This window comes from Natrix helvetica, assembly GCF_964273705.1.
Source record: "Natrix helvetica genome assembly, chromosome: 6".
Taxonomy (NCBI): Eukaryota; Metazoa; Chordata; class Lepidosauria; order Squamata; family Natricidae; genus Natrix; species Natrix helvetica.
The window spans coordinates 60832619-60976797 of NC_138553.1; the positions used below are offsets into that span (position 1 = coordinate 60832619).

Consider the following 144179-nt stretch of genomic DNA (forward strand, 5'->3'; position numbering starts at 1 on the left):
TCTCTCATGCCCATCCACGAAGATTCAGAAGGACACAAATTTGATCTAACCAGGGCCACAGTTGTAACCCAGGCGAAATCAAGGAGAGAAAGAGAATTCCTTAAAGCCTAGTTTTCCACCAATAAGTCAATATCAATAAACAGACATATTGACATTGATCCAGTCTATCAATCGCTGAGAATGAAGGAACTGTATCAACCATGATCCCAAAGATAGCATTTAGAATGAACAAACAGGCACCCCACTATGCAACAACAAAATTCACAACCCATCAGCTCACAAGAAATCAGACCACATCTCAGTAAGAACAACCAGCCATTCAGAGACTGAAACCAGATCATGACTCAACAGTATCCAAACAAACAACACTAATTTATATCACACAGATTTTACTTAAAACCAAAGACCATGCCTCAGTAACAACAGCCAGCCAATCAAATAGTCCAAAGTCAGACCATGACTCAGAAGTAGCTGAACAAACAACATCCACACTAATTGGCATCACATAAAAAGCTATTTAAAGACCAGTGCTGTGACGGACTAGCACAATTCAAAGCACACTAATAATGTCTCCTTGAATGGTGATGAAATGTTTGAAACCAAATTGCAAAGCTTGGCGCTCAAACCAAGACCCCAGTCTGTGTTTATTTCAATTCCATCATTTATTTTAATGACACTTGTAGCTGCAGGGAGTTGGAATCCCTTTGGGAAAAACTTTAACACAACAGTGCATATTTAGCATTGTGAAAGGCAAGAGGGGGTCTGAAATAAGTATGACTTTGAAGGTGACCTTCACATTATCTCATCCCTGCAGTTCTGGTGGTCCTGTTTTAAGAGCTTCTGCTATATAACATATTTTATTGAATGCATCTTAGAGGACAGTTCACTTTTTCCTACCTTGAACTTAACTACTAGGAGTTTCACACTAGTTAAAAGCTTGCAGAAGGGGAAAGTTTTCCTAAAATATTTTGCCATCTGCAGTATTTTGTATCTCTCATGGTTCAATCCGGTGCATATATTTGTTCAGCGGTAAACACAACCATGATCAAACAGTATTGGTCTTATCTTCTTTTAACTATGTTAAGATTCTTAGTATAATTTTTGGGACCAATGCAACCACTACTCTTGATACATTGAGATAAAGCAACTGACTTAAACATCCATAGCTATTTATCTTAATTTTTTTAAAATTGAGGAAATGACCTGAAATGTGATTTATGATAGCTTGCAATACTTGAGTAGACAACACAAATTTATTATAGTCTGTATTAAAGCCCATAAAACAACTTTAAATAACTTGAGGCCATATTCATTCCCTCCCTGCCCCAAAAAGTCACAATGAAATCTAAACATACTTAATCATGGTATTTTATGCGTCAGGAAGTAAAGCAGATGTAGAAACAGATGTAAAAATGTAGCAGAGATGGCCCCTGTTGGCTGACTAGAACTTCAAAAGAAAATGTTCTTTAATCATAAATTAAAAAAGGAGGTGAAAATGCACATTTCTGTGTCTAGTTAAAAAAAGGAGAAAAAAAGAAAGGAAAAACCAGAACTGCAAAAGTTAGATAAAAGTTTTTAATAACTAATTTTGTTTTTTACTGTTTGTCTCTAAAACTATATAAATTAACTAAAATATTAAAATTTAGATCCAAATTTCAAAGTGTTTTAAGACTTTTTGTTGCTGTTTCATGATTATAATCCATCTCGAAATTCCTCAAACAAATTTTTACTTTCATTTTCCAGGCTGCTCAGGTGTATTATTCTTCAGGAATATTAGAATTAAAATCCACCCCTTCGTGGTTATTACAAGATGTTTCACACCCATAAATTGGTCCACAATCACAATAATAACAGCAACAGCAGTCACATTGACAATAACAAAAGACACACCTGATCTATCACCTGATTTTTACAATTTACAAATCTACATTTTCAGTTTCTAATGGTGTGACTTCTGTCTGTTATTGGTTTTACTTGTAACAAACCACTTTTGCTCCTCTCATGAGTCACCACCAACATTTTTTGCTCTTCGTCTGGGGTCACCTGGAATTCTAATATAGTAGAGATGTTTGAAATAGGTAGAGTTTCAGTCCATCACCCATTGAAGTCCTTTTAAACGTGGCTTTCAGTCCTTGTCCTGGAATGACAGTCCAACCTCTTTTAGGTCCAGTCCCCACCTTTGCTCATGTGTGCTGAGTCCAACCCGTTTCAGCTATCCAGACATCAGATTCAGTAGTCAATAGAGGTTCCTTGTTCCATTTATGAATCAATACCCACAGTCCCAGCTGGATCTTATGGCCTGGAAATTCCAAAGGAGCTGTTTACGCCTCCAAGCCTTCCTGTCGAAGCGAAGACAGAGATTCAGTGGTGGGATTCAAATAATTTAACAACCCTCTGCCCTAATGACTAGCTGGGTAGGTGTGGCTGGGTGGTCATGTGACTGGGTGGGCATGGCCAACTCGACATCACTCACATCGAGGGACGCCTCGCTTCCCTGGCCTCTCCTTGTCATACCCGGCCATGCCGTGCCCCTCCCCTCCCAGCCACTTCTTGTCATATCTGGCCACCCAACACGCCCGAGTGAGTAGCTTTCAAACAAAAAGAATGCTCACCTTGTGCAAATAGATAACAAACATCTTGCCTTCAGGTTTGATGCACCTTGCAAAGTATTACTGCTCATTCTAGTCTCCTTTCCTAATAACAGGTCCATCTGAGATTGTAATTTGCTACAAATTACATCATTCTATGGGAGATTATTCTGAAATGATATCTGTGATGTTTGCAGCTTTACAAGTTTGTTTCCTCCAACTCTGTTTTCACATGCAATTCTTACAAGTTATTTTGACATTCCTTCCTCCTTTTTAAACAAAGTAGTGGTTAAGATGCTGACCTAGAAACCAAGAGACTCTGAGTTCTTGTCCCATTTTAGGCTTGAAAAAATGGCTGAGTGACCAGTCACTCTCTCCTAGCCCAAACCTCTTCTTAGATTGTGGTTGTGGAGAAACTAAGAGGAGGAAGGAATATTATATAAATTCTCCACCTTGAGTTCCTTATAAAGTAATAAAGACAGGATAAACATCTAACAAAATAAATAAATCATTTGTGAGAATTATGTCCTTCTAAATCAGTGGTTCTCAACCTACCCAATGCTGCGACCCTTTAATACAGTTCCTCATGTTGTGGTGACCCTCAACCATAAAATTATTTTTGTTGCTACTTCATAACTGTAGTTTTGTTACTGTTATGAATCGTAATGTAAATATCTGATATGCAGGATGTATTTTCACTACTACAAATTGAACATAATTAAAGCATAGTGATTAATCACAAAAACAATATGTAATTATATATTGTGAAATATTTATTTCTAATTACAAATAAATGGAATTTTGTCTTGAAGTATGATGTAGCATGGGTAACAGTCTTAATATAACAAGAGTAAACTACATTGCTACATTTTGCGACAATATGCACAATGTGAAATAGCAGAGCATTGTTTGGTGCATTCAACCTGTTGCACAGTTGCACAAAATGTGGTGAAACTTACTTAATGATGCTCTTGCTTAGCAACCAAAATTTTGGGCTCAATTGTGGTCATAAGTTCTCTTTCTTTTTCTTTCTTACTTTCTTTTTCTCTTTCATCTCTCTCTCTCACTTTCTCTCTTTCTTTCTCTCTCTCTCTCTCTCTCTCTCTGTGGCTCTTTGTCTCTCTCCCTCCCTTCCTCTCTGTCTCTATCTGTCATTCTCTCTGTGTGTATCATTCTGTCTCTCTCTCCTTCTTCCCCCATCTCTGTCACTCTGTGTGTGTGTGTGTGTGTGTGTCTCTCTCTCTCTCTCTCTGACTCTCTCCATGTGTTCGTCTCTCTCTGTCACTCTGTGTGTGCAGTGTGTGTCTGTCTCTCACTCACTCACTCACTTAATCACTCACTGTGTGTGTCTGTGTGTGTGTCTCTGTCTGTCTGTCTCTCCCTCCCCTCTCTGTCTCTCTCTCTCTGTCTCTCTCTCTGTCTCTCTCTCTGTGTCTGTCCGTCTCTCTCCGATTCCCTCCCACCCTCTCTGTCTCTCTCTCACTCACACACACACACACAGACACACATACTGTGGTCATCTTATTGAGTGTTCCAATCACATTTGAAACACTCAACAACTGGCCTGCATTTATGGTTTTTTGCAGCATTCTGCAAAATGGACCAAAATATATGGTTAAAAGTGCCCGGCAGCGGCGTTTTTCGCTGGGGGGCTCCGCAGACCATCCCAAGACCGATGCCACCAAATCTCCCCTCTTCGGGGACAGGTCCTTTTAAGAAGGGCAAGGCCCCGCTGGTCCCCCTCGCGTTCTTCATCTTCCAGCCGCGGCCCCACACCGTGGAAAACATAGGTGCGTGCACACCCCGCACAATTACAACCCGGAGCAGGACCAAAGCCCCTCTCCCATCTGGCCCTTCCTCCCTCGGAGGGCTTCGGAGGGAAGCTTCTGCAGAAGCCCGGGCAAGTGTGAACAAGTTCCCACCGTTAACGAAGAGGCTGTAAGTGTGCGGGGTGTGTGTGCACGTGCATGTTTTCCACGGCATGGAGCCTTGCCAAGGCTCTGCACGGCTGGCGATGACTCAGGAGCCCATCAGGAAAGATGAGGAATGTGAGAGGGACTCTGCCCCCCACAGATGGCTTCGGAGTCATCACCGGCTGCCCAGAGCCTCAGCGTGGCTCCATGCTGTGGAAAACATAGGCGCGCGCACTCCCCCATACAATTACAGCCTCAGAGACTTTGTAACAGTGGGAACTTGTTCTCACTCACCCAGGCTTCTGCAGAAGCTTCCCCCCAAAGCCCTCGGAGGAAGGGCCAGTTGGGAGAGGGGCTTTGGTCCTGCTCCGGGTTGTAATTGTGCAGGATGTGCACGCGCCTATGTTTTCCACGGCGTGGGGCTGTGGCTGGAAGGCGAGGAATGCGAAGGGGACCAGCAGGGCCTCGTCCTTCTCAAGAGGACCTGTGCCAAAGAGGGCAGATGTGGTGGCATTGGTCTTGGGATGTTCTGCAGAGCCCCCCCCCCAGGGAAAAATGCCACGGGGGATGGCTTTTTAACTAGGCAGCTGTCAGAGAGAAGAGGGCAGCGTGCGCCCGTGTCTTAGGCGACCCTAAGGGTTGTTTGACCCCCAAAGGGGTCGCGACCCACAGGTTGAGAACCACTGTTCTAAAGGATGCTGATTGCGTTGTCACATGCCTTACACTACTGCATTTATATCATTTTTATGCACTTTATTTTTCTCTACTTTTTGGTTTATTCTTCAATAATGGCACAGCCTGTGAAATTCTTACCCGACTCACTTACCAGGCTTATTTGGCAAAACATCAGGTAAGCACATCCATGTCACTGACAGGCAATGGCAGCAGAAATTACTAAGCAGCTACATTAAAACAGAAAGCTGGAGGCACCAGGGTGCAAAAAGCAAAGGATCTCAGGGAGAAGAGAACTGAGATATCTACATTTCATCAAACTGGCACACCCTAGTCAACTACAGAAAGGTAGGAAAGTCATACAAGCCTCTTTTATGTGCTCTTTCCTTTGGGAATTTTGAGATTGTTTCAAACTGAAGTGGAAAAATTGCCCCAGCTCTACAATACTGGTGATCTTTTTAATGATCTTTCACTTTTTATCTAGAGAAGTGCTGACAGGATTTAAAAAGCAAATTCAACCATGTCCTTTTTTCTGTTTAATCAATTTTGCCAAACATCTCCCAAATTCACAATAAAATAGTGCTTGCAACTCACAATAAAATAGCCCAGTTCCAATATTTGAGGGGCTCTTACAAAAATGAGGGGGTCAATCTATTTTCCAAAGCACCAAAAGGCACAAGAAACAATGGATGGAAACTAATGAGTTTCAGTTTCAGTTTTATTAGATTTATAGACCGCCCCCTCTCCCCAAGGGACTCGGAGAAGCAACCTAAGGCTAAGGAGAAATTTCCTAAAGGTGAGACCAATCTACCAATGGAATAGCTTGCCTTCAGAAGTTGTGGGTGATCCATCATTAGAGGCTTTCAAAAAGAGATGGGACAACTATTTGGCTGAAATGATCCCCTGCTCAAGCAGGGAGTTGGACTAGAAGACCTCTGAGGTCCCTTCCAACTCTATTATTCTATGTTCTCTATGTTCTAAATTGGGTGCTTCACAGCAGAAGCAATACAGCTGGCTGAACCACACATGCATTAAATTCAGGGCCTGTATGATCAATCTGCATCATTATCCCATCCTTCATCTTTTTTCCTCAGGAAGAAACAAAAAATAACCAACACTGCAGGAGCTATAAAAGGTCTTGGGGAGTATTAGCTGATCACAGAAGTGTTACTTTACAAAGAAAATGTTTGTAACCTTGTCCTTCTTCCTAAAGGGAAGAAGTTAATTCCATCCCTAGATGGGTCATTGATAGATTTCCTGTGTGTTTCCCTGCCCTAATCCTGTCAGTTTCTACTGTTTATTCAAGACATTCCTGTGGTTTTGTTATCGCAACTAAATATTCGCTGTTAAGTGGTTCTTGACAGTCTGCCCGAAGCTATTAACTGAAGGGAGAGAGAAGAAAAAACCTCTCTTGCACTGAATCTCACCACTGGTTCTAATCCTAAATAGATCTAAAGACAATACTTTGGTCCAGGGCATCCAGGGGTGAAATCAACTTACCTTCACTATCTGTTTACAAAAGGGGTGTTGCAATTCAAAAAACTTAACACATGTATCTCAATAACCACGAAAATCTATCAAAAGAAGAGATAAAATTTCCATCATGAATTCTTATCACCATTTCCTTTGCACCCTTAACAGGCAAATAAACTTTTTTAAAAAAGTTCAATCCTGCTCTAAACATAATAGCGAGATTCTCGCTCATCCAAACCCCTTCCGAATATTCTCTGCCTTTGTACAAAATAATTTCCTATATCTGATTTTCCTCTATGTTCATCTTCTCTTGTGTATAATAGTTTCACTGTGCTTCTTAATTATTCTCCAGGTTGAAGGAGTCATTTGTCCTCATCGGGACAATGGCTGATTGGAAGGAACAGATCATGTAGTGAGCTCTTTACACATTAAGATTTTTTTCCTAAACATTCTGGCTTCATAGAACATGCCAGACCATAACAGGTTTTACTTGGTTTTGATTTAATGTGGTCCAGTACATGAATCCAGCCCGTGTTTTGTAAACAAAGGCTTAGTATTAGGTATGAGCCACTCTGTGACTGATTAAATCATGCTTAAAACAAACTCATATGAGTCATTCTATCGGCTTTGCAAAAGCTGCTGAACAATAAATGCCTTAGGAGCTGAAAAAACTCAAGGCTGAGCTTCAGCCTCAGCTTTGCACTTTGTTCTACTCCATTCTAAAATCCTTTTCCATACTACTCCCTGGCCCCCATGTTTAAGGTCCAGTTTTTCAGAGACTTTTGCCATTTGTTTTTTCTTGCCTCGGTTCTGTAGTACCACTCCCACTAGATAACCCCTTTCAAGCCATATTCTGCCCCAAAATCTTTTTGTCCTCCACCTTTCTAACACTCAGCAGCTTTCAATTTCAACCGGAGAAACCTTGAGCAAATGTATCAGCTGAACACCCAAACCTGGGCCACAGCCAAATGGCAGGTAAGAGTGACTATTCTGCGTCTTTCTGCTGCCATCTTGTGATTGTCCAGGTTTTTGCAGCCCTATTTTTTCCAGATAGCTTGGTTTTACTTTTGAACATAAAATCAATCATATGAAAGAAGTCAATTAACAAAAGCATAGGATATAAAATGAGAATGCAGATATCTCCTTCAACAGAACTCAACTCCTGATGACTCCATATGTACAGTATAATCCATTCATTTCTTCCATTGACTTCTTTTGATATTTTTCATTTTCTACAGCCTGCAGAAGTCTACTACTCTACTAAGGATGTATCACCATGTTTGCTTAGCTTTTGTAGATCTGGCAAGCAATGCCATCTAGCTAAGTCCAAAACTCAGGAGAGAGGGCAGAAAGATTCATTAATTACCCAAACGCAGGGAAGTAGTTTTTGAAAAGAAAGGATAATCTCGTTAAGAGCAGCCAGCCGTTCAATCCAATCCAGTAATAAACTATTCTTTGCCTTTCCTTCGTCCCAGATGAGAAAGAAAACACAGGCAAATGCACCAGCAACAATTGGCTGAGCTGGGCGGCTGCGTCAGCAAATACCTTTGCCATGACCTTCTCTGACACCCCGTTCATTGACTGACTGAGAAACCCTGCAAAAGTCCCTCTTTAAGCCTAGACGTCCCATTGGGTCGGTTGAAACCGCTGCCAAGGTTCTGACTCACTCAACGCCCCGCAATTAAAGGCGAATTTCCCCCGAGCAAAAGCCAAGCCGCCTGCAGAGCAAAGGTATTCGGAAGGCCCGCCATTGGCTATCAGACTTGCAAGCTGCTGGGCTTTGATTGGCTGCAGGGCTTCCTTTGTTCCTTTCCCAGCTGCCGCAGAAGACGGAAGTTTGACTCTACTCCGCAGCAGCTGGAGAGATGCAAAAAGAGTCCAGGAGCGAGCGGTGTGGAGCAATCTCGCGAAACACATTTCCTTTCTAACCACATCCTTCTGTCAGTAAGGGTGGAGGAGGAAGGAAAAAGGCGTCTCTGTTGCCGTTGGTCCCGGAATCTCGTGTTGTCTGTGCTGAGGATCCCGACATGGATTTGGAGAGCAAAATCAAGAAGGTAGGGGAACAGTGTGTCAGGGAACTGGGTAGTTGGTCAGAAGTTACCTGTCTGCGCTGGGCAATGTGGAAGTCCCTCGGAATCTTATCTTGCCCTTTGACGCGGTCTCAAATTTCGCAACGCACCATTTCAGTCCTTCTTCACCGAAGTCAGAGTGTTTTGGAAAGGGAAATGGATTGTTTTCTTCATTGTAGCGAATAATTATTTGGTTGGCTGTCTGTCTGTCTGTCTGTCCGTTGATTGGGTTAAGGGTGAGAGACCATATGCACATTTGTGATACATAAATGTATGTATAATACAATACTATCCTGATTAAATCTACTCAGAAGTGAATCTGGTTTACTTCTGTAAATAAAAGTTACGTGGAATTATCTAGTCCTTCCAGTTGAATATAAAATATTAAATGGTTGTGGGAGGGGACCCTTAATAATGTACAGTGATTTCAGTTAGTAATGTTGAAATTAAGCACAGGTAGTCTTCCGCTTATAACCACAATTGAGGCCAAAATTTATGTTGCAAAGTGAGACATTTTTAAACTGAGTTTTGCCCCATTTCACGACCTTTCTTGCCAGGGTTGTTAAGTGAATCACTGCAGCTGTCAATTTAGTAACACAGTTAAGTGAATGTGGCTTCCCCATTAACTTTGCTCCTGGGAAGGTCACAAAAGGGGATCACATGACCCCAGGACATTGCACCTGTCATAAATATGAGTTAAGCCAAGCATTCATACGCCAAGCATCTGAATTTTGATCACATGACCATGGAGACAGTAACAGTCATAAGTATGAAAAATGGTCATAAGTCATATTTTAGTGCCAAAATTTGAACAGTCACTAAATGAACTGTTATAAGTTGAGGACTGCCTGTATTTGGCATAAAATTGCATACTTATATATTATCCAAAATGTTACCTGAACAAAGTTGCTCAGGCAAACCCCCAACATAAAAAGAAACCTATCTTCACTTCTTCTGCCCATCTACCCAGGAAGATTTTGGAAGTTCTTTGGGTGCAAAGACATCAAGACATATGTTTCTTTAATAAATAGGTTAAGTTATATCAACCTTTTCTGTAACTTTTGCATTTGATTCTGGCTTTGGTGACTTTAGATGAGCTGTTCTTGCATAGCTATTGTAGTTCCAAGACATTAGATTAAAAACACTGACATTGTTAAAACTTGTCATTCCTTTTCCAATTGATGACTTTAATTTTGGCTGTATCAGATTGTTACTTGGAGGTGAATCTTCCCAAAGCCAAGATCTTGGAGAATATTACAATTGAGTGAAATTTCTTCCTCTGATGGCAGTTAAAAGCTTTCCTCTATTTAGGTAGGCGGGGTGAGAGGAACAGATCATATGTCCTGCAGCATTCTTTACTGACTATTGTTTACTGCTATTGTTTTTGTATTGGTTGAAATTGTCAATGGCCCTCGATACAAAATCTTTTGAAAGCCTCAGTACTTGGGCCCTTCAACAGAAAAGAATATGAAACCAGGATATGAAAAGCTGATATATATATAAATCTCAGGCATATGAACAGCATAAACATCAGATCTATTACATGATTAGACATCTGGAAAAGCATCTGAACAGTCGACTTTGCTACATCGGTTTGCTGTATAAGCTTTTGTTTTAAAGAAATTTTATTATGTACTTGTGAAATATGCTTTTTTTAAAAAATTAAAGATAATTTTCTTTATAGAGCACACTACATGTTAAAAATTTGGTGAGAAAGCTGTTTATTATTATGACTCGTCAGACTTCCATTTTTTTCAACTGTTTCTAGTTATAATAACTAAAGAAAAGATGAGGAATACCTTATCCTTATCACTCTTGAAAATGGTGCAGAAGTCAAATTGAATGTAGAAAATTAAGTTCTAGGACGATTGGATCTTTATCTCCCCCCCCCCCTGCTTGTTTTTCCTAAAAGAGAATTTTAAAAAATAATGTATTGAAAATCTATATAGGACCAAAAGCTTGTGTCAGAGGTTAAGAACAGCTCTAATGCTGTTGAGCTAAACATGTTAGTAATCTTACCAGCCCTGCCATAGTGGACGATGTTGGGAGTTGTAGTTCCAAACCCTTTGGTCGTTTATAGATACCTTGCATTAATTATGTAGCCTGTTCCCATATAGAAAATTTTTAGCCCAAGAGCTGGATACTATGCTGTAATATTCTCCCCCACCATAAAATGGTGCTCAGCAGCTGACTGAGATTCAGATATGACGCTAAGACATTATTTTTAAAATCAGAGTTTGTTGAATAACTTTTTTAAATGTAAGACCAAGCAGCAAGGTAGGCTTGCATTTAATTCAACAGACATCAAACTAGCTACATTATGATGTAATGTTACCTGTGAACCTCAACACTTTCTCCAATGCTTAGCCAACGTATTTAAAGACATCCATGGTCTAATCCTCTATGAATTTAAAACTACCCAAGGTGTTTACCATTGTTTCATCTTGAGGCAGTAGATTTAATTGCTTTAAAATATGCTTTCTGGAGGAGTATTTTAATCTATTTTGGCTGGATTTCTATATTCCTTTGAATGTTTTTATTTTTGGTCAGGTCATTCTATTTTGCCTTTCCTCTGTCCAAGTATCCAGAAATTAGATCCCCCTTTTTTCTGTATAGGGGAGTGTTTCCCAGTCTTGCCTATGTTAAATCTCACCAATCCTTTATGAGAGTGAGTCCCATCCAGTTAGAAACCACATAGTTTGTATGCATAATGCTTTCAAGAACATATTTTGTTATTAAATGTATCAATTATGGTAAGTTTTAGTAATACAATGATACTGTGGAAAATATTTTTCTCAAATAGCTGTAAAATAATGAGGATTATTTGCTCTTTTAAAAGCAGTCTTTTGCTCTTTTAAAAGCAGTCTTCTTCCAAGTAGTAGTCAAATATATTTCAAATAATGGGTGAGAACATGCAAAGTATAACATTCTATTTTAGATGGCTATAATGTACTGGTAGGTTTGTAACTACACTGACCCCTGCTATGTCAGAAAAATAAACATAATCAACCTAGTTAATACTTTGGTGGAAAACCTCCAGAAGATTCCAAAGTTGTAGACTAGACTGCAAAGTCAAAAATACATACCGCACTAAGAAAATGATGAACTGCTTCTGTTTTGTTTTTGAAATGCCTACATTAATAGGTCTGTAAAGACATCAAGGTCGGGCTTAAAGAGACTTGCCTTTATTTATCATCTACCCAGAAAAGGGATGAAAGTAAGCTGAAGGACTGCAAAGGGGAGTGCAGGAAAAAGGGGCTGGTAGAAATCTATTTTTCATAGAGTTATTTCCCCATGGCAGCCATTTTACAAGAAGGGCCACAATGTGATCTCAAATCCTGAATGTCCTTGGCATCTTCAACAGACTTCTTAACCTTTCAGCAGTAAATGTCATAACAGTTCAAGTGCAGAATCTACGCCTTGCCTAATTACCTATGGGGAAAAATCCATAGTCTCTCACATTGTCTTATTTCATCTAATACAGGGGTGTCCAAACTTAGCAACTTTAAGACTTGTGGACTTCAACTCCCAGAATTCTGGGAGTTGAAGTCCACAAGTCTTAAAGTTGCCGAGTTTGGACACCCCTGATCTAATGCAGGGGTAATGCAGTGAAGTCATCTTAGATGTATGGAGAATTTGACAAAGATAAGATCATAAGCATGACATCAATTTACTGATGTAATCTCAGGGAGATTGTTCATTTTCAACAATAAACTTGAATCATCCCTTCAGGGGAAAACGGGTGGGTCCCGAGCAATAGATGGTTTGGAAGGATAGAGCCTAAATATCAATGAGTTTTAAAGGTCAGTAATTAATAAACCCTGTAATAAACCCATTTCTATGGATGTTTTAAAATGCCAGGAATGTCTTTAAAATTAGTCAGATCTATTCCACAAATAAAAAGTTATTTCCATTATACAGTATATCATTTAAAAGCTGTGTCTGTGTTTGCATATGTTTGTACAAATATGTGAATTTGTGTGTTATGTGTGTGTACATAGGTATTTTATATATACCCAGCATATATTAGATCACATTCACCATAAATCAGCCAAAATCAATCTAGTTCATCCTTTATTAAATGCTTCCTGGATCAGCTTTTGTTCCAGGCTGGAGTCTATGTTGCCATCTGTAACATTGGTGACCTCCATAATATACGTCATCGGGTCACAGACACGGGTCAATTTGCATGGGAAGCTTTCATAATTTAACTCAGGAAAGAAGAAACTGGCACAGTGATGCATGTCCCCTTCTTTTTGGGAAATAAATATTTCTATCCAGATGATAAATCTTTGACTTGAAGTACATTCTTGGATGTATGAAAAATTAAATAAACAGAGTCAAAAATACAAGCTGGCTTAATCTTATAGTACAAGTGCTATTTAACATATAAGAATAAAGTTCTGACACCCATTTACTGCAAAGTGCTAGTTGTTCATTGTTTTCACAGAGCTATTCTTAATTCTTCTTGCTTTGTGGCTGCTACCATGGAAACAAGGAAACATGAAAATCACTATTTTAATTACTCTGAAGTTGGGTTCAGTGCCATCCTTGGATTGAAGTTGAATTGTCTGAAGTGAAGCCAAATGGAAACCTCTTCTTCTTAACAGACTTACAATTGCTTTAGTACTTTTTGCAGGCAATTTTATAGAAGTGTCATTATCACAAGAAAACCCTAAATTTATTTCTATTCTTGGATTTCTATCAGAGCAGAACTAAGCAAGAACTATGTGGTGATGCTTACAGGAAAGAAATCTGTCTAATAAAGTAACTTAACAGCATAAAATAATAACATGAAAGGGTAAGTTCTAAAAGAAACCAAATGTTCATCCCGAAAACCAAGGTAATAAATTGTTTTCATCCATTTAAAACCTCATTGGACCAAAGAAGGGTTCTGTAGTGTTTATATTCAGACAGTGTTTAATAGCAATATCTTTTTCAGTGTTTTTATATATGTTCACTATGTTCTTTCACTTCTGGACCTTGGCCACATTTAGCTGTGTGAGCTCCAAGTCTTTGAATTCTAAATAATGGCTCAGTAATAATACTGGTGAAAAAAATGCCAGGATGGGATAAAGTTTGCATATAGAAATGCACTTTCCAGAGAGCACTGCACATCTTCCGCTGGACAACCAAATTATTTCCTTTGCCTTGCTTTAGAAATTAGCCTACATTTGTCCAGACTATCATCCTCTTGGTTCCCTCTCAAGTTTTCAAAAATATGAAGAAGGCAATAACGTTTCTTGCATATATTTCAATAAGGAAAAGGGAATATATTCCATATGTGCATTATTTTTACAAACAATGGGCGCACAGACACAAACACACAATATATATCCATGTGTGTATATGTTGTGTGTATGTATGTGTGTGGGCCTGTGTATATATCTATATACACACGTGTGTGTGTGTATACACATACCAGTGGCAAGCAGTGAGGTTTATGGCTGGTGAGGCACTGACACAGTGGTGGGTTTCAAAAATTTTTAGACTTGTGGACTTCAACTCCCAGAATTCCACAGCCAGGCATGCTCAGTTCCGATTTAAAGCAACAGCATTTGTTTTTCTCCTTTGCAAAAGAAGTTTACTTCTTTCTTTTTCTTTTTCTTCTCCCTTCCCCTCCTTCCTCCCTCTCCCTCCCTCTCCCCTCTCTCAAACACACATACACACACAAACAGAAGTTGGATTGGACTATCTCTCCTACTCCCTTCCCTCTCTCTCACTCACTCTCTCTCAAACAAACACACAGACACACACACACAAAGTTGGATTGGAGGGAAGAGCACCAGCGAGGAGACCACAGGAGGAGGCAGGAAGCCAGTCAAAGAGCCATACTGGAGCACACACACTTTCCCCCAGCCCCGGAAGGATCCAGCCCAGCTTCACTGATTACAGGTTTGAAAAGGCAGTATGGCTCTGCCTGCAATCAAACTACACCCCAGGGAGAGCACAAGCGAGCCAAGTCCTTCCCTCCAGCTTTTGCCCAAAGCCCTGCACCAGGAGGATGAAGTTTGAATTCCTTCCCCTCCCTCCGACCCACACGTACCTTTTCCAGCTGTCTCAGCTGTTTCAGAGAGGATTTCAACTCTGCTCTTGCCTCGGGTCCTCTGAAGAAGTCCCGCCCAAATGAGCGCCCTTTACTATGAGGCAGGAGAACTGCATGCCTCACCTATGTCAGGAATTTTTAGGCTTTTAACCCTTGCTTAACTCTGCTCAAGTGATCATAAAACGTCTAAAGTCAGACTAGATGAGGCATACAGTTCTCCTGCCTCATAGTAGAGGCTTTTTTAAATAGTTAAGCAGAGTCATCCACGGTGAGGCAGCAACTAGCTCAGCCTGACCTCAGCTCTCGCCTTTTTCCTTTTACATTTTTTTTCTTTTCATGATGACAGTGTGTATGTGTGTATATGTATATGTATATGTATATAATATATCTAGTTTGCAAATTGCATTTTAAACCGCAAATTCTTGATTTTTAAAAATTATAACCTTGTTTCAAAAAATACAAAATTTGAATGAAGACTTAACTCACTCTGGACTCCACATAGGCAAGGTATAGCTTGGTGCATGGAGAATTCTCTAGGCATATTATCTGAGGAAGTGAATAGGGTCCTCTGCAGGGTGACCTTGGCTATCTGTAGGCTATTTGTAAGCTGGTTCCTCAGCCCTGGTTCCTTTGGGTGGCAGGATTTCCTGCAACCAAGAGATTATTAACAACACTTGCTTATGAGAGAGGAAAATGCCTATGGTTTTGAAAGAGGCCATGATGCAATGGTGCATCCCCTCCTTAAGAGGCCTCCTAGGTCCATCCATGTTAGACAACATCATTCAATCTAACCTCCTTCTTTTGTTTGGACAGTGACTCAGGATCCATACTGAGCTTCATAGATTGAATACATTGTTTGGACCCATCAATCAGGGTTCAGGCCTGGGCATGAGACCAAGATTACATTGTTCACTCTAGTAAATGACCTTTTTTATGACTGCCTGCAGGGCAGACACTTTTTAGCAGATTGCATCAGTCAATGATAGTAGAAGAAAGATGTGCTTTCCTACGGACTAATGCAGAGGTCCATCCTCTCCCCTCTGCTTTCTACGTGAAGCTGTTGGGAAACATCATCTGGCAGTTTGTGGTTTTAGTATCACGTTTGCCAATGATGCCCAGCTTTATATCACCACCTCAGACGATACCGAGGATGCTGCTGAAGTTCAATCAACATTAAGCAGACCAATTTGGAACTGAACCCAAGCAAGACAGAATTGCTCTTTCTGCATTGGGGTTCTCTTTCAGGCCCAGTGATTACTTTGGACAGGGAGGAACAGATCCATGACTTGGGAGGCTCTTTGGATTCACACTAAAGCAGTAGACAGGAACTATGGGTGGGACTCATTGCAGTTTCAGTTGCAGATTTTTCTGGGATAAGAGGTCTTTGTGACAGTGATTCCTACCCTCATCAACACATATCTTTTTCCTCAAAGAGGCTGAAAATCTGGGTGCGTCTTATACACTGAATGCAGCATTTTTTTTGCCTCCTGGAACCCCCCCCCCTTCACTAAAATGGCCGTGCATAGCTTGTAGGAAGCTTTCAGAGAGTTCCTGGGGGCTCGGGAGGGCAGAAATGAGCAAAAAACCCGGGCTGCTTTTTGCTCTATTTTGCCCCCCAAGCTCCCAGAAGCAGTCTATAAGCTTCCTAATGGCTATCTGTACCCTTTTTCTGACAAAAAATGGCCCCATTTTTTACTCGTTTTTGCTCCCCCCCCTCCCCAGGAGCACTCTACAAGCCTCCTAAAGGCTATTCATGCCCTTTTTTTGAAAAAAAAATGAATCTATTTTCGCAAAAAAATGGGCCAGTTTTGGGAAGTTTGCAGAGTGCAAAAACTTTTTCATTTGCCTCTTCAAAACATTGGTGCGTCTTATACTCCGGTGTGTCTGATACTCTGAAAAATATGATATATTAGTCTGCCTTTAGAAACCATTGAGAAGCTTCTTATTTATTTTGGCATAAGTGGTCAGGGAAATCTACAAATGCTAAACACAACGCAGTCTAAGAGCCTAGATTACTAGTTCATTCTGTTCAGCATTTGCTTGCCAATCCTTAGTGCATCACGAGGGCCAAACTAGCTTTACACCAATTAGCTAACCCCGTTTGGGTTGCTAGCTCTTTCAGGTTCCTCTGCCAATCTTGCCTCACCTTCACTCCTGTTACAATGCCTTGTGTCTGGCGAAGTCCAGCAGTGGGTTTCCTCTCTCCATACATGTGAACCCAGCTATGTTTTCCCATCGTAGTGGTAGCCATTTATCTACTCACTATATTGCAGGCTTTCAAACTGCTGGGACGGCAGGAGTAGGGATCAAGTGAGGGGAGCTCACAGAGTCCGGCTTGAACTGCCGGAGTACAGATCATTTCTGGCCGACAGTTCCAGCATCATTAAGCCACTGCCCCATGTTCCCCCAAGAAGCTTCAGGGGATACAGAATACAGTCACCTGGATGGATGCTCACTGGCAGTTGTACTGTGACTATGTGACCCCCTATACTTTGAGCCATGCACTGATTCCCTGTTAGCTTCTCAGTGCGATCAGAAGTGCTACTGGCAACTTGTAAAACCTTTTATGGCTTCAAACCAAGCTACCTATAGAACAACCTCTCTCCATAGAAATTGGCCTGACCATTGGCAACTGATTGTTCTCCGGTTTCAGGAGGCCAAACAGACCTGCCCACTCCAGGGTGCACAGGTAAAAATTAAGCTAGGGTGGGGATGGAGGGTGGAACTGCCCTATGACTTACCTTCGGACAGTTGCAGCCAGGCCTCGCATACCTTGGTCCATTTCTTCTGCCTCCAGCAAGATTTTTCTGAAGGCCTTTCTAGCTGATAAGCTCTGTTATTGGCTGCAGAGGCCTTCAGGAAAGCCTTGCTGGCCTTGCTGGATGCAGAAGTTCCTGAAGGCCTCTGATAGCAAAAACGAGGCTGAAGGCAATGCGTGCAAGTGTGGTGAGTCAGTGGATGACACCCCCCCCCCCAAAAAATAAGACCTAGTGCCTTTTTTAGTAGCAAAAAAAATACAACATAGGGTCTTATTTTCGGGGAAACATGGTGATATTTTCTTATTCTGCAGGGCAGAAGGAAATACAGGTAATTCTGGGTTACAAGCATCCCCTTAGCAAATGTTCGTGATAAGCACCCCCCTAGCATTTATGAATAAGTTCCAAAATTATGAAACAACTACAACAGTTGTTCACTCTTACGAATGTCCATGGAGGCTCTGCAACATTTGCCCTGCCTATCCCCCACCCCACCCACCAGCTGGGTCTTCACAGGTACTTTGCTTGTGGAGACTCACCTTGCGAAGAACTCCTCTCTGTCACGGTTTCTTTTCCTACTTATTTGCTTCCGGCTTTTGGTGCATTAAGAGAGAACAGAGGCCTAATGTACCATGACATCATGTGAAGTCAGTAGCGCGAGATCTTGGGCTACTGATCTCTTACTTTAGACCTCTATTCTCTATGAATTGAGGCTTGGAGGTTTGCAAACAGAGGGAAAGCTTCAGTCCTTCAAGCCCTCTCACCGTTTGCCATTTCCTTGCTGAAACCTGCAGGGAGATTGTGCCCCTGTATGCTTCGGCAGCCCTTTGCAAAAAGCTTTTGTCAGCAACAGCGAAGCTTGGGAGGGGAGGTCGCATCCCTCCAAAACTCTGTTCCTTCTGGCTTTTTAAAAAGGGCTGCCGAAGCCTAAAGCAGGGGTGTCCAAACTTGGGAACTTTAAGACTTTAAGCATGGCTGGCTGGGGAATTCTGGGAGTTGAAGTCCACAAGTCTTAAAGTTCCCAAGTTTGGACACCCCTGGCCTAAAGGGATGCAATCCTCAAGCGCTTTGCTTATGAGAAAGAAGGCCCAGAGAGCCGCACACAGACTTCCGAGCCTCCTTTCTTGCCGTAGATCCGCTTGACGAGGCCTCTGGTGATGAAAAAGGAGACCTGGAAGACCATGTGTAGTCACCGAGCCTCCTTTCTCCTCACCGGAGGCCTCATCAAGCCCTTTGCTGATGAGAAAGGAAGAAGCAGGCAAAGAAACAGGCTGGAGAAGAGACAGGTCTTCATAAGGTAAGTGCAGCAGGATGGGTGGGGGGGGGAATCAATTGTGGGGACCACAGAGGAGGGAGAATGAGGTATCCGTGAGTCAGGGGAGGCCTTGGATGGTTTGAAGTAGGTGGCCTGTTCCATCACTATCCCCCCCTATGTTTCCCACCCCAAGATACCTCATGTGCACTTAACGAGCTGCATGTGTGGGCGAAAAAGGGGCGTGATCTCGTTAAAGCAGGGGTGTCCAAACTTGGGAACTTTAAGACTTGTGGACTTCAACTCCCAGAATTCCCCAGCCAGCATGGCTGGCTGGGGAATTCTGGGAGTTGAAGTCCACAAGTCTTAAAGTTCCCAAGTTTGGACACCCCTGCGTTAAAAGGACAAGATTCACTCCCACGAATCATTGGGTTAAGAATGGAATGGGCAGGCTCCATTCCATTCGTAACTCAAGGACTACTTGTAATGGGCCTCAGCCTATATATTCCTAACTCTCTGAAGTTATGAGAGTCCTACAGTAACAGATGGTTTGCTCTAATATGTTCAAATGGAATGTGTGGCGCTTTGGTGTCATTAATATTTCTGTAGTCTTTCATGGCAGGACACGTGATTGTTTCAGGGTCTCTGGCTGTGATCTGGGTTTTGCAACAAATTGACAACCCTGCCCTCCCTTGTGGAAAGGCTGGAAAGATTGGAGCTGTAAGGATAGGAAAGTAAAGGAGTGGCTGGATTCAATTTCTTGTTAGTGTGTAGACTGTAAAGCAGATGTGTAGTCTGGGCTAGTGCAAGTTGCAGCCATCCCACTGAGGACAGGAGGCTGGTTATGATACTTTTCCTCTTAAACAGCACTTCCTATCAAAACCAGCCCAGTCTAGAGTAACTGGGACCTCCAAGTTCTATCTTCGCAGAAGTCAAGCGTTGCTTCCTGGCGAGACCATGGTTTCAGGATGTTACTCTAATTTCCTTGAGGCTCCCAGGAAGCAACATAGAGGGCAATCTGTTGGGAGGACTGATTTTGGGGCTAAGGTAAAACTAGCCATGTTGAGCTAGGAATGCCTAGCTTAACATGGCAGCATATCTCCCATGCAAAAGTCAAGGTGAGAGTCATTTAAATGAGGCCAGATGCAAACTGAAGACAATGCAGTTTAATGTAGAAGTCAGCCAGTGCTGAACCCCCCCAAGAGCATTCCAAACTGATTAAAGCAAGCCCTTTGTTTCTTCAAACATTAGGCTGCCTGTAACTATTTACAACACTTGGCTCTGAAGTAATATTTTAGTCATGAAGACACTGTGAAGCAAATGATTTCAGTGTGCTTATAATGCCTTTCATATGCCGACGGGTTTAAAATCGGAATAGACATGTTTAAAATTCCAGATGTTTTTAGAATTTTTAGCAACTGACATACAGAAATCTCTTCTGGCAACATTTCAACTGACCTATGTATCTTAGTTTCTTCCATGATTCCATTTATGGAGAAATTGATTCCATCCTCTGTTAGGCCCTTGCATGGGCCAATTTGTTATAATTTTTGGATATGTTGGAAAGTTAGTTTTAGTGTTCAGAAATAATCCCATGCAGTCCAATGTATAATTTATAGCAATTATAACACATCTTCTGAGGTAAATAATCACAATGATGACAAATGTAGCCATGCTTGAGATCTGCTTTTCCTGAAGCTTTTTAAAAGGCATTCAAACTTCAATGCAGTTAAATTGGAATAAATCCACCTTCTGACTGCAGTAGCATATACTGTTTGTTTCCAGAAAAAAGTCAATTTTTCTTTCCCCTCCACCCCCCACCCCCCACAAAAAAATCTGCTTGCTCAAACATTGTTATAGGACATGAATTGTATTTAGGTTTTAAATTATATTAGTGTGTAAAAAGATTTTACTCAAACACTTACATGCATTTTATGCTGAGGATGGATTAATCGTTGCCGCTGCAAAAGGAAATTGGTTTAATTAAGGAAAATAGACTGTAATCACTGTTGCTTTTCGGTATTGGTTAAAATCTATTGACTAAAAACAGTAGCATATAAATATAGCAATTATTACAATAAATCAATTTAAAACAACATAGCCTCTAAATAGTTCATTTTATATTATTATGCTATACATTTTTATAACAGTTTGTGCTATAAGCTGTTTAATATACAGTTCAGTTCACATTATTATGCAATAAATATACTGCTAAATAAATAACTCTGGTTGTTTGAAACACAGTGTGCTGGTTCAAGAGTTGTGTGGTTCAGCACCTCATAGACCAGATGTTCCAAATAAATAAAGGATTTTCTTTATTTCACTTGTGATGATTTGTGTTCCTGAAAAGATGATAGAGGGATAGTGATCAAAATTGTAGCTTTTTTGAGTCCTGACTGATTTTGTTCATTATTTATCGACACAATTTAGAATTAGCTATGATAATTACTTTGTAATGCCTTTTGATCTGCAAACCATTCAGACGGCCCTTTTACAATTCACAGCTAAAAGGACTATGGTGGCTTGATGTAAATAGTAGAATATGTGAGAAAGATCTTGGCAGACTGAGGAAAGAGATACTGCCTCGGAACTGTCAAATAAGAGATAGCATAGCCCACGGCTGGATGGTGAGTGAGGCAAGTGGCTCAGAAGAGACCCTCCCTAGTTTTTCAAGCAATAAAGGAGCAGGAGAATTGTACTTTCAGTGTATCTGTCAATGTATCATTACAACAAAATAGAGTTTGCTTATCTGGTTGTCTGCTTTATCCCAGGAGGCTAATATCAATCTTGCAACATCTGAAACATTCTCTTCCTGCTCTGTCTCTGAATAAACAGCCCAATTGACTGTTCATAAGTATTGGTACTGGTTTCTGACAACTACTAATAACTGACCATTTCTACGAAGTAGCCTGTGGGATGGGTCACTGATGGGTTATTCTCATGTCCAATCTGCCCAGCCACGCCCCTCTACTTCCTCTGCATGGCTCCAGTTTAATCTCAGTCTCGGCCCGTAAGGGACTGTTTTTGCTTAGCTCTGTAAGATTGGTTGCGTGTTGACTTTTTCCATCTCAAACTCCCCCCACCTCCTATCCTATCCTCTGTGTGGTGAGTTCTTTTGGCATAAGCTGTGTTTTACCTGGCCATTGGGGACCACTGTTGCCACTGGTCGGTACTTGGGGATTTCCCAAGATGCACTCCAAGAGGCACTGTTCAGCGCAGACCATTTTTTAGTACTATATTTAACAATATCCTGTTTAGTAACGATTCACAATGGTGATGAAAAATGACAAATTCTCAGGCTTTGCAAGTCAGTAAATCGAGGGAAAGATGAAGTAAAATCATAAGCATAGTTGCAATTTCACTGAGTGACCAAGGTGCCGGTTCAAATTGTGATTACTAAATGTGGACTAGCTGTATACTTCCTAAATTCCAAGCAGAATTTGGTTTAATTGTATTTAGAAAAATCTACAGATATCAAACATAAAAGGCCAAGCTGAATTAATACTAAGTACTATTTATATAAAATAAAATTATATACACGTGTGTTTGTGTGTGTGTGTGTCTGTGTAGATTTTCACGGGTGTAGGTATGCTGGTCTTGTTGTATTCAGGTCTTTTCCCGTGTAAGATTGAGATTATCTTGGCAAGGTTTCGGCAAGGTCCCACTCGCCATCTTCAGGCTGGTGTTTTCGGCTTCATGCTTGTGTGAGTAAGGCGTGGTTGGAGCTGTCGTCTCTCTATGAATCTTGATGTGTGTGTGTGTGTGTGTGTGTGTAGTGCTGGCTTTGTTGCTGTAAGTGGGTTGATTGGCTGTATAGTTGCATCCTGATTGGTAGATGGAGTTGATGTTTCTAGATTGGTCGGCTGTTTTGTATCATCCTGTGTGGCTGAGGTGCTGGCTGTGTGTCCATTGTTCTTTTGTGTTGTAATGACCTGGGTGGTGGGTGGGGTTCGTTTGTTGACTAGGGCTGGTTTCCAGATGTCTGGTAGGTGGGAGGTATCATCACGCCTATCATGTTGCGGGAGTGTTTCTCTATTTCGATGGCTTCCATAATTATTCCCTTGTTGAAGTGTTCTGTTTTGGAGATTAATTTGGTTCCTTCAAAATCAATTTCATGTCCTGTTGCTTTAAGGTGCTGGAAAAGGGAGGAAGTTTTTTTCTTTCTTTCTTTTCTGACTGCGTTCTTGTGTTCTGCGATGCGTGCATTTATTCTCCTATTAATTTGTCCAATGAATGTGGCAGGGCAGATTTTGCATGGTATTTCGTAGACTCCTTGGTTTTCTAGCTATATATATCACTTTAAGTCAAAATAGCTAAAAGGTGTCATACTTTGATCATGTCATGAGAGCTGACTTAAAAAGTAAATCATGCTGGGAGTGATCAGAAAAAGGAGAAGTGGCTGCCCCACCGCCTGTTGGCTGGACATTATAAAGCAGGGGTGTCAAACTAGATTTCATTGAGGGCCAAATCAGGATTGTGTTTGACCTCAGGGGATGAGGCATGGCCAGGGTGGGGCCATCATGATATCACTTGTATTGGGGGGCGAAAATGGGTTCCTGAGCTCCATTTTCAGCTGTGACAGCCTCCTGCAACCCTCTGCCAGCAAAAACAGAGCTCAGGAGGGCCGCATGTTTTCACTGGCAGAAGCACCGTAGGCCAATTCTTCACTGTTTCCATGGTGGCTTTGCGGGCCAGATCTAAGCACCCTGTGGGCCGAATCCAGCCTCCGGGCCTTGAGTTGACACCCCTGCTATAAAGGATGACACCGAGATGATGATGACAGATCTAAATGAGGCAATGTGAGGCAGAGGGACAAGCATGGTGAGTGTTGATCCATAGAGTGGCCGAAGGTGGGACACAACTGAATGGCTGACAAAAATGACTATTTATGTAAGAAGATATTGCTCAAAACTCTCTTACCACTATTTCAAGGATACATTGTTGTGCTCAAATTCCTGTTTTTAATCTAATTTGTACTACAGATTATGCTCTGCTTTGACTCTTTCAAGTATTGAGTATCAGATTAGTTGTACATTAAAAAAATTGAACATGATATGCTTAAATGTGCACGCAGACCATTAACGGATATTCATTCTTCTGAAATCTAGCCTTTAATGGAAAAGTGTCAGTTGCATATGTACATACCAGTATCCACTATCAGAAAAATGTGTTGTATATTTTTTTTCTCCATTTTAACTTCTTTACCATGATTATAATCTTTTATGGATACCCAAATAAAGCACCGCAGCATGATTTATTTCACTGCAATGCCAAAGTGGCATGTTTTTTATTTTATTTTGGAAGTATGCCACGTTTTGCCCCACCAGTAAAAGCCTTACAAGAATACCGCTATTATGCTAATATTGTGCTAAAACTGTTTTTCCTCTTCTCTCACTTTAGATGGGCTTAGGACATGAAGAAGGATTTGGAGCCCAATGTTTAAAATGTAAAGATAAATGTGAAGGATTTGAACTACACTTCTGGAGGTAAGATTATATATAGAAACATGGGGAGAGGGAGAAGGGAGGAAGAGGGGAGAAGAGAGAGGGGGAATGTGCGCAACACACACACACACGCGCACACACACACACACACACACAGAAGATTTGCTTTAAAACCTACAGTTTCATATTTTTCCACTAGGTGGGAGTATAATACTTGTTACAGTTTTTAAAACATCCTATAAATGAGGAAAAAACCAGAATTCCTAACATACCAGTTGAGGAATTTAAACTACTGCTATGTGTCCAATGATGTAAAAGGCCTTAACTCTGCATAATTGTGATCATTAAATTTCTTTTAGGATAAGGTGTCCAATTTAGTATTCCAGGACCATATATGGCCTGGAACTGTACTTCAGTGCTTTCAGATTTTGAAATCTTGGTTGCTGCTCACATCGTAGAAAGTAGGATGTGAATAAAACCTTTATATTCTTGAGCATTTTCAGAAATCTGGGGAGATTTGTGTTGTGCAAAAGAGACTCCAAATTGCAGTTAATAATAAAAACATAAAAATATAACCGTCGGATCAGATTGGTTAAAGTGATCAAGGAAAACATTGTGGAGTGACCACAAGCAGAAAGCAGAGGCAGATCCATATTCCACTGTTGTGTGCCTATTGTTATTGAAAGGGATGCTGTTCTCAAATTAATGATAACAATTTAATCTCAGAATCAGTGGTTTTGAATAGTTCTGTTATGTCTTTGCCTTGGAAGGTAATGACCTAAATTAAAATTATTAGCAACACAGTCAGTTCATTTTAAATTTTTCTGAAATGTAACCATTACTTTCCTATTGATTTGGATGTAAATTGGGAAACAGTGTATATACTCTTTTGTATTTAAATATAATTTAGAAGGAAAACCTATAGTTTAAAAATTGTAAATTGAGACAAAAATCAATTAAGTATGTTATAAAAACTAAAGATAGAGAAAATACAATAAAATTGGTAGTTTTAAATTATAGAAGAACAAACATCAAATGCTTCATTGTTGCCTATATATAACTTTATTTATTTCTTTAACAAGTTTATATAACTGTTCAATTCACAAATTTAAAATCCAGTTTAACCCCCTGGCCCCCTCCTCTTTGCTATTTATTAACAACAGAACAAATAACAAACTACATCCCGTAAGGGCAAGTTCTGACATTTGGATGCTACTTAAAACTCCTTCTCAAGACTCATTAGATGCCCATAGAAGAAATATCTGTAATTCAGGGGTGAACTATGGAGTCCTGAGTGCTCTCTGAGCTTGGTTGTTTTCTTGCAGACATTTCATTATCCAGATAGATAAAATCTTCAGTGCTAGAATTAAAGTAAATTGGGATTCTGCTGGGCTGAATAAGTTCTACAAGACCAGTTCTATTTCCATGTATCTACATTGCCTAAATTATGCTTCTCTTTTCAACCTAGAAAAATATGTCGAAATTGCAAGTGTGGCCAAGAGGAACATGATATTCCCACCAGTAATGAAGATGACCGCAAAGTGGGGAAGCTCTTTGAGGATACAAAGTATACTACTCTAATTGCAAAGCTGAAATCAGATGGTATTCCCATGTATAAGCGTAATGTAATGATACTGACTAATCCTGTGACAGCCAAGAAGAATGTGTCCATCAATACAGTAACTTACGAATGGGCACCTCCTGTTCAGAATCAAACCCTGGTGAGATATCAGCTTAGGATCATAAAGACTCATATGTTAGTGAGGAATAATTATCCTTTCTGCTTATGGTGGAGTTGGGAGGAGACAAGCAAGTCAGGAATAGTCTCTTTTGGCGGGCAGCAAGTATATATAAGGAATGTAATATGCAAATGCCATAATTGTCTCAGCTATAATTCATGATTGAATATGCAAATAAGAGGAATTTAGTTTCCTGGTTTTCCTGTGCACGTTTCTCTTCAAGCAGCCGAGTGCAATTGCAAGCATGGACATAAGAAAAATATTGCTGTTTGAATGAGACTAAGAAGGAAGGGGACGTGAGTTTGTGTTCATAGTTAGGAATAAGTATTACATTGGAGGCATCCCAGGCACTTAAGATGATTTATGAATCCCCCAAATGAACCATTTAAAAATGACATCCTGAAATGGGACACCACACTGGGAAAAAAACCCCATGAATCTATGTCATCACTTAAAGGCTGTGGAATAGCACTCAAGCATGCACATTTTCTGTTACTGTATATGGTCAGACTAAATTCAGTATTGTCAACCAAAAGAAAAAGCTCCCTTTGGTTTATTATACTATTCCTCTAGATGAGGTAGTTGGATAGCCTTGTTGGGATTTTTCTTTTTTTACTTTTAGTGCTTCAGTCCTAAGTTTATACAATGTCATTCTGGGTGATCTAAAACAGAAGCACTTGTAAACCTTAAAGGGCTAGGTCTTAGAGATTATTTGAGAAACTTTGTGAAGATATTTGTCAGATTTGTTATATTTTACCATTAGGAAAACTAATCCTTTTTTCTGTTGGGAGAAAATAATCCTTCTGTTGTCAGAGCAATAGCAAATCATAGTTGGGATAAAAGCTAACTAATACAGCTAAAAGTATTCAGTGTTAGCGCTGAGTAGCAGTGGAGGAAAGCCACACTTCTATAACTTTAAATCTAAATTCTGACTCATTGTTCCAAGTGACTCAGCAGCTCCATCATGCACACCTTGCTCTCTGTTTCCCCTGAAGATGAGCAATTTCTATAGAGCACTCCTAATCTCCTTTCCTTTTTTTTTGTTTAGAAAGCTGGAATCGCATGGACCATTAATTCTAGCCCTCTCTCCTCACTCTTTAGGCGAGGCACTACATGCAGATGCTTCCAAAGGAGAAACAGCCCGTGGCTGGCTCGGAAGGGGCTCAGTACCGCAAGAAACAGTTGGCCAAGCAGCTGCCTGCTCACGATCAGGACCCTTCCAAATGCCACGAGCTGACACCTAATGAGGTGAAGCAGATGGAGCAGTTTGTGAAGAAATACAAGACCGAAGCGCTGGGCGTGGGTGATGTCAAGCTTCCCAGTGAAGTGGAAGGGAAAGCCGGGGAGAAGGATATCCTGAGTAATGGCGAGAAGGGAACCTCCACTACCGTAGGAGCCATGGAAGGCAAGCAGGCTGGTCAGAAGGGAACTCAATATGTAAGTGGGTGATGCATATGTTTGTGAGTGTGCATGTCCAAACAGCGGATCAAAGAAAATAAGTTATTTGGAGGTTTATTCTCTCATAATGTGCTTCCTGTATTTGCAGCTTAATGTATTAAAACTTTGTCTCTTTTAAAAAAAGAAATGAGAGGTTTTGCTTGCATAAAATCTTATCCCTTTAAATGCTATTGTTTTAAGGGGGTTTTCTGCAAAGTAGAATTGGTAGAACAAAAATAAAAGCCTATGGTGACCAGAATTGATAATTACTGATGGGAGAGGGATCCATAGAATCTGACAATTTTTACTTCTGGTTAGACTTTAATGGAAAAATGTCTTGTTGGAAGAAATGTCCTGGGTTCGGCTCCCAAGTGGGGAAAAAGACACTGGAGACATGGAGGCTACTTGGAAAGATGGTTTATTGGTGGACAGGACCACATGGCTTGAGTCCTGAGAAAAAGAGAAGGGAGGCTAAGATGCTAAGTCCCTGGTTTTATGCCCTCTCTGGCCTTTGATCTTGAGCTTGTATTCTGATTGGTTGTCAGACTCCCATGGGGCCATGCAGGGGCAACTCTCTAGACTGCGTTTTGAATCCAGGTTTGGTTGAGTTCTCAGATGCCATGTAGTGAGTTGGGTAAAGGGCCAATATTATCATGCCTTAATTCTACCCCCACTGGAGCTGAAGGGGAGAACTCTTTATTATGTAAAGGGACTGGTTTGGCCATCTTAATGGCCCATTGACAAAGTGGGTGGGGGCAGGAAGCTGCAGGGAGCTATTCTCCCTTTAAACATGTTTCTTCCTTTTCACATCCAGGGAAATGTAATATTCTGCCATTTCAATATTTCCTAGGATATTTCATTTTTCTGGGAGAGGGCTGGGTAATAACTTCCTACAGTCTTTAGAGATCATCTAGGCCAACCACATGCTCAGTGCAAGAATCTTTCTTTTAACAAGTAACTGAGATGTAGCAGTGCAGGATTTGCTTAAATATCTTCAGGGGCAGTCACCATATATTAGACAGCCACAATTAAAAATATATTTCCAAAGCTGAGCCAAAATATCCACTTTATAATTAGAATATCTTCTGGGCAGCAACAGAAAGCAATTCAACCATGCAGAGCTCTTTCAATAATATTAATATAACATGCCCAACTGGAGATCTGCATAGAGATCAATATTTTGTCTTTTGCTGGTGAGCGAACTATATTTAGATGAGAGCCATTAGTTCCCCATGTGCTGTATTATTCCTTTTTAAATGTTTTTCAAGAGGAAAACTAAGAACCCTGCAGGAAAACAAATCTCCCTAGAGGGGGAGAGAGGAAACTGACCATTGAATGGGAACCAACAAAAGAAAGCCAATCTTGTTTCCTCTTTTCCCACTTAATTTAAAAAGAAGGTGCTTTGGTTCCACTTTAAAATTGAATTTACAACTTCCTCATTGTTTCTTTCAATGAGTCAGGAAAAGAGATACACTAGAAAGCCAGTGTGCTATACAGACACAGATGCACGTCCCCACCCCCCTCCGTTTATCGATGTTCATTGGGAGACTTTCTGGCTGAGGTGGGGGAGAAATATGATGAAACTTTGGTAACCTGAGATTTGGACACTTTTCTCTTTCTCCAGAGTAGCCATAAAAAGCAGAGTTCAAATATCTGCTTCCTAACTTAAATATCATTTTCTGAAATCCAAACTGAGTGTTCTACTTAGCTAAACTCACTTTATTAAAGTCATGAATGATTCTCACACTCAGGGACAGAAATAACTATTTAACTGTAGCCTTTTAAATAATTTGGGGTTATAAAACTATGATGCATCACCAGTTTACTTATTGACGTCTTTGGATACCTTCCAAACTTCCTATTCCATCTTTTAAATGACACTGGTATGTTGCCTCCAAGCATCTTTTTTTTCCAAGAATGCTTTAGGATCCCATGTAAATGTCATAAGGCTTCTTAAAAAATTAAACGGTTGTAGCCTAGTGTAATGTTTCTCAGCCTTGAAAACTTTAAGATATGTGGACTTCAACTCCCAGAATTCTCTAGTCAGCAAAAGTTGAGAAACACTGGTCTTAGGGCCTTTGTTTGAAAGTGTGCTCAACTTTAGGCAACAAATGTTTCCTGGAAGGAACATTCTCAACTGTTTCAGGGACTTGTGCCCATCACATACTTCCATAATTTCCCAAAGGTAGGACATTCATGAAAAATACCAGTTTATAGTCCATAGTATGTTTTTGTCATATATAATGAAAAAGTGGTTGTGTTCTAACTTTTCTTTACAACCATACCATGAAATATATTTCAGTAATATTCTTGTCTGTTATTGGTAACTGTTTTCTAATGTCTGAGATCAAACTGTTACAAAACTTGTAAATCTCAGGCTGATTTACAAATTTATTTAAAAGATCTGTTCAAATAAAATACGAGCTAGAGCATAGATTAAAAAGAATATTGGAGTTTCATTAGATTACTTGTGTTGCTTCTAGGGCAGGGGTGTCCAAACTTGGCAGCTGCTGGCTGGGGAATTCTGGGAGTTGAAGTCCACAAGTCTTAAAGTTGCCAAGTTTGGACACCCCTGTTCTAGGGTATTCGGAAAGATTGCCCCTACTGCTAGTTCTTTGTGCTCCCACAATAACTGTGAGATATGTCCATCCCATGCTAAATGATGAATTATTCAGTAACTGAAGGTTCATCACATAACCAGCCATTCGCCTTTAAGGCTGATTTGAAACTAGCAATTTTTCCAAATATCTTACATAAACATAAACCAAAGTACCCAGTAGTTCAAGAAGGAAAAACAGGAGTCATCTACAACATAGACTTTAACAGTTACAACGTAGGATAGACAAGCAGAAGAGTGCATCCATGAATTATAAGTAGCAGTCAGAAAACACGATGGAAACTCTTTGATTTCACTACACATGAACAATCTCAAGCATAGTTTCAACTGGAAAACTGTGAGATTCTAGACCAAACTAAATCTAAGAACACTAGGGAAATCTGGAAACTTGGTCCTCAGACAAATCAGCCATCAACAGACACATAGAGATAAATCACATTTATACATCATTGAAAAGAGATTAAAAGAGGCTAAAAAGGGAATGAAAAAGACCAGCAATTAACACCCAGATGGGCAGAAATTTACACTAGGATTAATACATGACAAAAAAGCAGTAAGCAATACCCTAATTAAAGAACTGCCAAGGAGAAAAGAACTCCCTACTAACTTGCATAGAGCAAGCTATTGTATATAACCAAACCCCATTCTTTTCTAGCACAGATGTTTGCCAGCTAATGAAACATTTGCAAAAAAAACAACCCAGCTCAGAGAGCACCAAGGACTCCATAATTTATTTAGCTGTTACTGTATCTATTATTTCCCAATTTGAACATCTTTTCCCTTTCATGTTTTGCTTGTTGTACTTTTGTGCTTTTAATCTACTTACTGGCCAAAACTGTTCTGAATGGGTTGCCTACAAAATAAATAAATAAATCATACATAAGTGTATATACACACACACACACACACATGTTCCGTTCTCCATTATGATTTTTGTGGTTTCCTTGCAGTTCTGTTTCAGGTGCAATCAAAATATGAAAGAAGGTGACCCAGCTGTGTATGCTGAACGGGCTGGATATGACAAACTCTGGCATCCTGCTTGCTTTGTCTGCTGCACCTGCAATGAACTCCTTGTAGATATGATCTATTTCTGGAAAAATGGAAAACTCTATTGTGGCCGACACTACTGTGACAGTGAAAAACCTCGCTGTGCTGGATGTGATGAGGTGAGCAAGAGTCTTCCTGGTTGTTCTTTAGTGCCTAAAAGAACTAATGAGGCAAGAATCCCTTTGGCCCAGTTTTCTATCTGCCAAGATTGGCCACCGATGCCAAGCCCTTGTAAAGATATTAACCTTGTCAAGTCTTTTTTTATACAAACAGAAAAAAAGTTAAAGATCTCCATGCAACTTTGAATTCCAGTGGCAAATTATTTCCTTTAACTCCTGAAATAATTTAACTGGTTGGCCTCCTGAAGACGCTGGAGAGTGAAAAATGGCCCTGCGGGAAACCCAGAGGTGACTTCCGGTTTTTCCGTAGTTCCGTTTTTTGCGCTCCGGAAGTTTCAGAGGGTGAAAAACGGCCAAAAAAGAAGGCTGAAGAGAGCTGACAGGGCAATGCCTGGAGTGCCCTAACAAATGGCTCCACGTGCCACCTGTGGCAGGGGTGCCACAGGTTCACTATCACTGGCCTAGGAGATGCTTTAGGGAACATTCTTGATAGACTAGTCCTCATGGATCGGGCCAAGGTTCATGTTATTGCAGCGTTTTTCCTTTCACAGTGGCCAGAAAATATTACCCCAGTTGTTCCATTGTGAGTGGTGTTTATAAGCAGATAAAACCCTTCATATAGCTATCCTCCATGAATTTATCCCCTCCCTTTTGAAAGACATCCAAAGTAATGGCCATTATCATGTCCTCTGGTAATGAATTCCACAGGTGATTTATACACTTCATGAAAATGGGCTTTCTTTTATCTAAACTTTCTATTCAGCTTAACTGAAAACCCTAGTCATGCAATTTGAAGAGAAGTACCTTCTCTGTACTTTATATTAGTTTATGCATCTCAATCAGATTCTGCTCAGTCAGTCCCCCAAAACTCCCAAATAGCCAATCCATTTCTCACAAGAAGGTGTTAAAACCCCAATAGAGTTGATAGTCCTCTTTTGCATTTTTGCCATTTCTATTATGTTCTCTTTTTAAAATGTGGGGACCAGAAATTGCATGGTATTTCAGATGCAAATATGTAATAACTTACTTTATTGACATTACAATAGTCTAATTTCTAGTTTTTGCCTGTTTTTCTAAAGGATCCTAGTATGGAATTATATTTTTCCCTAGATTGCTGTATTCTGAGTTGACATTTTTCTTGAAATACTCCAAGAATATTTTTCCTATTGGTTCTGAGTGTGAAGTTATGGATTTTCCCCTAATGTGCATTCCTTTGTGCTTACTTAAACTGAACAATGGATAATTTGTCAAGATGTTTATTATAATATAATGGTTTAAACCAATTTTAAATAAAGTTAACTATACATTCTTATCATCTTACCCAAAATAAAAGTAAACAGTTTTCCAAGACTGTTTACTTAGACATATTAGGCTTCATAGATAAATTCCACAACTATGATGCATTCATTATGAACAGTGGCCTTTAAAAAGTCCCTGGATCTCTTTTCTGAGCTTATCTCAATATAATACTATTTTTAATTGAGAACTATTTGAAGTTGTAGACCAGCGTTTTTCAACCTTGGCAACTTGAAGATGTCCGGACTTCAACTCCCAGAATTCTGGGAGTTGAAGTCTGGACATCTTCAAGTTGCCAAGGTTGAAAAACACTGTTGTAGACAATCAGAAAACTCTTAAATAGATTTTGTCCTGGTTATAACACTTAATCCAGTTGTTTGTCACTTCAGACTGATGTGTGTCTCTCTCTTCTGTTACATACTGTTTTGCCATGTAGATGGTATGGCTCATCAATTAATTATCCTAGCGTACCAGTTCAGTGAGAATTAAATTCTGTAAAATCAATTCAATGCATCGTTTGCACATGACAATTCAATTGCCACATAACTATTCAAACTATTATCCAAGGCACCTGAGGGTAGAACAAGAAGCAATGGGTGGAAACTAATCAAGAAGAGAAGCAACTTAGAACTGAAGAGACATTTCCTGCCAGTTAGAACAATTAATCAGTGGAACAGCTTGCCTCCAGAAGTTGTGAATGCCCCAACACTGGAAGTCTTTAGGAAGATGTTGGATAGCCATTTGTCTGGAATGGTATAGGGTTTCCTGCCTAAGCAGGGGGTTGGACTAGAAGACCTCCAAGGTCCCTTCCAACTCTGCTATTGTATTGTATTGTATAACAATTCCCATAAATGGGGGGGGGAGGAGGAGGAGAGAAAGGAATGGAAAGGGGAGGGAGGAGAAGGAGAGAAGAATGGGAAGTTGAGAAGGAAAGGATGACAGAGGGAAGAAAAGAGGGAGGGAGAGAGGGAGAGGAGAGAGGGAGAAGAAAGTGATGGATAAGGTACAAATATGGTGAATGGAGAGCAGAAGAGCCAATAATTGGTTTTGGGAGTTGATGGTAAGATGAATTGATGTAAACATTTAATAATACAATATGATGTTGGCTATGTAATAATATACATGTGATTATATGTTATGAAAATGGAAAAAAAACCCTTTATAGCAAAAAAAAAAACCAATTCCCATAAATCTTTAGCATTAACCACAGTTATAGTTTTGTACAGCTCTATAAAAATAATGTGTTGTTAAATGAAATTGAAATGAGGGGAATTTTTTTTTAAACCTAGGAAATTTCATTTAAAAATCCTATCTATTAAATAGAACCAACTAATATCACACAAAGGCTTGCAGGAAGCATGTCTTAGTTCATGTGCTGTGGTAGAAGAAAGCAATTGTGCAGCTAGATTAATGTGAACCTGGGTAACTTTGTCTTTCCTTTAGCTTATTTTCAACAATGAGTATACACAAGCTGAAGGTCAAAACTGGCATCTGAAGCATTTCTGCTGCTTTGATTGTGACTGTGTCTTGGCTGGAGAAATCTATGTCATGGTTAATGAAAAGCCCATCTGCAAACCCTGTTATGTGAAGAATCATGCTGTGGTAAGAAAGTCTAGCTTTGCCTAGAATAAATACTGCAACTACTGTGTAAGTGGACATTCACAAACCTTGTTTCATGAGTAGTTCCTGGAAAGACCGTTCTCCGGGAGAGGAAAAAAAGAGACAATACAGTCTTACACACTGTAAATCTTTATGGTATACTGTAAGTAAGATAATGCAGTATGTAACAACTACTAGCTGATTCCCAATCTTCCTTTTTAGATTTTTGAGAAAGTGATGGTGCTTGTAAAAGTTATCAGGGCCCTTTTCATTTGGGATTCAGAATTCTGAGCATGAAGCAAAAATTGCACTAATGGTTTGTCTATATCAGGTGTTTGATATAGGAGGGTACTCCTTCTGGTCCTTTTAGATCTCTTGATAGCCTTGAGTACTGGCACTCATGTTATCCTCCAAGATTGGCGCAACTGTTGGGAGTCAGTATCAAAGCCACTCTTTTAAAATATTTCAATTCCTTCCTATTCAATTCTGTACGAAGATGTTGGATAAGTTCATATTTCAATTCAGTTTACAGGGTCTTCTCTAATGACAACCAATTATACATTTATCATTGTAGGTTAGGTAGAAATTCAGTGGAAAGGCTGGCATACTGCCCGGAGACTGTAAGGATGTGGATGAGAAAAAAACAAGACTTACTCCTGCAGCATACAAGATTGGACTATTATAAAACGTAGTACGTGTTCTAACATCAGCAATATGATTATTAATTTATATCTGTCCTTCTATGATGTTCTGAGCACAACTTTGAAATCAGGAGGGCTATGGCTCAGTAGTAAGGCATGTGTTTTGCACTTGGATACAGTGGTGTATTAACCATTAAGCAAACTAAGCACGTGCTTAGGCACCAGACCCAAAGGGGGCACCCTAAAGTTGAGAAAGAAAGAAAAAACAATGAAGATTTGTACAGTGTGTACAAAGGAGGGGGGCACCAAGATTGTCGGTGCTTAGGGCACCAGTGAGCCTTAATCCGCCACTGCTTGGATAGTCCCAATTTCAATTTCTAGATAGAGTTGGAAAAACTTCTGTCTGAAATCCATGAGAGCTGCTAATTGGCAAATACTGATGATTTTGGACCATTGATCTGACACAGCATGAGTTGTTGCATTGTAGTTAAGGGACTGGTCGAGGATCAGGAAGACTGGATCCTAAGATGGCTTTCAGCTATGAAAACACTTTGGAGCGTTTATTTTCTTAATCCAGGAAGGAAGATCCCCATGTAAGACCCCATAAGCTCCTGGAGGAAATATGGCATATAAATCAAGAGAACTTCTTGTGTTCTGTATGGGAGTACCTGTAAATAAATACTACAAAAATACAAAACAGGGTAGGCAAGTTGAACTCCAAAGGTCTTATGTGACCACTAAAACTCTCTCTGAACACAGTTCCTGAAAATTAGCAACACAGTTTTTCCAGATAGGAAATGAGAAAAAAATTGTAGCATAATCCTTCAAATGGGAAGGTGGGAAGCCAAATCTCCAGCCCCAAGCCAAGAAAACCCCATGCTCTTAACACACTGTTGCTCACTTTCTATCATTATTGCATGCACACGGAAAAGTTTCTTTGAAGAACTAAGCAAAGCAGCTATTTCCATAAGCAAAAAAGCTTGCTCTATGTACAATGTAATCTTGAATAGAATTTATCTCAGTGAGACAAATCAAGCTATTGCTACATTTAGAATTGCTTTAAAGCAAATTCAGAGCAAGAATAAGTGAGCATGTGAAAGAAACATGAAGATCAGAGAATAACACTGTCTAGCACATAAATGTTCATGTTTGAAGGATAGTTGATCATAAAAATATAAGATATGATAGATATATGTTGATGAATTGCTTTGTTTGAACTTTGAATTTGCAGGATGACTTCAGATCTTTGCTTTTTAGTCTGGTATCTAAGCTTGTGGAGTATACAATTATTGTGATATTTATTTTATACTTGTGTTTCCATGAAAATAAGACAGGGTCTTATTTTCTTTTGACCTTCGAAATAAGTGCTTGGCCTTATTTTTGGGGAGGTCTTACTATTTTTGCAGGAGGCCCCTTAACCTCGGCCTGCGGATCAGCTGATCCAGAGAGGATCAGAAGTTCTGTCTCTTTCTGGCACACTTTTATCAACCCTAGCATCGCTGCGCCTGCCACTCTTTTTGCAGATGCCACTAAGAGAAGGGGCACAGTAGCTAAGGTTTGCGGGATTGGCCTTTGTGAGGCCGTTCCATGTGGATGACAGGTGCATGTGGGGTGTTTGGGGTATGTTCCCCCCTTCCCCTCCCCTAGGAAATTGCAGGGACCAGCTGCACATGCAGTTAAATATTTTAAGGTAGGGCTTATTTTAGCCTTGCACTCAAAAGCTCAATTGGGCTTATTATCCAGGGAGGTCTTATTTTCAGAGAAATGGTATTACAATTTTATGGATTGTATTTCGACTTTAGTGAACTGCTTTGAGTCAGCTATGCTGCAACATCCTAAAAGCCCCAGCAATGAATGAATCCCAAGAAAAGCACAAACTAAACACTGTATATGCAGGGCTGGAAAAGGGCGTATGCATGTGTATGGAGAAACAGTCCATCCTCTGCTGCCTGCATAGAATTCCTAGCTCTGTCTATTGTTGGCTTACAGAATTCCTGTACTATAAAATAAGTTGGAGGCAAAGAGATAAAAATTAATACAGACTACAGGAGTGAAAATTTGAAAAGGGAAGTAACCATTCTAACCTCAAAATTATTTCATTGCTCAAAGACTTTTGTAAACAGCCAGTCATGAATAAGTTTCCTACATATATATCTTCAGGGAAGGAGCCAATTTCATCTCCATGGGCAACCTGTTCCTGCAGAAAATTTATGGCATACCTTCTTTGTCTTCATACATTATAGACAAGTTCTGCTCTGTAGTGTCAAAGATAATTGGGGGCTAAGCTATAAAGGGCTTTAAAGATTGTATCCAGCATCTTGAATTGGCTGTCAGTGCAACTCCTACACAGTAGTAACAGACTAATGTGGCAGAGTTAGATTTGAGTTATTGATAAATGGGCAGCTGCATTCTACATACAGAGAGTCTTCAAGCATCTGTAGAGCCCATTGCAGTATTTGAATCAAGTTTTAACAAGGGTATGAGTGCCACCACTAGCATCTATTCCAGGAAAGGCTGAAACTGGTATATCCACTGAAATTGAGCAAAGGACTTCTTAGCCATGGGTTGTTCCACAGGTAATATCCATTAATCCAGGCTAATGCAAATTGTCCTTTCAGATGAAACATCCTGGAAGCAGCCAGCTTCTGAATTAATAGGTACTCTATCTGCTTGCTTGATTCTTAGCTGATATTACCCCTCTTCTTCTTGTGCCATATCTATCATCGGATGTTGGGGATCATGTTGGCAATCCTATTTTTATCAACAGCCACACAAAAAAGTGTTGTTGAGTTTTGTCCAAACCAGTCCCTTAGATTTTGAAGCCATGATGTTCTTCTTCTGCCTGGACCTCGTTTGCCTTCAATCTTTCCTCGGAGGACTAAGTATGCCGTATTTTTCTGGGTGTCACATCACATGTCCAAAATATTCTAACTTTCGCCTTTTTATGGTTTTGATTATTTTCCTTGGCTTTCCCATGGTAAGAGGGGGGTATCATTGCAAGGGGAAAGAACTGATATGCTAAAAATGCATATGCATTTAAGCGCACTACAAGTAATCATTGGCATTTTTGTGTCATAGATCTAGAAAAGTTCACTAATTTCAACTAGTCAGTTATGTTGTGTTGAATATTCTTGTCTTCATTACTTTCCAAACTTTGAAAGAAATGAATGTTGATTTTCTTTACTACCCAGGTCTGCCAAGGCTGCCACAATGCTATTGATCCTGAAGTTCAGCGTGTGACTTACAACAACTTCAACTGGCATGCTACCACAGAGTGCTTTCTGTGCTCCTGTTGCAGCAAGTGTCTGATTGGCCAGAAGTTCATGCCGGTGGAAGGAATGGTTTTCTGCTCAGTAGAATGCAAGAAAAAGATGATGTCCTAATGGGAAGGAAACCAAACTGGGAACCAAGTTTTGCCTTATTTCAAAGTCCTCTTCATGTCTACTGTACTGGGGGATTTTTTAAACAAAATCAAAAGTATTAATGGCAGAATCCAAAGATTTTTATATTACTAACTTGATTGCTTATGATTTGAATTCTTAGGCACACCTCAGTGCTCCTGGTTTTTTCTTACAGGATGTTTTTCAAGATAGGGACTTCAATGTATTAATACACTTCAAAAATGTCCTATAGATGGATATGGTACCTCAGGCCATTAAATTGGACTGCATTTTCCATTATGAATAGTTATTGGATATGAGAATGAGTCTTGATGAGACTTGTGATGAGATATTGTGGAATCCCACAATATCTGTTAGACCATTGGATTTGTATCTTGTCCTATAGTCCTCAGATTTTTCTTCTATATTTGACATTATACAGACCCTTCAGTAACAAAATATTGATTGGATATGTTGTAGATCTTATGCCTTATACTGACATTTTCCAACCTAATGCATTCAAATGTGCTTTGTTAAAATTCCCACACTTGCCAGTTAATAAATACACCAGTAGTGTCCCTATAGTGTGAGTCTCATATTGAATTGTACTGTTTTAGACTCCATGAATATATGCATTCATGAGCAGAGCACTTAGTACTCCATTTATTGCAACTCCCTGCATGTGCCATTATAGCATAGCATAGGAATTAACACTTTTGATATTTTTATATCAGGGAGTTTTTAAAGGGTGACATGACATTCCAACCACTGAACCCTTTGCCTTTAGAGCATTATAGCAGAATAAGGTATGTGATAGTGGCAAATATCTTTAGCTCGTGTGTAGGATGACAGTGGACATTCGTTCCCCAAGCTTGTGGGTTGGTTTCCAAATATTTTGATACCAGGCTAGGTAACTTCTTTAGGGGATAGTTTTTGCATGGTGGTTGACTGTGTGGTGCATTGTGATATGGGAGCTGTGTGTTGGAATACAAACTTTTTCAGATAGCCATTGTGGAGAAAGACTGAAGATGTTACTTCGCCTGGTAACAAAATGTTCGGAAGCCACCCATGAGTTCAGATAACAAAGCTCCATACTCGCAGTAAAATGATAGTAGATACTTGCATCAGCAGGCAGCAGCCTTCAAGCATAATTCAGATGATTCTTTTGAAAGCCTTTTAGCTCTCATTACCACAACAGATTGTAGAGCTTACTAATTCTAGCTGATGCTGAAAAATATTAAGCAGCACCAAATATAATTAGTATTTATGTTAGAGACGATGATGAAGTTCCAGAACTGTAGGTAGGACATGGACATAGAAAAAAAAAATATCCTGGAAAAAGGAAAAGGCCAGCTGTGATTTTACCAAACAAAGTGTCTTAATTTAGTTTTCAATAGACTTTGGGGTCAAAACACTTGACATTTGCCATTATTTTTCAATATTTGCTTAAGTACACATTTTGCTCTTTAAGCTTGGAATGTGAACCTGTAGGAGCCGGATGTAAATATGCACTTCTCTTTTCATCCTGGTTTTTCAGGAGGTTGGATTTATTGTTGAATGTGGCCAGTTTGCCTTGGGCAACGTAAAATCTTTGATATTAGGGACCCAGTTGCCTTTTGTTCCCCAGATTAATGATTTAATTTTTTGTAATCAGCATATCAGCAAATCCAGGATTTTGAAATCTTCATTAGCACTAGCTCTTTTTTATTTGTGTGTGCGTTTTTTTACTGCAACATTCTTAAAATATCAAGAGATCTAATTAATTTCCTGAGCAATGAGGACATGGGCTGCACAATTCCAATGGACTTTTGAAAGTACAAAAATTCAAACTGCTCTCTCATGCTTTGCAATAGCTCTGGGTTTGTTACTTCCCCTTATATTGTGTTGCTGAATCAAGTTAGGTCAAAAAAGCCATTTGAAGGACCTTCATTTATGTAGAGTATAAATTGCCTCTGAAGCTGACATAGAGGCTGTCTTTGCTGGACATCCGGTAATTCCCAGATCCTTTTTCTCTTCATGTATTGTAAGGAGTATTTTTTCAATGTGATGTTTGTTGTATGCAAGCTGATTCTGTTTTAGAATTCTTAAAACAAATCCACTTGAGTGAAGACGGTTTCCAATTGCTAACATTTGGTCAATCAAGAGTCCCAGAGATAAGATATAGTAAACATATCTCTGTCGTCCCCTCATATATTCTAGAATCTATCCAATCAAACAGTAATTAAAATAATAAAATGCATAAATGGGAACCTAGTCTTTTGCCAAACAAAGGGCCAACGTTCTACAGTACTTTGTTTCTAGAGATGTCCCTGGACTTGGTCTGCAAATACAGACTACAGGATTTGGGGAGAGGTTGCATGTGTCTGTCTTCCAAGAACAAACCTTGGAAACTTTTAAGACATATGGCAAAAGATCCAAAGAAAAGGATGGCCTCCAGGGCAGGGGGGGGTGTTACTTAAAACCCTGACAACATATGCATTTCCAGCCCCAGAATTCCCAAGCCAGCATGGGGAATTCTGGGAGTGGAACTCCACACAACTTACATTTTCCAGGGCTGGGAAAACCTAACTTAAAATAAAGCAAATGCATGTGTGTATATAGTCACAGAGAGGAAGGTTGCCAGATTGTAGGGAGCATTTAAAGGGATAGAAGAAAGAGTGAGGAATAACTTTACCCGTTTGCATTCTAGTCAATTATAATTTCATCATGGCAATTATTTTGTATATGGACATGCTTTCTCAAGAATTTGAATTGGCAACAGCTGTGATATATTCTAAGATGTTCAAATCTGATACAGAAAAATCAAACAATCCTGAACTTTTTTTTTTGATGAATTCACCAGAAATTGAAGTGAGTAAAGCAAGAAGTTGCCTCATTTCATATCTGCTCAACCAGTGTCTCATTTGACATTCTTTTGAGCAGTGGACGCTTAATAACAACTTGGAATGTACTGAAAATGAACATAATAGCTGAACGTCTTTTTTCCATAAAATAAAAAATTCAGGTTTAGTATCCTGGTGGGACTGGTCAGTTCCTTTATGTGAAATCCTGTAGAGCAGCTGTCAGTTTGTATAGGAAATATGACTCGGTTTGATCACTGGGCTGACTCAGAGCTATGTACCAAGCTTAGGTTTTGTGTGATGTAATAAGTAGCATGATAAATGTAGGAAGATACACACAAAAGACTGTGGTGGGGAAACGGGTAGAAGGTTGGCTTTGTAAACCTTATAAACTTATATATCTCAGCTCTTCTGACTAGTAACTGTATGCATATAAGAAATGCTGACAAATAAAATAAATTGCCGGAATTAAATTTTCCTTGCTTTAGATTGTGTGTGTTATATTCTATCTTGGCCACTGTAATGAGCATACTATTCCAGCAGAGGGTGATGTGCTCAAAAGTTTAAAAAAAGAGTTTGTTAAATAAATTGAAATTAAACTTTACTTCTATGTTAAAAAAAACAGCCCCTTCCTTTTTCATAATTCTAGACCCTTAATAATAGTTGCCTGAATAAGTCCTCCCATAGACTTATAACATATATGTTGAAGTTTTATAACAACTATATTAATTATATTAGTTACTTGGTTGTAAATCAGATGTCTGTTTAAAATTCAGTGATTGTAGTATGTACTGTATATAATCCAAGCTTTGATTTCAGTCTGAGATTCAGTTTAAATAATTTTCATAAATTATAATAGAAATTCACCACAATTTCTATGGCTAATTTCTTTTCACAGAACGGGAGAGAAAGTAGCAGATACAACAGTCCCTTAATATATATTAGCACTGCGAAGTTTCAGGTGGATGTCTTCAACAGTTTCACCAGAATACTTTTTGGTATCATTGCCTTGCATCTCTTAATGTGAAGGTGATTTTGCATATTAGCTTAAAAAAACACTAAATGTGTCTCATTCTTCAAGTTATAGCAGATGACAAAAATGAATGCTAATTTCTTAATGTTGTATTTACTCTGCAATAAATAAATCAATGTACAAACCTCGATGTTTTTGCAAATATGGATAATCAGAATGTGTCTAAATCAGTGTTTCTCAACCTTGGCATTTTAAGATGCATGAACTTCAACGCAGAATTTCCCAGCCAGCAATGCTCCCCTGCCAAGGTTGAGAAACAGTAGTCTAAATCAAGGCTGCAGAACCAGAATCTCTGGGAATCCCCTTAATTTAGTGCCAAAGCTCTCCAGAGGCTGCCCCCAATTGTGATTTGTAATATACTTAAACAGTGATTAATGAATTGATTGAAAGTAAGCCTATTGACTTCAACCTAATTTTATCCTTGCCTTTGTCCTGAATACATTTTTTAGAATCTAGCCCCCCAAAGGCCAAATGTGAGTTCTACTCTTAAAATAGATATATTCCTGGTCTATATGCATTTATTTTACTTCATTTATTTTCTGACTGAAACCAAGAAGACTCAGGTGCTAAAATTAAAATGACTGCTAGTCATAATAATGCAAAATCTGAAAAGTACACTCCAGGGCTGATGGGTGCATGGACTGAACACCTTCCAGCACAGCCAGGTCCTGTATTTGGAAGCTTCTAGAAAGCCATGAGCTTCAGGAAAGCTATGAGCGGGAGCCATCCTCACCTTTGGGACATGGGGAGAAAGTGTCCCAAAGAAAATCAGAAACTCCGGATATTGTGAGAGGAGAGAACCTTCAACAAGTGTTCCCAATTGGCCTGAAAAAAATCCACGTGGGAAAGGTGGTCAATTAGTGTAGCTACACAAACCTTTCAGGGCTTTCTAAGAAGTGACCAGCATCTTGAAATGAACGATCAACCAACTTATCTCCCCCAATCGGGCTTTTATATTTCTGGTCATTGGTGGATATATGCCATGGGTTAAAAGACCTAAGTCAGAATTTAGCACAGGTCAGGTTTGCGTAGAAATCAGCAGTTTCTCATCTTTCATTTCTAGGTTTCAAAAAATAAATGCCAAATCATAGGCTCAGTAGTTAACTAACTCATTTCTTAGTTGCATCTTGGTCAAAAAGTAATGCACTTTGACTCTTTATTTTAAAAATGGATAAAGTTTCAATCATGCAGTCTCAGCTGCCATCTTTATTTTTTTGACATCTTCTCTCCCCAACCCATCCTGCCCTGCCAAAATGCAACTCTTGCTTTAATAATCTCTGACCTCCTCTCCAGCCAGTTTGACAAGATATTTTTATCTTCCTTAATACAAATTGAGTATTGCAAAAAGGATAAAGCAAGCTGTATCCTGCATGATGCTACTTAATTGTATTTGTACAAATTGTGTTGCAATTTAAATCCAATCCTTTACTGAATTTTCATTCATATTACATTCCACTACTCAAAACATCTTAAGAGTTTTGTCCCACTCATCACTTGTTTAATGCTCTAACTAATAAAGAAATCATATGAGAAGTAATTTGCCAGAATTTCTCATGAGTTATGAACTTGAGTATGATTTAAACCAGGCTGGCAAATCTGCATCTGAAATTCTAACTATCCTCTATAACTCAGGATTACATCCCTTATGCCTGCCAAAGCCTTGGCTATGATCAAAAGCCTACGCAACAAATGCTAACCTACATAGAGAAGACACTTGTTAATTAATTAATCCAGATAAAATCCACCCATATCTAGCTTCTCTTCTTTTCCTCTCCAACCCTTATTTGGAATTTGCTACCAACTTTTCTAAGTTTTCCTGCTCCTAATATTTGTTTGGGATAATTAGGCTATCTAGTCCTCAAGAATTTTCTCTGGTTAATTTTTTTAAAATACTGAAATATTCTATTGACAAAAACTTTCTAACTACCCCTCAATGTATTTTTCGCAGAGCTTCGTTTTTTTCAAAGTTTTCTGATGTCACTATTTCTTTCTGAATTCCTTAATTCCACATCCATTGAAAAAAAATTAACATAATTAACATTTTCACTGAGGAATTATTTGTTTTATGATGTTTTTATTTTCAAATATTGATATGTTGTTAGAAAACTTTGTTTTCTGATCATTTTTTGTTGTTGTTTAGATGTTTGTAGATATTAGATGTTCTGATTTCTTTTTGCCACATTATCTTTAAAAAGCTTTCTGAATCCCTTTCTTACTTTCAATCTTTTCAGGAATATTCTCCACTTTATTCAGTTCTTCATTTGTCATAATATGAATATCTATGTTCTGAGTATTGTGAATATTTGAGTTATGATTTATATTATGCAATGTATGTGTTTACAGTTATTTGTTTCATGCTTTGTCTTAACATAAAGAGGTGGGATGGGGGCAATATATTATACAATTCTTGCTTAAATGATTTGCTTTTTTGACATATTTGTTGTTTTTCAGAAGGCTGTTTAATACATGATTTATAAATGGCTTAGAGAATTATTAAGCTTGACTGGTTCAAGCCACTTCGCTGGCTGAGGTAAAGCAAATTTTGCACAGCCCTTAAATCAAGATCTGTAGCACCCAAAATTACTTCAGCATATGACATATAACATTAAATATATTTTTCTTCCACGCCTGGCAGTAAAAGTAAATAAGCAATTGCCTGCCTTTTATTATATCTAAAATCTGCTTTAGCAATTACCTCACTCTTACTCATGGTAGGGTTGGTGTTTTTCCTTACCACCAAACATGGTTGAGACTAATTGAAACTGCAATTTCATTATTATTATTATTATTATTATTATTATTATTATTATTATTATTATTTCATTAAACATGAAACTCAGTCAACTGAACATTCAAAAATGCATCACAAATACCATTGACTGGTGCTAATGGTTGGTAAGGGTTGCTGCCAGCATTCTAGGTATCACCCAAGTACCTTCTTAAAAATATACGATGTTCCGAGTAGCTCAGAGTTTTGCAGTTCCGCTAGTGTTATTGCCAATGTTCCCTCTAATTTTTTTTCAATGTGAACAGAAAAGTATAGTGTTTGAGCGGCACATTTTCATGCCTGAGCACCTGAATTTTTTTCACAGATGTCACCTAAGACAACAACGAAATCAGTATTATTTGAAACTCAAAGTTATGTTTCTTCAAGGTACCCGCTTAATTCAAAGTGTTATATAATATCAGTATCACTTAACAACGCTCCTGCTTAGCAACCAAAATGTTGGCTCAGAAACTCTGGCATTTGAAGCACGCAAGTCTTAAAGCTGTCAAGTTACAAGACCCTTGTACCCCTAATCCTTTAGGGAAAAAAAACCCAGGGCTGTTCAAACTTGACAGCTTTAAGACTTGTGGACTTCAACTCCCAGAATTCCTCCTCCAGTCATGTTGGCTCAGAAACTCTGGCATTTGAAGTGTGCAAGTCTTAAAGCTGTCAAGTTACAAGATCCTTGCACCCCTAATCCTTTAGAAAAAAAGACCCCAGGGGTGTTCAAACTTGACAGCTTTTAAGACTTGTGGACTTCAATTCCCAGAATTCCTCCTCCAGTCCTGTTGGCTCAGGAACTCTGGCATTTGAAGCATGCAAGTCTTAAAGCTGTCAAGTTATAAGACCTTTCCACCCCTAGAAAAAAAACGCAGAAGTCTTCAAACCTGACAGCTTTAAGACTTGTGGACTTCAACTCCCAGAATTCCTCCACCAGTCATGTTGCAGCGACGTCATCTGCGTGGATCTGCTCCATCTTTGGTTTCTTCATCATGGGCAGGGCTGCTGCTGAAGATGCCGACGAGCTGCTACCTCCTCCTCCTCCAACAGCACCACCAGATTTGCACCTGAGCTCAGCGCCATGTTACCCCTGCCCCCCCCGTGCTTTTGAGGAGCCATGAGGCTTTTTCCCCCCCTGCTCCCACCCCCCCCGCCTTCCTACTGGCTCCCGCAGCCTCATGGCTCCTCAAAAGCATGGGGGAGGAGGAAGGGGCAGGGGTAACGTGGCGCTGAGCTCAGGTGCTCCGAGCGGAGGGGAGGCGGCGCTGCCACACGCGGGGATGCCGGCTGGAGCTTTGCCGGCTTTAAGTCAGCCGCAGCGCCGGGCGCCAAATACGGCAGTGCTGTTAGAGGAGGAGGAGGAGGTGGCTGGCAGCAGTTATTCCGGTGGCGGCAGGGGCTTTGGGGCTTCACAACTACCCTCAGTCGCCCCGTGCTCATCAAAGCAAGTCCGGGGAAGTCCTGTGCGGGCAGCCCGTTCTAGCTGCCTGCAAAGGACCTCCCCAGCTTCCGGAGCCTGTGGCAATAGAAATCACTGCGCGGCAGTTGAAAACTGCTGCGCGGTGTTTTCTTGCCATGTGCGCGCCCGTGCAGCCGCGCACCTTAGGGGGAACATTGGTTATTGCAGGAAACTGCAATTTGTTGATGTATCTTATAAAATTCTTGGCCATGGATTATTATTATTATTGATGTTATAGTTAATATCAAAAGGGCTTTAAACTAAAATTGGGAGTGGGGGGGGGCAGTCTTCATAACCTTTAAAACCTAATTCCAAACAAAAACCATTAGATAACCAACCTCATAAGGAGGTAGAGAGTAAAGAGAAAGAAAAAAGAAAAGAAAAAGAAAAATATAATGAAGTAGAGAGTGATGGGAAGGATGCAAATATCAATTACAAAAGTAAGAAACATACTCAAGACACAAAGAACTCAAATGCCTGTAAACTAACTCTCAGAGTTTAGGAAACAAACAGGGTGAATTTGAAGCATTAGTACATGAATGCAGATATTATATAGTTGCCATTACTGAAACCTGGTGGGATGAAACTCGTGACTGGAAGGTATTGATGGAAGAATACAAACTATTCAAAGGAAACAGACCTAACAAAAGAGGAGGTGGAGTTGTATTATATATAAAAGATCACTACATATCTACAGAAATACACAAAACCAAAGATGAAAACCACCTAGAACCTATATGGTTCAATAAAAAAGGGGTAAATAACATTGCTATAGGTGTATACTACAGGCCGTCCAACCAAGCAGAAGAAATAGATGAACTCTTTGCTAATCAATTAACACATGTATGTGGGAAACATACCACAGTCATAATGGGAGACTTTAACTACCCTGACATCAACTGGGAGGAAAACTCTGCAGCAACTGTCAGATCAAACAGATTCCAAACCAACTTAGCTGACAACTTTGCCACCCAAAAGGTAGAGGAGGGTACTAGAGGAAAATGTTGCATTGCTTTATGTTTTCAGAAGATTCCTATAAAAACCTTTCTAATTAAAAGCTAAGAATAAGAATTTATTCTTTCATTTTTAAACATTTGGAAGAAATGTAGAAAACTGTCTTAGAGTTCAGTGTGGAATAAGAAGTTGGTGTGTCTTATCCTAGCAATAAATAAATCTCACCAGCTTTTTAATTGAAATAAGGTACAAATTTATAGTACTTAGAACATCTGCACATTGACAAAATTTCCATGTGTCAATTACAAAAGGCTACAGTGCTCGTATCCACACACATAGTACACTACCATGACATCCTAGATTCTTGGGAAGAACTCAGTGCATATGAAGAGCAATGCTAGCTAAAGAACTGACAGTTGTGATTTCGCATTATTGTATAATTCAGTTCAAGCCTTTATTGTCAGAGTACAACATGTGTACAATGAGGCTGGCTGAGCCTCCCTTCATGCACACACACACCCAACACAACTCACAGTGAAAGACAGAAAATCCCTAGTCCAGTGAATCCTTCTAACAAACACCCAGTCCTATTGCACCATGTGAACATTGCACCTCATGCCAGCCCCTCAAGTCAATCGTATTATGTTGTTATAGAGATTTTTTTCATTCAGGAGCTGACAGCCCAGCAGTGATGGATTTCAGATCCCGTTCCAACTTGTATGATTGGAACGGGCCCGGCAGCGTCTACATAGACATGCTCAGTTCGCACATGCGTCTTAGCACCTCCGTGTGCCTCCGCGATGCTCCAGCTGCTCAGCAGAGCGTCACACAGGTGCTGTACACGCTGTGCATGGAAGCGCCAAAGACTTAAAAAACTGGTAAGGAGCTCAGGCGGGTGGGCCCTCCGGAACACCGGAACGGAACGGTATCCAGTGCTCCAGGCAGGCTTCGGTAGGCCTGTACCAGGGCGTATTGCCTGCAACCCACCACTGCAGCCCAGGGATAAAAACTGTTCTTCAGCCTGTTTGTGCTGCTGCCTATGCTTCTATATCTCCTTCCAGATGGTAGGCAAATAAAGAAGCTGAACAGGGTGTGAGTCATCCCTGAGGATTCTCCTCACTCTCCTAAGGCAGTGAGCCCTCGCGATATCATCTAGTGGTATCAGGGCACAGCCCACAATGTTTTGTGCTATGCTCACCACTCTCTGTAATGTCTTTCTATCCGTGGCTGTCAAGCCAGCATAACACAGTATATATAACAATAATACCGTATCTGGGCCCTAAACATCTAGATGACCATAGGATGGCAGCAGAGTTAGGATTTTCTGTGCATCTTTCCCACAGTCTCAAGACTTTTGCAGCCCAAATTTGGAAGCTCTGCTTAGTGGCATCAGATTTTCCTGTTTGTATCAGATTGAAGAAAATAATATAGCACACATTTTGTCCCTTTAGGGAACATGTGCAATGTTTGAAAATATATAGAAAGAGAGGAAGGCTTATTTTGAAATTATAAAGAAATATTGCTTTTATCATTCTGAATTTCCTAGTTCCCATGCCACCCCCACCCTCCATCCTGCTGATGATGCTGGCCCTACCATTTCAAAGCTACTATATGCATCTCCAAAATGAAGCATTTTATACCAGTTGCATTAAAAAGCATTAGCCCCCATTTTTGGATTTATAGTGTAAAAGAACAGCATTGAAAGAAAAGGACATGAAAGAAAAGTACAAGCTAGGAATCTAAAGTAAGAAGTTTTTTTTTTCAACTTTATTAAACAGTTGTGGGAAGGAATGTGTGCAGATGTTAAAAGGCTGTGAACAACAAAAATCAAAGGCATTTTTTTAAAAAAATATGTGACTTAAGTATTGTTACCATAGTTGAAAGACTAACAAAACCATTAAATAGCCTAAGCCAATAGCAAAGCAGAATCTGAAATTTGTATTTACAAAGCTTTGTAATCATTCTGTGAAGTTCAAGATGTTTGCATCGTTCTAAAAAACTTAGGAGGTAATAAAAGATTACAAGTAAGAATGTAAGCAGCCTTGTATGGTAATAGTGATCTCTACTGCATATTTGAATGACGGACTGCCTCTTGTATCATGGGTTGGGCCTCAGTTGTATAGTTCTCCTGCTTTGGAAGGAACCAGAGTGTAAATATTCTTTTAATATCAAAAAGTCACAAAGGGAAGCAGTGAAGCCTAAAAGAATAAATGGACTTTTGAACTTGCTTCAGTGTACTGTATGTTACAGCATACATTTCCTGGAAACAAAAACTTTTGAACATAATGGTTCTTGTTTCTCAGTACATACAAAAGATTATAAAGCAAGATATGAACTTTAGAAGGGAGAATTCCAATTTGTTTCCCCTGTTCACAATCACTCACACACACCCCAAAAAAACCCACTAGATTTTTTTAGTAGTGTTACTACTTTAATTCTATTTTATAGGTAGTCCTTGACTTACAAATATTCATTCAGTGACCATTCAAAGTTATAATAGTGCTGAATAAAGAGATTTATGACCCTGCCTGACATGGACATTGCAATACCCCTGCAGTCACATGATCGAAATTCACATGCACTTATGAACACAAGTGCAACTCCTGCAGCTTCCCTCACCTCCCCCCAATCTACAACCCCACCCCACCCTCAATGTATATGCCCTTTTAGTCCCCTGATACCCACTGGCCTAATTCAATGTCATTGTCTTTTGCTGATGAGGTGTGCCAAGCCTGGCTGCAAGGCCAGCTGAGACTGGCTTTGTGCTTGTGCTGCCCCACCCCCCACCTCCAGACACATATGCAGGGGTGGGTTCTGGCAGGCACTACTGCCGGTTCGCTCATGTGTGCATGCGCGTGCATGCACAGTGCAATTAAAATTGTTCTGTGCATGCACAGAACTGAAAAACAAGATGGCGGCACCTACAGAACTGTCCGGAGAATCAGAGGCTGTGGCAGGCCTGGATCGCTGACGGTTCCAGCGGCCCAGGCCACCAAACCACTACTGGTTCGGCCAAACCAGTTCGAACTGGTAGGAACCCACCACTGCACATATGGAAAGATTTCTACAGGTGCTTATTCAACACCCCGTCCCCAATAGGTCCTCAGAAAACTCCCCTGTAAACCGTAAATTTTTCTTACTCCTCCTGACAGTTCTTTTAAATTTTTAAATTTTAAATTGTGTTTTTACAATTGGGGCATTTTAATGGTGATTTTTAACTGTCTAATGTGCTGTGGTTTGTTGCCTCCTCCGTGCATGTATGTCTTTGTATATGTGTATGTTTATGTGTTTGTATATATGTTTTATGTTTTGTATGCTCTATTGTACGCTGCCCCGAGTCCTGTCTGGAAAGGGAGCGGCTAATAAATTTAAATTTATTATTATTATTATTATTATTATTATTATTATTATTATTATTATTATTATTATTATTAAGATTTCCAGGAGGAATATGGTGAACTGAGATATGGTGAAGGAGTGAAAAAGACAATCACAGCAAAGACTGCAACAGACTGGTTCTATGGAACTTCTCTGTATAAGGAGATAATAGTACATTACCCCTATTTGCTCTGGATAACTGTTCCTCACAAGACCACAGAACAGAGGTTTCCCATGGGTCTGAATGCCAGAGACCAAGGGATTAGCCATTATACTCTGGTTTCACTAACCTCAATTTCTAATCACTTTCAGAAATTGCCTATTGAACTATATTAAGGCTATTAGAGATCTTCAGAGTGACAAACCTAAAAAGTCACCTGGTGAGTTTACTTTTATTCTTAAACAAAAGATAAATTAACCATAAGTTTAAAAATTTAAATAATTGGAAATAAACAGCAAAAGGCTAAGTAAGTTATTAAGAAAGTTATAAACAAATATAAATGAAAGGGTATTTGGACAAATTTAGAATATTGAGACTTATTAAAAGGGTTTGGAAGAAAATATATCAACAGCTTTTCACAGGAAGAAGATTGTTTATGTTAAGTCATAACAGAGATTTGAGACTTTATGAGTTCAGAAATTAAACACTAGAGGGGACTAAAGATTCTAGGCAGAAAACAAAAAAGAGAACATGAAGACTTTTTGTTTAGTGCAGGATTTATAAAATGACACAAACTATTATATCCATAGAAGCATGATGAATTATACTACAGACAAGGCTGCTAAAGTAGAAACATAAATGACAAGCCAAGAAAATGACCCAGATAAGGACTTTCTACTGGCCATATAAAAAAATTGATTAACACTTTAAAAATTAAATTGGAAATACAAATGCTTCAGTGTTCAAATCCTACGACAACGTGTGAATGAACTAAAAAAATCAAGATTGTTAGAAGTAAAATAAAGTAATAAAAAGTTGGTTTGTTTAACCAAGATTAAAATAAGACATGTTTCTATAAAAGCTCTGGCAACCCTTTATGTGTTTTTTGCTGACAACAGAACTTTGTGTTGTAAGTTAATTATTTATGGATTTGCATATAAAGGACTGGTAATGGGAAGAAGGGGTATTTGTTTATAAGAAATAAATATGTATCCACAAATGCAGAAATGGAATTGCCAGATATTCAAGCAGCAACTGAAATTTCAATTTTTACAAACATCTGAAGGAACAGTAGAAAGATTTATTTATTTTTATTTATTTGAATTCATTAGCTTCTCAACTCCAATTGACTCAGTTAATTGAATATCCTAATAAATTATCAAAGTGCTGCAAAAAGCTTGTAAGAGAAATATCCATTAATTGCAATCTTATGTGGGTGGAGGATAAGGTGAGATTTTATAGATTGGCTAGAACAAAGGATTTAAACCTTTCCCAGAGGATGATCCATAGAGTGACTAGAGGCTGACAGTGTCTCCTGCTTTGCTGGAAAGTTCCAGTTGTATAGATTAGGCCATCTAGCCTACTCATGAACAATGTGTGAATTATCTGTCTCATGTGCTTGCTTTTACTTGTTCCCTTTGTCTGTTTGTCTATCTATCTTTCTATGTTGAATTTCTCATTTAGTCTTCTTTCTCTTGCTCTTTCTCTATTTTTCTTTTGCTCTTTCACACACTCATTCCATTCCATTCCTCCTTCCCTCCCTCCCCCCCCCCCCCCCCGTTCTCTGGATCTCTCACTCACTGACTCTTCTTAGTCTATAAAGAATTGATTGGAAGCTATTGATAGGTATGTCCTTTATTTCTCTAGCCCACCCACCCACCCTTCTCAAGCCCTAACATTGGTGAAATAGTCCTTTCCACCATTCTCACTGCTGCTGGAACAACAAATAACAATCAGAAGTTCCAGCACTATTCCTCTTCTAGAACAAAGGATGGATTACATTTCTCCAGATTCATATATACAGCCTATAAATGGTGCTCTTTTAATCAATATGCGTACACTGCAGCTGAAAATGGCCAACAGGAGTTTGGCAGATTCCACCCTTAACCACATCATCACCATGGCCACTGCAAAGAGCCAGAAGTTCTGTATACAGCAACAGTTGGAAAATCTCATATTAATGAACCAGCAAATAAGTGGGAAACTCTTAAAAATATCACTGGTTACAGCAAACCACCTTTCCATGCTGAGGGAAATCAGCAATTGGCAGAATGTGTTTTACTGTAGGTTTGAGAGGAAATCAGTGTCTCCTATCTCCACCATCTCCAACTCAGATACACCAACAACAGCCAAGCCTCCTGCAACCGTTGGGCCTCCCACCTCTGATGATCACAGAAAAAGATGTGCAAGGTCTATTTCATAGATAAAAGCCAGGAAAAGCACCAGGCCCAGACAAGATAACTCATTCCCAAGCATGTGCTGACCAACTGGTCTCTATCTTCACCCGCATCTTTAATGAATCACTAGAGATGTGCTATGCTCCTTCTTGCTTTAAACGCTCAATTATCATCCCAGTGACAAAGAAACCCTCCATCAAGGAACTGAATGACTACAGACCAATTGCTCTGACATCAGTAGTTATGAAAATCTTTGAAAGGTTAGTGCTGGCCGACCTGAAAACCATCATGGATCCACTATTAGACCCCTTGTAATTTGCCTACCGAGCAAATAGATTGGCAGATGATGCTGTTAATATGGCTCTGCACTACATCCTACAACAAACTTCCGGTTTGCTTGGAGGGTCGTTTTAAGCGTTCCGAAGGCTTCAGGGACAGAACGGAGGCTTCCCTGACGCCTTCGGAGCGTTTAAAACGACCCTCTGAGCAAACTGGAAGTCACTTCCGGTTTGCTCAGAGGGTCATTTTAAGCGTTCCGAAGGCTTCAGGGACCGTCCAGAGGCTTCCCTGATGCCTTTGGAGCACTCAAAACGACCCTCCGAACAAACCAGAAGTCATTTGCGGTTTGCTCTGAGGTAATTTTAAGCGTTCCAAAGGCTTCAGGAAGCCTCCGGACGGTCCCTGAAGCCTCTGGAGGGCCTCCGGGAGGCGGGGGAGGCTCTTTTCACCCTCCTCAGGCTCCTATAAAGCCTCTGGAGCCTGGGGAGGGCGAAAAAATGGATTTTAAAAATGGTGAACTCAGCGCCTCGCGTGCCCTGACAAATGGCTCCGCGTGCCACCTGTGGCACACGTGCATAGGTTCGCCATCACTGAACTAGCTGTATCTGACCACATTTGTAAATGGATCATAAGCTTTTTTAACAGAGAGGAAGCAGCAGGTGAAGCTAGGCAAAAATCACATGAGATACCTGTACAATTAGCATATCCCACCCCATCCGGCCTGTGTGCTCTCTCCACTTCTCTCTCTAAATCAACAACTTCGTCCCAAATGAACCCTCTGTTAAAGTACTGACGTTTGCAGATGATGCAACAATGATTGATCTCATTTGAGACAATCACGAATCTGCATACAGATGGGAGGTTGAACAACTAGCAGCCTGAAAAATCTTGAACTGAACACATTAAAAACTGTAAAAATGATAGTAGATTTTAGAAGAAACCTTCCTATACTACCAACTCTCACAATACAGTATCATACAGTAGATAACACAGTATCAACAATAGAGACTTTCAAGTTTCTAGATTCTATAATATCTCAGGACTTAAAATGGACACATAACATCCAAAAGTCATTTTAAAAGCACAACAAAGAATGTTCCTCCTGTGCCAACTCAGAAAACTCAGACTACCCAAGGAGATATAGGGCATTGTATCTAGACACAAGGACAGTTTTTTCTTCCATGCTATTTTTCTGTTAAACAACTAATTCACACAACACTGTCAAACTATCCAGTAAGGCTGTATTGTATTCTTCTTCTCATTTTTCCTATTACTTATCTCCTTATCGTCTTTTGACTATAACTTTGTTACTTATTTCTTATGATTTATATTGTTTACTTAGTATCCTAGTATGATTTATGTTGATTGCTTATTTAGTAACCTATGACTATCACTAAGTGTTATATCTTATGATTTATGATGAATGTAGGTTTACAATGATTATGATCATGATTTATCACTCATTGTTTGTATGTACACTGAGAGCTTATGCACCAGAGACAAATTCCTTGTGTGTCCAATCACCCTTGGCCAATAAAATAATTCTATTCTATTCTAATGTTGGATTAGATGAATATGACTGTGTCAACACATGAAGTATAGGTAACAGGACCTATTGGCAGTGTCAACAAATGAGGTATAGTTAACAGGATCTTTGGGTAAGCTCTAAAATAAATAGAATATTCCCTTCTCTGTTTATCATTGGCTTGTATGATTTAAACCTTACATGTGCAATTCCTCAATTCTTGGAAGGATTTAAAACGTGGTTTTCTGCAATTGCCTTTTTTTTTTCTTATAGAGGGCCAGTATGCTCCTTTATAGCCTCACAGGATATGGTTGTGGGGAAAATATGAGGAGGAAGGAGTATTATGTACGATTACCACTTTGAATTGCTTATTAATTAATAAAGGTGACATAGAAATCAAATAAATAAAAAATAAGCATGAATCTTACCATGCCATACTGAGAAGTCACAGACGTTTCATAAAAAGCTTGTGTGTTTCATTTTCCAGATAACTGAGCTTCTAGAATGTCCATCTTTCTCAAAGAGGGACTCTGACCAGGGTACAATACAACATCGGCAAATAAACCGTATATAAAATTAAAGTTAAAATATGAAAATTACATTTAAGATTAAAATTTCAAAAAACAAAAGATCTCCAAGAAGGCAATTTAGCCAAGACTAAATCAGTTAATAAAGGCGCTCATGGCAGCAACCAACTCTATGAATGCATAATCCTCTGTTGTCGTCCCCCTGCAAGGATGCAAAGCCATGCTTTGACTCCTTTTCAAAAGGCCAGGAGAGTGGGGACTCAGCCCATCTGTGGGAGAAGGATATTCCATAGGACGGAGGCATTGACAGAGAAGGCTTTTTTCCTAAACCCCACCAGTCAGAATTCTTTAACTGACAAGGTCTGCCTTCTCTACCTCATTGGATGGATGGGCTGATGTGATCAGACAAAGCCGATTCCATAGGTACACTGGCCCCGTGCCATGTAAAGCTTTATAGGTTATGACAAACACCTTTAACTAAACCCAGATGCAAACTTACAGTTGATGGAGCAAGGGTCCCTTCTTTGTCTATGGAGATTCTCAGTAATCCAGGTCATGGTTGTCCCAAACAAGATTTTTCAGAAGGCAATTGGAGAGGGATTGGAAAGCATTTGATTTACAAAATAGCAAATATACTAATTGTCATTATAGGTTTCACTTCAGTAAATGGGTATAAAAAGTCAAATTCTCCAATTATATTAAGTAAGATCCATCTCCAGGAACCCAGCATTCATCAAAGTGATTAAAGTAATGTTATACGTTGTGACATAAAGTCTGTCACTTTTGTGCATGCATATGATGTCACAAGAGGAGGTAAATTTGTAACATGAGTGTGCAAAGGTATTTAATTAGGAAAAACTTTGGAATATCTATTACATAATTTGCAATATTTTTACTTTCTTAATGCAAATCCCCTTTAGTGTAATAATTGGCACTGTTCCGCAGTTTACATGAAGGAGGTCAATGCTTTTATTGATGCAGCATTTATAAGGAGAAAAATTGATTAAAATCTATTAGCTTCTGGCTTGCAGATCAACACTGAGAATTGTGACATACAACGCTCCTAATAATACTGGTAAAAGCTCTGTGGCACTGAGTAATTTTTTTCTTCCTAGCATTTTTTGCACAAACGCAAGGTCCACTTTTTTTTTAGATCAATTGTTGATCCATTAGTTGTGACAGGAATTGAGCGATCAGCTTCTTGATGGAGAATAATAGCTATAATCCACCAACTGTTCTCCATGAAGCATGGGCTAGAATCATGACTATTATATATGATGACAAAAGTATGGGGTGAAGGACACATGCAGCCAAGCCAAGAAATTGTTGGGATGACTGCTCAAGAAGGATAGACATCTGGTTTTCTTACTTTTCAGGATCAATTCTATTTCTTTCTTTTTTAAGCTTTTTTTTATTTTTGGTTAAGAAGACAAACACAACACACACAACAAATCATCTTTCGTTACATATTGTAGAAGTGTGTCAATTGGTTACAAATAACTTTCGTGCCTCTCTTCCACAGTCATTACTTATAGTTCATATCACATTGTATATTTTAAATCAAAAATCTTTATATATCTTACTATCAACATCCCACAATTCTCATTTGACTATAATTGTTTTAACGTCCTTCTGCATGAAATAATCCAAAATTAAAAATACAACCACATGACATTTCATTAATTATTTCTAATATCATCCAATAACATTACACCTTTATAACATGTTCTAAGTAAGAATTAATTATGTTTGATAACAAGATTTCTAATCCTCCTTTCCAAATCGCTATTTACAATTTATATCCCAATTCCTTTTATTAAACCAGTGTGTATATATATATATATATATTGTTATATATTGTTAACTATATCCCTTGTCATTTCATTATTGTTATAGTTATTATTTATTAACAGAAATTCATTCGCTAACTATACCAAATTTCCTCTCATCAAACCAACACATGTATGTACCTTATTATCCCTATCAATTATTTATTTAACATAGCACTCTAGAGATTACTAAATTACTAATCACTAATTACTAAAATTAATTTTTTATTATCAACTTTCATATATCAGCCTGTATCCTTCCAATAATAATACAGTCTTATTTCTTTTGTCATTTGTGGAATTGATCTATTTATTTCCTTAATAAAATTTTTGTGGACTTCTCTCCACACCTTGTTGCTTGTAGCATCACTTAAGTAATCTCGATGCCCTCCATCTGCTATTTTAATCAGCTTATCTTTGGTTGTCAATCGTCCTTCTGGGAAGTTTTCTCTCCTTAAATCCATCATTTTTTCTCTTTTTTCTTCTTCCATGCCTTGAAATCCAGGGTAGAGTTCCTGTCAATTTAATTCCCTTTTCCATACTCCCCTTTTCCCACTTTCAGCCACATTCACTCCACTGGTAAAGCAATCAGTTGTCTTGTCTTTGTAATCATTTTCCCCTTCAATTTTTGGGACTCTGACCCCATCATTTTTTGCTGTTATAAACTCTAATGTTTCCATCTTCTTCTCGATTCTTTCTGTTACTTCTAATAAATTTTAAATTCCAGCCAGGATGTTTTGCAAAGTTAATGTTTCTTTTGAATATTGTGGCATTTTGGCAAGCTGGTAGATACTGCCACTCTGGCTTTCAAGGCTTCTTATATTAAATTAGCTTAAATACAAATTCATTTATGATCTTCAAAAAAGAAGGTTCTTTTTCTTTTTCTCTCCCACTGTCAGTAAGACTCTCAAAGTACACCTGTATAAACAATTCATGCCCTTGCTTCTTATCACTTTCTACAAACAAGTTGCAGAGTCTCTAGCGACAAAGTCAGTGAGATCAAAAGGGAAAGGGAAAGTGCATTGTTTCAAAAACTCAAGCCTCCAGCCTCCAAGTGGCAGTATTGCTTCCCACTTTCCAATGTTATTTCAAACTTCTTAAGAACTTTCAAACAAAGTTCTTAAATGGAATTAATAGCAAGAAATAAAAGTCCTTGTTGAAATAAAGAAGACGACTTTAATCCATAGATTAAAAAATAAAAATAAAAAGTAGTAGAAGAAAAACTGATCTGTTCTCTTTAAAAAGAAAAAAAATGTTGCGAGCACTTCAATCCACAGAATTACAAAGAAAAAGAAACACACTATCCAAAGCAATCCAATATAGGTTAATTTTGCCGCTTGTTTTCTTCTGCTTTTAGATTTAATTTAACTTTTAAAAAAATGTTGGGCAGTCTTTTCCAAAACAGTAAAGTGTGTCCAGATGGACACACTTTCTCTTTCCGCTTCCCTTCCATTCCAGAGCCGTCCCAACTTCATCAGCCTGGGGCTGAACTTTTTGTCACCTGCTTGAAGAACTTCTCTTGGATCGATCAGGGACTTTGCAGTGTCCCTGAGATCAGCAAGACATATTCTTCCTGTTCACCATCTGTACGGGATGGTTTAGGTCCCATTGGACCATCCAGCGGCAAAAGTATTGGCAGCGGTCTTGGGGCATCGAGACCACGCGTCCATATGGTCGTGACGTTGGCTCCTTCCCAGGATCAATTCTATTTCTGTTAGCTATGTAGCTATGTAGGATTAAAACTTTCCGTATGTGTCTTTGTCAGGAGGAAATATTCTTCCCTATCACACTACTATGATTTAGCTTTGAGATGGAATCTTATAATGAGCTTAACAGTGGTCAGAGCCAGCATCACTGCTTATTCCAGCCATGGAAAGAAATAGGGGGCAAGAAATTCAAAGTGACCATGCTTGCATAGCATATGAGGTATTTTAGAATAGAAGCTCCTGCTCCTTCTTAGTAGTTCAAATGTGCCAGAAAGTGAAAAGTCCTTCTGCCCTATCTATGATCAGCTAAATCCTGGATTCAAATCTGGGACCTCCTGCAAGTAGGTATCAGCTCTGCCTGCTTCAGCTTGGCACCTCACAGGCATCCTGCCATCAAAAGGGAAGGGGTAGGGGAAGGATGTAAGGGCAATAAAGCTGTTTGGATAAATGATGGGAAATTGGGAGGAGGGAATGACAGGTGATAAAGACCAGAGCAGCCAGATCCAGTTTGCACCAGCATGCCAAGGCCAGGCACTCTGAGAAAATATGCAGACTACCTCCAAATATTTCAGTGTTCTCAAAACATTTTGGCAAGCTCCAATTGACTGGAAACGGACTGGTGATGGAGGAAGGGATGGGTTGTGGGTGAACCTTTTTGTATGTTTTGAGCGTGGGAATATTCAGAGCTGGCTTGACTTTACTGTAACCAATACCTTTAGTAAAAGAACACTTTACTTTAACCAAACGGATTCAAGGGTCTTTCTTTCCGAAGGGATCAGATTGGGACAGGTCTGACAGTAAGATCTAAGATATTTTACCACTTTAGACTTCTGCTCTCCATATATGAATGGAACTGCTAACTAGAAACTCCATGTGTCTCTACTTCGTATTGTGCCACTTCTTCCCTTTTATGTTTTGCTTTAATATAAATGTAGAAAATGGATGAAATATTGTACCTCATTCCCAACATGTTTCTGGTGGAAGTTGAATTCTTCCTTCTCAATTCTTTGTTTTGCTCAGTGAACTATTAGAAACTGGTTGACTATGATTGGCTTCCTTTATTTCAGAAACCAATTTGAAGTGGTCTTCTTACCCATGGCTGACTAAAACTCCCACCGTCTCAGGGGGAAAAATCATTAAAATAAGGGTTCTTGTAGTTCAGCACTATCTGCAACATCACAGATTCCCCATCTTTTACTTCCTTCCCTTGTCCTTTTTGGCAAATGATTGCTTCCTCATTCAGCATATCTCAAATAGGACATGTACATACCAGTGGTGGGTTTCAAAATTTTTTGGAACCTACTCTGTGGGTGTGGCCTCCTTTATGGGAGTGGCTTGCCAGCCATGTGACCTGGTAGGAGTGGCTTGCCGGCCATGTGACTGGGTGGGAGTGGCTTGCCGGCCATGTGACCGGGTGGGAGTGGCTTGGCAGTCATGTGACCGGATGGGAGTGGCCAAGACAATGTCACTGAATTTTTTGCCCCAATGAATGATCTACAAAAAGAAAATATAAAAAAGGAAATTTATTATTTTGTGCACTTACTACTTAAATAAGATTAAAATAAGTACACAAAACAATAAAAGAGCTACTTACAGAAGGGAATAAATACATATTTAATTTTACACATGTTAACAGCTGTTGGAATTGTGTTTGCACAACAGTGGAAAAAACAAAGATATGAAAATGAATAAATATTAGAATGTGCAAGAAAGAATAAATTGACAATTAAAACCAAGAAGGCTTTGAATACTTTTTCACGTGGAATTTGTTTTATCAATTGCTAACTAACAGAAACAGCAATTAGAAATCTAAAAGTATGAAAGAAAACACCAATTATGAAAGGAAAGGTCATTAAAATGTATAAGGAAATATTATTAGTACTTGATCATTATTAATGTGTAGATAACTGCAGGACATTACATACCCACAAACACAAACTATGACAGTGCCAGGAAAACACACACACACACACACACACAAAACAATTCCCCCCCAAAAGACTGCAGATGAAACCAGTTTTTTTCCCTAACCCTAAGAACAGGAAAGACAAAGCCACAGGAATAAAAACCATCAAGGCATTGTGGGAAATTATAAAGGACAGTGCCAGGAAGCTCACAGAACCAGCAACCACCTCACAATTACCTAAACAACCAGGTATCACACAGAAACACACAAAATCTGGCAAAGCTGCCTTGCACCAACCTGGCCTGCCCATAGAAAAGAAGCCACCTTGAGACACATACCATACACCAACCTGTACACTTAAAAGCAACATATTGCATCACAAATAAAACATTTGCAAAAAGGAATAACATTTCTTGTAATAAACATTCTATAAACAATAAATAAATAAAAATTCCCTAAAAATAATTAAAAACCACCAGGTTCAGAGAACACCAAAGGACCCCACAGTCCTCTCCCTCCTTATCTTTTTCCTTTTTGTCCTTCGACTTCTCCTCCTCCTCCTTTCCCCACAACCCCATCTAGCACTGATGATGTTACCTAGTTTGGTAGTGAAATGTCTGTAAAAAAACCCACCAAGCTCAGAAAGCAGCAAGGATCCCACTTTCCCCCACCTCCTCCCTCTTTCTCCTTTTTGTCCCCCCCTCCAAAGACTGCAAATGAAACCAGTGTTTTTTCCCCCCTAACCCTAAGGACAGGAAAGACAAAGCCACTGGAATAAAAACCATCAAGGCATTGTGGGAAATTATAAAGGACAGTGCCAGGAAGCTCACAGAACCAGCAACCACCTCACAATTACCTAAACAACCAGGTATCACACAGAAACACACAAAATCTGGCAAAGCTGCCTTGCACCAACCTGGCCTGCCCATAGAAAAGAAGCCACCTTGAGACACATACCATACACCAACCTGTACACTTAAAAGCAACATATTGCATCACAAATAAAACATTTGCAAAAAGGAATAACATTTCTTGTAATAAACATTCTATAAACAATAAATAAATAAAAATTCCCTAAAAATAATTAAAAATCACCAGGTTCAGAGAACACCAAAGGACCCCACAGTCCTCTCCCTCCTTATCTTTTTCCTTTTTGTCCTTCGACTTCTCCTCCTCCTCCTTTCCCCACAACCCCATCTAGCACTGATGATGTTACCTAGTTTGGTAGTGAAATGTCTGTAAAAAAACCCACCAAGCTCAGAAAGCAGCAAGGATCCCACTTTCCCCCACCTCCTCCCTCTTTCTCCTTTTTGTCCCCCCCTCCAAAGACTGCAAATGAAACCAGTGTTTTTTTCCCCCCTAACCCTAAGGACAGGAAAGACAAAGCCACTGGAATAAAAACCATCAAGGCATTGTGGGAAATTATAAAGGACAGTGCCAGGAAGCTCACAGAACCAGCAACCACCTCACAATTACCTAAACAACCAGGTATCACACAGAAACACACAAAATCTGGCAAAGCTGCCTTGCACCAACCTGGCCTGCCCATAGAAAAGAAGCCACCTTGAGACACATACCATACACCAACCTGTACACTTAAAAGCAACATATTGCATCACAAATAAAACATTTGCAAAAAGGAATAACATTTCTTGTAATAAACATTCTATAAACAATAAATAAATAAAAATTCCCTAAAAATAATTAAAAATCACCAGGTTCAGAGAACACCAAAGGACCCCACAGTCCTCTCCCTCCTTATCTTTTTCCTTTTTGTCCTTCGACTTCTCCTCCTCCTCCTTTCCCCACAACCCCATCTAGCACTGATGATGTTACCTAGTTTGGTAGTGAAATGTCTGTAAAAAAAACCACCAAGCTCAGAAAGCAGCAAGGATCCCACTTTCCCCCACCTCCTCCCTCTTTCTCCTTTTTGTCCCCCCCCCCAAAGACTGCAAATGAAACCAGTGTTTTTTTCCCCCCTAACCCTAAGGACAGGAAAGACAAAGCCACTGGAATAAAAACCATCAAGGCATTGTGGGAAATTATAAAGGACAGTGCCAGGAAGCTCACAGAACCAGCAACCACCTCACAATTACCTAAACAACCAGGTATCACACAGAAACACACAAAATCTGGCAAAGCTGCCTTGCACCAACCTGGCCTGCCCATAGAAAAGAAGCCACCTTGAGACACATACCATACACCAACCTGTACACTTAAAAGCAACATATTGCATCACAAATAAAACATTTGCAAAAAGGAATAACATTTCTTGTAATAAACATTCTATAAACAATAAATAAATAAAAATTCCCTAAAAATAATTAAAAATCACCAGGTTCAGAGAACACCAAAGGACCCCACAGTCCTCTCCCTCCTTATCTTTTTCCTTTTTGTCCTTCGACTTCTCCTCCTCCTCCTTTCCCCACAACCCCATCTAGCACTGATGATGTTACCTAGTTTGGTAGTGAAATGTCTGTAAAAAAAACCACCAAGCTCAGAAAGCAGCAAGGATCCCACTTTCCCTCACCTCCTCCCTCTTTCTCCTTTTTGTCCCCCCCCCCAAAGACTGCAAATGAAACCAGTGTTTTTTTCCCCCCTAACCCTAAGGACAGGAAAGACAAAGCCACTGGAATAAAAACCATCAAGGCATTGTGGGAAATTATAAAGGACAGTGCCAGGAAGCTCACAGAACCAGCAACCACCTCACAATTACCTAAACAACCAGGTATCACATAGAAACACACAAAATCTGGCAAAGCTGCCTTGCACCAACCTGGCCTGCCCATAGAAAAGCACCCACTTTGAGATATATAAACCTAGTCTGAACACTTTTAAGCAACATATTGCACCACAAAGAAAACATTTGCAAAAAGGAATAATATTTCTTGTAGTAAATATATTTTATAAACAATTAAAACATAAAAATTCCCAAATAATAATTTAAAAAAGATATTCTATAAATAAAAAAAATCCTTAAAAACCATTGTTAAGTATTCCACCAGCAATAATTTATACTATAACTATTTTAAGGTATTGTACCAACTGTAACCATTATTCCACCAGCAATAATTTATACTGTACCATTTCAAACTACTCCACACACAATAATTTAAATTGAAACCATTAAAAACATTCAATACACAATAAATTACAATAAAACAATTTAAAAAAATTCTATACACAATACATTTTAAAGTATTGAGTATAGAATATTTTAAAATTGTTTATTTTAATTTATTTTGGATAGAATCTTTTTAAAAATAGTCTGAGACAATTTTAAAAAAGAATCCATACACAATAAATTGAAGTAAACCATTTTAAAATATTCTACACTCAATACTTTTAAGTAAAAATATTTTAAAAAATTCTATGCACAATAAATAAAATATTATTTTAAAATACATTAAAAAAATAAAAGAAAAAAAACCAGGTTACTTACCAGCAGGCAGAATCAGCAGCTCTCCGATGCAACAGGCAGCAGACAGGCAGAGAGGCAGGAGGACAGGTAAGACTGTTTAAGACTCTTAGGGCTTAGCCAGCCAGGCGAGGCTGGAGAGGGGAGGGTGGGGGGCTTTTGGCCTAGCCTCGCGGAGGCTTGCCGCCCACGCCAGCCTGGTGCTTTGTCCCGGAAAGGCCCAGCGGCCTTTCCCGGGCGAAGCTAGCTTCCCGGCGGCCGCGCGTCCCACGCGACGCCGGTGCTTCGCCCCGGAAAGGCCCAGCGGCCTTTCCCGGGCGAAGCTAGCTTCCCGGCGGCCGCGCGTCCCACGCGACGCCGGTGCTTCGCCCCGGAAAGGCCCAGCGGCCTTTCCCGGGCGCAGCTAGCTTCCCGGCGGCCGCGCGTCCCACGCGACGCCGGCGCTTCGTCCCGGAAAGGCCCAGCGGCCTTTCCCGAGCGAAGCTAGCTTCCCGGCGGCCGCGCGTCCCACACGACGCCGGTGCTTCGCCCCGGAAAGGCCCAGCGGCCTTTCCCGGGCGCAGCTAGCTTCCCGGCGGCCGCGCGTCCCACGCGACGCCGGCGCTTCGTCCCGGAAAGGCCCAGCGGCCTCTCCTGGGCTGAGCTAGCTTCCCAGCGGTCGCGCGTCCCACGCGACGCCGGTGCTTCGCCCCGGAAAGGCCCAGCGGCCTTTCCCGGGTGCAGCTAGCTTCCCGGCGGTCGCGCGTCCCACGCGACGCCGGTGCTTCGCCCCGGAAAGGCCCAGCGGCCTTTCCCGGGCGCAGCTAGCTTCCCGGCGGTCGCGCGTCCCACGCGACGCCGGTGCTTCGCCCCGGAAAGGCCCAGCGGCCTTTCCCGGGCGCAGCTAGCTGCCCACCGCCCGCACGGCCCACGCCAGCCCGCCGCTTCAGCGAGGGAAGGCCTAGAGGCCTTTCCTCGCCGAAGCTAGCCTCCCGCCCCCCCTCGCGCTTAGTTGCTTACCTGAAGGAAGCAGCAAGCTCCCAGCGAAGAGAAGGGAGTTTTGAAATGGAGGACAACCCGCTTTTAAACGGGTCGCCTCCAGCCCGCTCACTGATTGGCTGAACTCCAGCCAATCAATGAGCGGCTAGCTGGGCTAGCTAGCTTAGTGCGGACGGGCGGGGGAGCGAGCGAGCTCCGTTGGGATGGCAAGGGGGATAAAGTGACAGGACCGGTGCCGGTTCCCGGTTACTTCCGGGTCCGGTTACTTCCGGGTTCGATCTTCAACCGGTTCGCGCGATCCGGTGCGAACTGGTAGGAACCCACCACTGGTACATACCCTCTGTAGATTTTCTGCCAAGTGAACTACTGGGGAGGGCAGACTGTTTAATTTAATCCCTCTTTGTTTAGTTTTGTTTAGTTTAGTTTATTGTCATTGCACATGGTACAATGAAATAAAATGCTGTCTTCAGGGTACATTATAACTATAAAAATCAAAATACACACATATATCCTTTACATTCTATATAATTGAAATTGAAACTCTGATATTGTACTATACCATAGAATTCAATATGGTTATTGCCCTGGGATTGCACTCCAAAAGAATGCTTGTGAGCAATGTTTTGCTTTGGATTGTTTTTTGTGTAGGCTGATTGAGTATAGGGCTTTTTATTTGTTAGGCTGCCTCAACAACAAAACCTTTATTTTCCACCACCACTCCTAATTTGGCATGTAATTCCAGCCCTGGAATTTTATCTTCAGTTTGTAAGATTAAATAGAAATAAGTTACATCTGTAAACGTATGAAAACACTCAGTCACAAAGAATGAGTCACATAGTTCCTTTATTTGTTTGTTTTTAATGTAGACTATCTCTTAGTGGAACTGGCATGCCCGGAATGGCAAAGCCAAGCCAACAAAACTCAAAGGAATTACAATAGATTCAGAACGTGTCTGTCATTCAATGCCTAATGAGATTTTACAAACAGGCACATCTCATTAATACCTATATTCACAAATTTGTCTACATCTACCCTAAACAAGAGACCCATTATATGGAAATGTTAACTTGTTTTAAAGAAACCCTATTCTTAAGAGTTTGTTGTCTAAAGTGAGAAAGATTGGCGGTTGGGGAAATGAGTGGCTTACTCCATGCAACAGTTGGCACCATCACTGAGAGCAAACCCAGCCTGCATCTGCTAAATACCAAGCAAGTGATTCACAGATAATACAGTCTGATGCGGCGGAAAGTCTGTATTTGTAATATCAACATATGGCATGAAGAAAAGAAAAAAATCCTTAGGAGCCTCACTGAACCAAACCAGCGAATCTGGACATGTTGCATTGAAAATATCCCGGGCATCTACTTAAAAAATAGTTTCTTTGCCTTCTGATCAAAGAATGGGTGGTAGTGAGTACCCTAAAGTGTAGAACCTTTGAATTATTTTGAGAGGTATATATTTGGATTCTATTTATAAATTATTTTCCTAACCAATTTCTTTGCCCTAACAACATCAACAAACATGGGGGAGTGGGGGAAGGTTTATTCTTGAATGTGTGCATCCTTAGAAAACCCCTTTAATTTTACAACCTCATAAAAATTAAGACGATGCCATATTGAACTTCATACATTAATTAAAGAGAGATTTGCATCTACCATTCATTTTTTCTCATCCCCTGAAAAGCACAGAGGAGTTTCTTAAACAGTCTATTCTTAGTTACTGCTGAATTCCTTTGGCAGCTTTCTCATTAAGCAATCAGGCTGTAATCCCTGGAGGTACTTGGAGGTCCTCTTAGTTCTGTCATTCACATTTGCTTCTTGGCCCTAGTTGGTCAGTGCCCTTGAATGATTTCAACAGGCCTATCACTTTCCCCTTCTATTTCTCAGTCCAATTGCTTGAGAAAGATGGTAAAAATTATTAAATAGATTCCTCTGATTATTCATTTTCAAACATGGGTTTTGGGGCTGTTACTTGAAGGAAACAGTGTCCCATTTGTTGAGAGTCTATCAGATTTTCTATAGCAAAAATATAGCCTATCTATCTAAGATCAGCTAAGCACCACCGCCTCCCTGGCACCATCCAGCTTCCAAAATTCCCATCCTTCATACTTTGGTTTCTTCTGGCTTGGAATTCTGGGTATTGTCACCCATCATATCTATGAGTCACTAGATTGGGAAAACTGAGATAAAGCCACTACGTGAACAGATGATTATTCTAAGAATAATCTTTAGAAACTCAGTGGAATACACAGTTTGCAATTTGTCTAGTTCAGGTTGTCAAATGGATTATCCTAGACTCTTGTCTTCAACTTTACACCCTTACATTTTTTTTTTGTTTTTTTTATGCCAACACAAATCAGTTGTTCCCTTTTACCAGCCAAAAAGGTCACAAGACAGACAGTTCCTTACTGATTACTTTAAATATTTTTTTAAAAAAATCCAATTCAAAAGAGGGGAAATAATTACTTGCCAGCTGTCAAGCTCAAAGAAAAAGGGCAACTCTGTTTCCCTTTTTCCAGCTGCAGATGGGTGGATCACTGTGGTAATGATTAAAAGCAGCACTGCTTTAAAAAAAAAGACAATATAAGGGGTACAGTTCTGATCTCTCTCTCTCTTACAGTTGTGCATACAGGGAGCCAGTAAAGAATTAACTCTGAATAACAATTCTACTCCAGTCCTGTAATACATTACATACATTTGTACAGTACAAGTATACTTGTAATGATTGGAATGGATGCTGAAATTTTTAACTTTAGAGTGAAGGACAGCAGAAATGAAATATGGCACTTTTGGCAGGCTATTCAATATGTTGAGTAGCATCATTGAGAAACAGAAATTGAACAATCAGGTGGTTTTTTTCCCCAATAGCGGGTTCAGAAGAACTTGGGGAGCCATAGAGTCAAGCCTACACATTTACTTCTAGGGATTCACAAGCAGCAGAAGCCCTTGGGCTTTCATTCTGTTGGGGGACACAGTGGATCTGATTATATCACATTTGTTGGCACCTCCAGGTCAACTTCTTTCTGTGCTAAATTGATATGAAGATCATTTCCCCCAGATTTTCAGCATTTTCCATCTTTAAAAGACTGAAAACAAGACTGCTGACCTTCAGCCATCATGCCATGCTCACAACACCAAAATGGCAGGAATAGTCCACACACCAGAAGATAGGCTCAAGATGAAGAACGATCTCAACAGACTTATAAACTGGGCCCTATCTAACAAAATGAAATTATGGGGAGAAAAAAATAAGGTTCCACACTTAGAGAAGAAATATCAACTGTACAGGTATAGAATAGATGGTACTGGCTCAAAAGTAGCAACTGTGAGAGGGATCTTGGAGTTCTAGTTGACAGCCACTTTAATAAGAGCCAGTAGTATGCTGCAGTCACCAAAAAAACCCTAAGCATCCTAGGCTGCATTAACAGAGGGATAGAATCACAATCGCGTAAAGTGTTAGTACCACTTTATAAATTCCTTGGTAAGACCACACTTGGAATATTGCATTCAGTACAGTTTTGATCTCCATGATGTAAAATGATGTTAATCAGTGGAACGGCTTGCCTTCAAAAGTTGTGGGTGCTCCATCACTGGAGGTTTTTAGGAAGAGTTTGGATAACCACTTGCCTGAAATAGTATAAATTCTCCTGCCTGAGCAGATAGTTGGATTAGAAAACCTCCAAAGTTCCTTCCAAATCTATTATTCTGTTAACAAATATGACATAAAGCTTTGTGGGTCTGATGTAGTGTTATGACATAGTCCTCAAATCCATTAGACTGTTGGTTCTCTTTTTTAATGTTTAAAATTGTTACTGTGGCATAAAATAAAACAAGATTCAAAATATGAAAGTAAATTGGAAAATTGCGGGGAGGAAGAAGAAAAGAGAAGTGAGGAAAGATTTAAAAAAAGAAAAAGAAACTTTGACTTTTGACTCCCTGTTGCAGTAAAATAAGACATTAACATCAAATCACAACTTTTTGTTTTTTTCATAATAATATGAACAAACCATTTCTATAAAGATCTATCAATCTAGGTAAAACCCAAAATCAAAGTTTCATTCTTTTTCATTTCAAGCACAAAGTTCAGAAGTGGTTTCCTAGACTGTTGGTACTTTTGAGGCAGCATTGATTCCAGAGGATTCCCTGGATAAGTCTCTGCAGTTTTTTTGGCAAGGCTTATTTAGATGTGGTTTGCCATTGCCTCCTTCCTAGGGTTGAAAGAGAGTGACTGTCCAAGATCACCCTGTCAGCTTTGTACCTAAGGTGGGATTAAATTTCCTGGTTCTAGCCTAAAATACACACACACACACACACACACACACACACACACACACACACACTTTTGTGACTGGTGGCTGTACCTGAAAACAGTGTTTATTTTAAGAGAGATAAATAAACTTAAAATAAATCCCCATATTGTTTTTATGTGATTCTTAATATATATTTATTGATATAACAAAAAATGAAATATTGTTCCAGTTGTAAAAACATAAATCACCAATTCACATTATCAAATACTTTCTGAGCGTCTAAAAGCATCAAAGCCATTTGTTTTTCGGGGTGAGCCTCATAATACTCCAAGGTGTCCAGAATTATTCTCATATTATCTTTAATTTGTCTTTTTGGTAAGAACCCATTTTGGTCAGGGTGGATTAAACTATTTAAGCAAGGAGGAAGTTATTCGAAAAATAATGGAATGTGCTGAAATGAGTAAATTGACATTCGAAATTAGAGAACAAGAAGATGAACAATTTTATAAGATATGGGATTTGTTCTACCATTGGTAGATTTAAAAAAATGGAAATAAAAAATCTTGGAGAAGTTTTTCATATTGTAATAATTGAATGAGATAGGTTATATCATAAAGACATATTATTATTAAATAGATTTATAATGATGCAATGGAATATTGGTATATATATGAATCGAATATCTAGAATATTTTGTTTAAAATGAAGGAATAACAATTGTAGTTGAATATACAATATGATGTACAATGATAACAACATATCTATGTATATTTGATGGATAATTCGTGACTTTATATTCAATTGAAAATGGTGGTGCACAAGTACAAAATGTTGGAGAATTTTTTCATATGGCAAGAACAATAGAATGAGATAGACCCCCAAGCTATTAGTGATGGGGGATTTCAACCTGCCATCGACGGGAGAGGCATCCGGGGCAGCCCGGGAATTCATGGCTTCCATGACACCCATGGATCTGACTCAAGTAGTTCAGGACCCCACGCACGAGGGAGGCCACATACTGGATCTTGTGTTTGTCTCCGACCAGTGGACGAGTGATCTGGGAAGAGGGAATTTAGTCATCACGCCCCTGTCATGGTCAGATCACTCACTTCTCCAGCTGGACTTCCCTGGCGCTGCTCCCCACCGCGGGGAGGCGGAACCAGACTATCCCAGATGGTTCCGCCCCAGGCGTCTGATGGAACCAGATAGGTTCCAGGCGGAGCTTGGGCCACCTCCTGCAGACCTGCCCCGCCCCCGGGCAGAGGACCTGGTAGCCGCGTGGAATAATGCGGCCGCCGGTGCCTTGGACCGGGTGGCGCCTTTGCGGCCTCTCCGACGGTCACGATCGACCCGGGCCCCCTGGTTTAACGGGGAGCTAAGGGCGATGAAACGCCTTAGGAGACGCCTAGAGAGCAAGTGGAGGTCCTCCCGCTCCGAATCTGACCGAGCACAGGTAAGAGCCTACGTAAGGACTTACCTTGTGGCAATAAGAGTGGCCAAACGTCAGTATTGTGCCACCCTTATAGCGTCCGCAGAGAACCGCCCTGCCGCCCTGTTTCGGGTGACCCGCTCCCTTTTGTCACAGGGGCAGCGGGACCCCCCATTGCTGGGCCGGGCAGAGGAATTTGGAGAGTTCATGCAGGATAAAATCGATCAGATCCGAAGGGGATGGACCCACCTCAGTGCTCCAGTGGGGACGTCCGAGGCTAGTCTTGAGAGACCATGTTGGGAGGAGTTTGACCCTGTTGTCACCGAAGATTTGGACAGGTTGCGTGGGCGACTGCGAGCCACCACATGTTTATTGGACCCGTGTCCCTCCTGGTTGGTACTGGCCTCCTGGGAGGGCTCACGAGGCTGGCTACTGGGGCTGGTGAACGCTTCGCTGGGTGAGGGCCTTTTACCAACCGCCTTGAAAGAGGCGGTGGTGAGGCCCCTGCTCAAGAAGCCTTCTCTGGACCCAACGGAGCTAGCAAATTACCGTCCTGTCTCCAACCTTCCTTTCTTAGCAAAGGTTGTTGAGAGTGTGGTGGCTCAGCAGTTTCCGCGCCACCTGGAGGAAGCTGATTATCTAGACCCGCGCCAGTCCGGCTTCCGACCCGGTCACAGCACGGAGACAGCCTTGGTCGCGTTGGTGGATGATCTCTGGAGGGCAAAGGATGGGGGTTGTTCCTCCATCCTTGTCCTATTAGACCTCTCGGCGGCCTTCGATACCATTGACCATGGTATCCTATTGCGCCGTCTGGAGGGGTTGGGGGTCGGGGGCACCGTATTACGGTGGTTCCGCTCCTACCTCTCTGGCCGGATGCAATGTGTGTTGGCAGGAGAGGAGAGGTCGACCGCGAGGCCCCTTATCTGTGGGGTCCCACAGGGGTCGATCCTCTCGCCTCTCCTGTTCAACATATATATGAAGCCGCTGGGTGAGATCATCCGTGGTTTTGGGGTGAGATACCATCTGTACGCTGATGACACTCAGCTGTACATTTCCACCCCAAACCACCCCAACGAGGCTGTTGAAGTGATGTCCCGGTGTCTGGAAGCCGTACGGGTCTGGATGGATGACAACAGGCTCAGGCTCAACCCCTCCAAGACAGAGTGGCTGTGGCTTCCGGCTTCCCGGTTCAACCAGCATATGCCATCGCTGGCCATCGGGGACGACCAATTAGCCCCGGTGGAAGGAGCGCGCAATTTGGGCGTCCTCCTTGATGCCCGGCTGTCTATGGAAGATCACGTGGCAGCTGTGGCAAGGGGGGCGTTCCACCAGGTTCGCCTGGTGCGCCAATTGCGGCCCCTTTTGGACCGGGAGGCCTTGCGCACAGTCACTCACGCGCTGGTGACGTCTCGCCTGGACTACTGTAACGCTCTCTACATGGGGCTCCCCTTGAGGTGCACCCGGAGACTGCAGTTGGTCCAGAATGCAGCCGCGCGGGTAATTATGGGGAGATCGAGGTTCTCCCATATAACACCCATCCTGCGCGAGCTGCACTGGCTTCCTGTGGCCTACCGGGTGCACTTCAAGGTGCTGGTTACCACCTTCAAAGCGCTCCATGGCACAGGGCCTAGTTACCTCCGGGATCGCGTCCTGCCCCATACATCCCTGCGACCCGTCCGCTCACACAGAGAGGGACTACTCCGGGTGCCGTCCTCCAGAGAGTGCCAGAGGGCGGCGCCCAGGAGTAGGGCTTCTCTGTAGTGGACCCCACCCTTTGGAATGACCTCCCCCCAGACATCAGGACAACAACCGACCTTCGCTCCTTCCGTATGAAGCTGAAAACCTACCTGTTTCGACTAGCTGACCTGGCATAATACTACAACCTCTCCAGCCCAGGGCATTTTTAATTGGTAATTTTAGTTTTAAGGGTTAATTTCACTGGGGTTTTAACTTTTTTAGGTATTGTAACTTATTTATTTATTTTTACCTCCTCTGTACGCTATATAATACTTTTGTACGTCGCCCCGAGTCCCTGTGGGGAGAGGGGGCGACTAATAAGTTCAAGTAATAAATAAATAAAATAAATAGGTGATACTATAAAGACATATTATTACTAAATAGATTAATAACAATGTAATGGGATGTTGGTATATACATGAATCTAATTTTTAGAATATTTGTTTAAAATGAAGGAATAACAATTGTAGTTGAATATACAATATGATGTACAATGATAACAACATATCTATGTATATTTGATGGATAATTCGTGACTTTATATTCAATTGAAAATGGTGGTGCACAAGTACAAAATGTTGGAGAATTTTTTCATATGGCAAGAACAATAGAATGAGATAGGTGATACTATAAAGACATATTATTACTAAATAGATTAATAACAATGTAATGGGATGTTGGTATATACATGAATCTAATTTTTAGAATATTTGTTTAAAATGAAGGAATTACAATTGTAAGCTGAACATATGATCTACAATGAGAATAATGTACCTATGTATACTTGATGGACAATCTGTGATTTTATATATAATTGAAAGCGGTGATGCACAAATATTTGTAACCAAATGACATACTATACGTATATGTATTGATGATGGTTTTATGTTTCATGTGTTGTTCGTCTTTGTCTAAAAATAAAAAAAAACTTTTTTTTAAAAAAAATGAAATATTGTCTGGCTTATAGGATTATGGAGAATCAACAATTATTGTAGCTTTAATAAAAATGGCAAGGATGAACGATTAAATGATTAAATGAGCAAGTTAGCTGGACCATAGAAGAGAATAGTGGAAACAGGCATGATGTTTTGTTCTACAATAAGATATAGATTATTATTCAAGTCTCCTCTGCCACACTTCTGTGTAACTACCATATTTTTCAAAGTATAAGATGCACTATTTTTCCTCAAAAAAGAGGCTGAAAATCTGGGTGTGTCTTATACATCGAATACAGCATTTTTTTGCCACCCAAAGCCCCGCCCATTCACCAAAATGGCCATGCATACCCTTATGGAGGCTTTCAGAGAGCTCCTGGGGGCTGGGGAGGGCAGAAATGAGCAAAAAATGGGCCGCTGTTTCCCCGCCCCCAGCCCCCAGCAGCACTCTATAAGCCTCCATAAGGCTAAGCATGCAGGGTTTTTTTGACAAAAAATGGGCCCGTTTTCACAAAAAATGGACCATTTTTGCTCATTTTTGGGCACTCCCCCAGAAGTACTCTGCAACCCCCCCCCCCCAAGGCTATTCATGCCTTTTAAAAAAACATGCCTTTTCAAAAATGGGTCATTTTGGGGAGGTTTGCAGAGTGCAAAAACTTTTTTTTCCCTTTTGGAAAGCTCTTTAACTGATTGATGAGAATTACATTGATCAAGTGCTGTGCCAGCAGAAACAAAGTCTTAGGTGCTGCAGATTGTCAGCGATTTCCTTCTCCAGCACATGGATAAATACACCTGGAAACATCTACCTACCTACCTACCTACCTACTCACTCTCTCTCTCTCTCTCTTTCTCTCCCTACCTATATACTGCATTTCTCTCTCTCTCTCTCTCTCTCTCTCTCTCTCTCTCTCTCTCTCTCTCTCTCTCTCTTTTTCTATTTCTCTCTATCCCTCTACCTACCCACCTACCTACCTACACACACACTCTCTCCCTCCCTACTGTATTTCTCTCTCTCTCATCTCTCTTTATTTCTCTCTCTCTCTCTCTCTCTCTCTCTCTCTCTCTCTCTCTCTCTCCCTCTCCCTTTATCTACCTACCTAACTACTTCTCTCTCTCTCTCTCTCTCTCTCTCTCTCTCTCTCTCTCTTCCTCTCTCTCTCTCTCCCTACCTACCTATTTCTCTCCATCTCTATCCCTCTATCTACCTACCTACTTTTTTAAAAAAAATTGCCTCTTCAAAACCTTGGTGCGTCTTATACTCCGAAAAATACGTATATCTTCTTTCTAGAATTTGGTTCCACTTAATTGCAGGTCTGCTTGTTTGTACTGCACTTATCTAGTTAAGCCACCAAAACCATCAGCACATGATGAAATGACGGGTTGGCTGACACCATTAAGAGCCAAGAGAGTATGACTGGCTTAAAAGCCAATTAGCTGACTTCACATTTAGGAAAGGACCAGACCCTGGGTTCCCTGCATCCAGGCAAGCACCCTAACTGCCAAACCACACAGGGTGACGCTCTCATTCTTTTTATTTTTTTTTATTTTTATTTTTTATTTCATCAAGCATGTATTAGATAACATATAAGTATAAACATGATTTTGGATACATGAAATGGATACGAATAAAAAGAAGCATCAGGACAGGAATGGTAGGCACATTGGTGTGCTTATGCACGTCTCTTACAGACTTCTTAGGAATGGGGTGAGGTCAACAGTAGACAGTCTAAGGTTAAAGTTTTAGGGGTTTGGGGGAAGAGTCAGGTAGCACATTCCAGGCATTGACCACTCTGGTGCTGAAGTCGTATTTTCTGCAATTGAGTTTGGAGCGGTTTACCTTGAGTTTGTACCTATTGTGTGCTCGTATATTGTTGTGGTTGAAGCTGAAGTAGTCATTGACAGATAGGACATTGTAGCGGATAATTTTATGTACTATACTTAGTTCAGACTGAAGGCGGCGTAGTTCTAAGTTGTCTAAGCCCAAAATTTCAAGTCTGGTGGCATAAGGTATTCTGTTAGGAGCAGAGGAGTGGAGGACTCTTCTCGTGAAATATCTCTGGACTCGTTCTATTGTATTAATGTCTGATATGCAGTGCGGATTCAAGACAGATGAGCTGTATTCGCGTATTGGTCTAGGAAATTTTTTGTATGCTCTGGTTAGCAGTACAATATTACCAGAGAAGAAGCTACACAAGATTAGGTTAACAACTCTTAATGCCTTTTTGGCAATGTTATTACAGTGGGCTCAGACACTTAGATCATTAGATATGAGTACTCCAAGGTCCTTGACAGAGTGAGGGTCATCTACAAAGTCGTGTCCACCCAGCTTGTATTTTGTACTCTGACTAATGTTTTCAAAGTAGGGATTTTAAACACGAATATCTATTCAAATTATTTATTTAATTATTTATTCAATTTCTAAAGCTACCCATTTCAATCAATGACTCTGGATCAGAGGTGGATTCAGCCAGTTCTGACAGGTTCTGGAGAACCGGTAGCAGAAATTTTGAGTAGTTCAGTGAACCAGCATATAGGCTGGCCCCGTCCCCGCTGCCTCCCAGCTGATCTTCTTTTGTTACCCTGAACAGGAGAATGGAGCTGGAAAGCAGGTTAGCGGGGTGGGAAGAATGAGGATTTTGCAGTATCCTTCCCCTGCCACGCCCACAAAGCCACGCCACTGCCACATCCACAAAGCCATGCCCACAGAACTGGTAGTAAAAAAAAATTGAATTCCACCACTGCTCCGGATGACTTACAATTAAAAATATACTACAATAAAAACATTTTAAAGCAATAAAACCAGTAAAAACTAAATAAAAATATTTATCCGAAATAATATGCATAGCAGCTGAGATACTTCCCAATATCAGTAAAAGTGGGAAATGGGACCTTTAGCCCAAAATATCCTATTCTTCCTTCTATATGTATCATGTAATTATATTTCAGAATCTGAGCATTGCCCATCTGTCTCATAACTCTGTGGCTTTCCTCATCTGGTACCTTCCAGATACAGTATATCGGGAGGGCTGTGGATGACAGGAGTTTCATTTTACAATGGAATTACATTCTATGTGCAGGGTAATATTTTGAAGAGAGAGAAGTAAGATTATAGTTTGTATTCAGTTTTTTTGTTCTTCCAACTGTTGGTAGTGTGTGGGGGAGGAAGAGAGATATTTTAATATGAAATGAACTCTATTATTCACGAAGTAATTTGCTGCACAAATAATCTTGTGCAATTATAATTCTGAATTTAAATTATACCTTATTTAATAAGAATTAAATAATAAGAATAAGAAACATTTTCTGGTGGAAATATGGATCTAATTACGTCTCAGAATTCTGTTTAGCTTTACTGAATTACTCAGGATAATTCATATGCATATTAATAATACTGGCTCCTTTCATATGTATTCGTTAGAAGGGGTAATTGTTCTGTTGCTCCATGTATAGTAGATAAGCAACATACAAATTAATGGTACTATATCAAATCTCTAGGTGAAATCAATTGCAAAGAGATGAAAGATACAGCTTGAAGCAATATATGAACATGATAAATGTGTCATTTTAATTTAGAATGAGAAGTTCAAATGGTTTTCACTTCTGTTTCAAATAGACTATATAATATACTATGAATAATTACAATCAAATTAGTTTTATATTGATGCCAATGGATAATAGATGGTTCTTTCCCTGCCTCCTTTATGTGTGTGTGTGTGTGTGTGTGTGTGTGTGTGTTTATGTGTGGTTAATTAGCTTTTCTGTTAAGCTTTTTTATCTTTAGATAAAATCTCTAGAGAGATTTTTTCCTTGACTCTATGTCCACTGTTTATCTTTTTTTTCCTTGCTGGTGTTGTAATTTTCTGTTTCACTATTTTTTTTAAAAAAAAAGCATAAACATGCTTACTCCAACCTTTATAGCCTTCAGATGGATGAACTTCATTTCCTCATTCAAGTAACTATCTGAAAAATTCTGACAATGACTACAGATCTCAAGGGTAATAAAGATCAAGGAAGCTAAGAATCGCATTTTGAAAAGTTCTGTAATTGTCTGTTGTCAGCCAGATCTGTCAAGTGCTATGAGGTAGAAAACATTATGCCATACCACAGTTTATCTAATATTAAATTTTATTCTCATTGCCATCCGATTGTCATCTTTTGTCTTTTGAAAGACTGTATGCCCTAAATGACCTTGGCTGTAGGAGAAGTCACTAATGGAGCCTATGAAGGCAAATGGGTAATGGGTGGCAATTCCTTAAAGAGGAATTGGTTGTGCAGGGCTGAAAAATAGGATGTGCATTCTCTAATGGGCTTGTAAGCATACTGTTAACAGAGGTTGGTTTGTGCAAGCTGCCAAGACAGACATCTCCTATAATGACTCACCCTAGGTCTAATTTCTGAACGTATGGAGCATTGTGAGGACCATTGATTTAAACTCTCACTATGGACTTGTAAGAGATCTCTCCCTAGGAGAAAAACTATCTGAGCCTGAGGCTCAAGCATCTGTATCAAATGCACTATGTGGTTCAAATGTGGCTGATGAATCATTGCATCTGGTATAGGGATTTCAGCTCTATGGTCAGGGATCTGGTTGTATTCAATAAGAGTTGGTAAAGTCAGGCATGTTTTCCCATCTACCGACTTGGTAACCAGATGCCCTTCTCCCCACTGTCCCCACAATTTCTGCACAAGTTTTTTTTAAGAAATAGGGAGTGCTGGGACCTTTAATGCCAAAGGCGTCAAAGAAGGCTGAGCTGGCTAAAGACCTGTTACTTTGGTCATCTAGAGTAGCATAACGCTTAATGGCTTTGTCCCTTTGACCTGCTGGGTAGACTCTGACTAAACAGATTTTGGAACAGGACCTGCTGCCTACAGTCTCTTTGCAGACTTCTGTGCATTTTGATTTGATTTTGTGTTGTGCGTGTAGCAGTGTGTTCTTCCTCCCTGACATCAGAGGTGGTGTTCAGCAGGTTCTGACCAGTTCTGGAGAACTGGTAGCAGAAATTTTGAGTAGTTCGGAGAACCGGCAAATACCACCTCTGACTGGCCCTGCCCTGATCTATTCTCTGCCTCCTGAGTCCCACCTGATTGGAAGGAAATGGAGATTTTACAATAAGCCATGCTGTTGTGGCCCAGCAGGAGCCGTTGGAGTTGCCACCAGACTCCGACAGCGAGGTGTCATCTGAGTCGGCTCAAGAGGAGGTGGGGGACCCTGGACAGGGTTCCGATGCTGAGCAGGGCGCAGAGAGGCTGGTTGGCCACCAGGGGGCGCCTGAGGCATGGAGCAGTGGTGAAAGCCAAAGGAAGGGGGCTCCTGATGTCATGCCTTGGAGCAGTGGGGAGGAGTCACAGGACAGTGAGTCAGATATCAGCAGTGAGCTATTAGATGCTCGTTACCAACGTGCTACACGGAGTAAGGAGCAATTGAGCAATTATAGGACATAATGGCTCTCAGCTGCTGATCATTAGACTCCTCTCCAGACTATAAAGGGACTGCTTGTGGACACACCCTTTGCAGGAATCAACTGATCATTGGAGTTGGAGAAGCTCAGATCTGTGTCGTACTTTGGCAGGCTGGATTGCTGCTAAAGGTTTTACCTGGATTACTGTCAATCTGTTCCCTGGACCTTGGCTGCTAAAGTGATTATCTGGAGCTTGGTAGCTGGATTGCTGCCAAGGGGTGTTGCTGTAGCTGGATTGCTGCCCAGAGTGCTATCTTGACCTTGGCAGGCTGGATTGCTGCCAAGGTGGAACCTGTATGTCAATAAACATCTTTGAAGAGACTTTGTGTCGGAGTGTCTTGGTATACAAGAGGAGGGGGTCAAAACACATGCCATGCTTATCAAGCCATGCCCATAGAACCAGTAGTAAAAAAAATGAATCCCACCACTACCTGCCATGTTCATTGGTTCTGTAAATGTGTTGTAAAATGAATGGAGCTGGCCCTGGGTGTAAAGCTGTGTTGTGGCCTGTGCTGTCACATTCAGTGCATTTTACATGGACCTTACTCTCCTTGGCAAAGTGAGGGGCTGATGAAGAGCACATGTAGCAAATGTTGTTTTTGTTCAGGAAAGCCTTGCAGTCTTCAATGGATTTCTCTCTGACGGCTCTGCATTTTAGGAGAGGATGTGGCTTCTAGTGTAGAGGACACTGCTTTACTAGGATCTATTATCTCAGTTTCTGTGTGAGAGGAGCTGGAAGACCTGTGAAAGAGGTCTAGAGGAGTGACATTAATTTTGTGGACTGCTACTAGAAGGTTGCAAGTGTAGAGGATTGGCCGAAGGGATGAGGCGAGACACGTCTGAGGTGATTCAACAGCTTTATTAACAACAGACAGCAGTCAGAAGTATGTACAGGCAACTTCAGCACTTTTCCCGCTTCACAGCTATTTATACGGAGCTGTCAAGCGGGGCAGCCAATAGTAACAGCCTGAACAGCTTGCGCTCAGCCAAGCTGCGTCTTAGCCAATCAGGCGCGGCTTGGCTGTTGCCAGGTGTCAGGTCATATGTCGAGGACATAACACCCCTTCTCCCCCAGCAAGGGCGCAGGCGCGTAAGTAGCACATGCGTACTCGCTGAGATAGGCGGGGCGGCACTGGACCTGCCCAGAACACCTCAGTTGAGGAGGAGGAGGAGGTGGAGGAAGAGGTCCCCGTGGTAGCTCCTCCCTGAAGGGAGTGTAGCTCCAGGTGACATCATCCAGGCGTGCAGCAGAGGGCGGATCCGAAGGCAAAGGTAGGATGAGGCGAGGGGGCATGTCCATTGGAGGCGGGATTGAGAGCAACTGCCGGTATGTGGTGTCTGGGTAGGCGAGGCCTGACAGGGGGAAGGCCTCTGGGTGGGGCAAACCAGGAGTGGTGAGAACGGAAGTAGTCGGCAAACGGTATGGCTGCCGGTAGGTGGCATCTGGGTAGGCGAGGCCTGACTGGGGGAAGGCCTCACAAGGGTTGTGGTTCCCAGCCGCGATGGTATTGAGGCCGGCTGCTGGGCAACAGCGGGGCCTGACTGGGGGAAGGCCTCACAAGGGTTATGGTTCCCAGCCGCGATGGTATTGAGGCCGGCTCCTGGGCAACAGCGGCCGGGCTCGATGGGTCAGTTTGAGCGGATGCCTCAGGTGGGGGGTGGCGCCTTAATTGATCCACATGGCACCGCCACTCGGTGCCATTTGGAAGGTGGAAGAACAGGGACCAGTTATTGTGGAGACGGTGGCAGGCACCCACCTAGGATCCCCTGTGAAGCTCCTAGCCCAGACCAAGTCCCCCATTCTGAATATGCGGGGAGGGCCCCCCAGGTTGCATGGCTGCTTCCCTGAATTGAATGGGTGCATTCTATCCATGGGTGTCCGCAGGGGCCGGCCCATCAGCAGCTCAGCGGGGCTTTTGTTGTCGATGAGGCAAGGGGTGGAGTGCTGACCCAAAAGGTAAGCAGCCACCCTTGCTGGCCAATTGCCCCGTTCCATTCTGCCCAATGCCTCTTTGGCCGAGCAAATGGCTCGTTCCGCCCAGACATTGCAGGCAGGGTGGTAGGGGGCGGTGGGCGCATGACAGATGCCCTGCACGGCCAGGAACTCCTGGAAGGCTGTGGACGCGAACTGCAGCCCATTGTCGGACACGAGAATGTCTGGCAACCCATGTGTGGCAAAGAGGCGTCGCAAGGCCCTGATGGTACTCTCTGCCATGGTGGATGACAGGACGACTAGCTCCACCCAGCGAGAGTATGCATCCACAGCTACCAAGAACACCTGGCCATGGAAGGGGCCCGCGAAATCCACATTGACCCTTGACCACGGCCCCCTAAAGACTCCCAATGTTGGGTGGGTTCTGCAGGTGGGGCGGGACAGCTGGCACGGGGGGCACCTAGCCACCCAGGCTGCTATCTCGTCCAAGTGGGGCCACCAGACATAGCTGCGCGCTAAAGCTTTCATACGTGCAATGCCCTGGTGACCCTCATGGAGACGAGAGAGCACCTGGTGGCGGAGGGGTGGGAATGATGATTCTATCCCCCCAGAGCAAACACCTGCTATGGATGGAACTGGTTCCAGCTGGCAGGTTTTGAAAGGGCGGAACTCTTTGGAGACTTTGGCCAACGGCCAACCCCTCAAAACCCAAGAGACAACCTGAGAGAGGACAGGGTCGGCCTTGGTGTGGGCCCCCACATCCGAGGCTGTCAGGGGAAGGTTGGGGGAGGCGATGGAGAGGATGGACAGAGAGGGCACTGGAGATGGGTCAGCGCCAGGAATGGGGCATCAGCATTTAATCCCGGACACAGCCTCCAGAGCCTCCTTTGTCAATCTGGCTGCAGTTCCTCTCAGCCGGGAAGAGTGTCCGGAAATAAAAAGCCACGGGGGCTTCTGAGCCATTTGGGAGGACATTGCTCAGAACGGGCCCCAGACCAACAGTGGAGGCATCACATGCCAGCGTCAGTGGTAACCTGCCACTATATTGGATTAGGACAGCCGCTGACGTAAGCATGTCTTTGACAGCTGCGAACGCATGTGCTTCGCAGCTGCCCCAGCGCCAGGGTTGCTCAACCGTGGATCGGTCGAGCAACTGATGCATCAGCTCGGCTAGTGATGCCTTGTGCAGCAGAAATGGCACGTAGAAATTTAAAAGGCCCAGGAACACCTGAAGCTCCACCTTAGAGGCAGCCGTAGGGACGTTCCTGATGGCAGCTAACTTTGAGGGGGTAGGGTGGATGCCCTGGGCATCAATCAAGGAACCCAAGAATTCCACCCTAGGCACAGCAAAAGAGCATTTGCTGGGCTTGAATTTGAGACCCGTGCCCCTGAAATGCTTGAGGACCTTCCGTAGTACTTCGATGAGACCTGAGCGGCTGTTTGCAGCGATCAGGACGTCATCGAAGTATGGAACCACGCCAGGGAGCCCATGGAGCAGATGCTCCATGAAGCTCTGGAAGATCCCCTGGGCAACGGACACACCGAATTGGAGGTGGCGACAACGGAAAGCCCCACGGTGAGTGACGATGGTCTGGGCCGCCGCGGCCTCGTCATACACCAGGAGCTGCTGGTAGGCCTGCGCCATATCCAGTTTGGCAAAAATGCAGCCCTGCCCTGGGGAGTGGAGCAGGTGCTGCACTACAGGGACTGGATAGGGGTTTGCCTGGAGGCCAAGGTTGATGGTTGACTTTTAGTCAGCGCAGATCCTGATAGACCCATCGGCCTTGACAGGGACCATTATGGGGGTCTCCCATTTGGAGTGGTGGATGGGCTCCAGGACACCCTGCGCTAACAACTTATCAAGCTCTGCATCTACCTTTGGCCTCAAGGCAAAGGACACCCTGCGGGCTTTCAGCTGAATGGGGGCAACCTGGGGGTCTAAGCTCAGGGAGATACTTGTACTCCCCCAGCTTACCATCAAAGATGTCTGCGTACTCCTCAATGATGTCTTCAATGCCGGGGGGCGTGTCTGTGATATGGTGCACCCCCATCAGGGATAAGCCCAGAGAGGGTGAACCAATCCAGGCTCAACAGGGCTGGCAGAGGTTTCTCGACCACCAGGACATGGAGGCAACCTTTAAATCCCCTGTACTCCACCCGCACACAGTAACAATCCAGGGTGGGAATTTGAGTCCCCTGATAGTCCTTTAACATTGTGTCCAGCGGTGACAGTTGGGCACGCAAGGCATCGGGGCAGAGTCGGGAGAAGGTGGCCCAAGACAGGAGGGAGCGGGAGGACCCGGAGTCAACTTCCATGGAGCAGGGAGACCCTTCTAGCAGGAGCGAGACTGTGACTTTCTTAGAGCTGGCTCAACTCTGCAGGGCTGGCAGGGAGGCCCTTGTCGACGGCGAAGCAGTCATCTCTGCTGGGCTGTTGGCGGCGGGGCCATGGAAGGTGCGGCTGCACCTGCTGGCCGTAGGCTTGCGCAGGGGATGCAGGGAGCTGAGGCAGCGGTAAAGAGGCCTGGCAGACCTGAGCCAGGTGGCCTTTTTTGTTGCACTTGCGGCACACGGATGCCTTAAAGGGGCAGTTGGAGCGGGCATGGTTGCCGCTGCAACCGAGGCACACAGCTGATGCTTGATGGGCTGGCTTCTGTGCCTGGCACCTGGGCACAGCCCGCAGGCGATCCACTTGGTCGACGTCGTTGGGCTCGTCCAAGGGGACGAGCTCGTCGATTAGGTAGGTACGGTTGGGCGGAGGTGGCAGCTGGTTTCTGAACATTTCCGCTGTGGACTGTTCAGACAGTTTAGCGGCTCTGGCCTCTTCCATGGCTTGCTGGAGGGTGATCTCCGCCCGAGCCAGAAGCAGCCGCTTCAGGCGGGGGTCCCTGATCCCGCACCTAAACTGCTGCACTAGTGAGTCATCAAGGTTGATGAACTCGCACTGGATCGTGGCTGTCCTCAGGGACTGGAGGAACTGGCTGACTGATTCCGCCTCCTTCTGGATGCATTGGCAGAATGCGTAGTGGCGGGTGATCCGTGAAGGTGTTGGCGCATAATGATTTTTAAGCTTGGCTATCAGGGTGTCCCAGTCTAGTGCGTGGACCAGCAAAGGCGCGGCGAGAGCCCTGGCGGAATTGAACATGGCGGACCGCAGCTGCTCAGGAAGAAGCTGTACTTTTGGTCAGAAAGCAGGTTGCGGTTCCCGTTCGCAATTAAAAAGCACTCAAACCACTCCAGGAACCCGGCCCACGATTCACTGGCGGTTCCGAAGGGAGCGAAGGATGGCATGGACACCATGGAGAGTTGCGTGAGGAAAAAAATGTACGAAAAAAATTTGTCCTCGTGGACTGGAGGGATTGCCTCGATTGCTTCGCTCCTAGTTGGCTGTTCCGCGGGGCCTCAGTATCCCATCCTCATCGCCAGTGTAGAGGATTGGCCAAAGGGATGAGGCGAGACACATCTGAGGCAATTCAACAGCTTTATTAACAACAGACAGCAGTCAGAAGTATGTACAGGCAACTTCAGCACTTTCCCCGCTTGACAGCTATTTATACGGAGCTGTCAAATGGGGCAGCCAATAGTAACAGCCTGAACAGCCCGCTCAGCCAAGCCGCGTCTTAGCCAATCAGGCGCGGCTTGGATGTTGCTGGCTGTCAGGTCATATGTCGAGGACATAACAGCAAGGATTATGTCCCGAAGGAGCAGCACATGACAATGTGAGGTCAAAGCTAGGATCATTTCTTGTTTTAGCTTGTTGGCACACGAAGTCCACAAAAACAGAGAAAGAGAGGAAATGGAACATTGAATCCTTTTTTTTTGTATTTGGAGCCTTGTGTAATACACTGCTCTTATAAGTTATAAGGTAGCTTTTGTACAATGGGTTTGACACCTCTGGCTGTGTCAAGGAATGCAAGTCCTTGCAAGTCCCCTTCTGATTTAGCTACTTGCAGTTCCATTAGTAAGCCACGTTTCCCAAGTTACTGATAGGCTCTGTCAGGTATTTTGGGAAAGCTGTCAAGTCTTTTGAACAGGGCATTTTCCACTGCTTCATAACACTCAAGTCTGTCCCAGATCATTTTAAGGCCTGATTCAGGGTAGTTTATGTTTATTGTCCGGATTCGTTTTGCATGCTCAGCAGATTCAATTCTGAGCCATTTAACTATGAAGTCTATCTCTTCATTTCACTAGTTCTCCTTGTGTGTTATAAATTCGAATGGGTATTGCTAAATCTTAGAATAAAAGCTTTTTGTTAGCAATTAAACTGTGTTTCTCACGAGCCTCTTAAGGATTTTAGTACACAGAGTTTTACAACCTTATCCCTTTAGGGTATCAAAGGGATAGCCTGAGCAGGGTCAACCAATGTTAAACATCAAACAGTGTTTGTCTATGTTTCTATGAATCCAGGCAAAGTCTCTCAAGTTTCCATTCTACAGCCATAGCTGCACTTTCCTGAATACCAGCCAGGAAAAAATGTGTATATTTGGCAGTATAACTGTGGGAAGCCTAGCTTTTAAGACCAGCCAAACTACTATAGTGGAGGGTTTTTTTTTTAATGAAGGGCAAGGGATCCACGTACCTTCCTTTGTTTCACTCTAAAAGGAACATAAATGAAGCCCAGAGATATTACTCAGTCTCCATTGTATAAGCTCTGGGCTTTCCATGAGTGTTCTGCATTTCTTGGCATGTTGACTTTTATTATTTTGCAGATGGAAAATCAATTAAAATGAATTCCATTTTATTAGGGTGTTAATACTTCAGTGTTCTGGCATTCTGCTGGCCTTTAGCCACATGAGGTTGTTGGAAGTTTTGTTTTCGTTCCCTTTAGCAAGGCCTGACAAATTAAGATAAAGTCACTATTTAAATGTTCCCTTGTTAAGTGAAAACAAAACTGTTTCCTTGTTGCATTAATCAGATGAAGTCAATTTCCATGTTTATTTGTTTGCTTGCTTTTAATTTTAGAACTCCCTGTATGTTGCTCCCATCATATCCTATACAAGTGATTTTTAGGAGAGATGGAAGAGACAAGGGAAAAAGATCTGGAGACCATGAAAACATCTCATGCCAGAATTATTGCCAAGTCCATGTTGCTCCCCAGCCTCACAACTCCCTCTAAAAATCTGAAATTTGAGGGAGGAAACCATAGTATTGTGGAAGAATTTAAGAACCAGGACAACTGTTTGATTTATCTTAGAGGAAATCTACAGCATTCCAGGCATTATGAAATGTATGACTCAATGCTGTGGAAGAGGTGCCCTTTTCAATCTCAAATAGCGGATGGAAGTATAAATGCCTATTTTGCTTGCTACTCTTCACATCTCCAACTAAGGAAAGGAACCAGAAGTTTGGAGTGCACAGGGAGGGTATGCAGGTGTGTCGAGGTGGAGAAAAGGTTAGAAAAATCCTGGCACAGCTTCATCCCCTGTTCTCTTTGGCAGTCTTCCCTTCAGCCAAGCCTGAGAATCTAAGATAAAATCACTATGTAATTGTTCCTTCGCTAAGCAAAAACAAAATGTGTGTCTTTGTCACATTAATTGCATAAAAGAATCTGCATGTTGGTTTGCTTGCTTTTAATTTTAGCACTCCCTGTTTGCTGCTCCTCTCACATCTTAGAATGGTGATTCTTCAAAAGGGGTACAAAGGAGAGTAGAATATCTCAAGAGTTGTCTTAGAAAGCACTTAATGCCAAACAGAGTTATTGCCAAGACCAGTGTTCTCCTCTACAGAACTCCATCTCTAGGGAAAACATCTGGACTCTAGAGTAGGAGAACAAAGTGCTATGGAAGAGTATCAGAATTAGGGCAACCATTTTATTTAACCCAATAGAACAGGGCTGTCAAACTCCCAGCCCACGGGCTGAATGCATCACGCGCTGGCCATGCCCATGCCCAGTTTAGCAAAGGGGGGGGGAGTCCAGATACATCACGTGATGCCACCGTGACAATGTGAGTTTGACACCTCTGCGATAGAACACCCAAAGCATTCCAAGAATTATCTTATGAATTAGCCAGTACTGAGAAAGAGATGTATTGACCTAGAGAACAACAGTGGAAAGTGCAAAGTGTTCCCATTTATTCCAGGTTTAGGTATGAATACATTTGTGTTTTATTTGCTGATCTTTAGTTAGCCTTATATTCAGGGGTGGGATTCTACTGGTTTAACAACCAGTTCACTGAGTGCGTGCTTCCTCAAATGAATGGAGCTTGTGAACATACAAATGCAGTCCTGGAGCAGTACCTTCAGAGGTGGATCCCTACCGGTTTGAACCGGTTCGTCCAAGTAGGTAGTGACTTGGCCTGCCACGCCCCCAAGCCAGTTCTATCAGCGGCACCATAGGAACCGCCATCTTGGGTTTTTTTGCTACTACTTTTTTTACTAAATTTTTTTACTACTGCGCATGCGCGCGCCCCAAAATGTGCATGCACCCGAAGTGCATCCCTGAGCAAACCGACAGTAGCAGAAGCTGGAACCCACCTCTGATTACCTTTGCTGCTACGTGAACTACCAGCAGATCAATTGGAGATGCTTCTGCCTTTTGCTGAGGTGGCATAGAGTAACTGTGCACAATAGCACCAGTTTTATGCCCTTTTGAGTGGCTACTGGGGTGGAATTTGTGTCTATGCCAGACCCTCCTCAAGAATCTCCTTCATCGATCCTTTTGGCTGAGTGGATGAGTCCTAAAAGCTATCTAAGCCATAGTGCACAAAGTGCTAGAGGGAGCAAGGGAAGTGCAGAAGAGACAGGCTGAAAAGAAGAGAGCATCTCAGAGGGAGTTTAGGATAGGGGAAGGGGTGTACCTGTCAACAAAGCTCCTGAAGTTGGGCCTAAAGTACAGAGGTCCTTTGCCCACTATCCAGATTTTAAATCCAGTGACCGCGGAATTAAAATTACCCCAAAATCTCAGATGCATTCACCCAGTGTTTCACTGCAGTTTGTTGAAGCCCTTTCATACGTCCCCTTTAAGGACGGCCATTAAGCCGCCTCTCCCACTACCACCAGTATGTGGATAAGCACAGAGAAGCATGTTGAGGTCAAGGAAACCTTGGACTCTCGGTACCACAAGGGGAGGTTGCAGTACTTGATTTTGTGGAAAGGATTTCCCTTAGCAGAGGCAGAGAGGGTAGCAGCAGGGAATGTCCATGCCATCAGGCTTACTCAGAGGTTTCATGCCAAGTACCGAAATCAACCCCGATAGGATGGTTGTCTGCCAAGACTAGTGTAGGAATGTTGGTGTTGCCTTTTTGTAGGATTAATCTTCTTCCTGGATGGTCGGCATGCCATGGCTGACTGGTTACACAGCCTGCTTGCAACCAGACAATAGTGGAAGTGGGAGGGGAAGATATCAGAATGTGAGGGTGGTTTGGGAGGGAAACTTTGGAATGCAAGTGTGCCATCTGGAAGTCTGAGAAAGTTCCACCTGAAGGTCATCAATTCTAAGAATGTCTGAAGTAGACAGATCATTCTCAAAACAACCCAAATGCAACTGATTGGTGGACAAAATATAATGAGGAGTCAGGGGAGATTTATTTTCGCGCACACCAATTTTAGAGCTGGCTTTTCCACTTCTCTCCCCACATGGCTTTTCAGTAAAGTATACTTTTTTTGGGGGGGGAGAGACAATGTCTTAGGAATTTCTTTTTCCTGGCTAGCATATTGGTACAGTTGACATTTCGTTTTCTGAGCTTCATGCTGTAGCCCATCCTCAAGGAACTTCTTTCTCACCAGAATGTGTGTTTTGGGCTATTCTATGCATAGTATTTATATGGTGCCTTGTTGTGCATGGTTTTTTAGTTGTTGGTTGGACTGTTGATGGACTATTACGTCATTGGCTATTGTTTTCTTATGCTGCCAAATGAGAGAATTTATCTGAGGATGGGCTCCAGCACGAGTGTGAAAGCTCAGAAGACTAAATCCCTGGTCTCAGTGTCCAACCCAGATTGAATCCTGCAACATTATCCTGGGACACATTTATTGTATTTGCCTTCATTCATGAAAAATATCTTTATCAGCTCAGCAAGGGATTCATGTGCCATATTTTTTTCTGTTCTAGAACCAAATTCTTTTGGAGTGGCCATTTCTTTTTAATGCAACTCTCTTTCCAGGTGTCCCATTTGCTTATGTAACAGCTACTTTTAGATAATAGATTAAATTATAGGCTATTTTCATGATTAGTAGCCAAAAATCTGTAAGATACACCCAGAAGTGTTCAGGAAGCAAAGTTTTTGTTGTCCAGTGATACAGACAACAAATAATAAAATGAATATGAGCTGTCTTGTTCTGAATCTCAGGGGATGAGACACAAGAATGGAGTTTTTAAAGTGCATTAGGAAAACCACTAATTCCAGGTAATAATACAAAGAGAAGGCAAGTCCCAAGGAAGAATCATTTCATAGGTGTCAACGATGGGTTCTGTACCATTTTTATAATAGCCCACAGCAAGTCAGAATAATGCAAAAAACCTATGTGGTATTTTTGCATCATTATATTGTACTGAGTGTGAAAATTCCATCCTTATTTCCATGGCAACTTTTGATGAATCACAGTATTTTCATGTGAGACATAATATTTTCATAAGGAACTCATGGCACAAGGTACACCTTTCGTTTCTTCCTCCTCATCCTTCTGAGTATGTCCATCTCTGCAAATAAACCAAGTTTCATTTTGAAAGGCTGTAGGTTTCCTTACCAGCCTCAGTCCATTTCTGTTCACTGTATTTCCTTGAAACCAATGGAATTAAATAACGTTTCTATGACTAACTTGGAGACTGGAATATAATAATTATTTTTTTTTAGCTTCCATACATGAACAGAATGTTGTATTGATTCCACAATACAGCAGTTTAGGGGATATGGTGTACCAGAGAATAAAAATAATGAAGAGTTTTTATTTTTCAGTTCAAGATATCTTTACAATCCTACAGGTCTAATTCTCAACAGGGCTCTGATAACTCAGACAAAGATAAGTCCAGAAGAAATTTAACATGTCTTTCCAAGGAAAAGAATCTTGAGCCACTTTAAAGTATGATATCTTATGTCCTTATGAAAGACTATAATGTCTATCTTTCATTACTGATTTAAAAACCTGCCTTTATCATAAGCGCAAATCAGCATATTAAAAACACATCACAAACAGTAATATCAAATGCATCAAAATCTACAACAGTGACTAAGAACAGACCCAATGGACACACTAATTATAATAACAATAATACCAAATTTCCTGTACTTGGAGAACTTTCATTTATTAAAGTTCATTTGGAGAACTTTATCATTTTCTGAAAGTCAGGAAGGGTCAGGCCCAGTTTATTCCATACTCTACTTGAGAGAGTTATTACGATTCTAAGAGAAATTGAGGAAATGGAAGACATTTCCATTTTAATTAATGGAAGAAAAATAGTCCCCCAGAGTTTATTCATTAGTATGTCATTATTTTAATAATAGAAAAATAAACCATTGAAAAAAGATCAGGAAGGAAGAAATAAAACCAAGCTTATGACATTTATTTTTTTAAGATTATGTGAAAAAATTATTTTTTTGCCGAAATATGTTTTTTCAAATGTGCAGATAGTTTCCTACAAGTATGGATTTGAACAATGAACTGCAGAAACTAAGTTTTCACTTACATTTTAAAATGCTGAATCATTTCTATAGATATATTTTATCCCTTTGTTTCTCTAAATATATTTTGTCTGCATTCAGAAAAATGGTAGTCCTAGTACAGTGATGGCTAAACTTTTTCAGATTGCGTGCCAAAAGTGGGGGGAGCACAGGAGGGTCATGCGCGGGTGTGCCCATACCCATAATTCTACGTCTGCAACCCGCCCGCCCGCATGTGTGTGCGACCACCCTTGCACATGCATGCGCAACCCCCGCCCTTTCCCCCTGCTTTTGGCCTCCGGTGGACCCATTTTTCACCCTGCCCAGGCTCCAGAGCCTTTCTAGGAGCCTGGGGAGGGTGAAAACAGCCTTCCCCACCCCCGCAGAGGCTCTCCAGAGGCTTCAGGAAGCTTCTCTGAAGGCTCCGGAGGGCGAAAAACAGCCCTATGGGCAACCCGGAAGTTTGGGAACAGTGACTTCAGGTTTGCCCGTCTGGCCTTTTTTCACCCTCTGGAGCCTGCTATAGGTTCTCCATCATGGAGGACCTATTTTATTCATCAACATTCTCTGATTAATGTGACTTGCACCAAGAAATGTGGTTGTGTCATCAGGTTTCTCTGTTCTTAGTTTATCATCATTGGTTTTATATTATTGTATTGGTTGTAAGGCACTCAGAGTTGGTTTTAAGATGGGCAGCTATAGAAATAATATAAAATTAAATTTAAAAAATTAAAATCTAAATACGAATATACCAAAATGCAATATTTACTACACATAGACAATGCTATAGAGCAACAGACATTAGAATATCCTGAATTTCTGGCACTACAGATGAGTCCCTATAAATTTTTCTGTGGCCAAGAATATTGAAAATGTTTTTGGATTTCTTAGAGGGTCATATTCAAATTTTGTGACAGATCAAGGCTTTTATGTAAATATGAATGTGAGTATATATTTTCCACTTGTATCTTTTTTTCCCACCAGATTACAGTAGATTACATTTTTCATATTGAAGAATTCACTGCCGGAATTACTGCTGGTTCAACGTGCAGAGAAATTTAACTCTGTTGGTTGTTTTGCCTTCTTTAAAAACACATCCTGGATCCATTATGGCACACTATTGGGTTTCAGTATGCTGCTTTCTCATCTTTGTAGCAAGTCTTAAATTGAGTTTAAGTGGCATCATTTTACAGGTAGTCCTTGCTTTCTGATCTTTGGTGACTGTTCGAAGTTACAATGGCACTGAAAAAGATTTATGATCAGTCCTCCATGTTGTAGCCCTTGAAGAGTCCCCAGAGCCATATTATCATGATTTGGATGCTTTTAAACCAACATATATTTATTATGGTCACAGTATCCTGTGATCATGTCATTGCCATTTGTGACCTTTAAAGCTGGCTTCCCAAAAACAAAGGGGAAACTGGCAGGAAGTCACAAGTTGCAGACCTGTGATATTGTACTTAACTGTAGCAGGTGATTCATTAAGATCTGCAGCCAGAACTGTCATTGTAAGTTGGGTGCAATCATGTCATTTTTACTTTATGACCTTGTCGGTTAGTGATGGAGTTACCAGTTCCAATGGCAGGAGGTAAGAGTGAGAACTATTTGTAGCTGTCATAGGTGAAGGAATGTGTCAGGGCTGCCTCCATTCAATCTCTAGGAAAGAAAACCCCTTGACTCCATAGATTTAGAGAAAATGTACTTTTACTAGGACAGAACTGAATACAGCAGAAGCCAGGCAAGATCTGAAACAAAAATGCATGAAAAAGAAAATTGAAACAAGCCCCAGAGTCCACCCTGCCAGTAACCAGGTAACAAGAGATTAATCATTGGCCAAGAAGATGTTTTGGGAAAGTGCCTGGTTCAGGTGCATTTATCCCCCGCTTTGCATTCCAATGCTAGGATGGTTGGCCTTGGAAATGTTAAACAGCTCTGTGAGTCCAAGCTTCACAGACATTTTGTTTCCACCTCCAGTACACTTCCCCTCCCAGATACCCACTGTTTCCATAGCAGTGGGCAGCAAGCTTGAATGAAAGCAGATGAAAAAATGAGTTACAACAGGGGAGTGGGAAGCAAGAGTGCCAAGAAAGTGATAAGGTGACAGAGTCAGCAGAAGGGAAGAATTAGCAAGAGAATCAATCTAAATTGTTTTTGATGAAGTATTAATAAGTTTTGATTTAGTTTATATATATATGTGTGTGTGTATGTTACACACACACATACACACATGCATCTATGTATAGATATTAATGTATGTATGTGTATGTGTGTAGTGGGTAGATATGTGTTCAGACCCCCCTTCTTCCCTCGCCAACACAGAACACACTCCGGACCAAAACTGCTTCAACAGGATTTATTGCACAGACAGACAGACAGATCCTTGGCAGCAATCCACCATGACAAGACTCTCAGAACCCTCCGGCACAGAGACACGATAGCAGCTATCCAGCATACCAAGCTCACAAGATGGAACTTTCCCAATAGTTCCTGTGTTGACTTCTGAAAAGGGCGTATGCATAATCAGTCCTTTTATAGACTGGAGAGGAGTCTACTTATCAGCAGTTGAGAGCCCTTACCGCCGGTAACTGCGCACTTGCTCCTTGCGCCTGTGGGCGTGGTGGTAACGAGCATCTAATAACTCCCTGCTGATGTATGATTCACTCCTCCCCACTGCTCCAAGGCATGGCATCAGGAGCCCCCCTCCTTTGGCTCTCACCACTGCTCCATGCCTCAGGCGCTTCCTGGTGGCCGACCAGACTCTCCGATTCCTGCTCAGAGTCAGAACCCTGCCCAGGGTCCTCCACATCCTCCAGAGCCGACTCATAGGGACCCTCGCTGTCGGAGTCTGGTGGCAGCTCCAAAGGCTCCTGCTGGGCCACAACAGATATGTATAACACACATATACTCAAACTGTTTATTCTCCTCATCAAGCATGTTCACTGTTGCTAGAGTCCCAAAATTCTTTCTCTGAGTCACATTATGACTAATGAGACTTTCCTAATATAAACAACTGGTCACGGAATGCACCCAAAGAATGAAGGGATGGTCTCTCTGCCTTCTTAGGATGTTCTAAATGTTCTTTTTATTTCATATTTTAACTTTGATTCATTTGCTTGCTCCCTGGACTGCTTCTCTTCAACCTTCCCTTCCAGAAATTTACTAAAATGGGGGGAAATCCCCATTAGAAAAAACTGGTCTACAAATTTTGAGGAATTTTGACCTCCAGGATAAAATGTGTCAATCTTACATATTTTGATTAGATGAATTAGAAAAGAGGTAATAAAGGTGCTGGTTGGATAAAGTTTTCAAGATATTTTACCACAAAGATTTATACACAGGCGAGTATATTTGCCTACAAGGGAGGGAGGCATCTAATGATCATGATGCCTCATAACATCTCGACAAAGTATGGTAGAACAATGAAAATGGTACCACATGGAAGTGTATAAATTTATCTTCACTTTGAGAACAGCAAGGCGGCTGGCTTTGAAAAACATGTGGTGCAAACATGCCACTGAAAATTCACTTATTACACTCACATTTAGGCTATTTCCTTTTGAACTGGGGCAGTGAGTGATGAGCATAGGGAGAGATTCCACCAGGACATCGCAGGCATGGAGAAAAGATACCAAGGGAAATGGAGTCCGCCCATGCTTGCCAATTACTGCTGGAATCTCCCCAGGGATAATCCTACTGCAGTTCATAAGAGAAAAACCAAAAAGAGAAGTTTAGATACCAAATAAAGATGGAATCTAATCTAATCTGTTAGAGATTGACAGTTTTTCATGCAAAAAGCATGAAAATGTTACATGAAAAACCAATAAATGAATGGAAAGTTACATTACTGATATCAATAAAAACATAATTTTATAAAGATTGTTGTGGCACCATTCTCATTGCTATATCACATTTTGCAGAAAAATTATGGAGCATAATCATACAAACCCCTTGTAGTTTTGAGTTATTTTGATGCAATTTTGACCTGAAGCTGTGTCTTGGAAACTGGAGCCAATTAATACTCAGGGCTTAATTTTCCTTTATTAGTGACCCCATTCTGGTAAAATTAAGCTGCATTCATTTCAAAGGCTTTCTCCTTGTAGACCAGTGAAATTGGTGTAGGCTCTTATTGCCATTAAATGCTGACATAAAATTATTCATTTATTAATATATTTTTATCCTGCCTTTAATATTTTTACAAATAACTTCATGCAGTGAATTCTCCATTTAAAAAATGGAGAAACCCTGATGTCATTTGGGAATTGAAGCAACAGCTATCAAGCTATTACTTTCCAAAAATAATCTAAAATAAGACTTGGCATAAATCTCTTCCCAGATGTTGTATATTTACCAATCAAACTCTATCCTCTTTTCCCCAGTCAACTAGGTTTTTTAAAAAAGAAAAGGACTACATTTGCCTTATATGGATTAAATTTTGCATTATATTTATTTCCAAGTTTATTTGCTTTGTTCACTTATTTTTATTATACCCATATTTCAGCTATGTTTTATACTCCCTTAATTAGAAAAAAATGGTAATTGCTAAGATCAAGGGAAGTCACCCTTTTCCTCTTAGAAGTGAACAGTTACAAAGGGCATGTTTTACTTTAATGTGCTTGCAAGATTAATATAATAGCAATAGCACTTAGACTTATATACCACTTCACAGTGCTTTTATAGCCCTCTCTAAGTGGTTTACAGAGTCAGCATATTGCCCCCAACAATCTGGGTCCTCATTTTACCCACCTCGAAAGGATGGCAGGCTGAGTCGATCTTGACCAGTGGGACTTGAACTGCCAAACTACCAAACAGTAGCCTGCAGTACAGCACTCTAACCACTGCGCCACCACGGCTCTATATTCCACTAGTGACTAGTCTCATTTACATATTATACTAAGCCATATTATGGTATGAAATAAAGTTTCCTTAAGCTTCTCTCCTAGATTGGTCTATGTGGTTTTCTTGGCAATTACATAAAATGGTTTCCAATTGTCTTCTTCTAGGACAGTGTTTCTCAAACTTGGCAATTTTAAGATGTGTGGACTCCAACTCCCAGAATTCCTCAGCCAGCATTCTATTTGCTGGGAAATTCTGGGAGTTGGAGTCCATACATCTTAAAGTTGTCAAGTTTGAGAAACATTGTTCTAGGATAATGATTATTAAATTAATCATTTAGATTTAATGATCTAACTCAGGGGTGTCAAACTTGTGTCATCACGATGCATCATGTGATGTATCATGACTTTTCCCCCTTTGCTAAACTGGACATGGGCGTGGCCAGTGTGTGACACATTCAGCTCACAGGCTGCAAGTTTGAGAGCCCTGATCAACTTATTGTCAAGGGCCATTACTTAAATCTCACTTCCAAAGTACTAATCAGTCAAAACTTTGCATAGCTTTTTGAGATCATTAACTATGTGCTACAACTTTATTCCTTGGCTACAAGTTAAAACAATGGGACTAGTTGGTTGTGGTTTGTGGATGAGTTGGATAAAACTAGTATGTATGTGTCATGTTAATCAACTACCACTGGCTTAGTGGTTTGCTTACTCTGCAGTGAAAAGAGGCAAGGATGAGTTGTTGTCCTTACAGTAACTGAAACTCGTTTCCTATGAGGTACTAATAGTACTTATAGTGATATTTAAACATAATTTTCATAGCCAACTTTTGACCTGTAATAATTCACATGTATGTCAAATAGGATTTTTAATACTTCACTGTCTGCTTTGTTCAACATGTCCAATATATAGACTAATGCAGGAGTGAAATTCAGCAGGTTCTGGAGAACCAGTAGTGAAAATTTTGAGTAGTTCAGAGAACCGGCAAATACCACCTCTGACTGGCCCCACAGTGGGGAGAGAATAGGATTTTGCAGTATTCTTCCCCTGGAGTGGGGGGAATGGAGATTTTGCAGTATCCCTTCCCCTGCTACACCCACCAAGCCACACCCACAGAACTGGTAGTAAAAAAAAATTCAATTTCACCACTGGACTAATGCTAGCAGTGCCTATATTCAGTGCTGGCATGTCACTATTAAGTCTGATGGGAGAAATATACAGAGATGCACTTTTTCTGGGATGAATAGCAGATTTGTTTTATACAGCATGTTGAATATACATACACATACATGTACGCACATAAATATATATACATTTAAAACAATGCTACAAAACTATCAGAAGTATTCAAGCAAACATTTGAAAGTTTATTAAAGAGTTCAAAATATTAGAACTTCAGAATAACAGACTTGGAAAAGACCTTGGAGATCTTCTACTCCAACCCACTGCTTGAACATTCTGGACAAATGTTTGTCCAATTTCTTCTTTAAAACCTCCAACAATGGAGCACCCACAATGTTTGGAGGCAAACCATTCCATTGATGAATTATTCTCTTGGGAAATTTCTCCTTAATTCTAGGTTGGCTCTCTCTTTGATAATCTTCCATCAGTTATTTCTTGTCTTATCCTCAAGTCTTTGGAGAATAGGCTGAGCCCTTCTTTTCTGTGACAACCCCTCAAATACAGAAAGATTGCTATCATGCCACCCCTAGCCCTTCCCAAACTACGGCCCAAAGGCCGTATATCCAGCACTCCAGAAAGTTCCTTCTGGCCCACCAGCTCATGTTCTGTGATCCGATCCTTTCCAAATAGCGCATAGAAAGAAAGCAGGACTGTATTCACCACTCTTTGGAAAGGAAGGTAGGATTCCCGTGATTTCTCCAATGGGAGGGTGCGAGCCAGCTGGAGGGTTGCTGGACAAGGAAGGGGAAGCATCTTCCCCTTTAAAATGTGCGCTGGCTTTGAGCCAGCTGGAGGGTTGCTTCCTTGTTTTGAACGAAATCACATTGAGCAAAATAAAACATTCATTCAATTATTATTTTTTACTTGTTTATAAAATTGATTCTTTTTTTTCCTGGCCTTTGAATGTTTATAAAATGTCCAATGGGGTCTCAGATTGAAAAGTTTGGAGAGCCCTGGAGTAGACATACCTAGTTCCTGCATCCTTTCATCATATGGTTTTGCTTCCACCCCCTAATCATCTTTGTTACTCTCCTCTTAATGTTTTGTATTGCGATGACTAAAACTAGATGTAGTATTCCAAGTATGGGCTTATGTGAATGCAATTGAAGGTTCAATTATAGCATTTGCATCATGTCTTCTATGGAAGAAAATTACATTCCTCTTGTTGAGTCAAACACTATTCTGCAGGATATAGTTCCAAATATTGAAGAGGTCCACTTCTAGTCTAACCTCTTATAAATATCTGCATTAATCTTTATTTTATATGCATATGCAAATCCTGTTTTATTGCCTATTGTCTATTCTATAGACAGCTGCAATTTTAACCAGTCTTTGCTCCTTAACAAATATTGTCATCCAAGTGTATATTTTGCTAATTAGTTCAGCTGAAATTAAAGCCAGATACACATTCTTAAATTGCCATTGGCCAAAGTACCAGGCTTAAATCACAGGAAAACAAATTCCTGAACCAGTGAAAAATAGGGAGCTATGTCCTCCTGCTTTATGCCAACATGAAGGAATTGCTGCAATTACTCCAGTCCTCTAAGTGATTTTAGTAAGTGTGCAATTTGGTTCCAGTTGTCCTGGACATGCTAGCAGATGGACCAAAGAATTGTGATTTCATAGATTTTTCAGGCATGTTGAAATATGTGTTTTACTACTTAATAAACTGTACATCTCTGGAACAATGGTCTATTTGAACAAAGGTTATCACATTGCTCAATTTCTGAAAAAATGGCAGTTATGAAAACATTTCCCCAACTTGGCCTTTTTTGCACATGTTGTATTTCAATTCTAGTTCATAGGAGAAAAAAACTGATGATGTTGTTGGAAGAAATGTCCTTCTGGGTTCGGCTCCAAGTGGGGAAAAAGACACTGGAGACATGGAGGCTGCTTGGAAAGATGGTTTTAATGTTGGACAGGACCACATGGCTTGAGCCCTGAACAGAAAAGTGATCACATGCTTCAATGTTGGTGGAGAAGAGAAGAGAAGGGAAGAGAAGGACTGAAGAAGGGCTTGCAGGGATTTTTATAATCTGTTCGGCCCCACCTATCTGTTTCCTGTTCCTGTGTAAGAAATGTATTCTGATTGGTTGCCAGACTCACATGGGCCCATGCAAGGCCAACCCTCTAGGGTGAGTTTTGAATTCAGGTTTGATTGAGTTTAGATGCCATGTGGTCAGTTGAGTAAAAGGCAATATTATCCTGCCTTAATCCCATCACAGCTGAAGAGGAGAACTCTTTATTATGTAAAGTGGACTAGCTTGGCCTTCTTAATGGCCCATTGACAAAGTGGGGATGGGCAGGAAGCTGCAGGAATTTAGTGTTTAAAATGTGTTTCTCCCTTTTTCACATCCAGGAAAATATAATATTCTGCCTTATCAATATTTCCTAGGATATTTCATTTTTCTGGGAGAGGGCTGGGTGATAACTTCCTACAATCCCTCCTTTTTTTTTTCAAAAAAATGTGAGTGGAACGCACATGTTTTTGACAAAAGCTAAAATTGGTCAGATCAGGGAAACTTAATTTTTCTGATGGAAAAGCATTGAAAGAGACAGCAGAAGGATCCCTTCAGTGGCTCCCAGAGAGCTTTCAACCATGAAGGTCTTACCAACCAGGGTACAATTTCTGGAAAGAAATTTACAATATCCAATTTACCATGCCAATTATTTTCAGATGGTTGATATCACTTTCTGTGAGCTTCCAGGTTACAAGCAAGCAGAAGTCCCCAAAAAAAAAACCTTCACAGCCATTGAAGGATTCTTCCTTTTAAAGAAGTACAGGCTGCCCATTTCCAAGGGATTTCTTTAACTTGCCCTGGCTCCTATTTTAGTGAGGCCAAATTGAGTTTAGCTAGTGTGCAATACAAGCTATTTAGTATTTTTTAAAAGTTACACACAATGAGCCCAGGGACTCCTATCAGAGACCACCAGTGCAACATGTCCTGCTTTACTGGGCAACTGGGCAGCATCACTTATTTTTGAGTCACAGGGTTTGAGTTTTGAAGATCCTTTCTGCTACTCTTCAAGTGGGGGAATTGCCTGAGGGGAACTGACCCTCCCCCATGGGATTAAAAGGGAGATATCACTGCTTAGGCTTTTTTTTTTTTCCCAGGGGAAAAAAATCAACCTAAGAAAAGCTTTGTGGAGGAGATAGTTTCAATCTAATTCTGAATGGAGCCTCTCTCTCTCCCTCTCTCTTTGTGTGTGTGTGTGTTTGTGTGTGTGTGTGTGTGTGTAGCTGCTTCTACAATACAGAAAATACAGACATTTTGGACAAAATTTTCCCTCCCACCAGCCAGAAATCTAAGGTGTTCAGAACTTGCTGTGCTAGCCATTCTCAAATACAATTCTTACATGAATACATTAAACTGATTACAATATAAATGAGACAGGAAAGAAGACCTTACAATTTCTGTGAAGGAGGCAAAGAAACAAAACTTTTTTTCAAACAATTTTCACCCTCCCCCGTAGTTTTACAACTATCTTCTGGGAATTGAACAGTCTTTTGGTCTTTACTTCATCTCAGAGTCCTTTTTCATGTCTGCTGGGTGGTACTAGGCTTGGCTTGCTGGTAAGAGTGGTCAGTCAGTCTTGGCAGTCTGTCCCAGGCTTGGCTAAGTTTTTTTCCTCATGTCAGGTTTTATCAGGAGGCAATCACCAGCAGCAAATTGGAGAGTTATGGTTTGAGCTAGCAGTCCTTTGTTTCTGAAGAGTACAATCTTCTAGGGCTGAAAGACATGAGAACAAGGTTCCCTCCCCCACAGTAAAGGCATTGTTGGAGGATTAGAGGTAAGGGAGGGGCGTGGGGGGGTAGATAGCTTGCAGGCAGAGTTTGAAAAATAAAACCATCAGTTACTCAGCAGATAAACAGATAAATATTATGGGGATATCACAGATGAGAAATGGGGTCTGGATTCACATGCTCCAGGAAAGAAATGAACAGGTAAAATCATTTAGTCACACAATAAATGCAAGGATGAAACTTTTCTTACAAACATTTCCGGGGTTGTTACTTTAAGGTATAGGCAAGGAAGGAAGGAAAAAAAAATATTTTTACTCTGTTTCTGCTGGCCAGAACAGACACAAAGTAAAGACCCCTCCCAGTTTCAGTTAGTTTTCTAGGCCCAACAAACTGAGCGAAGGCAATTTCTGCCAGTTTACTCCTTTCTTTCTTTGAACACTTTAAAATTCTTGTCTTTTGGATTGGAGACATCTTAGTTACAATTACCTTGAGGGTGCACAAAGACTTAGACATACACACACAGAGACAAAGAGGGAAAAACAAAATCATTCCCACCATGAATTTCAGTTAAATTGGGGAAGGCACAAATCTTAAGAAACAAAAACCATGTGGTTATATAGAAGACAGAGAAAGAGACAGACAAGAGGAAAAAAAAAAAAAGAAACCCCACCATTTTCTTTTAAGTACCTTTTCAACCAAATTAGTTTTTCCTGTATCATCTTTCAGCAAAGCCCATTTTCTACAATCTGCTCTTTTTTTCTTCATTCCGGCCAGGACGGGCATTTGCTTTTCGTCCCAGGCCCCCAACAACTCCCCTAGGGGGGTTTCCATGGCTACCCTCGAGCTACCGCTTCCCATGATCCCGTTTAGATGTGGGTTCACTTCGTCCTAGCCGGGTTTGCCACTTCGTATTTCCCCACTTTACTTTCGCGTCCTTAGAGGACCTTTCGCGCCCTTTTGAAGGGACTTTCTCTGTTTGCCCTTTGGAGGGTCTTATTGGTGCCCTTCGGAGGGACTTTTCTGGGGGTGCCCTTCGGAGGGACTTTTGACGCGTTCCTCACCGCGGGAACCTTCTCTCGATTTGCGCCCTTTCACGCAGGGACTTTTCTTACAGTTTCAAGTCTTGGGGAAAGAGACCCGGAGGACCAGCCGCACAGTGACCCAGGAGGGGTGCTGTCGGAGCGGGTATGCGTACCTCCCTTTTTCTCACTAACTTTCTTATGGTCTTTAGCTTTTTTCTCTCACAGGACAAAAACAGCAGCAACAACAAAAAATAAAAAATCCATTCACTTTTCCATCCATTTTCACACAAACTAGTCACACACAGGCAGGCATACACACATTTCCCATGCTTTAAAATTAAATTTTAGAGAATTAAAATTTAGAGGTACTCACCTTCTTTCCAGGCAGCCTTTGAGCTCAAACTCAAAACCCCTTTAAAGCCTAGATCCAAATGGCTAAGGCCAAGATAAAGTCCACCCACAGACTCAATGGGGTCTGTACCGGCATGGGAGGCTTACCTGGGCCATATCCATTTGTTAAGCTAGCTTGGAGTCCCATCTGGGTCGCCAATTGTTGGAAGAAATGTGCTTCTGGGTTCGGCTCCAAGTGGGGAAAAAGACACTGGAGACATGGAGGCTGCTTGGAAAGATGGTTTTAATGTTGGACAGGACCACATGGCTTGAGCCCTGAACAGAAAAGTGATCACATGCTTCAATGTTGGTGGAGAAGAGAAGAGAAGGGAAGAGAAGGACTGAAGAAGGGCTTGCAGGGATTTTTATAATCTGTTCGGCCCCACCTATCTGTTTCCTGTTCCTGTGTAAGAAATGTATTCTGATTGGTTGCCAGACTCACATGGGCCCATGCAAGGCCAACCCTCTAGTGTGAGTTTTGAATTCAGGTTTGATTGAGTTTAGATGCCATGTGGTCAGTTGAGTAAAAGGCAATATTATCCTGCCTTCATCCCATCACAGCTGAAGAGGAGAACTCTTTATTATGTAAAGTGGACTAGCTTGGCCTTCTTAATGGCCCATTGACAAAGTGGGGATGGGCAGGAAGCTGCAGGAATTTAGTGTTTAAAATGTGTTTCTCCCTTTTTCACATCCAGGAAAATATAATATTCTGCCTTATCAATATTTCCTAGGATATTTCATTTTTCTGGGAGAGGGCTAGGTGATAACTTCCTACAATGTAAAGCCAATGAATCATATGAAGTCAAAGATAAAAATCTATATTTCTGATTATCAGGTGGAGGCTGGTATAAAGGGAAAAAATGTTGAAAACTGTAATATTCAGGTCGAGCCATTATATGTGGCCCTGCTTCTGATTGTTATGCATTAATATTCAATGTAATGCCAAGTTTACCAGATTGTAAAACCTTCCAGATGGAAAAAAAATATAGCCCAAGATTATGAGATTTGCTTCAATTTCTACTCTCCTTTCCTTTATGCTCTGAATACAAGCACACATTTTGTGGATCTGTGAAAACAGAAAAGTAGATACAGAGAAAAAGAAATGTGATTTATAAGCAGGGAAAAAGAAATAGCAATACTACTTAGACTTATATACAGTTTCACAGTGCTTTGCAACCAGTGGTGGGTTTCAAATTTTTTTAGAACCTCTTCTGTGGGTGTGGCCTGCTTTGTGGGAATGGATTGGTGTCCATGTAACCGGGTGGGACTGGCTTGCCAGCCATGTGACTGAGTGGGAGTGGCCAATCTGTAAAATGTGGTGAAACTCACTTAACAACGCTCTTGCTTAGCAACCAAAATGTTGGCTCAGAAACTCTGGCATTTGAAGCATGCAAGTCTTAAAGCTGTCAAGTTACAAGACCCTTGCACCCCTAACCCTTTAGAAAAAAAACCCAGGGATGTCCAAACTTGACAGCTTTAAGACTTTAAAGTTTAGATAGGACTCTTAGAGGCGGGCGGGGTGATTGGTGAGGCAGCCAATCAGTGAGCAGAGGGCAGGGCAAGCATAGTGCGGATGAGCGGGGGGAGGGAGTTGGAACCAGTTCTAAATGGCATGGTAGATTTGTGGAACCTCTTCTATAGAAGAGGTTAGAACTGGCAGGAACCCACCCCTGTTTGCAGCCCTCTCTAAGCGGTTTACAGAGTCAGCATATTGCCCCCAACAATTTAGATCCTCATTTTATCCACCTCAGAAGGATGGAAGGCTGAGTCGACCTTGAGCCTGGTGGGATTTGAACTGCCAAATTGCCGGCAGTCAGCAGAAGTAGCCTGCAGTACTACACTCTAACCACTGCGCCACTAATATCACTATCCTGGTTCACAAGTGATGATACAGGACCAGCTAGGAATGATATAGAGGTTCCTATGTGCAGGTGTGAACAATATCTTGAGTTATTAATTTATTGTTAAACTGCTATGCTGCTCATCTCACTAAAGTGACCCTATTAGATGAAATATATTGCTCCGCTGGGCCATCACAGTAATGCAGAAAGCATTGTTTATGGTGTTATATTCTGAATTACTTTTTAGACTATACTTGAGCTAGGTATCTAATTAGTCTTGGCTTCACAGCCAAGTGTTGTTCAATTCCACTCTGATAGTTTAATAATATGAAATATCCCATTTTCCTGCTGGGGATAAGTAATAAGCATTTTTTTTCATTTGTTCTGCTATGCATTCCTTCAACTTGTTTTTACCTTTTGAATATATTTTTTCAGCACACTGCTTAGTCTTATTTATTTTCAGTTTCCATTTTATGAGAGTGTGGTACTGACTCTACTTGGAAGAACATTTCGTTATTTAAACATAGCTGTCATTGTGGGGCCAGTTTTAGCTTTGAAAAAAACTATCATTCATTTTTCTAAAAGCCAGAGTTCCACAAATATTTCTAAAGTAACATTTAATAAACATTTGGCTTACTAAATGGAGATTTTAGGAGAGAAGGCTGTGCTAAACAGAAATAACCTAGGCAAATTCACATTCCAGTGGAAGGTATGTCTAGGCATATGTTCTTCAAGTGTTTCCATCATTTCCAAAACCATCTTGATTGGATTGCATTTACTATTTCTCTTACTTATAAGATCGCCACTGTGTAAGCAAATTGTTCTTTAAATAAATAATAAAGATCTTAAAGATATTCTCTTTGTGACCATGGAATATTGTCTGTACCTCTATGGGTGTTATAATTCCCACAGATTTGCAAATATGAACAATCAAAATTTCAAAATATCATGTTCTTCTGATATTTCAGTTTTAAAAAACAAAAAACAAATAAGAGCTTGAAAGATTTTGGAAGAATTATGTAATTACTAAAGTCTCAAAAGGTTTTAATCATTTTTATGCCTATTTTGTGTGTCAATATCCCAACACAACATACTCCTCTCCTGATGAATTCAACTGATGGGAGGTTTGGCACCAAGCAGAGGTGATATTCAGCCGGTTCTCTCCGGTTCAGGTGAACTGGTAGCGGTGGTTGCGTGAGGCTCCGCCCACCCAGCCTGACGTAATGCATGAGCACTGGGCATGCACAGAAGAGGCACGTGCACGTTCACATTTGTGAATCTGTAGTGAATCCCACCGCTGGCACCATGGCACCTTGGTATAATACACTTTGGCTATTGCTATCAGTCATGATCCTCTTCAAGTTGTATCTTCTTTCCTTCAGATGGTGGAAATAAGCAACACATCTTTAAACAATAATTTAGGTTTTGCAGTACATAGAAATTGCATCAGAATAAGCTTTATATATTTTTCACTGGAGAATAAGCAGTTAGGTACCTTCAACTTTTTCAGCTTCAATTCCCAAAATATCTGCAGGTCATCAGGTTGTAAGGTACACTGTGTGGTCCGCATTACGCATAATATGGGCAATTCTTTAACTTGATCTTGGTTATTATTATTTTAATATCGTTTTTGTATGTAGACTGGGGTGCATCTCAAAATACCCAAAGCATTGGTGAGGCAATCTAGATTGAGAAATCTGTTTCACAATGAACTATATTTAATCTTGAGAAATGTATTTGTAATTTATTTTAAAGTGATTCCAAAGTCAGTGTGTATTCATACCAATAAGCCACAAATGGGTCACAACTTTAAAAATGGCAGAGTTCAACAGTCTATCACATATGAAATATATAAGACCAAGATAAGTGTGACATTAATTCTATGAATAAAATTAAGCTTTATAACTCCTATTTTATGTAGAGACCTTAAGGGAGGGGAATGGCAACTCCCTCTTTTCTTGCCACAGTCTCAACAATAACTGGAAACGTTGTTGAGCTAAATTACAAGGTTCTCCCTCACTCTTAAAGACAGAACATCTTAGATGTCTTGTATAAAATCCTGAAAAATGTGGGCTCAATACTCAACCTCAATCCTTGTGGGGACCAATTTGGAACTCACATATACATTGTTATAAAAATGAGATATTCTGTTTCTTGTGCTTCAAAAAAACCTTTTGAAGGGTGTCTAAAAACGTTACTTGCTTTGTTTTTTTCTGGGATCATTTACGAATGTCTCCATGTGTGGTTTGTGTGGGTGTGAGAGATAGCAATAAAAAACACATGGGGAAGGCTTTGAACATTTCAGGTGAAGCGGGAATATCTGGAAGGCATGTTTAGAGTGAAAAACAAAATCAAATCCATGCAGTTAAAATATATATCAACAAGTCACACAGTGTATTAAACAAGTTCCCATGATACATCTTTTGTAACGCTATGGGGAAAAGTTGAGGGAGGCAAGAGATGTTCTTGAAGTATTACAGACTTAGTGAGATATAAAATCCAGAGCGCCTGCCAATGTCTATTTTGGCATGGATCCTTTTCTTTTTTAAACATTAACTCCACAAACTTAGCTTAAGATTTCAAAAGAAAGAAAAGTTTGCTTTGATTTAGAGAGCAAGGGCTTGTATAGCATGCATTCCTAGGTATTCAGTGCTGCACACAAATCATTCCAGGCAATATTAAAGCTCCAGCCTAGATTTTCAAAAAATTAATTTAATAGGTATTAGACAGCAGCGAATTGAAGCAAAAAGAGCAGGAAATGAAATTTTCAAAAGCAGAAATGAAAGAAAAAAAGACATTTATAAACCAAATAAAGTGGAATAAGAATTTCTGAAATAACATTAGATTAATTCTGCATATAAAATGTTCTTATACCAATTTGGCACTTTAGATGCATTAAAATCAGATCAATATTCAATAATTAACAAAACCAACATAATAAGAATAGCAATTATAAACAACAATTAATATTCAATCTTCATCTTATCTATCTATCTCTATCTATCTATCTATTTATCTGTCTATCTATCTATCTATCTATCTATCTATCTATCTATCTATCTATCACATTTTATGCATAAATGACTCTGTACAGTTTACTATCCAAGAAGAGATGCAAAATCTGATATTTTACATTTTATACTAGGAGAAACCCAAACCTCCAGAGTAATACAAGTCTATATGAATCATTTAAGGTATAACCCACAATAGTTTCTAAGAGCAGTTGTTAAAATCACATCATTTACTTATTTTTAATTGAGGGAAAAAGTCTAAACAAATGCATGCATACAAGGAAACAGATCATTCATATCACACTGAGTTTATTTCTCAGTGTTTTTTAAATAGTTTTTTAATATACCTATTTTTGTTGGGTTTTGTATTTTAGCGATAAACCATGAACTAGCCTATTTGTGTGAATAGATCATAAAGTAGCCAATCAAATCCCTGTGGGAAACCTACAACTTGACCATGAATTGTCAATTACCATATCTTTATGGGAGCACCAGGGAATTACCAGAGGACTGGAAAAGAGCTGATGTGATTCTCATCTTCAAAAAAGGAAAGGAAAAGAAACAGATCCAGGAAACTACAGACCAATCAGCCTAACATCAATATCTAGGAAGATACTGGGAAAAAATAATCAAAAACAGATCTGTGAACATCTAGAAATAAAAAAAAGTTATAACTAGTAGCCAGCACAGGTTTGTTAAAAACAGATCACGCCAAACCAATCTTATTTCATTCTTTGACAAAATGGTTAAATTAGTAAATCAGTGAAATGTTGTGGACATAGTATACTTAGACTTCAACAAGGCATTCAACAAAATAGACTACAAACTTCTTCTTGGTAAACTAGAAAAATGTGGGATAGATAGCATCGCCACCAAAAGGATTTGTAACTGGTTGACAAACTTTATTTAATGAGTAGTCCTTAATGTTACTACATCTACATGGAGGGGAGTAAGCAGTGGGGTACCACAAGGTTCTGTCTTAGGGCCAGTACTCTTCAATATCTTCATAAATGACTCGGCTGAGGAAATAGAAGGGGAACTCATCAAATTTGCAGATGACACGAAGCTGGCAGGAATAGCCAACACCCAAAAAGACAAGCTCAGGATCCAAAAAGATCTCGACAGACATGAACAATGGGCCCTATCCAACCATATGAAATGTAATGGAGAAAAGCAAGGTTTTACACCTAGGCAGGAAAGCCAAAGGTGCAAGTATAGATTAGGTGAAACCCAGCTCAAAAACAGTAACTGTGAGAGAGACCTTGGAGTCCTAGTGGACCATAACTTAAACATGAGCCAGCAGTGTGTGGCAGCAGCCAAAAGAACTAATACAATCCTTGGTTTTATAACCAGAGGCATATTATCAAAATCGCATGAAGTATTAGTACCACTTGATAACCCTTAGTATGGCCACACCTGGAATATTGCATCCAGTTTTGGTCACCACATTACAAAACTGATGTTTAGACTGGAAAAAGTGAGACGAAGAGCAAATAAGGTGATTAAAGGCCTGGAGACAAAAACATATGATGAACATTTGCAATAATTGGATACAGCCAGTCTTGAGAAAAAAAGGACTGGGGGTGACATGATAGCAGTGTTCCAGTATTTCAGGGGTTGCCACAAAGAAGAGGGGGTCAGCTTATTTTCCAAAGCACCAGACGTCAAGATAAGAAACAATGGATGGAAACTAATCAAGGACAGAAGCAACTTGAAACTAAGAAGAAACTTCTAACAGTGAGGACAATTAACCAGATGAACAGCTTGCTTCAGAAGTTGTAGGGGCTTGATCACTGGAGGTTTTAAGAAAAGACTGGACAGCCATCTATCTGAAATGGTATAGGGTCTCCTGCTTTAGCAGGGGTTGAACTAAAAAACCTCCAATGTCCCTTCCAGCTCTATTCTGACTGACTGATTGATTGATTGTTGTTATTGTTATTGTTATTCCTTGCTTTCCACAATGCTGTACCTATTAAAATTCCCCTTGCTACAGAGTTTATTTCTCAGGTTTCTGACTCATCTAGCTGTCCAAACTCTATATGTAAATCATAATCACTACAGGTTAAGAAGCTTATGGTGTAATCTGATCAGCTGTTTGTTAATAATTAACAATGATGCAATACATTTAAAATGTTCCCAATACATACATTAGCTAAAGTATCATTGCAATAAACTACTAAGACATGCCAGTATGGCAGGCACAAAAGACCAGTTCCACTTAAATGGATTTATTGCTAAAAAGCTTATGCACATGAACCTTCTCAACTATTGGTTAGCACCTGCTTGGAGTTAGATAAGAGTCAACAAAATTCAAGGGGAGTTGGACTTGGTCTGCTTGTAGCTATGCAGGGATTTTAAGGCTGATGCCTCTTTTAACTCTGCCCCCAGGTTCTGCCACTCCTTCTCCTACATAGCATTACTTTTGCCAATGTCTGTGTATCAGATCTGAGCTTCCAAAATTCAGAAAACCACTAGGCGGAAACAAAGAGAGCCTTCTATGTCTTTTTTTTTTTTTTTTTTTGCTTCTAGAGGTGGTCTAGATACTGGCAGCTCAGATGGTAGCTGTACTGCAGATGGAAGACTGAAACAAACTATAAAGCATTGTTTATGTATTGTGAAAATGCTATCAATGGTGGTTTTCATCTGTTAACAAAACTGTCTTTTTCTTTGAATAAATTTTTTTATTAGTTTTACAAAGTTTTAAGGAAAAGGGTAATGGATATGGTTACAAATTTTGACAGCTACATTATGCAGGAAATGGTGCTCCCCCCGGTTCTCATAACTTTCACATGTTAATACACCAGATAATTATTACTTAGCAATATTTTGACAGCTTATTTTTACCTTATATCTTCCAATAATTTCAATCTATTTTATATCAAACAGAAAAAAATCCCTGTATCCACAATTGCATTATTTTTCTAATTCACTTTTGTGATCTAAGTTTTCTCAATGTTGCCTCCCCCCCCCCCCCCAGCAAAGCCTCGGCACCTCCCGTGTCTTGTGTGTCTCGTGTGGTATCATCAGCTTTATCTAGGAGAGCTTTGCTTTTTTCCATGAAGGCCTCCGCCTCCATAGTTGTATTAATTCTAACTCTACTGCCCTCCCAGAATATCAGCATACCTTCTGGCAAAAGCCATCGGAACCAAACCCCTTTTTCAAATAGTTTTTTCGCTAAAAGCGCATATTTTTTTCTTTTATCTCTGACTTTCTTTGGGATTTGTTTCAGGATGACTATCTCTCTATCCTTGTATTTTAACATTTGCCCCCTTTGTGCACTCAGAATCTCATCTCTTGTAGTCTTTCTAAGAAATTTAATGTGAACCTTCTTGGAACATTGTGTGTTCTAGCATAAGCTGAATTAACTCTATAGACCAGGTCAATACCCCAACCCAACTGCTGTCTGTCTTTTTTAATATATTCAGCCAGTAATTTTGTCATGATCTCCCTCAAATCTTCATCATCAGTCTCAATTACATTTTGAAATCTAAAGAAAAAAGACATCCTTTCAAATTCCATTTTTATCTGATGATTCTCAAGTTCTTGATTTCCTCTCTGGACCCCACTTACCTCCCCCCCTCATCTCAGCCATCCCCTCCTCCAAAACTTCCAGTCTCTGTTTATTTTGAGCCGTTTGGTTTTGGTATTCTCTCTGAGCTGTTCATTCATTTCTTTCAATTGATTTTTCAAGTCCTCCTGCCCCTTTAAGAGCTTTTGAAGCAACTGGTGGGTTAGGTCCTCCTCAGGGGCTTTGGGTTGTAATAGTGATGTTAATGTCTGTTGTCCACTTGGGCTGGATGTTGAAGATGTTGGAGCAGAACCAGCAAAGCCTGGTTTCCCAGGTGGTGGTCTCTTTGGTGCCATTTTAATAAAAGGAACTCAGAGGTGTCTGTGTCCATATGATGAAATGGCAGCTATAAAAGGGGATAGCCAAGAGAGATCATGAGGCAGGCAGTCCAGACAGTAATAGGGACCTTTTCTATAGTTCAAATCCAGACAATAAAATCCATTATTCCAAGTCCAGGATCCAGTGTATCAAGAGATATTTCTGAGTGTCACGGAGACAAAGACAAAATGCCAGCCATTTCCATGGGTGGAGTCAAATTTCAAAGTGCATAAAGACAACGGAAGTGTGCCATCTTGCCTTGCCACACCGGGATCAAAAGGCAACAAACCAAAATTTTTCAAAGTTTTTAAAAGAGTCAGATCATCACTTCTCTTTCACAATTGCAGCAGGGTATTCATCTGCTTGCTTGCTATGAGTGTGATTTCTTTTTAGGGTTCTCTCTCTCCTCCTCTGAGAGCAGTCCAAAGCCGCTTTTCCGAGGGGGGGGAAATCCCCCTCCCTCCAATCACACTTCCCAGGAACAGATTGAAAACCTTTAAAAAGCTGGCAATCCTTCATTTAACAGTCAAAAAGGGAATCGGGGAGCGCTTCCATCTCACCACATTGCAGCTGTAGCCTTCAGATTGTCAGATTCGTCCAGCAGTCTCGACGCAAAAGCGCACGGAAGCATGGAAGCTCCTCGTGCACCCCCTTTTGCCTCCTGGCTCCTAGGGCAATGCAAGGAGCCCCCCCGCAGCCGCCGCCGATGCAGGGGACCCCCAGCTAGCCGCCCCTTCGGCAGGGCGCCCCTTCAAGGCTCCCGGTGCCCCCGATCGAGGGGAGCCTACCAAGAGCACGCAGGGCGAGCGAAACACGCCCGTCGCTCTCAACAGCTGGAACCCTTAACAAAACTGTCTTGATATGCTGTATGAGCTCGGATCCTAGTGTTCCTTAGATTTTATATGAGTTGGCAACTGAAATAAAACTGAATCCAATGGCTGGTTTAATCACCGCAAATAAAGTTGGCAACATTTTAGTGATCCATTCCATTGTGGTGTTAGATATGAATAAGGCAGAAGAGAAGGCAGAAGGCTTTACATTTCCCTGTATCTGATTTATTTTATATTATTTTTACTACCCTTTATCTACCTTCCACCTTCATTTCCCAGAATGAATAAGTCCCAAAACAACTTTTTCAAGAAAAGATAATGATTAGTTGAAGGCATTGCAATATATAGGGTTTATATATTGATTTTGCTTAAACACAAGTAATTGGGACTTAATAAAATCATATTTAAAGGACCCAGTGTTTAGCGTGATGTATGAACTCAGGGTTTTCCCCCCTAGTGTTTGGAATGGAAATTCTAAAAGAGTATGAATGGATTTTGGAATCTAGAGGTGGGATACATATCAGCTGGTGGCAAATCAGTGCTTTCAGATAAGTAACTCTTCAGATGACAACTCATAGTAGACAACTCTGAAGCAACTGTAATGATTTCAATCCCTCTGTTTCTTTAACTACCAACAATTTTGAGTTAGGATAATGAGTTGCTAATAGGCTGTAATTAGTGCTAAGTACAACATTTCAGATTTGGAACTTGAAATAGAGCTCCAATTGCTCTGTTTTAAGTTCTAAACAGTTGCTTAAAGTCTGAAACAGGTTGTTCTGACCATTCTGGGAGGCTTTCAAATGTTATATTGGGAAATTGTTACATTGGGCAATAACCCCAAGTACTGCATTTGATATAGCATCAAAACCCTCTCAGAACAGCTAGAATACCCTCTTTCGAAATATAAAATGTTTCATATTCAAAATATTCTGCATGTTTCTATCAAAAGGTGAACTCCGATGCTTTTCATAAAGAGTTATTCTGCTTATTTTTAATCATGCATTATATTATCAACATTGATCACATTGATCTTCATAAAGGGACGTGTCTTTATATGAAATTTGATTCCAAGTTTTCTTTTAATTTGACTATATTCCCACATTGCTTAATTTATAAAGGCAAGTATTAGTAAACATGTTTTCTGAAATGTTTCTCAAATATATATTTTCATAAATAAATATGTACACAATATAAGCCATGAAAAATATTCCTTGAAATGAATAACAAAAAAATATATGCTTAAATCAAAGTTTCTGAATAACATTTATGCTATTTAGTGTTAGCATATCTGGGTGACAAAAAACCTAGTTAACCACAAGATGGCAGCAAAGAGATAAAGAAAAATTCTTATCCTTTGCACTATCCAGAGGTGGTCTGGATTCATGCACCTGAAATCTGACATGTCTGTAATGTGTTGTCATTGTGGGAGCTACACTCTTTCAATGACTACTAGTCTTCTCTCCCACTGCAGAATGTCTGAACAGAAAAAGAACGTGTTCAAACTATATTCCAAAGTCAATATAATAATGAGTTAAAGGCAATTCATCAAAAATCTGAATCAGCACAGAAGATAATACCTCAAAGATTAGGATAATCGCTTTTCATTTTCTATTATATCCTACCTATTCCCCATGCCAACCCTTGAATTCCATAAAATCATGTTGCACTGCAGTAAAGCAAAGGGAAAAAAATCAACACAAAAAAGCCTTTCAGTTAATTATGCCTTAACTTGGCAGGAAGAGACAGTGGAATCCCTGAGTCACCCAGCATTAGTACAGTAAACTAAATCTTCCCCTTGCATTCATTTTAGCTAGTTGGTTAATGACAAATTCCTTATGTGTGTAACCTTTTCCTCAGGACACACAGAGGGGAAAAAATGTATATTGACTAACATTTCCCAAATCAAATGCAGCTGCCCTCCATTCCTAAGCCTACCCTGGCAATATGTGATTCTTCAAAACAGATCTGCCAACTCGCATGAATATGGGATTTCATATTCTGTTTTTCAGGCCTTGGGTAATTCCTGAATTCTTTTTTAAGGCAGATTGTAAGAGCTGCTTAACATCTGTCCACTTTATGATCTAACAATGAGCAGAATGGAACATCAATTTTTCCCAGGAAGGAAAAAGATCCCAGAACCATTGTGAACATCACAGCTGGTATATCCATAGAAAATGCAAAAATCTAGCAGAATTGGATCCCAGAAAGAAAATCACAGGGCCTTCTTTACGTCAGAAAAATCAGGCAGAATCCAGAATACATAGAATTGATAATATTAGTCAAGGAAAGACTGTCAAGATGAAGGTTTGTTACCATTAATAATGAACACAAATAAATTAATTCAGATATCGTTGATTGCTCTCTCTCCAAATTACTTGTCATTTAAGGAAAAATACAGGAATGGAATGAGAGAGGTTTTTTTAATTCTGATTTTCAAAATATTTTATTAAATAAAATATATGTACAGTTAATAGATTTTTTTAAAAAATAGAATAAAGTAAAAGAAGTAGTGACAACACAACATGTGTTCCCTTCAATTCCTTCATTTTTAAAATTAAATTATCCTGCAATTCTTTTACTCTGCCTATTATATATCGTTTTTTAAAAAACCTGTTAATTTTAACTCATTTTTAAATGTATTGTCCTATAAATTCGTGTTTTTTTTATATGTATTTAATTTCTTTTTAACTTTTGGGATGTGTGTTTTTTAATGTTGTACACCGCCCTGAGTCTTTTGGGAGAAGGGCGGCATATAAATCCAATAAAAAACAAACAAAAACAAACAAAATCGTGAAATTAAGGATAATAGTGGCTAAGGAGATGGATTGAAAACTGGGAGACTGTGAGTTCTAGTACCTAAGTTCTCACTTAGGCACAGAAGCCAGCTAGGTATTGTGTATGCTACCATGAGTTATAAGAATAAATGTGAGATATAAATTTAATAAATAAATAACAGAACAGAATAACAGAGTTGGAAGGGACCTTGGAGGTCTTCTAGTCCAATCCCCTGCAGCAGGAAACCCTAGACTCATGATGGTGAATCTATGGCATGCGTGCCCAAAGTGGCATATGGAACCATGTTGCCTGGCACGTGTGGTGTCGCCGATGTCTTCCGAATTTCTGGCGTGCATGTGCACGTGCCAATCAGCTGGCCTTTGTGTGTGCGGCAGTGCCGGAAACCAGAAGGGCTGTCTTCTGTTTTCCAGGTTGAGCATGTGCACTGGCCAGCTGATCAGTGAGTGCGCATGCACAGCAGTAACTGAAAGACTTGCTGGCTGGTGCACATCCATGCACTGGAAACTGGAAGTACATTTTCCAGCGTGAAGTGCTCTCTTTTCGGCACTCAGTGCCAAAAAGGTTCGCCATCACTGCCCTAGACCATTGCAGAAAAATAGTTGTCCAATCTCTTCTTAAAATCTTCTAGTGTTGGATCATTCACAACTTCTGTGAGCAAGTTATTCCACTGATTAATTGTTCTAACTATCAGAAACTTTTTCCTTATAGTGACCAAAACTGGATGCAGTATTCCAAGTGTGGCCTTACCAAGGCATTATAAAGTGGTATTAACACTTCACGTGATCTTGATTCTATCCCTCTATTTATGCAGCCTAGAACTGTGTTGGCTTTTTTGGCAGCTGCTGCACGCTGCTGGCTCATATTTATTATCCACTAGGACTCCAAGATCCCTTTTGCATTTGCTACTATTGAGCCAGGTACCACCTATACCAGTGATTGTGAACCTTTTTGACACAGAGTACCCAAACCGGAACGTGCATGCGTGCTGGAACGCCAGAAACCCGAAGACCAGTGCGCCAGCCAGCTGGTCTTCGGGTTTCTGGTGCTCGATGCATGCAAAGACCAGCTGGCTGGCACGCATGCTCACGCCAGAAACCAGAAGAGGAGCTGCCGATGGTGCCCATGCCCACAGCAAGCGTGCCATAGGTTCGCCATCGCAGACCTATACTATACCTGTTGTGGACCAGCAGGAGCTGTTGGAGCTGCAACCAGACTCCGACAGTGAGGGGCCTTATGAGTCGCTCTGGAAGATGTGGAGAACCCTGGACAGGGTTCCGACTCCGAGCAGGGATCAGAGAGGCTGGTTGGCCACCAGGAGGCACCTGAGGCATGGAGCAGCAGTGAAAGCCAAAGGGAGTGTGCTCCTGACGTCATGCCTTGGTGCAGTGGGGAGGAGACAAGGGAGGTGGTTCTGGATGCCCGGCAATGAAGGGCTAATAGACATAAAGAACAGCTACGCAGTTACAGGAGATAATTGAACTCAGGTGGTTGTAATTAGGCTCAAGACTGTAATTAAGGAGGGACTTTCCACAAGCTGTTTGCAAGAATCAACATATTTACCAGAGCTGGAGAAGCTATTGGGTCTTGTCCTCTTGGCAGGCTGGATTGCTGCCAAGGTCTAGTCTGTGCTGGATTGCTGCCAAGGTCTTGTCTGTGCTGGATTGCTGCCAAGGTCTAGTCTGTGTGTTAATAAATCATCGTGCAGTATCTTTGTCTCGGCGTGTTTGGTGTATGAAGAAGGGGGATCAGAACATATACCTATGTATTTGGTTTTTCTTACCTAAATGTAGAACCTTTTTTTCAAATCATAGTAATGACACGTTAGATTTATAAATCTGTCTAATCAAAATGATTCAATTTGGTATACAATCATTAAAAGCACCATTAAAAAAATTAAAACATGTAGAACTAATAGAGGATGAGGAACCAGACAATACATTGTTTGCATTGTGTAAATTCAGGATTACTAAACTTTTATTTTTAAAAATTCACAAAGTAAATCTTCCTCTGTTTTACTCTGAAATTTGTTTAGCAAACAGTTAGCAATAACACAAAATGCTTGCAAAAGCAGATGTTTATTTTACAGCTACATCCTAAAGAATTCACTGGAACTTACATTAGGAATCTATTCAGAATTATACTATTAAAGTTTCAGAGGATCGCAACCTGGCACACCCACCTCCATACCTGGCTGACCTTATCTGAGCTTAACAGTGCTGGACCTATTTTGTACTTGGATGCAGGACTACAAGGAAATCCCAGGAACATAGGCTGGGCAGGGAAATTACAAAACATTCCCAAAGAAGATAATGGCAAAATACCTCCATATTTTTGCCAAGAAAATACATAGGGCAGTCCATGAGTCACCAGAATTGAATTTGACTTGTTATTTTTATAGAGTTATCTCAGCCATGTCCATTTCTTTATTACAAAAGACTAGCCCAAAACAAAATCCAAACAGAACAAAGAGAATCAGGAGAATAGAAGTTATGCTTTGAATTCTGTTGCACAATAAGAATGGGATCAGTAAGGCAGTGATCCCCAACCCAGCGCTGCCTGTTTGAAATTGGGCCGCAGGAGGGCAAGCATGTGCGTGAAGCTCCACTCGCATGAGCGGTGGGCCCTTGCGCTCACGTGCAAAGGTCAACTTGTAAAGGTCCACTTGTATGAATGGAAGGTGTTTGCATGTGAAGCTCCATTAGCACAAATGGAACTTCACATGTGAGCGTAAGTGACCGCCGTTCCCATAAATGGAACTTCACTTGTGAGTGCAAATGCCTTCTGCTCAGTGGCGAAATTCAGCTGGTTCTATCTGGTTCGGGTGAACCAGTAGCATGGCAGCGGGAGGCTCCACCCACCCACCTGGATGTCATTGCATCCCATTTTTGACGCTCTGCGCGATCACATTTGCAAACCAGTAGCGAAGGTAAATTTATTTCACCCTGCTTCTGCTCACACACCAAGCTCCATTTGGTGGGCACGTGAGGCTCACACCAATGGAGCAGAGCACATACCTGTAACCTGCCACTCACATGCATTCCCCTGCCCCAGGCCAAGCCGCCAAGGTGAAAATGTTAGGAACCACTGCAATAAGGAACATGTTCAAGGAAGAATTCCAAAAACCATTATCTGAAGACGAGCCCAACCACTGAGATAAGAGGCTTAGGTACTTCCTTCTCAACCACCAGTTTAAGCGTTTACAGAGCAGAGCAAAGGGGTGGAAAATTGTTACACAGAACAAAATACAAATTCTCTCTATGACACCTACTGCTAAAGAGAATTCTACTTTTCCTTCATGTTACATGTGAATGGGAGAGATGGTTACAACCAATGTCATGGGGACACAATGATGGGATCCAGAACTTGGACTGTGACAAAGCACATGAGCTAGTGGTGGCCAACACATTCTTCAAGAAGAGGCTTACATATCTTAACCTCAAACAATGGTGGGCTCAGGAATCAAACTGATTACCTGCTCATGATGTCAGACCTGCAAGCCATCTTTTCTTTTTGGACTTCAGGCTGCCACACTTTCTACTGTGGGAAAATGGGAAGGGGAGATTATACAGAGTTGAGTGATATGTAGTCATAATAACATTCTTTTGTCCCTGCACTTGGCTGGATGTGGATGAGAGGGATCTGTCTTCGTGACAGTGAAGGACTGGACCATGTGATGGACTTCTGGGTGTTGGGGCAGAATCTTAAACTTTCAACTGGGTGGGAAAACATGGAAGCTTTCAGATTCAGGTTTTCCCAGATGTGCCAATCTGACATCTGTAATAAAGTGGAACTTTGAGGAAACTCAAGCCTCGGAATTTTATTTTGTTGGGGTGGTTTTTTTGGAATCCTGACACATGAGGTGACACGATCTGAAATTGATGACCAATGTACGTAAAAGTGATCCCTTCAGAAACAATCATCTCCCAGCACTGCCTTCTTGTCATGGACCTTCAGTTGGACATTCTAGGCCAAAAGCGATCCTGAATCACTGGAATGGAGCAGATAAAATGGAGTACAAAGCTTTGTACTGGAGTACAAAGCTCAGTATGAGACATGGACCAGCCAGCATCAGCATATGTGACAAATTGGTCAGACAAATCTGCACTGTGGCAACTGCTGTACTTGGGAAGATGAAGCCAGGGAAATGGGCCATCAATAAGCAAATTTGATGGTGGAATGAAGAAGTGCAAACAGCTATGAAGGAGAAGAAGAAGGTGTTAAAAGCATGGTTCCAGTCCCTTACCAATGAAAATCTCTGGCATTACAAGGTGCAAAAATCAGCTGCCAAGAGAACAATAGCAGTAGCCAAGGCTGCTTACTATGACCATGTATATGACGAACTAGACACCCCTGAAGGAGAAAACAAAATCTACCACTAGCATGGTCTGATGTGCAGTGGAAACATCACCTCCCTTCACCATCAACATCAAAGTACACCAATCAGCGCTTTTGCCCCTACTATTCCTCCTCTGTATGGACACTGTGATGCTTGACCTCCAATCACCCTATCCATGGTCACTTCTCTATGCCAATGACATCTTCTTGGTGAATGAGCAATGTAAAGACCTCCAAGAGCAAACATGGCAATGGAATGAATGGCTCAGCGAACTTGGATTTTGACTGAACATCAAGAAAACAAAATATATGGAATGTGGTCCCCAAACTCATGGAACCATCAGCATTGGTGGAGAAGATTTTAAGAAAGTAGAACAATTCAAGTACCTCAGCTCCCTCATATGCAGCAATGGCAGTAGTTTTCTGGATGCTCACACCCATGTCAACACCACCTGGATGAAGTGGTGCCACGTGACTAGAGTCCTGTGTGATCCTAAATTGCATCTACATTCAACTCAAAGATCTACAGAATGATAATGCACCCAGTCACTCTCTATGGATTGGAGTGCTGGCCAGCAATGGCAAAGCATGAATAGGCCATACATGTGATAGAAATGTGAATGCTCTCATGGTACCTTGGACTAACACAATTCAACCACACTATGAATGATGATATCCAACATCGACTGGTATCAATCCCAGCAAAAATGCAGGTAGGGACATAGATGGTACTGCCACACTATAGCTGGTGGAGAAGACTCAATGGCAAGGACAGCCATGCGTCTGGATTGTGATGGCCAACAACCCCATGGCAGACCCAGGAAAAGGTGGATGGATCACATCAAGGAGGACATGAAATATGTGGGCATCACCCCTGAAGATGCCCTGTATTAACCCAAATGGAGTTGGCTTTGCTGACAAGTAGATCCTGGGAATAATGCTAGGAAGAAAAAGAAGCAAGGACTACCTGTACAGCATTAAAATATGAGTTTATCCATTAAAATCAAATGCAGGTGATACAAAATAATAAGAGAAAGAACTTCTCTTGTATTTTTTTACAATAGTTAAGTAGGGAATTTACTGCCGTAGGATATGGGAATATCCATCAAGTTAGGATGTCTCAAAGGGAGAAACATATTAATGGAATATATATTACCTCTGATTGCTATTTTTGATGGAGGTTAACTACCTAAAACACAGACTAAATTTCCTATTGCATCTATATTCCCACTAAACATTGACAGACACTAACTGCTAGACTCAATGGATTCTTGGCCTGAACCACAGCGACTGTTCTTCCAGTCTTCTACTCCTATGAAATCCTTAGACTTCTGCAAGTTTCAGTTGAAAGTAGCGTATTTAATTTCTGCACAAACACTGGAGCCAGTTAAGCACTCTGTTGTGTTCCAATTTCAGGCCTAATTAGGAAACAATGTGCATCATGGTTGCCTTAAGTGCTTTGATGTGAAATAGCACAACATGAGAGAATCTCTGTAAAATCCAAAAAAGCAGCAAAAGAGTGATAATCCTGGATCTCCCTGGGAGGATGGATACGTGTTTTTTCCTGCTGTTTCCAAGGGAATTTTTCGGTGAACATGGAGTGTTCTAAGCTTATGTCTTTAACACCAAAAGTCTGAATTCCAAAACATACAGCAATTTTGAGACCCACCATATGAATGTACATCTCTGCATTCGAAATATAGTATGATAACAAAAGCTATTGTGTGAGAAATTGGAAAGGGTTTGGGAGATTTTGCCCCGGATACTTTCAGTATCATTATTTTTAAAGCCCAGGTAAAGACATTTTGACCAGGTTTTCCAGGGAAATACAATGCACAACCAAGCCTACACTTATAGAAAGAAACCATTAACAAAATCATTGGTAAATATAATTCTGCTCATTAATAGCAATAGCTTAGACTTATATACCACTTCATAGTGCTTTTATAGCCCTCTCTAAGCGGTTTACAGAGTCAACATATTGCCCCCAACAATCTCATTTTACCCACCTCGGAAGGATGGAAGACTGAGTCAACTTTGAGCCTGGTGAGATTCGATCTGCCAAACTGCTGGCAGCCAGTGATCAGCAGAAGTAGCCTGCAATACTACATTCTAACCACTGTGCCACCATGGCTCTTTAATAAAATGAAAGTGGAACTTGGAAGCATATCTCCCAACCTTGGGAAATCTGCTCCATAAAATAGAAGTCTTGTATTACAGAATTGTACCTTCGCTCCCAATAAAGTTTACCAGACCTAGCCATGTTGCAATCTTTCAACATCATCTGTTTTCTTACGTCCATGGTACATAATTGTCTGCTACTAAGGAGAAATGTGGAAAAATTACGTAAATGCAATAAATCTGCATAAAAGTTCTACAGATGAGGAAATTTGCCACTGAGTTGCCATTTTCAGTGGCAGTAGGTTCATGTCAAGTTCTACCTATAATTCTGATATCAAGAGTAAGAGTTTGCTGTGAATTCAAAGAGCTTCTTCTCATAATCTTTTCTCCTATCCTTAACCTGGGAGAAAAGGTATATGTAACTGATACAAATAGAAGAACATTGATTCTCTTTATTGCAATCACCATTTCCCCCATGCTACAGTGCAAGGGTGAAGTTAGACAGGCTTTTGTTAAAAGCTTGGGTTTGGGTTTTTGTAATACCGTAAATTGCAGTTAGATGCCTCAGAGCAAAGATGGGTAACCCTTAGGAGTTTCAGAGCCTCCCCAGAGCCTCCCCAGAGTGAGTAAATTGAAATCTTAGGTGTTTTTTTGGTTTTGGTGTTTGAAGTAGCCTTTGAAGAGGAAAATGGTCACTTAAGCTTTGTAGGGAGATAGAGCAGCCATTATATCTCTTTTAAAAAAAAACCTTGAAAAGTGGAACCAATTAGTCTTGTTAAGGTAGTTAAAAACAAGTGGGACTGCCCAGATTGTGACAATAGAAACTCTCAGCAATAATTATTTATAGTTCCTGGGCAAAATAGAAAGAAGAAGTCTAGTCCCAAAGCTGAAACAGGTTGCCCAACTTCAACTTAAAGAAGAGGAATCCTTGGGCATTACAATAAAAATTAACAACACCATGTCCAGTTCCAGAGGTTTCTTTCATTATCATAAAGGAGCTTCCTAAAATCTTATCTCCAGTTCTTAACTTTTTGTAATCAAGACAATTATACAGGAAAATAAAGCAAAATCATAGGTAGAGGAATAACACAAGAGACAAGCGAAAGGCCAGATGTGAGGACTCAGATCTGGAAAAATATTGTTCATCTGCATTCTTGGTTTATATACTGAAAGTCAAGAATATACCGGTAATATAAGGATAAACAACATATTGCTCACATCATCACCTTTGCATTCTCCAGAGCCTGCCTTCCCCACCTGACTGGGGCCATCTGTTTTACAGATATAGGGAGGGTTAAAAGACAAAAACAGTACAGTTTTTGTCAAACCTTACAGAGGTTTAAAGCTCCCATCTTGCCCCCTTCAGACTCCCCAAGAGGCTGATTATAGGTAATCCTTGACTTATGATTGATCAATTAATGACTGTTCCAAGTCATGACCAACTCAAAAGGGGTCTTATCTGGATTTGAAATTCTGATGTGACCAAATTTCAGGCACTTAACGACATGACCACATTTATGCCCCCTGATCACATGACTGAGTTTTGCAACAGTTTTGCTCAAAACTAGCAGCAAACCACTGGTTTATTTAATGACTGCTGTGTTTGCTTAATCATTGCACAGAAAAAGATTGTAAAATCATTTTTTTACATTTTCTAGCCATTATCAGGGGTGGGTTTCTGCCGGCGTTAGTGCCAGTTCGGTGCGCGCACAATTTACGTGTGCTCGTTTCGCTCACAGTTGCCTGTAAATAGGTCCGTGCATGTGCAAAACATTAAAAATGTCAAAAAAGCATGCCGCAGTGACTGGGGTGTGTGGCGAGCCTGCCGTCCCTACCGGTTCGGCGACCCAGTCACAATTTCCACTACAGGTTCACTCAAACCAGTACAAACCAGTAGCAACCCACCTCTGGCCATTATGATATTCAACTGTAATGAACAGGCTCCATTACAGTCATGTTGACAACTACCTGTAGTTACAAAGTCACTCTAGTGACTTTATAACATCATTAAATATACCACCAATGCCTTTCAGAGATCACTTTTTATTTTGAAAAATACAATCCCCATGCAAGAATGAATGTTTCCTTCTTATTTAATCCATAGTCAATCCCATAGCCCCAGTACTACTGAACACATGACATAGTGACCTACTTAGGTTCTTGTCAGAGGTAGGTTGCTAATTTTTTTACTATCGGTTTGGGCACGCTCCTGTGCGCACTCCCGATGCTTCTGTGCATGCACACAAGAGTCCTGGTGGGTGGGCGGAGCCTCCCGCCACTGCTACTACCGGTTCAGCTGATCCGGCCCAAACCGGCAGGAACCCACCTCTGGTTCTTGTATACATTAACACACATGCTTAAGTTTCGTAGATGGTTCACAGCACTATGACATTCTATTGCATTCCTCTATAACTATAATCCAGTCTTTATTTAAAAGTATTTCAGGCTACCTAGATGAATTTTATATTGAATATTTATTAGCTGATAGAGACAATACATTTACTTGCAAAAAAACTGCTTCTTACTAATTGTATGTTTTATATTCTGCTCTGAAAGTAATATACATATTCATTCAAGTTTTCATTCATAGTTATAATTTGCTCGTCCATCATCTCTAACATATATATGATGAGAGGACAAAAGAATAAGTTAAACTGTTTCAAATTATACATTTATTTTTCATCTTTGCGCAATATATGATATGACATGTCTGCTCTGTACATCATGGATTGATTGATCTTATATTTTGACATCAGAGTACATGTTTCACAAAAGAACAATAGTCAGTAAATTTGTGTTGGAAGTAACAGCCAGTCTGGGTCCAAGCTGGGAGAAAGATACTGGAAATGAAATGGAAGCAAGTTGCAGGAAGGGAGGAATCTACTTATTTGGTAGCCAGAAAATAGCGACAGCAGCATGTTTCTGGGGTAGCTGACAAAATGGGATTGAGAATAGGTGGACTTTTACACATTATTTGGGGCTTTGTGATTGAAATGTTCCTGTACAAGAATATGTCCTTTAATATTTTAATGGCTGTTGCCAGATTCCTATGGGGTCATGTAGGGGTCATGGCTGGCTCTACAGGCAAGAGGAGGAATGAAAATCCTAGGTATTTTGTTTGCCTTAGCTGATCTTGTCAGCTTCATCTCCTTGCCTATTTGTTGCTTATTTGGAGATTCTGCTTGCTCTATGAATAGAATGGCCCAGCTTTCTGGATAGATACAAAATAGTCATTCTTCTGGTTTCAGCTTGAAGCTGTTTTCCTATAGCAGAAAGGCTGGGGGTGCTTTCTGCATTTAAACAGATCTCTCTCCTCTTCTCCTTCAGGAGATATATTCTATTCTGCATCTTTTTAATATTAAGAATAAAGAATATTTTATTCTGCAGAGGGGGGCCTTCCTACAATTGGTTACTTTCACAAATCCTATATCAGTAGCACTGAAATGGAGACTTTTGAAATATGGTCTGCAAATCATATACCTCTTAAGAAATCTCAGGGCTCACCATATAATTAAGAATATACTAACTTCTTAAAGTAAAAGTGTCTGATTTTTTTTTAATGTGGAAAGCCTTATCACAAGGAATAGTAAACAACAAAAATTAGGAGTTTCTAAAAATTAAGTATGAGGGCATTGTTGGCAAGGAAACAAGAATGCAGTATTTATTTATAATGTAAACTTGTTTCTTATCATGCTTACCACTAACATGCTACACAGAGGAAACTCCCATTTATTTCTTTGATCGTTTTACAGAGCTTTAGGTGAAGTTTTCTATTACTTGTTACAGACTGTGCTTAGTGTCCTTTAAACGAAGCTGTTTCACCCCTGAAGCTCAGAATAGTCAGGTGTTAAGGCTTGGTTCCCAACAGACTATTCGTTTTTCCCCTCTTCTTAAGTTTTATAAGAAACAGCATTCTTGGCGATGACTGTTCTGGAAAGATGGGTAAAAGCCAAGTTGGATACCAACAGTCATATTTTGAAATTAGACTCCTCTTAGGACTTGATGTAGAAATGTTGTTCTGGGTCTGAGCGACACATAACAGGAATGAGAACAAATGTGCTTCTATTAAGATTGCTTTAACTTTTGTTCCTGCAACTAAACATACTTTATCTGTACAGATCCAACTTGTTGGGGATGAAAAACCACACACACCCAGACAGCAAAGCTATGTCAACTCCAGTTAGACATGTTTAGAGTTGATTTCAATGGGTCTGCCTTGAACATGAGTAAGTTCACCTGCAATCTAATGTTTTCAAAAGCTTTTCTTAGGATGCTTAAATTACAGGTAGACCCTTGACAACAGTTCATTTAGTCACAATTCAAAGTTACAATGGCACTGAAAAAAATGGCTTATGACTGTTTTTCATACTTATGACTGTTGCAGCAGCCCAATAGTCAAATTCGGATGCTTGGTAAATTGGTCCATATTCATGATGGTTGTAGTGTCCCGGGATCTTGTGGTCAGTTTTTGCAACCTTCTGACAAGCAAAGTCAATGGGAAAACCAGATTCACTTAGCAACTAGGTTACTAATTTAATAACAATGATTCACAAATAACTGTAGCAAAAAAGGATGTAAAATGGGGCAAAACTCATTTAACAAATATAGCAACATAAATGTTTGGTAGTTGTTGCAGGTAGTTGCAGGTAAATGAATCCATGATACAGTAAAATCCTCAAGGCAGAAATTTAGGTTTGAAATGATCATTTTTAAAAGTTCTTCACTGAGCATCTTTTGTTTGCCAAAATCAACTTAGAAATAGATAATTACTTCCATTAACTATATCAACACAAAAGAGCAAATATTTTAAGCTGCATAAGCTGGTCTATATTTCATCGAACGTATCTTCAGGCAATTCAAAATTATATTTAAGAAGTAAGAATTATATTGTTTCTATAATTGTTACTAGATTTGTTATAGACAGCCCACTCCCAAAGTATGATGATGAATTAGACAAAAAGCACATTGAGTCCAACATCAAGTTTTCCATATCGGCCATCTAGTTATTATGGGTGTATCAGAAGCAGGATCATGGGAAAAATCCCATCTTTCACTTCTACTTCTGAACACTGGAAATCAAATTTTGTTGCCTCTATCATGGAAGTAGTTTTTCAAGCTAGTATGTCTAGAAACCAATATACCTTCATGCATTATGAGTTTATAAAATTGCACTTCAAATTGAATCACCCAAATTTGTGGTAGCAAATTCTAGGGCTGTACAAAATACTTTAAACGAGTGTTTCACGAGTATAGCTATGTTCTCTCATACATTCTTCGTAACTTCTTTGAAGGCTTTGCCAGGTTGTTTTCATGCATAGATTAACTTCCACAGAAACTGCCAACAAAACAGCTAGTCAAGCCTTCTGGTGGACCTGGTTGATTTTTTTTTAGGGGTCTGTGTGTTTCGTTTACACTAATACACTATCTTTTGCTAGGTAAAGGTAAAGGTTCCCCTTGCACATATGTGCTAGTTGTTCCCGACTCCTGGAGGTGGTGCTCATCTCTGTTTCAAAGCCAAAGAGCCAGCACTGTCCGAAGATGTCTCCGTAGTCATGTGGCTGGCATGACTAAACATCGAAGGTGCATGGAATGCTGTTACCTTCCCACCAAAGTTATCCCTATTTTTCTACTTGCATTTTTTACATGCTTTCAAACTGGTAGGTTGGCAGAAGCTGGGACTCCATTATGCAGTGCTAGGGATTTGAACTGCGAAACTGCTGACCTTTCTGATTGACAAGCTTAGTGTCTTAGCCACTGAGCCACAGCATCCCTTTATCTTTTGTTAACACCGCTCAAATTCCATATTTTTTAAATGGAATGAGTTGACTGTAAAGCATCTTCTTTTGTCTGCCTTGACTGTCCTGCCACTCAGTTTAATGGTATGGTTCAAGATTCTAGACTGAAAAAGGAAAAAGGAGGGGAAAAGTTTTCTTTTTTCTATTACTACTGATACAAGCAAATCAACGTCTTGGAGACTTTCTCTGCCAAGGAAACAAGGTGTTGGCCATGCTTATGGAGACTCAAGGACATTAGATTCCTTAAATTCCAAACTCTTAGGGAAATTAACCAGGCTACAGTGCATGTATAACTTTATAAACCTCAGATATATAAATGATTATCCATGAAACAATTGTTAAAACGGAGCCTTGAAATCTATGTTGCATTTTTAAATTGATATGTAAGCTTTTTGTTCCAATTGGCATGCACTCTTTCAGTCTGACTCTCTACCCACTTCTACTGTAATGCAAATCCTGGCTCTGGCTCACATAGCAGTACTCAGATTACAACATCAGCTTTTAAATAGCACAGTGATGCTCAGGTTTGAAAGTAAGTTTCTTACACTTTTCAAAGTATGAAGGACAATTAGGTAAAAGATTCCAATGAACAAAAAAGACTTATTCATAAGTACAGGTAATGGTTGACTTAACAACCAGTGGTGGGATTCACATAATTTAACAGCCGGTTCTCTGCCCTCATGATTTCTTCCAACAACCAGTTCACCAAACTGCTCAGAAAGTTAACAACCGATTCTCCGGAAGTGGTGCGAACTGGCTTAATCCCACCACTACTTACAACCATAAGTGAGCTCAGAATTTCTACAAGTTATGATGGGCATAACTCAAGGAACACACATAGCCAACCCAATTTTATGACCATTTTCAAGCAAATGCTGCAGTCTTAAGTCAAAAGCCATGGTTGTTAAATGAATCAATGCATTCTTATGGGACTTTCTGGCAAAAAAAAAAAAACCTGAATTGCATCATGTGACCAGGAAATGCTGCAACAGGCTATAAAGACAAGTTGCCAAACACCCAAAATATGATTATGTGAGTGGGGGGTGGAGTGCCCCTGTCAGATTCCAGAACTGGGTCATAAGTGCCTTTTGTGGTAAGTGGTCATTAAGTGAGGATTACATATTACATATTGCTCTGTGAATCTCTGCTGCATTCTCTCACTCCAATCTCTGCTCCATTCTGTCATAATCACTCAGCCTTTTAATATTTGAATCTGATTTTTACAAACCAGCACATACTACATACATAAAACAAGGATGGAGCTTTGATTGTATAGTCCTTGCCACCAACTTAGCCTTTGATGCCAAATTCTGCAGATACCCTTGCAAATCTGCCTTTACAAACTTGCATCCTCCATATATATATATATATATATATATATATATATATATATATATATATATATATATATATATATATATATATATATATATATATATATATATATATATATATATATATATATATATATATATATATATATATATATATATGTAACTCCCATAAATCCTACTCAGCATTCCAAGGCAATGTTATAGGGTTGGTTTCAGTAGCAAACTGAAAAAAGTTAGTTTAGACTATCTTTGGAATGTTTTGCAAGATAGTGAACTATTAATAGTGGTAGGACTCAACATTGGAAATAACAACAACAACAACAACAATAATGTCATGATCGAGTTGCCAAAATCATACATTGGAAGCTTGTCAGAAGTTTGGATTTGAATGCAGCAAAAATTATTGGGAACACCAAACTGACAAAAGTTCTTGAAAATGAACAGTTCAAGATCCTGTGGGACTTTTGAACCCAAGCAGACAGACATCTTGCCTATAACATGCCTGACATCTCTATGGTGAAAAAGAAAAAAGTCTGGTTCATTGATATTGCAATACCAAGTGATTCATGAATTGAAGAGAAACAGCTGGAAAAACTAATGAAATATCATGATCTGCAGATTGACATTGAGAGATTGTGGAGCAATACCCAAGGCTGCCTGGATACATAGAAATTTTGAACTTAGACCTGAATATTCTGACTTTTCAAAAAAAACACCTTACTCAGAACTGCCAATATACTCAGACGTTACCTCAACAGCTCTTAGGTCCTTGGTTAGAACTTGAAATGTTAAGTTTTTACCAATCCCAGCCTATGAATTTAATAATAATATTAATAATATTAATAATACTAATAATAATATTAATAATAATATCAATAATAATATCAATAATATTAATAATATTAATAATAATGACAAATGTTCAACAATGGCAACCAAGGCAGGAAAGGTCCTAGAAGATGATGGAATACAACTTGAGAATGAAGAAATGATAAAGGCAGAAGAAGGCTATAAGTACTTGGGGATTTTAAAGGCTTCTGACTTAATGCATAATAAAGTCAAGGAATTAACCTCAGCCAAGTACAAATTCTCAAGATATTAAAATCCAAACTGAGTGGAGGAAACATCATAAAAGCCACAAATACCTGGGATATACCTGTAATTCGATACTCTGCAGGAATAATTGACTGGACCCAGATGGAGTTGGACAATTTGGACAGAAAAACAAGGAAACTTATGACAATGAATCATGCTTTGCACCCTAAAAGTGATGTTGACCGATTGTATCTACCAAGAGCAGAGGGTGGTCAAGGACTCCTACAAGTAAAGCAGACTGTGGAAGAAGAAAGACACAGCTTGAATGATTACATCCAAAAAAGTGAAGAACCAATAATTAAGGAAGTAAATAAAGGAAGCCTTTCGAAGACAACTAAGTTAAAAGCTGAATATAAGAAAAAAGTAATTGTGAAGTGAGCTGAAAATTGGAAAAGCGAACTATGCATGGCCAATACTTGAAAAGTATTGAAGGCAAAGCTGACCAAAAATTAACTTGGAACTGGTTAAGATCAGGAGTACTGAAAAAAGAAACAGAAGGCTTTACTTTGGCAGCTCAAGAACAAGCCTTAGCCACAAACTGCATGAAGGCAAAAATTCAACATGTTACCACCAACAGCAAATGTCGCCTCTGTAATGAGAAAGATGAGACAGTCGACCATTTGATCATCAGGTGCAGCAAAATTTCACAAACTGACTACCTACAATGCCATAACCGCATTGCTAAGATTATTCACTGGAAATTGTGCCAAAAATTTGGATTGGAGTACAGCAAAAACCACTGGGACCATCAGGTTGAGAAGGTTTTAGAGAATGAGAAAGGCAAAATCTTGTGGGACTTCAGAATCCAGACTGACAGGCACTTGCCTGCAACACACCTGACATAACAATAATTGAAAAGAAGAAAGTATGATTCATTGACATTGCAATACCTGGTGATGCACAAATTGAAGATAAACAGCAAGAAAAAATCACAAAATACCGGGACTTGCAAATTGTGGTTGAGCAACTGTGGAAAAAGAAATCATGTGTTGTCCCATTTGAGCCCTTGGAGCAATACCTAAGGGTCTACCTCACTATTTGAAAATTCTAAATTTACCTGACTTGAACATTCTGACTCTACAAAAAACCACCCTACTCGGAACAACTTATATCCTCCGATGTTACCTTAACAGTTCCTAGGTAGGACTCGAGCTGTTGAGCTACCAACTAGCCCCAAAGGCTGTGAATCTCACCAAAGATTAACATCATCATCATCATCATCATCATCATCATCATCATCATAAATTTATTGATACTTAGCAAGCTGGCAGCACCCTGTATCAGCACCAGTCAATGATATTTGTGATACATTTTTTAAATTGTTCAGTTGACTGTTTCATGTTTAATGAATAAAAGAGATAATAATAATAATAATAAATAATAACAATAGCAACAAATATTTTGTGATATTTTAACAAAACAGAAATACCAGAAATAATATATGAAATGTTTTCCTTGTAATTTGGTAAAGGTAAATGTTTCTCTATCCAATCATGACTAATTCTAAGGTTTAATGCTCATTTCCATTTTTTTGGCCAAGGAAGCCAGCATTGTCTGAAGACATTTTCTGTAGTCATCTGGCCAGCATGACTATACACTGGTCAAAATGTTACTACCTTCCCACTAGTCTACTCGTATTTGCATGCTTTCAAATTGCTAGATTATCAGGAGCTAGGGCAGGAACATAAGATTACCCTGTTACGTAGCACTCGGGCCTCGAACCGGGCTGTCAGTTTTCCACCTGACAAGCTCAGCGTCTTTAACTGCTGAGCCATCACATCACCTCCTTTTAATTTAGATTTATTCAAATAGTTTAAATGAATAGCAAAATCTCCTCCTCCTCCTCCTTCCCTGTGTCATTAGAGTTAACGGACGAATACATTGGTGTCCTTTCAAAAATCTAGTTCATTCTTCTACTGTTGAGTTCTCTGATAACATGTTTATTAAAAGCAATGCAGCTACTAAATATATCTATAAGATAACATTTAAGCAGGTCTCTTAGTCCTGGAGGATGATTAATTGCTTCCATCGCATATTTATAACAGACATTTCACCTCCAAAATATTACATTTAATGAAAATTAAAAACCGCTTATTATAATCATATATAAAATGTCATAAAAGGAATAAATAACTTTCCAATTTTCCAGTCAGTTTACATGTTATCTTTATGATCCTATTCACTTGGAAAGATTACAATTATTTTCTCCATTCCTTGCAATATTTCAAGGTGATTTAAGAACCTACAGACACATAGCTTTGCAGGTCATTCTAGTTTGAATCAGCACCTCACAACAGGAAGCACTGCTTCTTTGAGATAACTTCCTGTTATGCTTCCTGTTCTTGATGTGGCCATTCCTTGGATCAACATCTGGAATACAGCAGTTTATGTTAAGTTGAATGGAAGGCACTACCAATGAACAGGAAAAACAAAAGGGTGTGCATTCAGTGAATGTTAAGAAACTTTTTAATGAAACCAGAAAACATGATCTAATACCTCTTTAGTGCAAATACTAGATGATATTTTAAATAAATGAAATAACAAATTTTATTTATAAACTATAACTATAGAATCATTTGACAAAAAAGTTTTTTCAACACTTTACAAGATTTTGATACTTAATAAATAAGAAGAATATATTTAAAAGAAACTGAATCCAAACAAAAGTTTTAAGTCAGTTCAGTCTATTAGTCAAGATCAAACTACCTGTCAGATCCACATCTTCGACTTGATTGCTCACTGGCATCTTGCCAACAAAGTACCAAAGGGAGGGAGGAACAAAAATGGCAATAAAATTGTATGGTTCTGCAAAGGGAATTCAGGGGGGGGGGAAAATGACAATTAAAGAAGAGCAGAGCATACTGGAATTTGGTTCATGCCAGGCATCTTCAAGGCCATTTGCCCTGAGTGTGGAATTTCAGTCTAAACACCTCAGTGTTTCCCAAAACATTTCAGCAATGTCAGATTGGCTAAAGACAGACTGGTCATGGGGGGAGGGATGGGGAACCAGAGGAATAGTTCTGTATTGTTGCATTGGAACTTTTAGATTCTGTCTCACTTTACTGCAATCAGCATCTCTTAGTAAAAGTATCTTTCAATTCAATTAAATGGAGTCTAAAGTGTTTCTTCCTCAAGGGATAAGATTGGGACAGGTCTGACATTAGGCGGAATCTGCAATTGGGATCAACCCAGAGAGGTCATCATCTGTACCGTGGGGACCGTGTACACAAAGTCGGCTCAAGGGAGAGACCAGGAGGAGACCGTCCAGGCCCCCTCTGGGCTGGATCTTTCTAAGTGGACAAGCGAGGCACAAAACTGCAGTAACCTGCCAAAACCCAGGCGTCAAGAGGAAGTAGAATTGGGAAAAGAGACCCATGGGGGTGATCTTCACATGTGGAAGCTGTGGCAGCCCCCAACAGGAACAGCAAATGGAGCTGGAGGAGTTGGAAGAGAAAGAGGAGATGAGTGGAGAGCATGGCCAGGTTGACTGTGTGATGAAGCAAGTCATAAAGTTTCTGTGGGGAGCTTTTGAGAACCTCAAGGGATGTGAAACCCTCGCCCAAGGTGCACAACCCAATGACCAGCCGCTTACAGCCACAGTGACTGACAGGGTGACTGGATCCACTGCAGTGGGAAGCACCGGAGCTGATTAGCATCAGTGGTGATCTCCATTACCCCCACACTAAGGGGAAAACTCAACATACCCCTCCCCCCATGGGGCTGACACCAGTAAGAAGGAGGAACCACAAGATCCCTCCACTGGGCATGAAGTTTGATGGAAATCCCCAGCAGCTGGGGTTCTTTTTAGCCCAGGTTGGAACCTTCATGCAGGAATATGATCCCAAAATAGCTACAGAAGGTAGCAAGATGAGATGTGTCAACATGGCCATAGAAGGCGTTGCAGCAAGGTCACTCTCCATAATGACAACTGAGAGCTAGGAACTTCAATCAGTTCATGGTGGCACTGGACAAACAATTCAAAGACACCCCCCACCCCGGCTGACTGCAAGACCATCAGCCAAGGATGGAGGAGTGTGGTTGAGTAAAGCCAAGAGTTCTGTGACCTAGCTTTCAGGCTCACTGACTGGCCACAAGGCATCCTGATTGGCTCTTCAAAGACAGGCTAAGGACAAGGTCTACCTATAGTATAACTCCTGCATGTCCAAGAGGGTCTCCCTACCCTTCATGGCTGGTGCATGCTGGAGGAGAAGATAGAAATTGATCTAGCCTGAAACAAGCATAGCTGAGGGAAGGGGGGAAGAAATCCTTCCCAGAAAAGAAAGAAACCCCAAAAGTGCAGGCGTTCGCCTATAGCCGTCAATGATGTTCCACTGCCTGTTTCAAGTGTGGGAAAGAGGGATACTGAGCAGTTGAGTGCAAATCCAACTGACCTACCCAGAGAGCTACCCCAGGCCCCATCAAGAAGTCTGCCAAGCCACCACGGAGAGCCTGCAAAACCATCCTGGAAGGAGTGGAGATTGTAGAGTTCAACCCATCCCCCAAGGATGGTGAGAGAACTCCAACCAGCCCAGCAGAGGGCCTGAGGGAGAGCAACACCGATTCTGACAATGACCCCATAGTAAGTGGCCTGGTCACCCCATTGAGCCTCTTAAAACCTCAAAATCTGTCCCCACTACACTGGATACCATCCCCACTACCAGAGCCACTCAGGATTGACAGGGAGCAACACTTAATTAAAGACATTCTAGATTCTCGTAAACACCAAAGAAAACTCTATTTAATTGCATGGAAAGACTTTCCACCCTCCGAAACTGAATGGGTAAACCTTAAGCACATCAAAGTGATGAGGTTCATTAAACAGTTTCATGACCAATATCCTGATAAACCAAAATAGCTTGTATATCTAACCATGATTCTGTATTTTTTCCTGTCTCTTTCTTCTGTTTTGCAGGACTAACGCCCCTATCAAGGAGGGCAACATGTGAGATCCAGGACCCTCGGATTGGCACCTCACTGGCATCATGCCATAAAGCATCGAGGAAGGGAGGGAGAAACAAATGGACAATAAAGTTGTATGGTTCTATGGTGGGAATTCAGGAGGGGGGAATAACAGTTGAAGATGAGCAGAGCATGTTGGAATCCAGTTTATCCCAGGCATCTTCAACTTCCCTTAGTGTTCACCAGGCAAAACACCTCAATGTTTCCTAAAACATTTCAGCAATGTTGGATTGGATAAAGATGGGCTGGGGATGAGGGGAGGGAAGGGATGAGCAACTAAAGGAATTGTATTGTTGCATGGGAACTTTTAGATTCTGCCTGACTTTACTGGAACCAACATCTCTTAGTAGAAGCATCTTTCAATTCAATTAAATGGAGTCAAGAGTTTCTTCTCTTAGAGATCAGACTGGGGCAGGTCTGACATATACCTCTCTATATACAGTGATGGGATTCAAATAATTTAACAACTGGTTCTCTGCTCTAATGATTTCTTCCAACAACCAGTTCACCAAACTGCTCAGAAATTAACAACCGGTTTTCTCGAAGTGGTGCGAACCGGCTGAATCCTACCACTGTATATATAATATGAGACATTTATTTTTACTCCCTCTGTGCTGGACATTTTTGGACAAAATACACCTTATGTTGAACCCCTTGTTTGCTTGTAGGTGGCAACAGATTTAAAATCATTTTTATGTATGTACCTCGCAACATCATCTAAGCACCATTAATAGGTGAATGCTAAAGATATAGATAAATTGTATTTATTTAAATTGTTTGGCTCACAACTCAGCGAACTCTGAGAAGTGTATAAAACCAGAAAAAAATGAAAACAGTTAAAATATTAACTCAGATAGCTTAGACTGAAATGAATCAATAAACAGAACCTACAAAACAAAACAGGTGCTTTAGACAAATAATGAGCTTCAACCCCAGACTTGGGATGAAAGCCAGGTTTTCAAGTTTATTGAAATCCTAGGGGAGAGGGATATTGAAATCCGGATCAATGGATAGATGACAGACTCAGCGTGATAACTGGAACAGTGTTTATTAACGAAGAACAGCACACAAGGTAACTACAAACAACTTCAGCACCTTGCTCTGCTTGACAGCTATTTATACAGGAGCTATCAAGCAGAGCAACTAATAGAAATAAAGTAAAAGCCCACTTCCAGCCAGGTGCGCGAGCCTTTGGTTGCCGGGCTATCAGTTGTAAGTAGAGGACTTAGGACCTGTCACAAGTCAAGGACATTATACCTCTTTCCCCCTAGCTAGTGCATGCACAGTAGTCATGCATGCATAATCCGCTAAATAAGTGAGGCACCACCAGACCCGCCCAGAATGCCTCAGTTGCGGCTCATCGGTGGACAAGGTAGGACGTTCCTGTTGCAGCTCCACCCCAACCCCAAACCCTAACTTTGTTCTGGGCAAAGTCACGTGGTTCTAGTCCAGGAGGTGGGCCCGGCAGAAAAGGCAAGTCCTGCGATGGCGAGGCGGATTGAGGCAGAGATTGGGTCAGCTGCCGGAAGGCAGTGCCTGATCACGAGTCTTCATAGGAGAGGCCTGACTGGGGAAAGGCCTCAGTTGGAAGGCGGCATCTCAGCTGATCGATGTGGCGCCGCCATTCTCACCCATCATATAAGACGATCCTGTAGAAACAGGGGCCTGTTAAATGTGTAACGGTGGCTGGCACCCTCCTAGGATCCCCTGTGAAATTCCTAGCAAAGGCAGGGTCCCCCTTCTGGAATTGGCATGGGAGAGCTCCCAGGTTATTGGGCCTAAGGTCATTGTAGTGGGGGTGCAACAGGTCCAGGGTGGTCCTCAGGCGCTGGCCCATTAGCAGCTCCACGGGGCTTTTATTACTGGTGGGGCATCACGTAGAGTGTTGGCTAAGGGGATAGGCCACCACCTTGCCAAGCCAGCCTCCCTGGTCCATTCTCTTCAATGCTTCTTTGGCTGAGTGGACGGCTTGCTCTACTTGGCCATTGCAGGGTGTTACAGGGTGTTACAGGGCAGTGAGAGCATGGCAGATTCCCAGGCTGGCTAGGAACTCCTGGAACCCTGCAACTGTAAACTGGGCCCTGTTGTCGGAGACCAGGGTATCCACAACCCATGCATCGAAAAGATGCACCGCAGTCCCCATATAGTGGCCTCGGTGGTGATGGACGTCATTAAGAGGAGTTCTACCCATTTAGAGTAGGTGTCCACCACCACCAGGAAGTTCTGACCAAGGAAGGTAATCAATGAGGATCCTAGACCAGGTCCTCTGGGCAATTCCCATTCTCTGACCAGTGCTGCAGGGGGTGCTGTCTGGGATTCTTGGCAGGGCCTGCAGCTGGCAACCCATGTCGTGATGGCCTCGTCCAGTTTGGGCCATCAGACATAGCAAGGGCCTTCATGCAAGCTATGGAGAAAACAGCATTTCCTGTCCTCAGGCTGGTGATAGATATTGGCTATCAAAAAGCATTCGAATAGCTCCAAAAAGCTGGACCATGATTCAGTGGTTGAACCAAAAGGGGCAAAATCGGGAAGCGGCCATGTAGATTGCCTCAGGAAACCGATGAGGAGAAAACGAGAGAATTTTTTTTTCTTGTCTTTTCTCTAGCCGAGGTTGCGGGTTTCTCAGAATCCCAACTTTGCCGTCAGTATTGAAGTCTGGACCAAAGGATAGACAACAGACTCAGTGAGGTAACCAGAACAGCGTTTATTAACAAAGAACAGCACACAAGGTAACTACAAACCATTTCAGCACCTTGCTCTGCTTGACAGCTATTTATACAGGAGCTGTCAAGCAGAGCAACCAATAGAAACAAAGTAAAAGCCCACTTCCAGCCAGGCACGTCTTAGTCAATAGGCATGAGCCTTTGATAGCCGGGCTGTCAGTCGTAAGTTGAGGACTTGTGGCCGGTTGTAAGTCAAGGACTTAAAACTGATCGCAAGTCAAGGAGGTTACAAGAGAGACATCCTTATCTCTGTGTGGATGCCCTTTCTGAGGCTGGGGACTGCACAGAAAAGGCATTGCTTCCTAAGTCCCACAAAATGCCAATCTTTAATGGAGGGGACCTGCTGTGCATTCATTCTGCTGGAACATACTGGGTGAGCAGAAACAGCTGGAGACAAGAAGTCTCTCAGATGTCCAGGCCCTGAACAATACAGGGCTTTATAGGCAATTATCAGTTAGTTGAATTGCACTCAGAAGCTGACTGGGAACCAATGTAACTCACGTAGTAGTGATGACACGTGGGCATACCAAGAGGTACCTGTTACTGCTCATGCCACTATATTTTAAACCAAGTGTAGCTTCTAAGTAGTGGCCAAGGGCAGCCCCATATAGAGCACAATGCAATAATCCAGTTGTGAGCTGACCAAGGCTTAAATAACTGTCTGAAGCACCCTTGGATTGAGGAGTGTATAATGCATATAATAAATATATATCTGTATATACCCAAACCGGCTAACAATATGTGCTACATAGTAGAGTTTATTTATTGATGTTATTTTGATGACCGCCTATCTGATCATCCTAAGTAACTATCTAAAATAGAGGTAAAAACAATACTCTTCTCCCCAGGCCAAATGGCCTCCATGTTTAAACCCCTCCTAGCCCAATGCTGGGACAGAACTAGATCTTTATAGTTTCAGTGGAGCTGTCAACTCTGAACCTGACCTGGCTGAAGCCATCTTGGAGCCTCAGCGTTCCCACACTGGGTGAGGGATAGGGATGGGGGGAATTAGAGATAGCTGGGGATATGTAGTCAAAATAAAATACTTCGTCCTGGGAACCAAGGATGTTCTTACACCTGACTGGAAGAAGGAGGAGTGATGTCATCAGACCAGTGGATGCTGCATTGATTGGGCCATATGACTGTTTGGGACTGTCACTGCGTTAAATTGTTTGCTAGTCTGAACTGAATAGTTAAACTGAAAGAGTTACTGCGCAGGTCATAAGGTCTTATCTGACAATGATGTACTGTGCATGCTTAACATGTTTATTACTTCACACATTCCAGAGACTTCTCTTCCCTTTTGATCTTTGTCCGTCTGCTAGGAAGCTGGTAGACAAACTGTTTTGCCAAAATGTAACACTTAGATAGTTTTTGTTTTATTTTCCATTTCTTATTTTTGTATTAAAAGCTTGTTTTTCATTAGAATATGTTTTCCGGAATTTTTTATTTCTTTTCTTCGCACCTTAAAGATAATGCTGTTTGGAAACGTCGCGATTTAAGACCTCATCTAGTTCAGGGTGAAATCTTCCCCTGACAATTAATGGTAGCAGAGGATGGTTATAATTTACGGCTGTTTCCTTCCAAGCTATCTTTAAGAGATAAGACGGCCAGGCTAACTAGCCATGCCAAGGAAGAAAAAGAAAAAAACATGGAATGCGCTCGGAAGGATCCATTTCTTCTGACACAGAAATGCAAGACTTCTCACGCTGGCTTCCAACTTCCCAAACTCCAGTAACTGGACTGGATGAAGACCCTGCTGTGGGGGAAGGAGCTACAGGAGGTGAAATCTACGGACTGAGGTCAGTAAATCTCCCTTCTCATTATGAAAGCTCCCAAATACCTCCAAGAGATTATAACATATTGGGGGCAAAGCCAAGACGTTCCACGTTACCAGAGCAACTTCACTCCCAAACTCTTGGAGATTATGAAACAATTGATGTCTGGCCAAAGCCCTCGCGGCAACTGCCGGCAGAGAAAAAACACCCCCACGCAGAAAGTGAATCTTATGAATCCTTCTTAGGCCCTACGGAAGAAATGAAAAGCTATCGTGACCAGATAGAGCGTTTTGAAAAATATGCACGAGAAGCTAGAGAATATTATGAAAGATGGGAAAGAAGTAGGAGGGGTTTCCCCACTCCCAAAATGTCTGAGGGCGCCATCTTGTTTTCTTCTAAACAACCTAAGACACACCCCATAGAGGAAATTGCCTTAGGTGAATCAGAACAGAGAGATATGTACACATCACCGAGGTGTGGGGAAAGCTTTTACTTTTAATTAGGTGAAACCCAAGGGGGCCTTCAAAGTTGGTTTTCACCAGATATGTGCCAATTTGATATTTCCAATAAAGCTATTATTTGAGGAATCTACCTGCCTCAGAGTTCTTGCTTGCGATGGATCTATTACTTGACATGAGTGCTATTCCAAATGTCTGGAGAAGGTGCCTCTCTGAGGTCTCTACAAATTAAACATTTTAAGGGAAAGAGAGAATCTTGAGTGCCCCTAACTTAGTAGGATGAAGATACACCCTCAAGGAAAGGTGGTCCTGCAGATAACTAGGCCTGTGCCATGTAGGAGCTTTAATAAGCAGCATGTTGAAATTTTTTTTTTTAATCTTGTAATTTAATTGAGGGTGTTTTAAATTGTCAATTTTAAATTCTATTTTATATATTTGTTACCTCCTCCATGCATATGTGTACGTACGTGTATGTGTTTATTTTTATCTGTATATGTATTGTTCATTTGTATATTTTATGTGCTTTTATTGTACGCCGCCCCGAGTCCTTTGGGAGAGGGTGCGGCCAACAAATAAAATTTTATTTATTTATTTATTTATTTAGATATAACTATTGGATTATTCATTTTCAAGTTCACAACATCATGGCAATTGCAGAAAAGGTATTTAAAATATCCACTGAAATTCATGGGAGGAATTTAGAGAAAAAGTAAATGATTTATAGTATTATCTGTTAGGAAAGATACAGGAGCAGACCACTTTGCAGCAGAGGTGGGTTGTTCCCGGTTCAGGCGAACCGGTAGTGAAATTCAGACCTGGGTCTCAGAACTGGCAGCAACCCCGGCCTGCCACGCCCCGCACCGGTTCCCTCGCTGCCGCTTGGCTGCCACCATTTTGGATTTTAGTGACTGCACGTGCACAGTTCACTGTAAATTGTTCTGCACATGTGCAAAGAACGATTTAAATTGAACAGTGAGCACATGTGCAGCGCGCATCTTGTGCGCATGTGTACATTGCACACAGGTTGCAAACCGGTAGTAATACCGGCAGCAACCCACCCCTGCTTTGCAATCTTACACTATTGCCAGGACTTCTTTCTTTGAGTTGTAGCAATTTTCTCAATATAGCACAAGCAGAACTCAGGGCCACTTTTAAACAATATTATTTAAGATTTAAATCGATAGCATCATTAATAAAAATAGGGTAAAAGAGGGCAAAGTCAGCACTGATTTCCACAAAATGTGCTTAGACAAATTTATATAAATAGATGCAAATTTAGAAATAATTATTATAATATAAATAGAAACACATTACACCCAAGAGATGAAAATTACAACTAAGTAGCATGTTTTGCCACTTGTGCTTTCTTCCAGATGCAACAGATATTGACAATTGTATTGCTAACCTCTTAACCAGATTTGGCTTAGGAAAATTTTCACACAGCGATTATTTTAAATACCTGTTACTGAAGAGTCAACACACTAACAGAATTCACACTTTACACTGTTGTAAAGGATTGCCTAACCTTAGGAGAAGACAGCACCCACTCCCCAAAAGGGATTGCCCTCAGAGATCTCCAAATATTATTAGGAAATATAATTTTTTTCAGGTTGTATCAATGCATCCCAAACTGATAGTCATCCAGAATTTGCTTAAACATACAGCATCCATAATTAGCCACCTCTCTGTGTAAGTGATTCCACATCAGACTATTTTCACAATCAATGCAATCAGCATTCAGGAAATAACTTTGAAACCTACCTCTTCTTTGGTCACTCTCTTCTGGGCTGAACTCCATTTGCAACAATAGATAATTTATTTAATTAATTAAATAATTGCATACTTCCTGAGTCTCAATAATTCTGAAATGCTGCCTGAGTTTGTTTGAGTCTCAATAATTCTGAAAAAGAAAACAGTAGAACTATAAACTTATACATGATGATGATCCTGATTAAACCACTGCAAGTTGAAGGTCTCTTTAGTTAAAGTTAGGGGCCATAATCAATAGTCCAATGTGGGTTAGTAAATAGATATTTTTCAGCCTTTTCATCAAGGACTGAGACTGAGCGACTGGCCCAAAGTTACCCAGAGGGAATTGCGTGGTCAAATGAAATAGAATAGAAGATGCACTGTCAGCTTATCAACCTATTATGATCAAGCCCATGCTGAATAAGCACTAACAGTGCATTGCTGCTACCTAGTAAAACTATGCTGTGGAAGTCACAGGAGAAAAAAGTCATTTGCAAATGTTCCATTTATGTGCCCAGCAACCATTAAAAAGTAATACCCCAAACTCTTAACTCCTTGCTGTCATCTATTGCAGTTTGGGCTTTTACAGCCCAGATGCATTAGTCCTAGGTATGAATAAGGTGCAGGTTTTGTGCAGTGCAGTTTATTTTCCTGTTTTATGCAATAAAACTGATATAAGTTATATCAGAACTGTTAGATCTGGGCAACGAGAGACAGACTGCGGACACGAAGTGACTTAACAGCTCTTTATTAGTAATAGTAGTGATCCAGCTTGCTCTGTGGTCGGAGGGTTCCCCTTTTATAGGGATCGGGTACGCCCCTCGACCAATCAGAGGGATACCTGTTTCCCGCTGTAGTAGCGGACCAGAGGGGAGACTTATCTCGGTATATGCTAATATCTAACACCCCTCCCCTCCTAGATGGAACGTTGCGGTATGTTACATAGTCTTTTAGGTATGTGGGTGTTTGTCTTGCTCGGGAGGAACGTCGTAGTTCGGGTTGGTTTGAAGTGGTTGCAGGACCGGGTGCCGGTTGGTTCGAAGTAGTTGCAGGATCGGGTGCTTTTCCTATTTCCCGTTCTGGAGGTCTTGTGCCTTCGTTGCTCGGGCGTTCAGGAGTCTGTTCGGCTGCGTTGTCTGGGGGTTTCTCTGCTTCGTGCGTGCTGCCTTGTCCCACGCTTGGCTCGCCGGCGTCGTCGTTTCCTATGATGGGTCTTTCGTGTGGCTGACTTTCTGTAGAAAGGAAACTCTCGTCTTCGTTTCGCAGGTCGGAGTGTGCTAGGCAACCCCGAAGTTGATCGATGTGCCTTTTCCAGTTCCGCCCATCCTCTAGTTCCAGCAGATACGATCGTGGACCCGTGATGCCAATGACCTTTGCCGGCATCCATAATGTTCCCCCTGCGTAGTTGTGGGCGTAAACTGAATCCCCTACTCTGAAAGACCGGATTTTGCTTGTAGAGTCTGGGGGAGCCGTGGCAGAGTAATTCGGGTGGAGCCGGTCCAGGTGAGACCGTAGGCGGCGACCCATGAGTAGTTCAGCGGGGCTCCTACCCGTCGTTGCGCTTGGGGTAATGTGCTGAATGAGGAGGTAATGGTCAATGCGTGTTTGCCAATCACCTGGACCCATCCTGGCGAGGGCCTCTTTTGCGAATCGCACCATTCTCTCCGCCTGTCCGTTTGATGCTGGATGGAATGGCGCGACGAGGGCATGCCGGATTCCCAACCCTGCTAAAAATGTTTCAAAGTGCATGGCCGTGAATTGGGGCCCGTTATCGGATACGAGGAGATCTGGCAGGCCATGGGTGGCGAAGAGTCGCCATAGAACCTTTATGACTGCCTCTGCCGTGGTTGAAGTCATTAGGACTACATCTAGCCATTTTGAGTATGCATCCACAACTATAAGGAAAGTCTGACCTTGGAATGGCCCTGCGAAGTCGATGTGAATTCGCGACCAGGGTGCTTTGGGTTTCTCCCATTCTGTGGCGGGCGCTTCCGGGGGTGCTGGTCTCAATTCCTGGCATGGGTCACAAGTGGCCACCCAGTCCTCTATTTCTTTGTCCATGTTTGGCCACCACACGTAACTTCTTGCTAACGCCTTCATTCTAACAATCCCCGGATGACCCATATGTAAAGCATCTAATACATTTTTACGTAAAGCATACGGAATAACAACTCGATCCCCCCACAACAAACATCCTTGTAGTACTGAGAGCTCGTCCCGTTTTGACCAAAACATTTTGAATTCCGGGCCCACATTTCCCTTTGGCCACCCCCTCCAAACCCAAGTTTGAACTTGTTTTATTAAATTGTCTTTAGAGGAGAACCTTGCAACATCGTAGGAAGAAACCGGTCCCGAATCCAAACAGTCAATGAGCAATACCGGTACTTCTGGAGTGGGGTCTGGCAGAATGTCAGGTAATGGGCAACGGCTGAGCGCGTCTGCGTGTCCAAGAGTGGAGCCCGGTCGATGAATCAATTTGTATGAATACGCAGCCAGGAAAACAGTCCACCTGGTCATGCGAGGAGAAAGGGAGACCGGAGTGGGGCGGTTTCCCGCCAAAAGTCCCAACAGCGGTTTGTGATCTGTGATCAGTTCAAAATCGCGGCCGTAGAGGTATTCGTGGAAACGCTTTACTCCCGCTACGGCAGCCAGCTCTTCCCTGTCCATTTGGCTGTAATTTCTCTCGGCCGATGAAAGAGTTCTGGAGTAGAACGCAATGGGTGCTTCTTTTCCGTCGGGCATCCTGTGGCTGAGGACTGCTCCAACTCCGAAAGGTGATGCGTCGCAGGTCAATACCAGCGGTAGGGTCTGGCTGTATTGAGCAAGCAATGAGTCAGTGGTGAGCAGGCGCTTTACCCCGGCGAAAGCTGCAGCTTCGGATCGTCCCCATTTCCATGGTGCGTTCCTCTGGAGTAGACGGTGTAGTGGCTCAGCAACGGTCGCCTTCTGCCTCAGAAAAACGCTGTAGAAGTTAAGTAATCCGAGAAAGGCCTGCAACTCGGTCTGGTTTCGTGGTGTGGGGGCGTCCTGGATCGCCTTAATTTTCTTTGAAGTGGGGTGTATTCCCTGACCATCGATTCTATAACCCAGGAATTCTACGCTAGGCACGTTAATTTGGCATTTTTCTTTTTTAAGGTGGAGACCCTTTTCTCTGATTCTGGCCAAAACAGATCTGACTCTTTTGTTTAATTGCTCCTCGTTTGCAGCTGACACCAAGATGTCGTCAAAATAGGGGACGACTCCTGGTATCCCTTGCAAAAGTCGTTCCATGACGCTCTGGAACAATCCTGGGGCAATGCTAACGCCGAATTGTAGCCGGTTGCATTTGAATGCTCCTCTATGCGTCACTATAGTTTGGGCCTCCGCTGTGGCGCTATCAACTGGCAGTTGCTGGTAAGCTTGTGCCATGTCTAATTTTGCAAATACCTTTCCTGGCCCCAACGAGTGCAATAAGTGCTGTACTACAGGCACAGGATATGCGCTCTGTTGTAGCGCGACATTAATTGTGCATTTATAGTCCGCGCAGATGCGGACTGATCCGTCTGGTTTGACTGGGGTCACGATGGGCGTTTCCCAGCGCGCGTGATCTACCGGCTCAAGGATTCCTTGCTCCACTAACTTATCTATTTCTTTATCTATTTTTGGGCGGAGTGCAAAAGGCACTCGTCTTGGTTTAAGTCGGATTGGCGCCACTTTGGGGTCTAAGTTGAATGATATTGGTTTACCCACATACTTACCAAGACCGGGGCTGAACACATCCTCGAACTCCTTAAAAATCTGTTCCGCGCTGCTGTTTCTCACGGCGTTGATTCCGGTGACTTCTAACCCCAGGGCTTCAAACCAATCAAGCCCCAGAAGGTTCTGCAATGGCGCGCTGGCGATGGTCACGGGCAGCTGGGCTTCGATGTCCTTGAAACGGATGTGGAATGTGC

General features: G+C 41.0%; 1 protein-coding gene across 1 annotated transcript; it reads left to right on the top strand.

Moving 5' to 3' along the window:
* The first annotated feature begins 7588 nt into the window (after window positions 1-7588).
* TES (testin LIM domain protein) lies at window positions 7589-41401 on the top strand. The gene is made up of 7 exons (XM_081958617.1): window positions 7589-8700; window positions 24170-24255; window positions 25682-25934; window positions 27054-27389; window positions 30957-31172; window positions 33912-34070; window positions 37900-41401. The coding sequence occupies exons 1-7, from the start codon at window positions 8674-8676 to the stop codon at window positions 38089-38091; spliced, it is 1269 nt and encodes a 422-aa protein (XP_081814743.1). The 5' UTR covers window positions 7589-8673; the 3' UTR covers window positions 38092-41401.
* The last annotated feature ends 102778 nt before the right edge of the window (window positions 41402-144179 follow it).

Bases quoted from the DNA above. Each gene is read 5' to 3' on its own strand.
- TES (XM_081958617.1), top strand. From the start codon at position 8,674: ATGGATTTGGAGAGCAAAATCAAGAAG. The intron at 24,256-25,681 runs GTAAGATTATAT...TTTTCAACCTAG, and splicing joins TTTGAACTACACTTCTGGAG to AAAAATATGTCGAAATTGCA. The intron at 25,935-27,053 runs GTGAGATATCAG...CTCACTCTTTAG, and splicing joins CTGTTCAGAATCAAACCCTG to GCGAGGCACTACATGCAGAT.